The 144,179-nt window shown below is 34.7% G+C and overlaps 6 protein-coding genes across 12 annotated transcripts; 2 read left to right on the top strand and 4 right to left on the bottom strand.

Moving 5' to 3' along the window:
* The first annotated feature begins 27,811 nt into the window (after positions 1–27,811).
* On the top strand, positions 27,812–47,589 carry LOC123535043 (T-box transcription factor TBX10-like). The gene is made up of 8 exons (XM_045317565.2): positions 27,812–28,343; positions 29,167–29,470; positions 35,164–35,265; positions 37,205–37,376; positions 42,424–42,576; positions 43,852–43,919; positions 44,452–44,564; positions 44,901–47,589. The coding sequence occupies exons 1-8, from the start codon at positions 28,154–28,156 to the stop codon at positions 45,176–45,178; spliced, it is 1,380 nt and encodes a 459-aa protein (XP_045173500.1). The 5' UTR covers positions 27,812–28,153; the 3' UTR covers positions 45,179–47,589.
* A 12,089-nt stretch (positions 47,590–59,678) lies between these two features.
* LOC123534601 (carbohydrate sulfotransferase 1-like) lies at positions 59,679–86,579 on the bottom strand. Of its 5 annotated transcripts, none has more exons than XM_045316914.2 (7): positions 86,430–86,579; positions 81,347–81,511; positions 64,206–64,259; positions 63,046–63,150; positions 62,366–62,552; positions 61,096–61,217; positions 59,679–60,681 (listed from the first exon to the last, which is right to left on the bottom strand). In XM_045316914.2, exons 2-7 carry the CDS (start codon positions 81,393–81,395, stop codon positions 59,954–59,956), a joined length of 1,245 nt encoding a protein of 414 aa, XP_045172849.2. In that variant the 5' UTR covers positions 81,396–81,511; positions 86,430–86,579; the 3' UTR covers positions 59,679–59,953. The 5 variants fall into 5 exon arrangements, with proteins under 5 accessions (XP_045172849.2, XP_045172850.2, XP_053376224.1 ...); XM_045316915.2 differs by lacking the exon at positions 86,430–86,579 and adding an exon at positions 81,684–81,758; XM_053520249.1 differs by lacking the exon at positions 86,430–86,579 and having other exon boundaries at positions 81,347–81,632.
* A 1,613-nt stretch (positions 86,580–88,192) lies between these two features.
* On the bottom strand, positions 88,193–101,065 carry LOC123533447 (C-type mannose receptor 2-like). The gene is made up of 14 exons (XM_053520248.1): positions 100,760–101,065; positions 98,218–98,384; positions 96,527–96,669; positions 95,868–95,992; positions 94,505–94,671; positions 93,938–94,059; positions 92,819–92,949; positions 92,190–92,347; positions 91,692–91,816; positions 91,088–91,218; positions 90,207–90,406; positions 89,709–89,836; positions 89,143–89,288; positions 88,193–88,651 (listed from the first exon to the last, which is right to left on the bottom strand). Exons 1-14 carry the CDS (start codon positions 100,803–100,805, stop codon positions 88,572–88,574), a joined length of 1,869 nt encoding a protein of 622 aa, XP_053376223.1. The 5' UTR covers positions 100,806–101,065; the 3' UTR covers positions 88,193–88,571.
* A 2,631-nt stretch (positions 101,066–103,696) lies between these two features.
* On the bottom strand, positions 103,697–116,622 carry LOC123533446 (macrophage mannose receptor 1-like). Its single transcript, XM_053520247.1, has 14 exons — positions 116,465–116,622; positions 113,959–114,125; positions 112,777–112,919; positions 112,329–112,453; positions 110,965–111,131; positions 110,389–110,510; positions 109,974–110,104; positions 109,364–109,521; positions 109,017–109,141; positions 107,845–107,975; positions 107,216–107,415; positions 106,821–106,948; positions 105,699–105,844; positions 103,697–103,972 (listed from the first exon to the last, which is right to left on the bottom strand). Exons 1-14 carry the CDS (start codon positions 116,508–116,510, stop codon positions 103,893–103,895), a joined length of 1,869 nt encoding a protein of 622 aa, XP_053376222.1. The 5' UTR covers positions 116,511–116,622; the 3' UTR covers positions 103,697–103,892.
* Positions 116,623–120,037: 3,415 nt separating this feature from the next.
* LOC123534689 (sodium-dependent glucose transporter 1A-like) lies at positions 120,038–135,718 on the bottom strand. Of its 2 annotated transcripts, none has more exons than XM_053520244.1 (4): positions 135,496–135,718; positions 135,025–135,151; positions 134,515–134,679; positions 120,038–121,591 (listed from the first exon to the last, which is right to left on the bottom strand). In XM_053520244.1, exons 1-4 carry the CDS (start codon positions 135,589–135,591, stop codon positions 120,387–120,389), a joined length of 1,593 nt encoding a protein of 530 aa, XP_053376219.1. In that variant the 5' UTR covers positions 135,592–135,718; the 3' UTR covers positions 120,038–120,386. The 2 variants fall into 2 exon arrangements, with proteins under 2 accessions (XP_053376219.1, XP_045172969.2); XM_045317034.2 differs by lacking the exons at positions 134,515–134,679; positions 135,025–135,151; positions 135,496–135,718 and adding exons at positions 122,079–122,243; positions 122,673–122,799; positions 123,128–123,326.
* On the top strand, positions 126,402–129,262 carry LOC123535049 (uncharacterized). Of its 2 annotated transcripts, none has more exons than XM_053520245.1 (4): positions 126,402–126,570; positions 127,454–127,624; positions 128,326–128,423; positions 128,983–129,262. In XM_053520245.1, exons 1-4 carry the CDS (start codon positions 126,492–126,494, stop codon positions 128,992–128,994), a joined length of 360 nt encoding a protein of 119 aa, XP_053376220.1. In that variant the 5' UTR covers positions 126,402–126,491; the 3' UTR covers positions 128,995–129,262. The 2 variants fall into 2 exon arrangements, with proteins under 2 accessions (XP_053376220.1, XP_053376221.1); XM_053520246.1 differs by having other exon boundaries at positions 126,402–126,751.
* Positions 135,719–144,179: the final 8,461 nt, after the last annotated feature.

The raw sequence follows: 144,179 nt of genomic DNA, 5'->3' as shown, positions 1-144,179 counted from the left end.
CGATTTCCTATTGTTTTGGTTTTGGTATTTTTCCTTTTTCTAAATTATAAATACCCCATAATTCGTAAAATTCGAAAGCTCATGTCACTACAAGTGAAATTATAATACAAATACATATCAGACATAGAATAATTCTATAAGACGTTGTCGTCTTTCCTTCTAATCGTCCCCATACAAATGTATTATATGTTTATATAACTAAATGTACATTTATTTGGAATAAATATGTTGAAACTTTATGAAAAATTGCCTGAGTCCATTCAATATTATCATATTAGAATATCGCTTAATCTGGTGCTAGAGGGTGTGAAAGGTGTTTTCACATGTCTTTACCTCTCTTGAACAAATGCAGTCAAACCTAGTCTACTATTATCATGCTTAGTGGCGTTCTATGCTTCCACAGGATATCGTCTTAAAGCTTCTATTTACGAACTATTTAAGCATGTACCCCACCCCAAAGCAGCAGACAGAGCAACATCCGAACATGACTAAAGACCCAACAAATCAGGACAGCAAAAAAAATTAGAGAAGCTTCCCTCTGACTTCTTTCGTTAGACCCGATCATAGAGTAAAGTGTAGTGCTTAACTGCAACAGGACTGAACATCAAACATGCACAGTATCTCATAACCTGTTGTTATAAAACGTTTTATTATTTTACCAAAGTCAACAAAGAAAATTGACAAGGAAGCTGATAAGTAACTACTCATAAAGTAACTTTTGTGGTCCTGTGCCTGTATGAATTAAGGCACCGTTAAGTATTTGCTTATCAGATGATCTGAGGTACAAGATCAGTAAATCGAATAAAGCTATTAGCACACATAATATCTAGAGTGTAGTGTAGTGTAGTGTAGATCTATATGTCATGCATATAGGATTGAATATTGCCTAGAAATGCATTACTCAACAAAATATTTCCTATTAAATATGCCAAAATCAAACTGATGGTGTATAGCTAGTGTCATAAATACGTGTGCGGTAATACCCCGGCATGACCGATAATACACCACTTTGAACAACATTGATTGTATACGTAACAAGTCATATGACGTAATACCAACCAATTTATTTTTGAGAAAAGGAAAGTACACATGCAGCTGTAAAGTGAGAGAGGATTTCTGAGTCTTGTTTATGGTAAGTCGTGTGAGACTTTATTTTCACGAATTTTGTCCGATAATACCCCGATTGATAAAGTAACGTTTGTGGTCCTGTCCCTGTATGAATTAAGGCACTATTAAGTATTTGCTTATCAAATGATTTGTAGTACAAGATCAGTAATTCGAATAAAGCTTTTTGAACATATAATATCTTTGTTATCTCCCTTGCACATTATAACCACTCTCCCACATGTTAAATAATAAACTGCTCATTCTGTAAGACTAATAATTCTGTATTTTAAATCAATGCATTTGTAAAAACAATAATGCCCATACTATAAAACTACACACGTCATTTATCGACAACACAAATACCGCAAACATTGAATTACAATATATTTTTAATATAACTTGTCAGTAGTATGCATACTAACTTAAAATACACGTTAAAAAGTTGGGTGAAATTAAACCCCATTTGGCACGGGCCCCTCACAAGGCATTCTGAACGAACACCCGCAAACCCCCTTTACATCTTATTTTTGTAGCAGTATGTTTTAACTATAACAGCAATTAATAATAACACTTCGAATAGTGCATCAATGAAAATATATTGGAGAATTTATTCTTGGTTACAGTTGATTTTGTCGAGCATGAAAGTACATATGCATACTGGTATTAGACTGGACTCTGGTGACAAAATATCAGTCCTAAAGTGGTTGCAATGATTTGACCAGCTTTTCAATTCAAGCAACATATAACTTCTAGATATTGCAATTCCTACTTTGTATACTATATAATGTTATGGGGAATATGAATGTCTTAAAGTGTCATATGTGGACCAGTTTCAGTTTTATGAACATAACGAGTAGATATATTTTATGGCATTTATATTCAATTAGTTATTCATGACTATTATAGAAAAAAGCATTCCTATGGATGAAGAATTGATTCCATGATATTTAATACATTCGCTCTCCCTTGACATTACTGAAAATTTCAAATTATGTTGGGGTTTTATTCTTTTCAACGCGTTGTTTATGGAACTTTTAAAAGAACTTTTTACTGTACCAAAAGGCAATTTTTAAGAATCATGTAATTGCTCATTTAAGTTAAGAGTTAAACTAGAAAATATACTGAAATCAGAAGAAATACTCAACTTTTTAATACTTTCATATAAAACGGTGGTAATCGCGGGAATCTCTTGCTATGGCAAGACAATTATACTGTTCAAGTTTTACACAAGACAAACTTAACGTTCTTGCAAGGACTAAAATTTTCAGTTTATTCATATACAAAAAATGAGGAACAATTTTGATGGAGGGCAACCAAAGATCTTCATTATTGTTCGAGCTGTTTTCAACTAAAAGCGGATTTTGCATTTTCTGTATTTTTAAAGTTGACACTTGCCTTGATTGTTTAATTTCATAATAGTTACACAGATTGTTAATTGGGTGACCCTCTACTATTTTTAGTGAAAGCATCGTTGCCATGAACATGGTATATTGTCTCTATATATATCTCTCAAATGATTTTACTAATTCTATTCGCACTATTTCAATTGATATATTTAATATCGATTATAAAGCATTATATGGAATTAATATGAAGTAATTCCTCTTCAAATTTATGTCTGTGTATGTGAATTAATGCTCTCAATGTTAATGCATTTATGATCCCTTACATGTGAAATACAATATACACTTGCTGTATGGCTTGCCAGTGAATAGTCAAAACTATTAACCGAGGTCTGAAGGACCGAGAATCAAATATTTTGACTATTGACAGATAAGCCATTCAATAAGTGCTTTGATGCAAGAAAAAATCCTAATTATTTGGCACGTAATGAAGCAAGAGCATTTTTAGTATATATTTAACGATTTGTGACCAGGTATGTGAAACGTTAAGTCTTCTGAGGGGTAACGTATCTATTAAAATAAGCAATAAAACATAAAGACAAGTAATTGGAATCCCAATGGTGACTAATGCGCCCCACTCCATGCAAATTTCTTTTTGTACCAATTTTGAACGAATTTTATGTTTAGTTTACCCACTAAGACCCAGTTGGACATTTTAAGTATATCACCGAAGTGCTTTATCTCAATTTAAAGGCAAAAACAAACCTTGGAACAAATTGGCCTTACACAATCCAAATTCAATGGGATTGTAAATTATAAACCACGGAAAATTAAACGTAATGTTTATTTGAATCAAATATTTGTAAAATATGTCAGGAAATGTATTTCAAGAGGATACAACGCGATAATTGTAGAGCACATTGCATGTTCCTCAATAGTTAGTTTCGTTTTTAGGCTGGCGATATTCGCCAGACTATTATAACCATATATCGAGTTTCTGTAAAGTTCAACAGGTGCTGAGACTGACAACACAAAATATAATTTCATGCGCAATTCAAATAGTCCGCCACGTTAATCAGTTTTGCCAGAGTTTTATAAAGATTGTTAAACTTACCTATTTCAATAGATCTACTTGCGCAAACATGTTATTATAATGTTTTATTTTTCTAACGGTAAACACTTGAAAGATAACATTAGAAAACATTACATAATGATGGTAAATTAATTCGCCTCCATGAATGAAATTTCCGTATGAATGGAACTAACTCAACGTTGACCGCTTCGTTATAGATTATGACCTCCGTCTATAAGGAGCTAAGTAAACACACGCTGGTTCCGAGAAACAATCGTCGATATGAATTATACTGCGCATTATTCGACGACCTGACATAACGTGGAAAATAAGAAATATGAAATATCAATTAAAATGAACTTATAGTGATATGAGTTATGTCAGGTCTTATATTTAGGGCTTAAGTTTTAAGAAACTATTCTTTCAGATCATTTGCTGTAGGTACTAAGGGACGTAATCGCTGCGTGATTGCCCCAGTAACGTGATAAGAAACAAAGACCACATTATACCTGTTTTAGGCTATTTTATACTAAATTCGTTTTAAACATTCTGACGAATACTGAAAGATATAATGTAAAAAGCGCTTTGTCACCAATTTGCTTTAAGGGTGGGGGTGTAGATGTAGCGAGTTTTGTTTAAACACACGTTTTCAACTTTTTTCTGGTTATATTACCCGTATTGGTAATGTTTAACAATTGCACTAACTTGATACAGTTCTGAAGTTAACATATTTCGCGCTGTGATTCATTTTTAAATGACTTTTACCGTGTCGTTGTTGTTTGTTTGTTCGTTTTTTATTTGATAAGTTATGTCTTTTTTCCTCCAGCTGAAACAAAGACAAATTTCAAAGTGATAGCCATTGTGCAAAACGATCACAGAGAATTCATTTTACCAAATATTTTTCTAAATGAAACCTCAAAATATTGCGTAACAATTATAAAACACAAAATAAAATTGGCGATAACAATTTTTCTGGGGAGCCTCGAGTAAAAGGATTTAATCGGAAAGAAATTAAGCTCCAACTTTTGAAAATTATGACCTTGCTCTATGCATAAAGAACCATAGGGCAGAAGTAAAACCTACCTATATACGTTTATTCAAAACTTTGGAAAAATAAATGCAAAATCAAGAACTTTTACAAATGTAATTAAGTAATTTTCAAAGATGTCTAAACATTCACCTTTCTGGTCAAATTCATGTGAAACAGCAAGAAATGACTAATCGAATAAAACATTTCCGCTTTGGTACGACAGATAAATGATAATATGTCTTAAAAAAACAACAGTTCATCTTACTGGAAAAAAAGTTTGGTCCTAGTAGGATTTGAACCTACGCCCTCCTGAAAAATAGTTAAAGTAATCTCATGGTAGGAATTGAATACTCTTTAAAAAAAAATACATTATTACAGGTACGTCAATTTTCCTAACCATCGTATTAAGGAAGCAACATGACTAGACAATAATCATTAACAGTCCGGTTTATAGCAGGGTTCGAGCCCAAAATTTCCCTCATACCGACAAGAAAACCGCCCCATTTGATCAATGTCCATACATTCACACATAATGTGTGTGTTGGGTGGGGGATTGCATATCGAAATATAGATGTTGTGTTTGTTACCTTTATATTTTATCTGATATTATGTCCCTCAATGTTGATTATCGCTTCGTAAGAAACATATATAAACGGTTATGGCACGCCAATTGTCCAATAATAACATTAACCCAGGTTTACGGTAAAAAAAAAGTAGAATTTAACAATTACAGATAAACAAGGGTTTTCGAACGTAAAACCAGGTTTTTCTAATACTTACCCATATTTTCGGGCGAAAACACGCTCGTGAACCCAGGTTTCAACTAGGTTTTTCGATTGAACTTTGAATTTCGGCCGTTATTTTAAGTTCACGAGCGTGAACCTATGTTTATGGAAGTAAACCAGGGTTCTCGGGTGTAAACCATAGCTTACGAACGTGAACATATGTTAACGATCAAGAACTCAGGTTTACGACCGTGAACATGGGTTTACAATCGTAAACATAGGTTAACGCTGGTGAACATAGGATAATGACCAAAAATCATAGTTTTGTTCGAGAAACTAAGTTTTTCGAACTTAAACCTACGTTTACGTTCATAAACTATGGTTCACGCTCGTAAACCCAAGTTCATGGTCGTAAACATAGGTTCACGTCCGTATACAATGGTTCTCGGCAATCAAATTATCCAACAATTACATTCTTTGTCGAAAAATTATGATTATCGAATACTAACATAAATTTTCGAGCGAACACACAGTATAACGGGCTTAAACTATAGTTTACTCTCTTGGAACCATGTTTACGTCCGATAAACTAGGTTTCTCGATTGAACTTTAACTTGGATGCACAAGTTAATCAAGATCACAACAATACCCTATGCTCGCCTTAGTTTAATATGGAAAACCCATAATATCTAAGATTTTGCAAACATCTTTCCCGCACAGTTTCCATTCAGTGTTTTGTGGTAGCCAGCCTTTCTGTACTTTCAGTACTTTGATTTCTGTAACTACTCAGGTAGAAGCCTCTGTGATGCTTTTCTCCTACATGCTCCAAGGCGGACGGAGAAACCGGAATTTTGTCTTGCAGCTTACTTAGTCGTCCCTTTAAAAGTTTGCTCCTGGTGCTCTGAGTTTAGACAGGATGTTGAGTACATTGATGCACTAATACTTTGAAATGATCTTATCTATATTTGTTTTACTTTATACATAATGTTATATCGTCACTGAATATGCGGGGAACTATTTTTTACACTGTTTTGTATAACTTGCTGAAAATAGGATAAGTACGAAGAGGATATGCCCCCCATTTCTAAGGCAGTGTCCCGAATTTCAACATGTTTTTGTCCGTTTCGTATGATATGTTATGTAAATTATTTAGTATAATGGTGGTATTACTTCCCTTAAACACGCCCCAACATTAACGCTCCCTCTGCTTTTTACTGTGATCGAGATTAGGTGCCCATGATTTACCTCTAAGCAGGTGTTTTACCACTGGGCCAAGTCCCACTTTGTTCCTATTTGTTTTACTCACTGTGATCTTGGAACGTGGATTTCCGTATTGAATATGCATCCTTACTGTCCCCTCCCCAATACACAAATAACCCCGCCTTCTTTTGCTTTACCCCATTTCCATTTTTAGTTTAGCAATTAAAATGTACTTGTTCATGGATGTCTGTTATATCTTTCCCCTACAGTCTCTGTTTGGGGTGTGTCCTATAATTAGTGGGTGTGTTTGTTCTCTGTACATCCACGAAATCTACTCTTACCTTTTTATTGTTATTACATGGCATCAGTTATTTAGTTCAAAGTTCTATTTTTATTTGTTTTAATTATTACACAACTTTAAAACCAAATGCTCCAACAATGGTAATTGTTATAACCCAAACGTTGTATCCGTTGTCGTTATGTGGAATTTATTAAAACAAATGTTTTTTCCACTTCAAATGAGGAAGTATCAGCAATTTTTAATAGCTAAATATTTAATTTGATAATAAATATATATCACTTTCATGAATAAGATATCAGCTTTATAATTTCAAATTTCAAATTTTGTTTCCCCTTTTTATTAATCAGTCATTCTCATTCCATGTCACAATTCCGTTTCTTGACAAAAACATCCGCTGAACTTCATCTCCGAGACCTGCTTGTCAATTTTAAAACATCAGGTATATGCAATCACATTGCCTTTGCAAATTCAGACCTGGCGAAATGGCAACAGTGTTTTAAATGCAATTGGTAAAGAGCCTGAGATTTGTATTAGTATGTAGATAAAAACGAGTATATTTTTATTTTTACATGTCGCTATTACTTCTTGATATTTTCTTCCGACTATTCGTACCAAAACACAGCTATTTATACAACCCCTGCATTTACAACATACTGAGTTTAACATGGACTTTCCGCAATTATATTCTAGCAAATGCAGAAGGGCATCAGGGGCAGGTGGTAATGTTTTCGTTACTGGAACAATGCAATCATGTCATTTTATTTTTTTTTCCCTTTTTTCTTGTCAAAAGACCGCCTTGGTAGCCTTGTGGTATAGAGTGCCCGCTTCAAGTGCGGGAGGTCGTGGGTTCGATCCCTGTCCGCGTCATACCAAAGTACAAACGCTTTTCGATTTTCATTGTAGAATATAATAAAACAATTAATTCTCATGTGTTTCCATAACATACAGTCTGTCAGTAATTAAGTTTCACAGCATTCTTAAGAAATATAGCATTAATTTCCTGATACCTACTTTTTTTTTTTTTTGCTGTCGTACGATCTGGAAGCCTGTGCCTTTAACAGCTTTCTGATTAAAATATAATCAAATCAAAAATCCATCCTACTACTATGTGGGTTCTAGGAAACTTCAGGTTCTTCACATACGTCTTCTCTTTAAACTATCATCTCTTTTTTGAAAACTTATCTCCTACACCTTTGTGCACATGTGGTGAAATCGTGACTAACTACCAGCACTTCTTCTACTACAGGTTCTATAATGACATTCGTGTAATTTTGTTTGACAATCTTCATCACTTGATCATAAACCTGGATACACTACTGTTCGGTGTCCCAACCCTTGCAGATCAAGAAAATACCTTAATTTTTACATTAGTACAATCGTATATATCAGATAGCAAGGGATTTCTCCATCATTCCAAACACATCTACTCCACAGGTAGTGAGACATTGCTTTTTCTTTCTTTTTACTTTCCTTTTCCATCTTTCCCATTCAGTAAAAAACTTTTCAGTCACTGTCATATAGTTAGAAACAATTTTCTATTGCTTTGGTTTTAGTATTTTCCTTTTCTTCTAAATTATAAATATTCCATAATTCGTAAAATTCGAAAGCTCATGGCACTACAAATGAAATTATAATACAAATACATATCAGACATAGGAGAATAATTCTATATGACGTTGTCTTTCCTTCTAATCCGCTCCATACAAATGTAATATTTGTTTATATTACTAAATGAAGATTTATTTGGAACTATTTGCAAAACTCCCGGAGTCCATTCAGTATTATTATAATATAGTATTGCTTAAGCTGGTGCTATGTGAAGGGTGTTTCACATTTCTTTACCTCCCATGAACAAACTCAGTCAAACCAAGTCTTCTATTATCATGCTTAGTTGCGTTCTATGCTTCTACAGAATCTTCTTAAAGCTTCTGTTAACGAACTATTTAAGCATGTACTCCATCCCATAGCAGCAGACAGAGCAACATCCGAACTTGACTAAAGACCCAATCAAATCAGGACAGCAAAAATATTAGAGAAGCTTCCCTCTGACTTCTTTCGTTAGACCCGACCATAAAGTAAAGTGTAGTGCCTAACTGCAACAGGACTGAACACCAAACATGCACAGTATCTTCGAACCTTTTGTTATAAAACGTTTTATCATTTTAACAAAAGCAACAGAGAAAATTGACATGAAAGCTGATAAGTAACTACTAATGAAGTAACTTTTGTGGTCTTGTGCCTGTATGAATTATGGCACTATTAAGTATTTGCTCATCAGATGATTTGTGGTACAGGATCAGTAACTCAAATAAAGCTTTTTGCACACAATGTCTTTGTTATCTCCCTTGCACATTATAACCCCTCTCCTACATGTGAAATATAAAACTGCTCATTCTGTAAGACTAATAATTCTGTATTTTAAATAAATGCATTTATAAAAACAATAATGCCCATACTATGAAAATACACACGTCATTAATTGACAACACAAATACCGCAAACATTAAATTACAATATATTTATAATATAACTTGTCAGTGGTATGCATACTTACTTAAAATACACGTTAAAAAGTTGGGTGAGATTAAACCCCGTTTGTCACGGGCCCCTCACAAGGCATTCTGAACGAACACCCGCAAACCCCCTTTACATCTTATTTTTGTAGCAGTATGTTTTAACTATGACAGCAACTAATAATAACACTTCGAATGGTGCATCAATGAGAAAATTGGATAATTTATTCTTGGTTACAGCTGATTTTGTCGTGCATGAAAGTACATGCATACTGGTATTAGACTGGACTCTGGTGACAAAATATCAGTCCTAAAGTGGCTGTAATGATTTTAAGACCAGCTTTTCAATTCAAGGAACATATGACTTCTAGATATTGCAATTCCTACTTTGTATACTGTATAAGTGTTATGGGTAATATGAATGTCTTAAAGTGTCATATGTGGACCAGTTTCGGTTTTATGAACATAACGAGTAGATGTATTTTATGGCATTTATATCCAATTAGTTATTCATGACTATTATAGAAAAAAGGATTCTTATTGATGAAGAATTGATTCCATGATATTTAATACATTCGCTATACTCTCCCCTGACATTACTGAAAATTTCAAATTATGTTGGGGTTTTATTTTTTTGCATACAGTATTACGGAATTGTTGAAACAACTATTTACTGTACCCATAGGTTAAGTAATTTTTAAGAATTATCTAACTGCTCATCTAAGATAAGAGTTTAAATAAATAAGTATAGATTTGATAAACTTACTTTGCGCATGAAATTACCAATTTAAATTGTCAAGAATTAGCATTTACAATAACATGTTTGGCTGAAATTCATAAGAAATACAAGTTTTTAAATTATTAATACTTCCCTTTCCACTATCTTGGTTGTTCATTTAAGGTAGAATGGAAATAAATTATTTCCGAAACTATATGTTGTTTTAAAACCTGCCGTTTATTTCAGATTATTGAAATATCCTGACATCTATCTATTGGAAATGTTAAACTAGAAAATATACTGAAATCAGAAGAAATACTCAACTCTTTTTAATACTTTCATATTAAACGATGGGATTCATGGGAATCTCTTGCTATGGCAAGACAATTATACTGTTCAACTTTTACACAAGACAAACTTAACGTTCTTGCAAGCACTAAATTTTTCAGTTTATACATGTACAAAAATGAGCAACGTTAACAATTCTGGCGGAGAACTACCAAAGAATGATTGTCTGATCTTGATTATTGTACGAGCTGTTTCAACAAAAAGCGGATTCTACATTTCCTGTATTTTTAAAGTTGACACTTGCCATGATTGTTTAATTTCATAACAGTTACATACGGGTGATCCTCTACCAAGTGTTTATTGGCATTTTGAAAAGTATCGTCGCATTGTCTCTATATATCTCAAATGATTTTCATGGAACCATTTTAGTAATTCTGTTCGCACTTATTCTTCTTCTTCTTCGTTCGCCCATCTATTCGCACTATTTCAATTGATGTATGATGCATTTATGATCACTTACATGTTAAATAAATATACATTTGCTATATGGCGTGCCGGTGAATAGCCAAAACTGTTGCCCGAGGTCTGAAGACCGAGAGCCAAATATTTTGACTATAAAACAGATAAGCCATTCAATAAGTGTTTTGATGCAAGAAAAAAAGTCTAATTATTTTGAATGTAATTAGACAAGTGCATTGTCTCCTAGCAATGTATTAAACAAATGAACCTTGAGGGTTTGTGATCAGGTATGTGAAGCGTTGTCGCTTCTGATGGGTAACGTATCTATTAAAATAGGCAATAAAACGTACAGAGAAGTAATTAGCAACACAATGGGAACTTATGGGCCCCACTCTAATTCTAATTTTGAACGAGATTTCATGTTTAGTTTACCCATTAAGACCCAGTTATGAACGGTAATTTAAAAATAAATATATGATAAAACACATTATTTCAATTTTGAAAATTGGACAATTTTCCAAACATTGGACGAGATGTCCTAGCAACACAAACGGTTCCTTTAAATCACATACTTTCGTTTAGATGCAAGAGTTTCAAATTTAGGGGATTTTAAGCAAGAAATCTTATAACTACCGATAATATTAATCTTCACCCTTACGCTGTTCCCAAACTATGGAAGCTTTTCTATATTACTCAAGACGTTCGAACTTATAAAGATTTTAACACAAACATTAAACCGATTGTTTTACAACCACCATATAACTAGGGAATTTAGATTACAAATAACGAAAATAAACATGATTAATGCTAATATTATAATAAATATTGGTAAAGTCTGTTAGAAAATTTGTTACAAGACCATACAATGTGATCATCGTAAAGCACATTGCATGTTTGTTGACTGGCCCCTCAACAGTTAGTCGCTACGCTTTTCTGTTTGATGGTGCGGTATCTACTCATGTGGAAACCTTCGGGATGCTTTTCTCCTAAAGCCTACAAAGCAGACGGAGGAACTGGAATTTTGTCTTACAACTTACTTAGTCGTGCTCTTAGACGTTTGCTCCTGATGCTCTGACGTAAGGCAAGATGTTGAGTACATTGATGCATTAATACTTAAAAATGTTATTATCTATATGTTTTACTTTATGCATACTGTTATATTGTCACTGACTGTAGAGCTTTTCTCAGCGGGGATTTGTTGTATTTACACTGTCTTGTCTTACTTGTGGAATATAGGGAAAGTGCGAGTTTGGTATGCCATAAACACGTTTAAATCCCCAGCTTCCTTTATATAGGTTACTGACCGTTCCAAGGCGGTGTCCCGATTTTCAGCTTGTTTTTTGTCCGTTCCGTATTTTATGTTAAGTAAATAATCTGGTATATTGGTGGTATTACTTCCCTTAAACCCTCCCGTGCCCCCACATTAACGTCCCCTCTCCTTTTTACTGTGGTCGAGATTAGGTGCTCATGATATACTGGTTTGAGTTCCCAACTGGTGATTTACCACAGCGCCAAGACCAACTTTGTTCCTTTGTCCGTTCGTTTGTGTCCGTGTTGTCTACTGGTTTTGCTCTCTGCGATTTTGAAACATGGCTTTCCCTGTTGCATATGCACCCTTGCTTTCTCCTATCCAAGAATCTGTCCTATTCTTTTCTTTCTTTTTTTTTATTTTGTTGTGTTTTTTCTTTATCCCATCTCAATTTGTATACCTTTCATATAATTAATATGTACATGGTTCATGGATATTTGAAGCAACCCATCTACTATAATTATCTTTCCCGTGCAGTCCCTATTTGTGGCATGCCTAATTGGCGATGTGTGGTTCTGGGGGTGTTTGCTGTTCTCTGTACATCCAACCTTTTTGTTTTTATTACATGGGATCAGTTACCGGGGTATTTACTTTCAACGTTCTGTTTTTATTTTTCTTAATTATTACACAGCTTTAAAACTAGTCTGACTAGATAATCGTTTTTTGTTGTTTTTTTTTTTTTGTTGTTGAAAAAATATAATTCTTTTATATATTCTGACTTCATCAGTCTTGGCTCTGATTATGTTATCTCCTGCGAACAAAACATAGGGTCTGAACACAGACTACTTTAAAACCAAATGCTCAATTGTAATTGTTGTAATCCATGCTTTGTATCCAAATTTATTTAAAGTTATTCCACTTCACATGAGAGAGTATCAGCAAATATCAATAGTTAAATATATATTTTGTAATCCGATGATAAACATGCATCACTTTTATGTATGATGCGTAATGCAGTTATAAATAAAAAAAATGTTACGTACACCTGCTTGAAATTGAACTCCATTTCCGTTTAATATAAAAATGCAACAGCTATAATGAATAGATAAACATGTTAAACTACTAAAAATACGTAAGAACAAGTTCGATATGTTTTTGTTCACTTAAAGAATACTCTTGAAAGGTTTGCTTATATAAGTATTAGCTAACTTCCATTGAAAGAATACTCTTGAATAATATAATATTCTTGTATCTCATTTCTTCCAGATGTAGAATTTATCACAGTATTTAATGACTTATAATTTATACGTTAAAACTGTATCCGCAAGATTTGTGAAAATATGCAGATACACTTAATAATAAGAAAGAATTAATCAAATGATAAGATATCAGTTCTTTATAATTTCAAAGTTTGTTTCCCCTTATTGTAAATCAGTCATTTTCATTCTGGATCACCATCTCGTTTCTTGACAAATGCATATCCGCTGAAATCTGAAATACTTCATCACATTTAACAATCACTTTGCCCTCACATATTGTGCCCAGGCGAATGGCAACAGTGTTGGTAAAGAGCCTGAGATTTGAGTTAAATGTACGTAATAACGAGTATTTTAACGACTTTAGCTGGAATATCGGAATCAATTTATGCACTTGACAGGGTATGCTACCGTATCTTGAAATAAGTTTATCTTTCCTGTGTGTAGAATCTTCAAAATATGTTATTTTTCAAGTAAGTATTATATTCAATATATGTTTATCTTTATATATTTAAACACGCATCAAAGCTTGGTATCCTTCTGAGTAAATAAGCCAGTGTCAAGGCTTTCGATATAGAGTTCCAGTTGTCCACTACCGTGGAGATATTAATCTAGTTCACCCGTCGTTTATATGACTGAAAAATTGTTGAAAAGACGTTAAACCCGAATACACACACATAATCTAGTTCACGAATAACGGGTTTTTTTTACTGAAATATGCATAAATACCAAATTAGCAATGAAAAAGGAACAGACGGGCATTGCAAATGAAACCACTAATATATTCGAAGTGGCTGTGATATTCAACAGTCAGTCGTTGGCAACCATTTTTTTTTTACATTTCACACGTCATTGAAATACAAGTACCTAAAAGCTGCAAAATATTGGTCATACATTTTGTAACTCAAAAATGTAAGATTCATGAAAATGAGTTGGCAAAAATGGATGCTTAAAGTTAGCTCATGTAACAAATACGGTCAGAAATCACGTACTTTCAAAATAAAAACTAGAATTTTTGCGCATTTACATAAACTTAACGTCACGTTGTCTATGAGATCGTTTTAACAAAATAATATTTTGTAGCTTTCCTGCGGTAACTTATTCATTATTTCGACATTATCAAACCATTAACCATAAAACTGGAAGAGGTTTTTTGTAATTGCGAAGAAGAATGAATATACAACACATTCAGTTTACCATATATATTGTTTATTCTCACAGTTTTGTGGGTGAACATGCACACATTCAAATATTATGGTATACCACTTCCTCAAGTCCTTTTCCGAATAGATTTACTCCCAAGAAAGTGCACATGACTCCTGATAAGCTTTGAAAGTGATGAGTATCCAGTGTCGAATAACGCGCAAACATGCTTGCACAGTGAGCGTTCTTTGAAAACAGTATTTCCCTAAACTCTTTGGAAATGTGGAATTATATAACAATGCACAAAACTCTACAAAAATGAATATATGAAGCAGAAAATCGCTGGATAGTGTTCTCTGAATTCTTTGATATTGTTCCCGTAATAAATCTCAGAAATTCAAATTTCATGCTTAATTCTCTACAGCAAAGCGACATTTCTTAAAACAAAGGCAGAATAGTTACAAGCTCTGTAAAAACGATTATGTGAAATCTAGAGTGTAATAATTATCCCCAGTTAACGTTATTGAGTTGATGATAATCGCTATTCCGTGCATGACTCGTGCATTAACATCCAATCTACCTACACTTGCTTGAATTCCAAAAATTTCCCCTGATGGTTATGAGATACACCATGTTCTTTGCTGTTTAGTTCAGTACAGCGCACAAAATCTCATAGAAAATTTGTTGCTCGCTTACGATTTAATCGGAGGCGTTTTCGGTATTTTGTAAGTATTTTCTAACGTAAGATGATGAACTATCTAGGCCCTAATTGAACTGAGTATGTTTACCATGTTATTTGTTTTCACATTATGTTATTTAAGCAAAAAGAACATTAGCCAAAATCTCACTAACTGTGTCCCTGAATTTCTGCTTATTCTCCTGTGCTTATATTTCAGTATTTGAACTGCCTGTACAACTTCTACACAAATAAGGTAGCTCATGATGAACGACGACATTACGATAAATGGCGCTGGCCATGGTGTCAGTCCTGCCATATTAATACTGGTCAATTTAAAACAGATGCTGTATATTTAAACGGTATCAGGTAGTGTTCTAAGTGTCTATGACAAACTGTTCTACGAATCTTTCACTCAAAATAAGATTTCTAATAATGTCGTGTAATACAGTCTTTAAGAATATCCTATACAAAGAAGTCAACACGCTGACTGTCCTAAGATCATGTCAGGATGCACTAAATATTTGCTCTTTTTGTTCATATTTCCTCCTGCTAAAATGTTCTCCCTCTCTTTAATATTCGGTGCCGACATGATACTACACCCTCTGGATATTTTTCGCAATACCTGGCATATGTACTTTTGACAGATTTTGAAAAATATGCTGTTAATTATATATTAAAATTTCAACAAAATTGATTAGTATAAAGACACCAATTCATTTATTTTACATCTTTCCATTTTTGGTTTTTGTTATGATTTCCCTGCGTTATAACGAATTTTGATCATTTTTAAATTCTATACATTTACGAGCATTTTTTCAGTCATGTTAAAATGATACTGTAACATCCTTGGATTTTGTTGGCAATTTTGATATGTAGTTAACAACACAAGTTTTCGAAATGTATGAAAATGTTCATAAATGTATCGTTACAAGTATGAAAAATACTATTGAGATATTGGCTTCATACCATATTAGCATCACATAATACCACAATGTATTCCAATACATGTCACTGTCTGATCCTGTTCTTTTTTTTTTCCTCCTTTATAGTTTATAATTGATTAATAAAAGAACAGAACATATACATAATATTTACAGTAGAGAAAGTTCTTTCAAAATGAGATAACACCGCGACAGAAATAGTAAATTTTTTTGTCTGTAACATTTTTTTCCGGATGATGGAATATGGCTTAAGAATTCTATCAAGACGAGAATGTAGATACCAGTGCAATGTGCAATTACGAAAGTAGAGATGTTTTTATTGTTTATGGTTATTGTTTAAACTGTTCAAAATGTCATAGAGCCTAGTTTGCCTAGAATAAAGGTGTTACTTGATGAACGGGTTCAAGAATTATTTAGTAACACATTATGTGTTTTACTTGCGAGAGAAAATTTTTTACATCTCGAGACGCGGGTTATATCATAGATTTCAATCTCAGATGAAGAATAAATAATCATGTCTTGTTACGGTGTACCTCGCTGATGGATTACAAATTGTTTAAATACATGCCACCATGTTTCATTTTTATCAGCATTTTCGAAACTGTGCTAAAGGTATTAGCGGTATTGTCAAATATGTGCTCAAGATACACTTAAAATCAAATTTTTTACTCTCTCTTTCCTTCCCGGTGTCAGTTTAATCACAAACCACTTGCTCTTTGCCACTATAAGGTACAGAATTTTATTACGAGTAGTTAGGTGCTGATATATAACAGGTATGGAAAGAAATCACATGTAATTGTACGTCTTTTTCAACAATTTTTCAGTCATATAAACGACGGTGTCTACTTGTAGCAGTGAGCACAATGCCCAACTTTATAGTGCTGCCTCACTGGACTACCACGCCTTAGACACGTGACATGATACCCCACCCAGTCACATTATACTGACACCGGGCTGACCAGTACTAGCACTATCCTCTTAATGCTCAGCGCCAAGCGAGGAAGCTACTAGTACCATTTTTTTTTAGTCTTTGGTATGACGCGGCCGGGGATCGAACCCACGACCTCCCGCACTCGAAGCGGACGCTCTACCACCAGGCTATTGAGGCGGTTGTATAATTATTATGTAACAACCTAAATGCCATAGTGAGGGCCCAAAGCAAAAATTTAAATATCGAACGTTACGTCGAGTGCTTTCGAACCTGCTTTTGGTCTAAATTTCTTTCTTTTGAGAAAGCCATGCTGGTTCCGGAATGTCATGCCAAGAGTCGGCAGCACACATGAACAAGGATTATACAAACTGAAATCAGACTATAAGCTAATTTCATCACCAAAATCTGTAAGCCATGATCCTTTTCTAATTCGTTTAGCACCACTGTATTTCTTAGATCAAAACTATTCAAAACTTTGATTGATATATTTCCACTATTTTCGCTACAGCGCTCTCACCAGGAACCAACACAGATTCATAACACTTGTTCCTAGATAGAGCACGAATCTATGTGCCCGCGCTTTGATACCACACGTCGGCACTTTGAAGTGATAATTAGAGTAACGGAGATGCCTCCCTGTCAATTAAAGAATGCCGTTTCAATACATGAATATCGTTTCTACATATTTTAATTGAATTTTGATGATCTCCATAAGTTTATAATGAAAAGATTAGTGGCCGAAATAGAAGGATAGTACATAAAATATAACATTGGGTTTATTGCAAATGCATAAATTGTATGAACTTTACACAAAGACCATGGTGTTGTTGTTTTACATTTTATATACGCATGAACTCAATATCTTTGCATAAAAGAGGGTATCGTGTGGAAGATAGATAGATGTTTATTCAGGTTAAAACACACGTTTACAAATTATGAGCATAGTAATTGACATGGTAAAACAGTTATTACACTTAGATAAAGCATTGATATCGCAAATTATTAAAAACACATTGCAAGAACAAAATCATTGTATCTAAAAACTCTGATAGTGGTATCAATCATTAAGAATTAAGAAAATACCACATGTCTCTCAGAGAATAATAACTAATCATATATTCTATGTCTGTTACATAATACGGTTAAGAATATACCATGGAAACAAATTGTAATGTTATTTCAAGACTAGATATGTAGAAAAGGCTATTTAAGAAGAAAGTGTGTATGTAATAACTAGGATGACCCATGAAAGCTCAAAACTTATTTCCATTGGGGTCTAGGAATATTACATTTACTACTGGTAATATAAAACTTCGACAAATGCAATGCATCGTATAATAAAGTTGCGAGAGCAACTAACAATAAACAATTAAGATTTTGGAAATTGGAAGTTTATATTAATTTTGTTTCCATAGAATATTAAAGAAATACACAATACTGTTAAAAGTCTTACATTTTAAAATTTTCCATAATGTAACGGATACGTGTATCTACTCAACAGTGCCTAAGTATTTAGTTTCTTTGCAGAATAAAGTAGATGGTTCTTAACATTTGTTTTAGACAGAGGTGACTTGTCTATTTTCTTTATTCAATCTGGTAAAGAATTTCAATCTTTGATGGCAGTGTAAAAAAAATATGTTCTCTTTACCAAAGTTTTTTTTTAACTTTAAAATTGTACAATTTTCCCCTTGTGTTATAGGAATGTGCTTCCTTAGCAAGCTCGAAATTTTCCTTCATATAAGGCGGCATTTATTTCAAATATTTTAAAAACATGATTTACCCACAGCTGCATATTTCTATTTTCCGTATAGTATACAAAACACCCAGATCCGAAAGTCAACTCTCATTTACAGTTTCTCTAGGTCCCATGTTCTTAATAAATCTAAAACATTTATTTTGGCATATTTGAAATTTATCTTTTAAACACTCATTTAAGCTAGGGTACCATGAGCAACATGTATAATCTAAGAAACACTGTACATATCAGTGTATAGCACAAATATTTACTAGTTTTAAATTCTAAAAACTCAGTTTGTCTATATAAAAATTTAAGTCTCGAGTTGACCTTAGTTAAAATATCATTTACAATGGTTTCACCGGACAAAGGATTATCAATCTTGAGACCTAGGTATTTTACTGCAGTTGAAGATAAAATGCTTCGACCATTGCATTTTCAACCTGCTTTAGTTTGCATCTGGTACCAAAAATTAAGCATTCAGTTTTTCTTAGATGTAAAGACAATTTATTGTAAACAGGCCATGATGAACATTGCTCAAGAACAGCGCCAAGTTTTATGATATGACTCCTGGATCTCTATGTGCTAATAAAATGGCATTATCATCAGTACATAAAATTAATTTACAATCAGGATCACATCATTTACATAGTATAAAAATAATATAGGCCCCAGGATACCACCTTGAGGGACAGGTTCTAAAATCTGAAAACACATAGTTAACGCAGCATGTTTGCTTCCTATCATTAGATAATTAGATAAACAATCTGTATTTTACAGACCTATCAGTTTAAGTTTGTTACAAAGTATATCATGATCAACTGTATCGAATGCTTTTTGTAATACCATTGTACATACATTTTGCGTTATTGATTCTGATGTGATCTAACAAATAAATAAGACAGGTATTAGAATAGTAAGAGCTTCTAAATCCAGACTGGAGATCATACAATAGGGGAATACGGACTTAGTTGTAAATACGGACAATGCTCTCATTTCAGGTTGTAATAAAAGTCTAATTACACCAGCATAATATCAGCTGCTGTCAAATGAATCTTTGGGTTTAATGCAGACTCTTTCTCAACAATGAAACTTATATACATAAAAATCCTTAAGTTTGATCATAATTGATAAATTCAGGATGATACCCAAGGTTCTGTTCTCTGTTGTTTCAATCTAACCTCGTTGACAGGGGCTACAAATTCTAAAACTGACGTAAAACATCTCTAAAACTAGTACAAGCAGTATTAACATTATCAGAATAAAAACATTTACTCCGATCAGACTGAAGAAGTGTATCAATAAATAATTCCTTTGTATAATTTTAAGACATTTCAATGTAAAATTATGCTTAGAAAACGTTTGTTTCCAAACTTTTCTGGTACAAAATATTATTAAATAGACACTGACTCGTATGCTGATACAGTCAAACTGATGTATGCTTTCGTTTGAGTTTGTAATAATATTACGATCAATAATGCTACTTGAAGTTTTTGTAATTCACTGATAACTTGCTGTAGATCAAAAAGAGACTAAAATATGATTTCAAAATAGCATCACTAGATTTCTGCTTATAACAAATGTTAAAATCTCATACGAGATCGGATTCAAAATCAGACCTAAGGTTTTTAAAAATGCTGTATAAAATTTGATTGTTTATGAGATATATACCTGCATATGGTACCTACAACAATAGATTTTGTTTTAAAAAAAATGTTAAAATCATTTATGACAGTAAATGCAATATCATTTCTGACAAAACAACAAACACCTCCTCCATGTCTGTCTCTGCCATTTCTAAAAGCTTATATAACCATGTCTCCGTAATGCTGATAACTGCTGATTTGGTTTGTCAAGCAATTAATTCAATTTCTGGCATTTTTGGTAAAAGTTATCTGACATTGAATTGAATAAAATGAAGTCCTTTTTTTTTGCTAAATCGCTCAAAATGTTCATCTAATATCGGGTAGCTAAATGCTGTGTGTTGATGTGTGCCTGCAGTTGAATGGTCATTACTATAGGATGTTAAATTGTCAATTTCTTCTTCGATGGAAAGGTTTGAAAAATGAAGTTCGTGCACAACGCATTCTGCAAAAATATCAAAAATGTTTAGAATGAATTTTACTTTACTGTTGTTTTTTTTTTTTTTTTTTTTTTTTTTTTTTTGTCCAAACATCTTCGATGAGATTTTATGGTACAGTTCATACATGACACAAATTTGCTAGTTGATATCACCCCTTTGCTGCATATTGCACAAGCATATTAAGGTATTCTATTTTGTTCTTCTTTTTTATAGGTTATCTTAATGCATTGCACAACCAGTGTCATGTGTCGAAGGAATAACATGAGTGTTTACTGAACCTGGATGTGGATGGATATATCCGCTTCTGAGAAGGAAGAATAAACAAACAGTCTTTGTATAGCAGTTTGATACATCGTTCTTCTGTTAAGAAATGGCTATGTGACACAATAATATCCGGGGGCGAATGGTACGAACGATATAGACGATTCTTCTTCTTACGCCCTACGCTGTAAGACCAACAGTCTCGGTGAAACTTGTGGTTCGCCGCAGATCATCAATGCTTCCATACAGTTTCTGGTGAATCAAGATATCAATCGACAAGTCGCAGCTCGCCTCCAGGGCATGCCTTTTACATTTCTGGAGTATATGTTGCGTGGTCTGATCATCCTCACCACATGGATAGTAGTAGGTTGGTGATGGTGCTAGTCTGTATTTCTGTTACATGTGAGCATTGAGCTTGTTGTGCCTTCCTGACCAGCATCACTTGTTCTGACCGATCAAGGAGATGAAAAGCATCTTCCTCTATCCTTGGTCTCCCGCCGTTACATGACTGTTGAAAAACGGCGTTAAACCCAAAACAAACAAACTATCCTTGGTCTCGTTATTGCTTTGATGATGGTGATTTTCTCCTTGTAGCTCACGGGTGTTGTTGGTTGTTCTGACTGAACTCCTAGCTTAGCCAATTTGTCTGCCTCTTCATTGCCTGCCACAATGGGATGGAATCGCTAATTTGTAGGTGATACTCGGACTCTGCATTCTCCTGGCCAGCTGTGGAGCTTTGTTGTTGATCAGAACTTCCATGACAGACAGTGCATCTGTAAGGACAACTGAGAAGCTTTCTTCTACCGAGTCTTCAATCATTGAGACGGCCTTCATGAGTGATTCAGTCTCCGCCTTGTAATTGTTGCAGTGTAACCCTATGGCTGCATGCAGAGTTTCTCTTTTGCCAGACGGGTATAGAATAAAACACTCCTGATCCTCCATCTTTGATGGCGCATGGACGATAAAATCAGCTCTTCTGTTGCTTCTTCATTAAACGTGTATTCAGAATGTACTCTCTGGCACTGTTGACTGATAAAAAGCGAATGTTTGTAAATGTAAACGAAAAAATATAAGTTGAAAAAAGTGAGACTTCCAAAAACCGATTTCTTAGCTAAAGCCCGTATTGTACCGAATACTCTTAGAATACAAATATCGGAGCAGCTCAGTTCCGGTGGGCTTTCAGAACCAACTATCTTTGAGTATATTCACTGTTCTGTCAGACATAATATGTAATGTTCAACGATAAAACTTTAAAGGAATAACAAAGTCATAGTTTTATTATTTATAATACATATACAATTAAGACATACGGACATTTCTGTGAAGTATGTTGGCATTACATTTATATCAAACTCCTGTCAACATTGTTTTGTAACTTTAGACCGAGATGGGGTATAAGAGTTCTTTTGAACAATTAACTACCCTAATGATGTTTTGCCAGTTCCATGTGATTCACTTGTTCATGTTTGCTGTTTGTTGTATATATTTTGGGTTTTATGTCGCATTTTATGCACGTTTATTTTTCATGGACTCTGTTCCACTTAGGAGATCGTGGTAACAACAGTATCTTAGTATTTAGTCGCGTGCTAATTGTTCCTCTTTGCATAATGGGCGTGCTTTGTAATCTTATATAAAAACGGCGTGAATTTCGTTTTTGGATCTGACTAGTCTTGGTCAGCAATGGAACAACATAGACTTTCGCCGAATATATCACACCCACCCATCCACTTATCTGCAGATATTGTATATAAACTTTTTTATGAATCAGAAATATTTGCTGCTTTTTTATCTGTTTTCAGGCTCTTGCATGGTAGATATGTTTCAGACCCCAGCATATCCCATAAGAACAATACCCTACAATCAACACACAAGGCTATGTAATGACTGGGGCACGCAAGTTTTGCTCGACCCCAATGATGCGTGAAGTTTCACAGTGCAGACCTATCTTCGGGACCTTAGTTATATATATGATCAGTGATAGGATTAAAAGTGTACCGGTATTTCATGTACGTCACTGTCCCCGCCCCTTACCTGCTTACCATGTATTTGTTTACGAAGAGCAATGTCATTTCAAATTAAATACAAAAATTTTTGAGGCTATATCCTTGTTTATATTCATTCAGTTATCTTCAGCAGGTCATAGATCTATAGATCTAGGTCACAATAACCTAAAGACTGAAAGTGGTGTCCGTGCAATAACTTAAGAGCGCTTTTCGCCTACAGTTGTCAATGAACAAGATGATTGCCCGTTGTCAGTAGATGACCCCAAATATTCTGTGGTCAGTAGGTCAAAAAAGTCAAGGTCACAGTGCCTTTGAGACTGAAAATGGCTTCTGGTCAATATCTGAGAACGCTTTGGCCAGTGGTCTTATAACTTTGTAGGATGTTTGCCTGTAGTCAGAAAATGACTCCAGCTTCTGTTCAAGTCATTAGGCCAAAGTACAAGGTTTACAAACGCAGTTGCCTCTAGCTGGACATCACGGGGTATATGTGCTTAACAGTCCTTGTTTAGTTTATTCTTGAGGCAACACCGCCAGTATTGTGAATTCTGAGTTCAAAAAGCAGAATACAACGAAGATATAAAAGCTTAGTGCGGATGTATAAAGAACTTGCGAAGCATCGAGAAACAGGTCCGGCAAGAGAAATAATTAGACATTGAAGTCAATAGCGAAATTCTCTGAGGGTAGATGGACATGCAGGAGGCAAATGATGAGAAAATAAACTAGCAGAGAGCTTCAGTTATCTTCAGCCTCAAAGACTATGGGTTGAGGAAGGTCGATTGGCAAACTGTTGCGTTGGCGGGTATGAAATGTCTCGTTGCTCTTAATTTGTCACGGTCTTTTATTTGATGGGTTTCTTTATAGTTTACTGAAACATAGCGATGGATTAAAACCCTAATAATTTCACTGTTTGATACAGATTTCAACGGCAAATTGCGATTTTAAAATATAGTTGCAGAAACGCATGTTTATTTCATACCCATGACTTCATTCTTTGACTAGACTCAACTGCACAAATGTTGCCAAATTCTGACATTATGACATGTCTCGATGATAAATGAGATTCAATTATGTTATATTCACCAACAAACGTTCAAAACTAGACAAACTGAACTGACACAAACGTCAAAATTCCAAATTTCTGCGCTTTCTTGAACCTGTTTTGTGCGGTTGTATTTACAAATGTAGCAGTGCTGAATTAACACAATTGCAGATGGGCAACATTACACACATATTTTGCAGAGCAAACGATTTTACAGGCTACATGTTACTTGCTAATTGCTTTAACAATTTACAGCAGTTCGTGTATGATTGTGAAAGTCAACAGAACGCTCGGAACAGTCAAACAATGGTTAGAGTATTTAGTAAATTCTATTACATCAATTTATCTTTAGTTTCATTTAAGGCTTTGTCCATCGGGGCATGCTATCTCTTAGACGTGTTTTAATTAATTAAAACACGCTGTCCTGCTATTTATCATTTTGATTCTAATATTCTAATTAAGAAATTATGTATAGAAAACCCGTGTTTTAACGTTTTTAATACACGGAAAGAGGTTAGACGTCTCCGGAATCATTTTACAAGGGCGGTAACCCGAGAGAATTATTCTGGCGACGTATAACCGATTTTGAGTGTATTAATTTAGATAAAACACGATTTTGCTATACATTATTTCGATTCAAACCCGAGAGAATTATTCTGGCGACGTATTACCGATTTTGAGTGTATTAATTTAGATAAAACACGATTTTGCTATACATTATTTCGATTCTAACCCGAGAGAATTATTCTGGCGACGTATAACCGATTTTGAGTGTATTAATTTAGATAAAACACGATTTTGTTATACATTATTTCGATTCTAACCCGAGAGAATTATTCTGACGACGTATAACAGGTTTTGAGTGTATTAATTTAGATAAAACACGATTTTGCTATACATTATTTCGATTCTAACCCGAGAGAATTATTCTGACGACGTATAACCGATTTTGAGTGTATTAATTTAGATAAAACACGATTTTGCTATACATTATTTCGATTCTAACCCGAGAGAATTATTCTGGCGACGTATAAACGATTTTGAGTGTATTAATTTAGATAAAACACGATTTTGCTATACATTATTTCGATTCTAACCCGAGAGAATTATTCTGGCGACGTATAACCGATTCTGAGTGTATTAATTTAGATAAAACACGATTTTGCTATACATTATTTCGATTCTAACCCGAGAGAATTATTCTGACGACGTATAACCGATTTTGAGTGTATTAATTTAGATAAAACACGATTTTGCTATACATTATTTCGATTCTAACCCGAGAGAATTATTCTGGCGACGTATAACCGATTCTGAGTGTATTAATTTAGATAAAACACGATTTTGCTATACATTATTTCGATTCTTACCCGAGAGAATTATTCTGGCGACGTATAACCGATTTTGAGTGTATTAATTTAGATAAAACACGATTTTGCTATACATTATTTCGATTCTAACCCGAGAGAATTATTCTGGCGACGTATAACCGATTTTGAGTGTATTAATTTAGATAAAACACGATTTTGCTATACATTATTTCGATTCTAACCCGAGAGAATTATTCTGGCGACGTATAACCGATTTTGAGTGTATTAATTTAGATAAAACACGATTTTTGCTATACATTGTTCCGATTCTAATATGCCTTAATCGAAAACAGTAGATAAAATATAGTAGCGCTCTTTCTTGGTCGCAACAAAAACATTGACGTCATCGCACGTTATCGTAACGTCATTTTAGCCTAAGCGTGTTTTAACAGAAACAAGCATAGTAGAATATGTAATATACCAAATATGATAGCTTACGTGGCGTGTTACCAACTAAAAACTAGTCATGTTCGTCATAGTCCCATCCATTTTAATGTAATTATGCTTCAGTTTAAAACATAGTGCATACTGTTTTACAGAATTATAAGAGGCTTCAGGAATATTGACAAACTTGTAAATGATGCTGATTGATCTACTTAAGTGTTAAAGAAAGTTCGTTATTATTTTGAAATACTTTCCAAATGTTTTTTATGCTTTATACTGTGATCACCAATAATACTAATGTGAATGGCCCGCCTACAAATATCAACTAATCAATGCATTCCCTTCAGAATTCAGATGCACTGGCATTGAACCGTAAGGGCGTAATTCTTAAATATCTTAAATATCTAAGCAACTGAACGATGGACCGTTGTAAAATACGATTAACATCAATAATGCATTGTTTATGTTCATTAACCATGATAGTAAAAATTATGTTCAACTTTATTCATGAGGTAGTAATGAAACAGAACGTCATAAGGCTATTTGACGTCATTATTAACGTCACAATGTTTTCTCACTAGTCCACACATCAACCGTTGCTTATCGCAGAATATTCAACGCTTCACCTCCTTCTTCGTCTAACACAGGCAAACGAGTTTTGCTTTGTTAGAAGATTGTAACAACTTGTGCTTTGGATAACATTATCTGTAAAGTTAATGTTGAATGTGTATGTAAATATTTTGTTTTGACATGTGTTATGAGAAATTAATACAATACCATATGAAAAATATCATAGAAATATAATGTTAATTTTCATTAAAACATTGTAATACTGACATAGAATCGCTATATCATTAGGCGCCATACAATTGCTACCTCATTAGATCTAATATTATTCTATTTTTATATAAAGGACATTTCAGAATCGATAGGACATAAAATAACGTCGTCACACTTGGGATCGATTATTAGGCACGCAGAATTATTCACTAGACGTGTCTGCACTGGACGTGGCTACATCTTCGCAATGATTAAAATTAAAAAGGCGTCACGTAATAACAATGCATTTTGCGCTATACATGTATATGCTACATAAATGACATGACATGTTAAAATCGAATGTTTTACACACTCAACGTAGAATAAATCACTATGAAAAATATAACTTTAAAAGTTTTAAACATAGTTTTGGTATATACTATTTCTTAATTAAACAATTAGAAAGTAAAAACGGAGTTTTATACAGAGCAGCATTTTATATTTTTTATTATTATTTTATGTAGAGGGCTAGTCTACTTTTAGTTAACATGTATTTCCTTGTAATTGCGACGAACGTTATTTTTTATATTTATAAAACTGGAAAAAAAAAGGAAATGCACTGATTATCTTCATTCATTTTAGAAACAACCATTCTGTTCAAAAAGGAATGGTTGAAATGCGTTTAATCCTGTGATTGATTTTCTATTTTATATCATTTCCCACAGTTGGTAAAAATCCTAAAAAAAGTTTACATATATTATTTTACACTATTTTGAACACAAAGATGTATAAAGACAGTTACAATGTAAGGTTCACAATTTCACATTTGAAATGTTTGTTAAATGTAGCAAAATGTTGAAATTCGTCAGAGAGAAAAGGTCACAAAGTCCTAGAACATTACAACAATAAAACATGAGAAGTGTATCAAAACAGTATCAATGTTGCCATAACTGACACGCGCATATGAAATGAAAAAGCGAAATGCATTTTACACGTCAGAATACATGTTCCCGCCTTCTACAATGATTAATGACTGTTGGAGATAACTTTGACATACCGCGATATCTATCTCAACAGCGGGAGCCAGTGCTTCTTCCAATGGATTTATCAAGCGTCCGCCTATTTTGCAATAAACTCCGCCTACTTATTTGCATGTTCCAAATTATGATGCCTGAAAATGAGTGTTAGCACGGACAGTTAATTCGAATGGGGCGTATAATTGATAATAATGACTGTTACACGCTGTGAATACAGTTACAACACTTGCAAAATGCCACGGAATTTTAAATAAAATAGACGAGAAAACGTTTGATAATTCTGCATGGGGCGGGAACAGAATTTTTAGAGGATACATTAGCACTTGTCAGTACCTTAAAATTACTTTTCACTATCACTTTCTAAAAGTGTTTATCGCCTCGGCTTCCAAGTTTCCATTCTTACTATCAGCACCAGGGACTTTGGGCTATCAACACGTTCTGAGACTTTAGAATTGTGCTAGAGACTTAAGACTATCATCACGGTGTACGGCGGCTTATCTTGACGCCGGGTTTCCATCAATCGACACATGGATGTAGGTTCCAACCTCTCAATGCGTGCCAATGCTTTCAGTATCAGCAGTCTGATGTCCGGACCGCTGAGTGACTTAGGGCTTCAGGGTTTCGGATATCCCTTTGTGCCCCAACAGAGAAGCACGGATTGTCAATTTGACTGGGGACAAAATGGTCCCTATGGAAACGGAATGAAAACAATGGAAGGTAGGAAAAATCTTTGAATTCCAAAGGTTCCTGTGGTAATTTACTAAGTTTCAGTCATCGCTGATAAGTGTTTGGATTGAGGTTGAATTCGTTGACAGGATTTCGTTTACACGTATGCATTTTATAGTGATAACATAATAATAGAGAGTTCACAATTTTTGCATTCCTAATACGTTGGCAGGTACTTTGCAGATTGTTTCTAATATTTTTGTTGAAATTCATGTTCTTACTTATCGTGTTTGATGATAGTTTTATTTACGAATTTCTTTGGAAAGCAAAGTGGCAGTACGGTGTATGAAAACATCAAAAAGACATTGCCAAAATTAGAATCATATGTAATACAGAAGTTAGAGGAATATCGGCCGGAGCATATTCTTAAAGGTCGCCTTTTTGAGACACGTATGTGCTGCGTATTTTGATATTTAAAAAAGACGAAGTGATGCAAATTTTGACAAATTTGACAAATATTATGATTTTTTCCCCGTATTTTCAGAAAGCGAGATACGACATAACATGTTGTAGCAATTTTTGTAAATTTTTTAAAATATATAAGTGCACATTATGTCCTTCTTGAATTATCCGCAAAAATAATTTGTAATAATCAATCAGCTGGTAAAAAAACAAAAGATTTATCATAAAAGAAAATACAACGAACGTTTAAGGACAGTGCGACTTTGTAAAAATGAATGCATCATAATTTCGCGGAGCAGACAATTATTTTGAAAAAAAAGAGAATAATATCTTGCATTTTGTTAAATTTTATGATATTCTAATCAACACATTTTTTTATATAATTCTATGTGTACAATTTGTCATTTTACAGCTTGCCTCATGAATGCTGGCACCGGACGTCCTTTGTACGACCCGGTGCGGCCCGATCAACAGTTACCGGAAGCGGTTCCAAGGAATAATTTAACGGACTCCTTATTAGAGAGCGGAAAGAGCACGGATATTAACCAAAATAACTCAAAATCACCGGAATGTTCAATGTGTGACAGTGACGGACAAGATGAAAATAGACCTTTAAATTCAAAATTAGCAAGTGTGTCATGCCAGCTTGAAATGAAATCTTTGTGGGACGAATTTGATGAACTTGGTACAGAAATGATCGTTACAAAGGCAGGGAGGTCAGTTTCGTTTCTTTTTACTTTTTGTATACGCTGCACAACGCTCGGTTTGTGAAATTGTGTATTGAATACCAGAGAACTGTAGGAGAAGCAAATAAATGTAGCTATTAACTTAAAATCTATTTAATACATATTGCTTTCAAAACTTCTTTCAAGATTTCACTAGCATTCAACGTAAAATTAATTCTATATCTGAGGCACTCTTTTAAATTTACGACAAAGTTTACTTCATCTACTGTTGATCAAAATAATTCGACGGTCAGATTGTTTTATATTTGTGACGGGCAATGAAAGTAACTTAATATTTCCTAGGATCGCGTTAAATTAGTTGGACTAGTCATTTTACCATTTAATCAATATGTCTGATGCATCATAAATTAATTGATAAAGACTGGTTAGATTAAAAAAATATATAATATGAAACAAAATAAATTTATGTGCAATCAGAAACAAAAATGTTTGGCGCCAAATGTTGTTAATCTCTTTTTTTTTAGATTCGTCATTTTCGTTCGAATTGAAACGGATAAATACGTTTTGCCTATTTTTGATTATATTTCTTGCCTATAGTTGATTAGTCGTTTAGCAATATTTCGTTGTTAGTTTTGTGGCGACAAAGTTTATGTTGTTAAGTATAAGTAGTCTCGTAGCTTATTTCTTTCGCTAATTTAGTAAACTTCAAAGTGAAAAAATGTCACTAAAGTGCACTTTTAACGCAAACATAAAACCCATTACAAGTGTGGTATTTAACAAATACTTTTGCGTGTTAAAGTAATGCAGGATCAAGTTCTGACTTTGACAAATAAGTGCGGGCTATCTCTTAAATGACGAATATTTGAAACATAAATTTGACAAACTTCTGTGACAAAGTGTTGTCACGTCGGTGACTCACCATCCAAAAGCATTAACGTTTCTAGTGTTTAGTGTGTTTGAAGCTCATTCGGAGGTCGTGGGATCGAGCCTCCGTGAGGTCACAACCATGCCTTCTAACATGACACCAGTACTGACTTTTCCAGGAAGCAGACTCGATAGTTTTTCAAATACCCTTAAAGCTTTCATCACAACTGTGAAGAATACGCGTCATATGATCTTATATATCATCAGATTAAACCATTTACTGTAGTTCAAGCTCATTTCATTTTTCACTATGTTTAGACGTTCCTATAAATCGACTAAATTTCATTTTTGATCTTATATCCCACCAATGTGCAGTTCTAACGGCCAAGCAAATATCATATTCAAAGTTATTTTATGCCTGAAAATAATAAAAAAAATCTCTTATTTGTTTTCGTTTTTGCACGAATTGATATCAAGTGCCGAATCTGTTCTTCATTTATACAGCCATCCGCATTTAAAGTAACACTGAATGATTTATTTTTGGTCTCATTATTCGAATCTTTTTCGTCTGGAATAAAAATGTCCAGAAGGCTGATGGTTCTACATAAGTGCTCGAGCAAGCGCCAAAGTTGTCGCAGAAACTTTTACGAAGCTGCCGTCTACAGACTATAAAAATTAACCGGTCACACACGCTTGGATAATTTAACACCTTTCTTGCTAGAAGAAATGCCATTTTTCATCTGCATATATACAAAGGGTGATCTAGAATTAATGAGATATTTCTTCAAATAATTTTATACATCAATATGGCTCACTGAAAATTGTACAGAATATACTTTGACATATTGGAATACACTTTGACATATGGTCTGTCCCCTGTTTGTAGAAACTTTCAACCATTGTCTTCTAACTACCCCTTGCCGGTCATCATAGTAATAAATAATAAAATAAACGTTGTTCAAAGCGGGTTGGGTCAAATGGTATATAGTTCCTAAGAAAGCAAGTATTTCAAACATCCGCTGTGACATATGGGGGCAAGTTGATGCACTGAACAGGTAAATTCAAGAGATAATACGTAGGGAATTTCTACGTGGTTTATTCATATACATAGAAATAATCAACAAAAATGTATAAACATGGCTTATCAAAAATTTAGAAATAAGGACGTCATATTATTTGACATACTGTACATGGCTACTTTTTAGTTAAAAAGCAAAGAAATACATAGGGACATAATCCATTATTGTAACAGTAGCATCAATGTCATATGTGATGTTTGCAATCAAACTGCAATCAAAGGCATAGTACAGTAATATTTCTAGTATTATGAGGACACAAGGAAAGACAAGTCCTTTGAAACAAAACCTAGAAAATATCAATGATTAAAAAATCTTTGATCCAAATTTCATTATTTTCGTGAATGATAAAATGAATATCACATCGTCGGCAAACTCACTAACATAAACGCCTGACATTAATTCAATATATTTTAGGCATTTGATATTTGCATATTCTGAATTTGATAACGAAAATTTAAACGTTGCTTTCACGTCGTCACTATTACTTACGTTGCATGTGTTCCAAGCCTAACCTATTTTTGATAGTCAATGGACTGCCAGACTGCAAATAAGCTAAATAATGCACTTTTAAGTATCAAATTTTATTAAGGTATAATATTTCCGTTTTGATTTATAATTGAAGTTTCATTAATTCTAGATCGCCACTCATATTTAAAGAAATTAATTCTATTTAGACATTTGCCGAGGCAAAACTACGACCTTTCTTTATGCCTTTTATTTTTATCAACCCCATTATGAACATACTACTATTTCATATATTCATAAATACAGTGCGTAGATTTAAGGTTTTAAGCGGCAAAATGCATAATAAGTATTATAGCATTTTAAGACCAGTTACAAGAGCAGAGATATCTAGTCACAATTTGTACATAATTTGATATGTATATATCTTCATTGAATCAAATAACCGCTTGCCATATTTCTTGATTAATGAATACGTGTCTAGAAAATTGGCATTTCAGGCACAACCCAACCCCTTTGACCGCACCCTAGGGACAGTATTATCAGCTCTGGTGATTCCACACAACTATGTTCTCTAATGAGCGTGAAAAAGTGTAAACAAACTGTGAAATCAAGCGCGCCCGATGATCATCAGCGATAAATCAAGCACACCCTGCCGTTTTCTGTCGAATTCGGAGATAAATAGTCATGGTTCAATTAAAATCGGACATGGCTAATTTAAAAGCGAATTCTTGAAGACAGTTTTAGAAGTTTATATGAATTTAATGCTTTTTAAAGTAGCCCTAACCGTAGTTTAGTAAATATTTGTTTTGCACAGATGAAAGGAAACTGGCTTTCTATGACTTTAACATTCACATTACATGTCTGTTAATCATATCTTTTCGGTATGTGAGACATGTTTGTATGTAATTTTATATTTTTCCTTGTTTTCTTTTTAGATATAATGTACTATGAAGAAATGCTAAATTCGATAACATTCTATTATTCATTGCACGCGAATTGCTGTAAATGTTTTCCCGTCTTTGATTTAGTTAGTGATAAAAACAAGTCATATTAGAAATTTTTAGAAATTATTTTTTTTTTTAGAATTTAGGTAATGAAAAATAGAATTGTACCGAGAAAAAAAGTTTTAATCATTTTTTTCTTTGATCTTTGAGAGGTAAGTTTTAATTATGTTCCTTTGCTCTTTTTAACAACAACAATTATAAAGCTGAATAAAAAAGCAATGAGGTCTAACATAGATTATATACAAATAGGACACAGACGCTTTTTACGTCCCTTCCCAGTAATAGACATCCTATATATTCAAGCAACATGAACGCCTTGTGCCCAGATTTCCACATATATTTCAAAATAAACATTTAAAAGACGGCCACATCAACTGTCACAGAAATATACACATACTGGGCGTTCTGAAATTTTGAATCTTTTATTCTGTTGTTGATCCGGTGGTAATTTGTGAACACGTGAAACAGATGAATTTAAAATGACTCGTTGTGTTATACCTCGGTTACTTACAGTATTATAACAATAAACATGATATTTAAAACATTATCGCGTTTCTCCCTGTTCTGTTTTGTTGCTTTTAATATTTTGTTGTGTTTCTGCTGTAAGCTTTCTCAATTTCTGCCTTTATATTGTTTTTCGGAAAGAATGCTAGTACATAAATTCTTCTTCGAAAGTGACGCGGCCAAACATAACATATTATTCCCGTTAGACTGGAAATCAGATATTATCATCCAGAAGGACTAGACACGGATGACATATCTAGAACCAGACTGTATTTTCGTTATAACCTGTTAATTAGATCGTTAATTAGCGAATTTGGCCATTAATTATGATTTGTTGGTTCCCCGACTGCTTCCCAGGAGAGGTATAATTATACGGATATTAGTGCATAGAAACCTTCATTGTTTACATCGCAACTGTCAGTCAGTAAATTTCATTGCCAGTAAATGCAAGAAATTTACATACATGTATATGTTGTATATTAAGTATATTTTTAAACATAGATTAATGACTAATTTGTGTTCAGTTTAAGAAAGATTCTTTACATACATATAGCGACGTGATATACATAAAATTAAAACAAAATAATAGAGGACGACTGGAATCGCATTAAGCCTTGAAATAAAGATTTTCGAAACAAGATCTGCGAAAACTACATTGCATGAGCCAAATAGTATAAAACAGATATTAATTACAGTTCAAAATAAAATGAAAAATCACAACATGAAGAAATGTAAAACCTGTGAATATTTTGTTGTTTTCGCACTGTAGAGTCTGTGAAACATGGCTTTTCTCGCGTTCTTTCAGAACTCCGTTAATTTTGTTGTATTTTGCTAATTTTCTAAATTGGCTAATAACAGACGTAGCTCAGTTTCAATCAACGATTTCCTCCAAATCAAATCAACAAAGGCACCTGCGGACGTATGGAAAACTCAGTTTAGATTAATTTGTATATTTTATAAACAAGCAATGATGTATTTTCGTGGCCCAGACAACCCGTGTGTCTATTCCAATAAACTTTGCGGGCATTCTTGATTACGTAATTATCTTGCAGCTGACGAAAGAATGCGAAAGTTGCGATTTTTGGAAAAAATAAACGTAATTTATTATGATAAAATTTTAACGAGGAATTATCCATATAAGGTAGTTTGAAATTATAGATACTTTATTTTGTAAAAGTAAAAACATATATTTTTTAACTATCAAATTCCATGCGGAGCGCTAGCGCGTAAAACATAAACTGGGCTGAAAGGTCAGAAAACTCTAGACCCCTAGAAAGTCATGTGACGGCCAGGAAGGCGCTGCAAAGGGGCGCCGCTGTTTGATTGCCTAAACGAAATTAAGGAACTTTATTCTATGAACTTGCTTTGCAGACTTGTGAATAGAAGTTCCTCAGTTTTATTGAAATGATTTCACTTGGCAGTTCTTGAAGGTCTTGAAACACTTCTCATCGATATACAAAACCGTTACTTTGCATAATACCGTGCTTATGACATATTTAGTGTCAAAAGTTCAAGGTCGGATGCCTGACTTGCGTCTTTTTTATATTTCCGGGATAGTTTAAAATATTTTACAACATGACTGCTTGGATAGATTTGAGTTAACTCAAAGTCGGTTTATGACCGGTCTAGTCAGCTACCATGTTCTTGTTGTTATGGTCGTGATGTTTATATTCTGTCTCGAAGGTCCTTGTTTACCTTCCCAAAGAAGATATATTCTGTAGATAATCAAAGTATTAAAGACGCTGATATATAAAAATGAAATTTACCGTATTGTCATACATGTTCAAAAATGTGAATATACTTTCAGGCGGATGTTCCCGACATTTCAAGTGCGACTTTACGGCTTGGACTGCAATGCAGATTATATGGTCATGATGGACTTTGTGCCGTGTGACGACAAAAGATACAGGTAATAGTGCTCGTACATTGCTGTTCTTCATACTGTTGTTCATGCTGTTGTTCATACTGTTGTTCATGCTGTTGTTCATGCTGTTGTTCATGCTTTTGTTCATGCTGTTGTTCATGCTGTTGTTCATGCTGTTGTTCATGATGTTGTTCATGCTTTTGTTCATGCTGTTGTTCATGCTGTTATTCATGCTGTTGTTCATGCTGTTGTTCATGCTGTTGTTCATGCTGTTGTTCATGCTGTTGTTCATACTGTTGTTCATGCTGTTGTTCATGCTGTTGTTCATGCTGTTGTTCATGCTGTTGTTCATGCTTTTGTTCATACTGTTGTTCATGCTTTTGTTCATGCTGTTGTTCATGCTGTTGTTCATGCTTTTGTTCATGCTGTTGTTCATGCTTTTGTTCATGCTGTTGTTCATGCTGTTGTTCATACTATTGTGGCAACTGCTGGTCCTCGCTCTAACTTGTTGATTAGCAACACATGCAATGATGATCACTGCGTCAACGTTGATATTGATACAGAAAATGACGACGATTATGATTATTGATTGATTGATTGATTGATTGATGATGCTGGCTTTTGCTGCAGCTAATGATGATGATACCAATAATGATGATGATGCTGATAATGATGATGATGATGATGATGATGATGATGAATGATGAAAACGATAATGATTACACCAGTGGTGGTGACGTAAACGACGACGATGACGGTGATGATGATGATGATGCAAAAGTCGGATATTCCAATACTCAAAACAAAACATTTGATTTACCGGATGATATGACTGTATCGCACAGTCTTCTACAGCGAAGTGCTGTGCAGTATGGTCGCAGTGCTTAAGAAGACTGTGCTATACAGTGTAATTATCCAGTAAGAAAATGTTTTGTTCTTAATATGGAATATATTTATTTAAGATGATGCTGCTGATGATGTTGTTGGTGGTGGTGAAGATTACGATGATAAAGAGGAGTAGAAGGAGGGGATGTTCAACTTATAGTTTTTGCGCTTGAATGTTTGAACTATGATAATCCAAAGCCTTACTATGCTTCTAAAAGATAGATATTGTAACCTGTAGTAAAGCTGGCTGAAATGCAAACTTACATCTGACTGCATTGTTTGCGTACAAAAACAACTTTTAACAAGAGCTGTCAGTGGACAGCGCGCTCGACTATTTTCAGTGCTTGATAGTATAATATAAGCGATGAGTAAAACTTTAACATTACAATAAGCATATTCTAAGTCGAAAAGGGACCATAATTCAGTCAAAATGCTTGATAGAGCTGCCTCCTCCTTTTTACAGACTGGGGTCATGATGGTAAACAAGTATGCAAAATATAAAAGCAATATCTCAATGGACTTCGAAAATATTTGGGGTGGTACGCAAACTTTAACATATATTCTAAGTCGAAAAGGGGCCATAATTCAGTCAAAATGCTTGATAGAAATGCCTCTTCCTTTTTACAGACTGGGGTTATGATGGTTAACAAGTATGCAAAATATGAAAGCAATATCTCAGTGGGCTTTGAAAATATTTGGGGTGGTACGCAAACTTTAACATTTATTCTTAGTTGAAAAGGGGTCATAATTCAGTCAAAATGCTTGATAGAGTTGCCTCCTCCTTTTTACAGACTGGGGTCAAGATGGTAAACAACTATGCAAATTATGAAAGCAATATCTCAATGAACTTTGAAAATATTTGGGGTGGTACGCAAACTTTAACGTTTGTGTGACGCTCACGCTCGAGCCGAGGATAGCTCCCCTATTCTCCGAATAGTCGAGCTAAAAATGTCTTGATTCTTGAAGCGGAGACATTCAGGGTGTTTCAAGTCATGTCAAGTCATATATGGTTGTTTGAGCTGCCAAAATTCTGTTAGGCTTATGATATGAATAGTTTAATCAGAATAAGCACTCTATTACTATTGTTTTATCTTTTCAGATATTCTTTCCATAGTTCAAGTTGGGTGGTAGCGGGCAAGGCCGACCCCTATATGCCCGGTAGGATTCATGTACATCCCGACTCCCCAGCTAAAGGATCACAATGGACAAAACAGATAGTCTCCTTTGATAAATTAAAACTTACCAATAACCTGATGGATGATAATGGACATGTAAGTTAAACTTTTACATGATTGTGATGAAATTTTATTATCTGGCCTTATAAAGTGCATTCGCTCCATATGTAGGCATATGTTGTATTGCATTGGTACTAAAGTAAAACAGCTTGTCGAGACTTCTTAGTATGGTGTATCATTTGAATCATGGGTCTACTTTGCGTGTGCGCACTTTTCGAAATATGCGTGTATGCGTACAACATTACTTTGAATAATGATTCCGTCTGCTTGTAATCGAAGTGCTATATTTAGTTTCAACAGAAAACACACTAGTTCCGTTTGCTTAATTTTACACTTTTTACGATACTCTTAAGTGAAAATGGAGACTTGTATATAATATTCACCACAATTGAGAAAGAGTAATTTTAATCATTTACCGAATAAAAAATTCTGAAGACAGTACGTCCGACCTATAATATTCGCCGTACGAACGTTCCCGAGAAAACTGTTCTGCCGTGCGGTATATAGCCTTAATTCTGAAAATATAAAATAACAGGATCTAGGACTTAAAATAGAATATATTTAAGATCCTTGTTGATAACTTTATATTTCTAAAGGTAACCTGGCGCTCAGACGTGTCAGTCTCATTTATTTTCGCCTGATTTTCTTGCAGACTGAGAAATGTTATCCTCACAATCTATCCTGTAATGCTATATTCTTGTTTCACTGAATTTTAATCGGAATGGTTTACGAAACTTTGCTTCTCTGCTGTACATCACTGTCAAAATTAGTTTTTGATTGACATGATATTTATTTACTGTTAAATAAACAGTAAGTTAGCACAATTATATTCTATGTTTTAAAGCTATAAGGCATGGCACAGTTTTTCAGTTTCTGTAGTATGTTAAATATCTTTTACATTTAACTGTTCTGCTGATAAAATGCCAGCCATTAAATATATCCGTTAACTGAATAAAATTTGCTGGCCCTCTTGCTTTTTTGATGGAGATGACTTTTTTATGTAGACACCGGTATAACATACCATTGTTCGAGCTTTATTCTATATCGTATATCTATTGGGGCCGGTTTACAATTTATTCACTATTTTTTGATATCATAAATTCGTTTTTGGATGTATCACTAATTCATTTATTGATACTAGTATCACAAAATCATTGATTTATTTATGGTAACAAAATTTTTTTAAATATTTATCATAAAATGCATGTAAAGATATCACACAACACGTCATTGATATCATTTATTCAGTTATTTGACATATCAAAATATGGTACCCTTTTTTCTAATTAATGATATATTTAATTCTGTGTTATGATATCAATAAACGATTTTTATTTCACAAATAAAGGAATGCCTGACAATAAGTTGAATGTATATGAAAGCCATGCTCAAGCCTTTCAAAACGCTGAAAGAATTTTTAAAATCGGATCACTATTAAAAAAGATATTGCAATTTGAATTTTAAGAAAATGGCTGATCATGGAGAGCCATTTTAGTGGGTTTATGACGTCATTTACACACTGTTGAATTCTTTATTTAGCGAATAACCTTTTATATAAATTAATTTCTTGTGTTTCTTCAGTGTAAGATGTAAAAGATGGTAATTTCTTTCATTATAGCTTAAAGAAGTATTTTATAGAAACTACAGTAAATACAGTACCATTATGTACCTAGAAATTTAATAAATCCGCCGTTTTTTGCCGCCATGGAAACAAAATGGCCGACATTTTCATCAAATATTCAAATGCTCATAACTTTCTTATCTCTTATCCGATTTTGAAAACTCTTTCATTTCTTTATATGATTTAAGAAATCCTAGCAGATGAAATTAACATGAGTACACCGTTCCCTTTCCCTTTACGACACTTGTACCATTAAATAGAATTTAAAGGATATGTATTGAAAATTGAAATAAATCGTCTTTACAGATACCAAGTATTTTATTTTGTGGTATTTGTTTTCCATTTATGATATCTTTAAATTATTTCGTAATATCAGCGAGTATATTTAATGATAGTTAAAAACATATTTAGTGATGTCATTAAGGTCACTCTAATGACATCTAACTATATCATAAATTGAATTAAGGATGTCACATCAGAAAATAGTGCATACCATATATGTGTGTCTACGATAAATATTAACCAGTTATATTTGATATTAAAAATAAATTGATTATAAATGAATAAGTAAATAAGACTAATTTAGTTATGATTTCAAAAGGTAAAATCAACACCACCAATTCTCTAATTGAGATCATTTTCCAAACTGTTGAATTGTATGTATACATGCTAATGAAATTATACTTTAGAATGTTTGGTATACTTAAAGCTTTTTTCACATGGACCAGAGAAAAACAACGTCGAGGAATATATTTATTCATGCGGAGTCAATTCGTGTATATTTTTTCAGTCGCCGATTTCATGTTGAGCCATCCAATGTGTTTAATTAATCACAACTTACACAGAAAAGTTTTTTTTTTTTTTTTTTTTTTTTTTTTTATGAAAATGGTATGATACTCCGTGGTATAAGTTCTCTATAGGCACAGACCTCCAGATTTTTGGATAAAAATTACATTTCTTTGAAATTGAAGTTTGGTCATATAATGAACATTAGAATTAGATTTTTTTGTTTCTAAACTATATTAAAAATGCCAACTCAAAAAAGAAAAACATGTCCGCGTCAGGAATCGAACCCGGGCCGCCGCGACAATAAAATTTACCAGTACCGCCACGGAGGATTGTGTGTGTTACATATAGATACGTTTATACTTCAAGTAAAGCGTTACCAAGCGCTTTTCAATTTTCATTGCAAAAATAGTAATAAAAACAATTAATTCTCATGTGTTTCCATAACATAAAGTCTGTCAGTAATTAAGAAATATAACATTAATTTCCTGATACGTATTTTTTCTCTCTATTTTGTTGTTGTCGCACGGTCTGGAGGCCGATTCATTTAAAGCTCTCAAATGCGAGTACATAAAATGTCTTTGCACGTTTCAGAAATAACGGTAATATGATATTTTATTTTACACTAAAAGTAGAAACGCTTTGACAAGTAAAAAGCAGTTGATGTGTACACTCTAATGTAGACTGCAATCCCATCAGGCAGTTACAAGATTCTCCTGCGACATAAAAAATATTTTGGTTTTAAAATCCTGTTTCTGTACTTGTCCGTGTGATATTCGTGATAGAAAACAATATTTGTTAAAGATGTTAAGAACTAAAATAAACCTTCCTGACATGATTTCTGTATTAAGCAAGGAGAATGTACAAAAATGATAGGTTCTTAAGTAAATAGTTCTACGCGCATCCAATGTTTGCAAGAAACATCCAACAAAATATTTTTAAACTGGAAGATATATGCCATTAGTAAGAATATCGCAAAAATGTATTTGAATATGCTTTTAGAAATGTTCAGAATGTAAATAAAAGAAAAATGTGTTATAAGGTTTTGTGAATCAATATTAAAAGGAAGGATTTTTTTCTTGGCCTAAAAAGAAACAATGTACATGTAAACATCAGTTAAATAGTTCCATTTTCTACCGTAACTCAATTTGATTGTTGCAGAATAAGGTTATATACCTAAAGGTCATTAGATTTGTATCGAGAAATATGCACGAGTTCTACAGCGGAAATATTGCGCGACTTAAGGAGCGCAGTATTTTTCCGCGAAAGAACGAGTGCATATTTTTCGATGGAAATCTAATAATCTTTTTATTACATACACCTTTATACTTAAAACTGTTACATAAATGATACAGATTTGTTCTTAAGCATGAGTAAAACTGAATATATCGTCGTTAAAGAACTTTTAAACGCGATGAGAAACATAAAACTGACGTAGCAAATGATGTCACACACCCAATATGAAATTTGAACGTCAATACGCAAAAATATTGACGTTTAAGGTTGCATTGAAATTTAACGGAGTAAATAAATGAGTATGTAATAATAGTATTCATAAGCATTTTGTCCATGAATTTACAGGCATCTGGGACTATTTTATTTGACCGAAACGCAGCAAAAGCCCGGTCCATTGTTACCTAAACGAGCACTGTGTTCTCATACAGGCATTTTCTTTTCTGAAGCAAGTTTATACAAAAGATATATATAAAAATATGTACCTGGTCACACAAAAAATGTCTGCATATTTCTTAACGAGTCTGTTTAAAATGTCTATCATCACTGACTTAATGACTTCTGAATTCTGAAGCGTGGCTAACTTGCCTATCACTGATCGGCGCTGATATGTACAAGGCTTTCGAGACTTCTGATGGATTCGTGAATGTTTCAGAATTAAACGGTCAGAATGGTTATCAATACCTGTCTTCCTGGAATTCTAAATCTCTCGTTCACGATTCTATCTTAATTCATACCGAATTCTTATTGTTAATATATTTCTCCTGACTTTGACTTTCGATATTCAGCTTAATGATACGTCATTGTTGTATTTTTTCTGTAATATCTGGTCGCAGAATTGTATGTAGACAAACCGTTTTGTATACAGCACATTGTGAAATCTACCTTAAACATCATATCAAAATTATACATGCCTGTGATAAGTTTGTATGGTCTTGTTGGTTCTTTATTGTTTCATGCCATCAGCACCATTTCAGTTTAATACCGCATTACGTAATTTGTTTCATTCAAAAGGTTCAGTTTTCTGCTGGTGTTGAAGGAATTCACTAAGACAATTGGAAACGCTTAAAGGGCACAGTCACATAAAGATCAGACAGTTTTCGTAACGGCATTTTGTACTAATAGTAAATCATAGCAGATATTAATATACCATATAAAATATATCATATAATTTTTCTTGAACATATGATTATATGGAATTGCAACAAGAGTTCGTGCCAGACAATTGAGTATAGATGCAGTGCAGTGTCGGTAGTGATAGTTCTGCGAATATTCGTCGAAAATAAATGCATCTTTAATGTTATTTTAAAAACATATTTTCAAGGTTATTTGTGGAGAACGCGTTACTAAGGGTGACGGCTTTTACGTTCATCAGTTGCTGGTATACCAAAGAGAAATTAAAATTCTATTACATATGTAATAAAAATTTCTTCTTTTTTTCAGATAATATTGAATTCCATGCACAAGTTCCAGCCCCGATTCCATGTTGTTTATGTATATCCAAAGGCGGAAGATTGCTCAAAATCACAGAATTACAGAACATTTCTATTTCCGGAAACTAAATTCATGGCGGTGACGGCTTACCAAAATCACAGAGTAAGTGAAAATGATTCTTGCCCAACATTGCAATACATAAACCTAGAGACTTTCTAAATGGAAGTTGTTTCCTTAAGTGGTATACCCGTATTATGTACTTTACTGATTTTTCAGTCTCGTTTACGTATAAACGGGCCGCTGACTGACGTTACGCTATCCGGTTTATCAAACATGCAGAACGGAGAAGTGGGAGGGGTCAGCGTTTAACCAGATAAAACTTCAGTTTGATCACTTCGATTGATGCTTAAAGTATAAATACCAAACGACAAACAAAATTAACAAAAACTCAAATACTAATGTATTTATGAAATATATAATTATGAATGTATAGGGATATTCTATCATTGAACCAGATTCAGGAAATGTTCATGAAGTCTGTAATGGTGTGCTGATTTCGTCGTTGACAAACTCTGACATCAGAGAAAACGCCTCAAAAAGCGAATCTGATGTTTTATAACCATCCCATTGCAGTTGACAGAAGTGTCATTATTATTCCGTACACGTTGGGCGATTTTAAATTATATAGAATTATGAAAACTTGATCTGTCATTTGAATTAGCAAACTGTCACCTGTTTTTATCATCCCAGTTCGCTTTTTGACTAAATGATATTTCTGATTTGAATCTTGATTGGTCAATGACCCGTTTGATCCACCGTAATAGGTTTTCCGTGCATTGCGGATCAAGATATAAATTATTTTGAAGGTCTCCACGGGCGCTAGTTTAAGGATGCGTGCAATATACTGTCAATGTTTATGGTCTCGAAAGCATTTTTCCTTTGTAAAATATAACGTTAAATATGACTGCAAAATGTTGCTTTTATGCTACGATATTCTGAGATTTTTAATCTGGGCTTTATTCAATACGTGCGTTATTAGGCAAGGTTTACACTTGCTGCAAAAAATATTCTTATAATAAAGCCATAACTGAAATTTGAAAATTATTTGGTGTATTAAATGATCAAAATTTATCCTATTAGCATCATTATTTTTTTTTAATTAATTCAAAAGTAGTATAATAGATAATTTGAAAAATTAAAAAAATTCCAGTCCCCCCCCCCCCCCCCCCCTCCCCCTTCACGATGTTTAAGGTGAACCGTGTTGCCTTATACACAAAGAAAATTGTTACGGAAAAAAGGTGCATCAAAATAGTAAAAAAAATAAATAAATGTATTTCCATTAAACCAATTATGTTAGTAATTTCTGAAATAAAGATTTTTCAACATAAAACCTTGACCGTACTTTTTTCATTTATTTCATTTAATATTTTATTGTAGATAACACAGTTGAAGATAGCAAGTAATCCTTTCGCTAAAGGTTTTAGAGATGTTGATCCTAACGACTGGTAAATATTCTTATTAATATGTTTTATCTTTTTTTTTTTAAGTTTATTTAGTTGTAAATTATTTTGATGTTCGCCCCTCTGTATGTTTTAAATACATTTTCAAGCATTTGCATATTTTATTTTATTGGTATTTTTAATAAATGGCGGTTAATATAATAGTCTAGTTTCTATCGGATAAAATCTTTGATTTTTTCAAGTCACGTTGCATTATTTTTCATCAGGCACATTGGTAATAGAATCATGATCACATCTTAAGCGAATATCAGTTTAAAAAGCATAGTAATTTTAACCTTCGGTCTGCTGGCGGCAAGTGATTCTGCTTTTGTGACCAGTGCAGACCAAGATACGTCCGTGCAGGCTGATCATGGTCTGCACTGTTCGCTATTCAGTCATTTAATTTTCAGTGAACTCCCCTTTGAATAATAAGTGGTACTGCCCAAATTGAATGATTATCCAGTCCATTTTAGAAATTTAGCAGGGGAAAGATTAATGTGCTAAACTTTGGTTCTACAGTATGTTTTTTCTCCTACAGTATGGTAGATGTTTTGTCCCAGATGTCGCCACATGGCCAGCAGCGGAATCATAGCCGACCTAGTTCCCTGCAGATGATGGGAACTAGCAGAAAGGGATCTCCAACTTCCAAATGTAAGCCTGCAAAGTCTTCATTATAGTTATATAATCAGTATCTATAAGGAATCATTACGAATTAAGATCAAATTGCGTGTTTGTGAAAGGACAATAGGTAAAATTGAAGAACGAAAATCATAATTCGCATCCGACAAGATCTCTGCAATACTGGATTTTCTGTTATATGGACCCGTGTAGTCTCTAGGTGTTTAACACAAAAGGAAAACTGCTTATGTACAATATACATGAACTATTTACATGCAATTTAAAGCCCGTAAGATGTCATAATAAGGCCTGTCTTGTTTTTGTTAGTATTTCTACACCTTAATTTTACCTTTCTTTTTCTTATTTCAGCTTCAGATGAGGGCAAGGACGGTCAGCAAACTGACGTTATGGCAGCATCAAGTTTCGCGCCAAATTTTAATCCCAGCATGCGTCTTACTACTTCCTATCCCACAGCAGAGACATTTGCATACGCCCAGTATGCGCATGACACGTATCTAATGGCAGCTAAATCCCGACCTTCACCTTATAGTCGGTCGATGGACTACGCATATAGACCACCAAATATTAAAATGTCATACGGACAAAGTGCACCATCCAGTTTTGGATATAATTATGACACCAGGTGATTTTGTCCGTCAGTTCTGTGGAGTTAAAGGTCGCGTTGGTGTTGTTACTCATTATTGTGAAGACTGGCATGGGTGTCAAAGGCCAAAGCGTCTTTGATGAGGATTAAACATGTTTCAGTGATTTTTTTTGGTGCTTTTTAGAGACAGTGCACGATTTGTGAAGCTTAAAAGACACTACTGACAATTGGAAAAGGAATACAACACATTTTCTTCATCTGGAATGTACAACATTTGAACATAAGTGGAACATGTTATTTCATGAGTATTTGTCTGAAGAAGTTAGTGCCTTTCTTCTATATTTATAGAATCATGTTTGTAAAATGAGGTATATTTTTGAATTGAGATGATCTCTTTCATGTGTATTATAAACAATTTTATTTTATTAGTGTGTTATCAGTAATTTCAAAATATGATCTATTGATTCCATAATTATCATGTTATACGTTTGTAGTCCACTTGACCTTTGGAATTGTTAAATTGCAATTTTTTCTTTTTTCACAATTAGAATTCTTGGTCACATTTTCAAAACCATTTGGTTGGAAGATTTTGATAGGAAAAAAAATTATACAAATGTATATGATCAAAGAGCTATAAAAATAAATGTATTTTATACTTCTTTGATATGATGTAAGATTTTTGACTGACTGAATTTTGATGTTTTATTGTCTACAATAGATATACATATACAACTTAAAAAGATAAAGCAAAGTTGTTTCGTGACTCTCTTGAGCTGGGTTCAAAGTTAACCCTTACCCTGCTAAATTTCTAAAACGGACTGGTCCGTCATTCAATTTGGGCAATACTATTTATTATTCGAAGGGGAGTTTACTGAAAATTTACTGACTGAATAGCGAACAGTGCAGACCATGATCAGTCTGCACGGATGTGCAGGCTGATCTTGGTCTGCACTGGTCGCAAAGGCAGAATCACTTGCCGCCAGCAGGCTAGGGGTTAAGATATTTCTTGCTCGCAATATACAGTGAAAAACAGTATAAACGTAGCTTCCATTTATGGCAAATAATGTGTACTACCACTAAAGACATGGAAGATGTTTTAACAACAGACTGTTAAGGTAGTTCTGCACGTTTGGATCAAAACTTTTTCTACAATGTAGAATTTTTTTTAAACTCTGATTTTTCAAAACTTCAGAATATATCTAAATAATTCAGCAAATAAAAAGGATAGGGTCGTGTGCTTGATTTTTTGCTTGACTGATTTGAAAAATTTCGACCTCACGCAATTTTTCATAATAGGAGTCTATGGGAAAATCATAACTTTCAAATAATTTGCGCGAATAGAATTTTTTCTATAATGTAGATTTTGATGAAACTTCTCACAGTTGTAAATAAACATGTGGCCTATAATATGGTGAAATAAAATGTATAGGTCCTTGTGCTTATTTTAAGATATTTGGAGATGATTAAAGTGAACCGAATATTTCACACTAATTTTAAGACATTATTTGAAATATTTAACGTGTCATATGTTTTAATAACATATTTTGACTTTAAAAATATAGTAACAGAGCCATTGTAATAAATTTACTCACAAGTTGTCATTAATTCATAAAATGATTTTCATTTCCGTAAGCCGAATCCAGGCTTTATTCTACGTTTTCCGGATAAATGACGTTACGCCATCACTTCCGGCTTATCAAACGTGCAGAACCACCTTAACCACATGGCGATTAATTTATATATTTAGTAAAGTTAGGATTTTCAACATTAGAAACTGAATATATAAAGATGAAGTATCTAGTAAAAGATGTGTGTTGAATATCGTTAAGCAAAATATGCAGAAATGCGCCATTTTACATTGCCAAAATTAATGATTCAGCTTTATTCGCACTTCGATTTTATTTACGGAATATACAGATGATGCACGACAATTTCATTATTATTTCTGAGCTTGAAATTTTCATTAAAACAGCTGTGTACAAAATATTTCTTGGTTTGTATGGTACTTTCAAATGTATAAAATGATATACGGTTTAGTTTGGTACCTTGTAGGTGTGATCAGGCGTGTACATGTTCCTCCAAAATGAAGATTGGATCGTTCAACATTTTGAAAGAAGTGGCCTTTCAGTTCGCATTGTTATTGTTAGTACATGGTTTGGATGGGCGATTCAATTTATTTTGTTGTTTACTGTCAATATTGTGTTCAAAGTAAATTATGTGTTTTATAAAAAAATAAATTATTTTTTCTCTGCAGGACGACTTATTTTTTTTTTTTTCAAATGTGATTGGTTGTCTAAACTTGTGTTTGACAGAGTGGAAGTCCTGTTTGTTCATGACCATACTATTAAGGGAAACTAGACCCGTATTATCAGCGTTTTAAATTTAGACTAAGGCTAGTCATATGACAAAACTTTACGTGATTTTCTCTTCTGCAACGGCAGAGTTCCAACATTTTATTATGCTCAACCGTATGGCAAATTGAATACTTGCTTTCTCAAGTATGAATGCGGACCTGGGTTCAACATTTTGAAAAAAAAGTTACTATTTCAAATGTGGATAATAGTTTCAAGAGTGCTCTACAAATAAAAGATTTGGAAAAGCGTGGGGAGTAATTTAGCAAATGCTCCCATAGCAGAACAGAACAGAACAGAACAGAAAATTTATTCAAGACTTATACATAGTACATCGTCATACATATAGTTCAAATAGTTCATAAATATAAATATTTTGTATCACGTGATGATGTGGTTGTTGCAAAAAAAAACACAAAACGTTTTTATACAGTAAAACAAAGTTAAAGGTACAAAGAATAGAGGATGAACAACAGTATCAATTATTTAACAGTGAAAGTCTTACAGACATAGCAGCTTTAACATATTTTGCTAAATTTTTTTATAACAGCATGTTTAGTGTTTGTAAACAATAGCCCATGTTCTAGCCAAATTGCCTTTATTTTTGGTCGACCAGTTAAATATTTCGATATTTGTCTTGATTTAAGTAATAATTTGCGAACATGGCATCCAAGTAGGCTTATGCGCAACGTGGATGCAAACTGGCAGCCAATCACAGAAAGGAACGACAAGCAAAAAAGCGAACTAAAGAAATCAGGATACTAGTGTATATAAGCATATGTATCTTTTCACATATCTCTCGGCACCCCATCACCGATATCTGCCTGTCAGACAAGAATCAGTCTCCTACCATCACAAATTAACACGTTATATAAACACAATTTCCCCAGTATAAACACTGCAACACGGCCGTCGGATGTAGATAAATGAAACGCAACAAAAACTGCCAATGAAAAATGAGATTCCGCGGACCTCATAACCTTCTAACATGGTTCGATACGTCACAGCGGAATGTTTTGTTTAGTGTTCGGTAAATTTTCGATCAGGATTGGAATTTGATGGGGTGACTGGTATTTTGAAAATTATGCAAGGTTGTGGCCTACATTCCTGATGGATAATGTCGGAGGGATTTTGTCGCCGCACGTGCAATATGCTAGATTTATAAGATTTGACGTTCGTAGTTGAAAGGTCACGAGAAATGGATAAGCTGATATTTTGAAATGGCAGAAATGATATGATGTATGATACAATGTTGTAAAAACAATAAAGTCAAATGTAACGAAAGTTATTTGTTTAATTTCATAATTTTGAGAAATATTTTTCATCTCTGACCCCTTTGACAAAAATATTGACATGACACCGTAGAATTCAGAAAATATTGCGACATTATGATAATATGTTACTATAATAACCAAACATAGATCAATGCGACATTTTTTTTCAGAAAAATATACTTTTATCTTGCTGTATCTCTAAAAGAAATAATTCAATTAAAGTCAGTCCCAAAGAAAAAGCAAAGATGGTTGAAAGTTAATGTTTTGAATGATTTGATTTAGACTATACGGTTCTTAATTTCATCTGTACGCCAAATCAGCCATTATAGTAATTTATTTTTTTCTTCTGTAACTGCAAAGAACCTCCTCGAGGCACAAATAAAATCAAATACAAAAAGGAGAAAAATGCACAATAGTAATCTTACAGGCTTGAATAAAGTGTGAGACCATGAGATGGACATAGTAGCTGTTGCTGAAAAGGCGTTAGGAACCACAAAAAAAGTAAAAAAAAATTAACACACAACAAATAATAATGATAAAGAAATTAATGAAAGAGCTGTGATCACAGAAGCTCCGGAAATGTAAAGAATGACAGACAAATATTGGGATAAATTCAGACAGTCCGAGATAAAAATAATATCAAGTCACATGTCCCTCTATCTCCCGCCTACCAGCTACTGTGGGCAGATAACCTATCTTAATTTATGTGCCATTGTGCATTATTTCGACACGCTGTGACACGCACAATGATTCCGGTCTAAATCTCTGGGAATTTAATGAAAATTCCTGATATAAATTATAAGATTTCCTGAATTTTCCCCACATCAGTTATATATCGTGGTTAACGGTATTATTTGAATTATGAAATTTACAAGATATTTTGAAAAAAATATTTCTTTTATTTTTTTATTGTGGAAAAATACATTTCAATATTACAAATAATATATAAGTAACTGTGTTTAAGATTTAGAAAATTCTTTTAAGCTTTTGCAAGTAACAAATAGACATCAGCATGTATATTGTGGTCCAGGTCCAGGCACTGGATATTTCTGAGATGCTCTTGAGTGTCTCTCACTTAACTGAGAGGCCTGTACTGGTTCATCCCAGGAAAGACGGCTTCGCGTGTATCTGTGACTGTCTGTTCGCAAAGAGCTAGGCTAAGTTAGCCGGACAAGCCTGTATCTAAAAAGTATTTCTCTCTATCTGTTCTGGGGGCTTTATCTGGTCAGATCGCTCTGTGTCTGTACAGGTAGAGGATGAATTTCGCGCCCTGTGTGGCCGCGTTTGCTAAAAGGGGCGCTATATAAATCTGGTATAATAATAATAATATGGCCATAACGGCAATATAATAGAATAATATTATTAACAATAATAGAGTTATTATAACAATGTTTTGATCTGCAGTGTTGCGTGATTCCACGAGAATTGACTGCATCATTACTTACAAAGGTACTCTTTAATGACCCTTTAGTATATATATATATATATTCGTATTTCTAGTGTTACAACAGACCAAGTGACACTGAAAACTCGTCTGAATGAGCTTTTTGACGCATGCAACGTCGCAACAAAAACAACTAGTCCTCTATTGAACATTCAAAAGTTTCCATATCCCATGGGAGTTTATCAGTGAATTAAAGGCTGTGTTTCAGACAGAAAATTTGATAATAAACAGTTATTGTAGGATGATGAGGTGAATATCCAAATTTATAGTCCAGAATCAGAATCAGACAGACTAATCTGATACTCACCAAGTCTGATATCGGCCTCGGTGGATATCACCCTGGTCAGGTCAATAGACATGAATATTGTTAGGCCACTCGTCTCGTCAGAACTTGAAACGCTACTTATTTATTTTTAAACCGCATGTACAATTGTTGTGTCTGAGAACGCCGAGGAATCAGATTATATTTATCATCGTTCTACCCTTTATTTTCCCATGACATTTAGGAAGTCTGGTCTCGATCGAAAGATCTACCTTCATTTTATCCAACTTCTCCGATGCTCCACCCAGATTCTGCCACATAAGCCCATAATAATTCAAATATTTGGTCAATCGTACGTTTCAATTTCAGCTCCTCATGTTTTGGTTTTCCACTTCCGGTTTCTTCGATAACTTCCGTAAGCGCGTACCGCGACGGACTTTACCGATTCCCTGTTCCGAGTTTAATCGAACAAAGAGGAGCGGCTCCCTTGATGTCACTTACTGGTGACATCAGTGGAACTTATTCCAAGACTATATATACCCCGAAATTTAGCCATTTTGCTTCATCAATCGTCTTACCAAAGTTCCAGTACAGAACGCTGTAACTCGTAACTGACAAATACATAGCTCCACTGAGCTCCACTAACAGATTACATGTCTAAAAGAAGAAAAACCGGAGAGGTACACTATTTCAATGTATTTATAATGGTCATCTGGAAAGCTTCCCTATAACTACCTATATTATTGTAACCTGCCTCCCTTTGCTTCCAACGTTACTGAAGATATTGCTTTACATTGACTGTATACTTGCTGTACTTATTATATTACAATCCTGACATGAAAATAAATATGTAGACTGGGTTACAGCCTTGACTCTTTGCTAGTAGTTAAGCCTGGATTGTGATCATTCTGTGTTCGAACCCTAAACCCTCAACAACTGTTCCCGGACCCAGGCAGGTGTGCCGGCAGAACAATTTTACCGGTAGTATTTTATCTTAATATGACTAAACCAAAAAAAGAGAAATGTGGTTAGATTTTTTTTTTCAGACATACTATCCCACTACATTAACCACTAATCTAACAATATATAAAAGATAATGTACAGAATATGAAACTGTAATACTGTATTAAAGGAATTATTTTCAAAAACTGATAAAAACAAATGTTATTTACAATGTGAATAAGTCTTTTTAAGCATTTTATCCCGACAAACAAGATAAGCATATTTTTCAAGTCTTCAGATAATAAAATAATGAAACATTCATAACATTTCTTCTGTTTTTTTTTTTGTTTTTTTTTTTGCACTTTCTTTAAGACAATTACGTATATCAGTTACAGTCTTTATATATTTTTGATGCCATCCATCCATTTGTATTTCCGAATGTTAGGCTGATATAATCTTCGCTCGAATAACAAACCATCAAAAAGTCATTCTCTGCCTCTACAATATCTAGAAAGCAATGAAACAATGAACCAAAAATCAGACCGTATAAATAAAAGATCTTCCTGTTTTAACAAGCAGGTAAAGTTGCTATTTTTTCATCAGAATCAAATAATAGACATGTAAATTAGTAGTAATAAAACTAACAAGTTTAGTGGCACTTTTCTACCGTCCACTAATTGACTCTTTACGATCCATTAACGGCGGGGCTTATCATGACATTGCAGGGATACGTCGGCCGGCAGCCATGTTTTATGGCGCTTTAACAGATATATGCCCGATTGTACCACTGTTAGGCTTAATTATTCCCTATTTTATGGCAAATGCATGGCGTATTTTTGACAGAAACAAATTGCTGGTATAAAAATGTGAAATATAGCATAGATTAAGATTTTATCGAATTGATATATTAAAATGTTACGCCACTGTATTCTCGGATCGCGTTACCCTAAGAAAATGTCAGAATATTTAGTCTACATAACGAGAACGAACATATCTTTTGTGTTAAAAGAAAGAAATATCAACACTTGTTTTTCAGCAGAAGTTGTAAGATAAAAAGTTACCATAGAAACTTAACTTCTTTTCCACTTTTGATCAAGCGCTCCATTTATGATTACGCTATTTTATGCATGCCGTGCAATAAAAATCTTTTTCGTAATCTATTATATTGCATAATCTTTTTAAATTCCCGACTTTCTAAACAACAACAAAAACAAAAACCCAACAATATTACCTGCGTTTTCTTATGAAAAAGCGAATGTTAATATACTATATACTAATAATATTACAGGTGAATTCTGACAAAAACTTGAGTTTGTTGTACTCAAAGGTGAGCAGGAGGGACGGAGCAGGCTGCACGGCTTTCACGTGTACTCGTGTGTTCAATCAGAGCAGGCTGCAAAATCAAGGTACAAATTTTATTGAACTTAATGGTCAATTTTGCTTCCCGTACTGGTAACTTCCGGTACTGGTAACTTAAAGAAAACTTTACTTATTATTTATAAGCATAAGTTCATGTGTACATTGCTCGAACTTTTCTTTCTTTCTCATACACGCTTATTATGAAATTGAATAAGATATTGGTACAGCGTGTGAGTTAGAATAAAAAAAGTACAGTTAATTTCAAAATAAAACAAAATTAATTTACAAACAATACACAAATGAAATTAGACTCTAATTGCATAATATTTTTAATTCCCGAATTTCAAACTAAATTGCAAGAGTTTTCTCATGAAAACGCGCATTAAACATGAGGACTATCTTGTGTGTATATATTTACCGAAATATCAAAGACACGTTTTGTAAGCTAAATCCAGCATAGACATGTAATCTTACGTACACCATCATCATTTTAGGCGATGGCATCAGATCATGACAGTAACCAGACGTCCAATTGATCATGTGACACCTGCTGGTCAGTACCATGTGCTACCCTTGTAACCGTTATATCGTCACGCGATGACGTACGAATGATAAAATGGCGGTCTTTGATTACCATAAAATAAACAAGACGTCAGAGCGATTTTTATAAAACGAACATTTGGTGTCATGGGATCATATTTATTACATTTAGGCTTGAGTTGTTTCATTAATATTGGAATTAAAGACTTTCTGTCTATATTTATCAGTCCATGACACTGCGGGTGACATCTCTAGAGAGAATTATATTACTCCATCAAACTATTGATATAGGTCAGCAAAGGTTAATATATCCAGGCATTGATACATTCTTGAAAAAAAAAAGATATACGCAAATTTATGTATAGAGAATGTTATATGATAAGTTTTGAGACTCAAAACTAGTATTGTAAGATATAAGTTTTTTTCCTTCTAAAACATTTAAAATGATATACGCAAATTTATGTATAGAGAATGTTATAAGTTTTGAGACTCAAAACTAGTATTGTAAGATATAAGTTTTTTTCTACTGAAACATTTAAAATTCTTCTTTCTTTGCATATTATAGACGAAGCCAGTTCGATCAAGTTCAACGTCTACTTTGTACGTGACGTGTAATAAAACTGATTGCGTTTGAAAACTTTTCTCTTGAAAACAATAAGTTTGATATGAAAAGAGAGAAAAAATGATCGACTTTAAAATAAATTTTCAAGTTTTCAGAAATAAATTGTAGCATGTCAAGGAACGACCTTAAATTAAACAACTACAATAATTAAATTTCCAAGCCTGGAGATGTGCTTACACTATTTAAAGGGCCGACTTGGTTCTCCAGGCAACTTTTATCAGTTATCTGCTTACAGCTATAACATGGAAATTTAATGGCCATTACGCCCAGCATGAATTGCAAGAGAGCAATTAATTCGGTCAGTTTCAGAATCAGGTGTGTGTTGTTACATGTTAAAATTTAACACCAAGCATGTATGCTTTATAAATATTTCTGAGAGGAAACAAAAGTTGAACTCTGAATCTATAAAAATATTCACAAAAAAAAGATAAAAATACACAAATTAAACTATTCAGCACTAACATTATTATGACATTACGGTATTTGTGTCACACTAAAGAAACATGAAGTAATGCAACTACTTATAACACAAAATAAACTACAATAGTGTAGGTTTATTACTATTTCCATGTCGTTATCCAGCCACTTGCCCAAATTGATTAGGCTTATTATATTTTTAGGGTATATTATTATGCATTATACATGCATATTGATATCATCTTTCCATGAAGTAAATCCATATCATTGGGAATATTTGATATGTAATTTATTGTAAATACATTTATTGTTACATATAATGTAAATTTATTGTATATTATTCTTATCATATGCGCAGATAAAAACAATGTATTTATATTTATGTAAATAAATTACTATCTGGCCTTTTCTTCATCATTTTGGAAATACCACCAAAACCAGTGGAATTAAGATAATGCTCTTGTGGGAATATTTTCAAATTTCAAAATCTATAAAAATATTTTTGTGTCAAATATTAATAGATTGCATAAAGCATTTCAGTAATTGTTAAACAGCATAACTGTTCCTTTGGTAACCAAAATATACATAAACTTTATCAAAACTATTTTAAAAGAGCAAGAAAAAAAGGTAACACTCATTTTGGAACCTGGAATAAAGACAGTTTGGAAGTACCTCTTTTTACCGGGGGGGGGGGGGGGGGGGGGGGGTAGATTTATAGGGGAAAGCCCTGACTATTGTCACATTCATAATTGTGTTAATTTATTTGTTTGTTTTGGGTCTAATGCCGTTTTTCAACAGTATTTCAATCATGTAACGGCAGGCAGTTAACCTAACAAGTGATCCTGGATTCTGTACCGGTACAAACCTGCTCTCCGCAAGTAACTGCCAACTTCTCGACATGAATTATCAGAGGTGGAGGACGAATGACTTCAGACACAATGCCTTTTATCAAATCGTCACGGAAACCATACGCCCTGCCCGGGGATTGAACTGTCGACCCCGTGATCCGTTGACCAACACTGTTCCTAGTTGTCTTATATTTATTTAAAAAAATTTCTTTCATCATATCATGCACATAGATAGTAATGAACTGTCACCTCAAAAGGGTGTCGAAATGACCAGTTTGAAATCACCAATGGGACGAAATGACCAAATAGGGGACGAGTTGACTTGGAGACGAGTTGACTAGGGGACGAATTGACTGTAAATCCATAATTGTCTCATATTTATGTAAATAAATTACTAATATCACATTTAATTACTTTGAAATACAATAGATCTTAGTTCGTATTTCATAAAAAAACTAACCCCAATGATGAAAACGATGAAAGATATATTTCAGGAAAACAGAAACTCAAGTACTAAGTAATGTGGGTTTTAGTTCCCAGACCCAGTGATTGTACTACAAATGATTCACAGTGACTGAACTGTAAATTATCAAATTACTGCTATATAATATATATCATTGCACATAACATTTGAATGAATATTTTTTCTCTATAACAAGTGCAATTAAACACTGGAGCATGAACATATTCTCTGAGAGGAACCCAGATGGTCAGTGAGCAACCATGTCCAGCATTATTGCCTTAGTGTGTACCTGGTAATGGCTGATCATTGAAATGCGATAAACATTTTGATAAAATGGGCATTAATGTCAGGAAAAACCACAAGACTCTGGAAACTAATTTATAGCCAAGTCGGCCCTTTAATTCATCCGATCTATTAAAACAGAAAGCACTTTGTTTTATTATTATGATAAACCAAAGGTTTTCTTATTGTGTTAAAAATTACTTTTCCATTTTTGCTGATTCACATGTATAACTAACAAAAACATTAAATGGTTTTCTATGGGGTTTGCTTCATCTATATCATCATCGAGAAATCGTATCAAAATCAAAATCAGAAAAAAAACTTTGGGTTTCGTCGAGCTTGCTTGATTATATTTTTCTATCCAAGAAGCGAAGGCAAGCATACTGGCTGTGTTGATGATTCATGTCGGCAGCTCTTTGATCATATTTTTTCATATATCTAATTATCTGATTTTCGTATTCATTATTGAAAAATCATTTGGAGAAATGTAAATCAATTGATACCTTATGCTGGTAAAGAGGGAAATACGAAGTTGTTTCCAGATTATTTTTTATCATTTACCAACTTACATTTATTGTCTATCTGTAACATTGACCGATTATTATTTTTTGTATTACGGGAATTATATACATTTTTGTACTACCCTTGTCATATATAATTGCAATTTCACAACATAGTTAGTCGTCGGGGTTACCTGAGTTTTATCTTAAAGACAGAAGAAAAATAGAAGCGAAATACAGAGGTTGTGCTTTGTATAAAATGGAAATAGGAAAAAAGTACTTTTTTGGGGGTGGGGGGGCGAGGGTAAGTAAAAACACACTGTCGGTCAAATAAGTAGTTTTCAAGCTTTAATAATAATGGTTGAGCCCAGGTGCCCCGCGGTGCTTTATTTCAGGCACGGAATTACATGGTATCTTCGCAGAACCACCCAACTTCTTTGAGCCAGCTTGATAACCTCCATATACATCCCAAGCAGGGTTTCGAATACACGGGGCTTATGGGCGAGAGAAAAGGCAAGATAATTTTGGATGATTTTATAGATACTGGTTAGTAAGCAAATTATCTAACTTATTCAAATCAATGGCAGATACGAAAATCAAATATATATTTTTTATCAGTACTTATTACATCACAATATTTTATAATTTTGTGATATCAAATAAAATGTTATATCATCTTATGCTGATAATACAATTTGAGTGTAGCAGTCTTCCTGGTAGTGCCTTTCGAATTTTAGTCAGACCTGTTGAAATCTCTAATGCCATGTCTGTCGCTTCTTCATTCATCCAATCTTTTTCATTCTTTCTTTTAGTAGAATCAATTTACTTTTTATTTCAATTATGTGTCTAAACTTTATTGAATTTTTACTCAGTTAACATATATTTTCCTGAGAAATAATGTCTTATTTTCGGTGTATTTCTCAAACTTAGAAAAAAAACCTAGCGAAAATCAGCGTCTAATTATTCACTAGCACCATGTAATTAAAATTTGATCGAATTTCAAGTGAGGTTAATATGAAAAATGGTACTCGTACAGCCAGACCGTGAAAAAAATGTGAAATTCTCACAGAATATAATGTTTGTATGAAAGGAATATACATACAAAATGTATGCAACACCGAATGCGTTGTTGAAACACAGCTTCCCGCAGCAGTTTTCTTTTATGATTAATATTTTTCGTTACGACAAGTGCTTTTTGGAGGAAATGGGCCGTTTATTAAGCTGTGATCTAGCTTGTAAAATGCTATCAAATTTACCAAAAACCTTTGTAAACAAATAGCGTAAAACTGTTAAAGTCATACTCGCGAGCCAAGGTTCATTTACAAGCAATCGTCTGTGTAGAGGTTGTGAAAGTGATGATATATTTACGTTAGAAAAACAACATAAATGGTTGCAAAGAGATATTGCCGACTATTTAGAAGCCGCTAATTGTTGCAATTAAGCTTCCGTCTCTGTCATCACACCAGATGGCGCTTCAATTTCATCACGAGACAGAAAATATGAGCGGAGGAACTCACCTATTGCAAGAAAATAGTTCCTATCATACGTAAAATCCTCAGTGCTCTATTGTCGTAACTCATAATAAAATGCATACGTATGATTAAGATTCTTTAACTAGAAACGTAACAAGTCATTTACATGATTTCATTTCAGTTTTTACACAAATCTCGAGTAAGGAAGCACAAATTTCGAGCATGAATACTGATTAAATGCTTAACTGACGGCGCTCAGTCTTATTCAGAGCCACTGATATATACCCAAGTGACTATAACTAAATTGCTGTTTTACTACATCGGTCAAAATCTTATCGAAAAGGTTATAAAATTAGTATGAACTTACCAGTTTGTCTATCACAGCAGATTTTTAGCAACAAGAGCTGTCCGTAAGACAGCCAATGCTCGACTATTTGAATTATTGTCCAAGAAGCAGGAAAATATTACCTTAAATGTTAAAATATCTATAGAGTTTCAATCCAGTATCTGCATTAGTTTTAAGAAGTTTTAAGTTCAAAAGGGGACATAATTTGACCAAAATGCATGTCAGAGATATAGGACTTGATGCAATTAACTAGTTTTATAACCCCGAAGACACATGTGAAGTTTCAATTTAAATCTGCATTTGTTCTGCAGATAGTAACTTGCACGCAAAACTTTAACCAGAATTTTCTAAGTCCAAAAGGGGGCATAATTTGCCCAAAATGCATGTCAGAGTTATGGGACTTGTCCCAGTGAGGTTTGGTAATTGATCTTAAAAAAGAAATAAGTTTCAAATCTACATGCCCTTAAATATTAGCTGTATGTACTTGCACGCAAAACTTTGACCAGGATTTTCTAAGTCCAAAAGGGGGCATAATTTGGCCAAAATGCTGGTCAGAGTTATGGGACTTGATGCTATCAACTAGTTTTATAACCCCGAAGACACATGTGAAGTTTCAATTCAATATCTGCATTAGTTTTGGAGATAGTAACTTGCATGTAAAACTTTAACTAGGATTTTCTAAGTCCGAAAGGGGGCCATAATTTGCTCAAAATACAAGTCAAAGTTATGGGACTTGACCAAGTGAGGTTGGTAATTGACCTAGAAAAAGAAAAAAATAAGTTTCAAAGCTATATGCCTTTAAATGACAGCCATATGTACTTGCATGCAACACTTTAACCAAGGTGTGACGCCGATGCCGACGCCAAGGTGAGTAGAATAGCTAGACCATTCTTTGAATAGTCGAGCTAAAAATCTACTTAATGCATTTTGTACGATTTTGGGACAGTTCTAAATCATAAATGTGTTAGAAAATATATGCCTAATCTCAGCTTTTTTTGCATACGTAGACTAAATCTAAGAAGTCACAATGTCATACAAAATGCCCCCCTGCCCCCTCCCCGTAGGCGAAAAGGTTGCAATAACACATTATATACATAGTACTAAAACTACATGACGCTGTTTTAAACGTAAACGTATTGGTATCTTTAGATGGAAGAAAACGTCCATCAAAAGCGAGTAAACGGTAAAGTTGTAAAAAAACCTGCTGAAATTTTGAAATCTTATAGCTTAAATTCAAGAAGACAAGACAATGAAAGAGCCCCTCGGCTCTTCTAATTCATTCTAAACAGCTCAAGGGAAGTAACACTGACGTCATCTATGGAATGATCACTATAGATTGTATCCCTTCAATCGGTTCACATTTCATTTGTTTTTTTTATTATTTTGCTGGACAGAACCTGCCAATAACAAGTAATATATGATTCAGGAAAAAGTAAATTTATTGTCAACAGACACAACAAAATAAAATACAACTATCAAAATATACATGTATAATTAATTCAATGAAACGCAACGTTCTGAATTTGTACGTTATAGCAATGTTTTGTAGAAGTATGAACACAGTTCTCGCCGTCTTGGTCTGGTTTAGTACTGTCGTTTGTGATTGTCAGGTAATAAATAATATATGAACCAGAAATCCATTATTTTCCGGTAATGTCGCTGGACGGACATAGACAATACTATGGTTTATGGTCCGCTAAACAAAATTAAAGTTATATAATGTACTTTTATGTAGATTTTCTAGAAGAAGTTCCTCGCGGAAGGAAAAAGCTTTGAGTGACACGTCCTTAAGTTGAGATTCACTAGAAAATATTGTGTACCCTAAAGTATCTGATACATTTTTACATACACTATCAATTGCCTTTATAGCACCAAAACTTAACTGATGGCGCCACCAGTTTGTATAATCTCCCCATGTTCGATTCACAAGATGCTCATTTTGCAAAATTCCAGTCATATTAGCAAGCTTGGACTCAACAGTTGATTTGTCAATACCAAAATACGAATATAATATACCCGTTTTTGATTTCATGTCAGTTTGTAGGTCCTCGAACATTACAAAAGCAAATCGTCCCGGAAATTTTTGTTTGAGCACCGTCCCAACTTTTAAATCGTACTTCATTCGTAAACACAAATCTTTGGCGTCTGATCTGATACGCTGGTGATTGTCGTGTGGCGATTCTTGTAGATTGTACCAATTAGTTGTAATTCGGGAGTTAATTATTGCACGTGGGTCTCTCATTAAATGAACAACTTTCACGTTTGGTAAATTTTCGAGAACATATTCCAAGTTATCCACAGTTAATCGAACGATCTTGGTAGTCCTGTGCTTGGCAGTCTTACATATTGCTTCCATCTTTTTCAGGCAGGTAGATACGGTTTGCCCTTGCGCTCGACAAGCCTGGTACGGCTTCCATACAGAACCTGAAGCATTTATGATATAACAAAACTAGGTTAGGTTTTCACGCATATGTGTAATATGAAAAGCTTCTTATTAACTTTTTTTGTATTTACAAAGCTATAGCAGTCAAGTTAAATTATAGACAGTGGTTCATGTAAATCAGTGGATACCTCAACGCAAGAGACATTTATTTTTTCGAAGATCATTTGAATCATATACATGAATACCAAATACACTTTGCCTTGTATAAGATACCGCGTTTTGACATGATCTGTTTTGTAGGGTGTACATTTATGTACATTCTTTTCATTATGTGGTATCGATTGCGGGGAGGTAACCACTGCTTTATATGAACCTTACCATACTAGTTATTTATTTCCCTTGATCTTAGTGGTCTATTCTATATGCCAAACGATCAAACTGTTTCTGGTTCCTACCTGAGTAGCTTGGCGTCATCTGCTCTGCCACCGCAGGAACCAGAGTAGAAAAGTCACATGTATATATATTGTACAAGGCTTTATGCATCGTGTCCATGTTCAAGTGTCTGTTCCTTGCATATCTGAAATTAATATCTTCTACATAAGAGCCAAAATACAAGATTCTGAGACTAAAGAGCGTTAACTCTGATGAAAAAAAATATTCATGTATTAGAAATTGTCAATGTGTTTTATTTAAAAGAACTTTTTACGACAAATGAATTGTTTTAGGATTTCAGAGACATGACATTCAAAATAAAAAGGTACGGCTATATTAGGAAATCTTAAAGAGGTGTTTGTTATTAACGTTTAAAATGAATAACTCCAGTATCTATTAATTCAAGCGCTTTGATTTGTTAAGCCGAGATCTTCGCACGTTTATGAACCCCCAGCTCACCACTTTTTTATTCATATGCATATTTCATTTTTGTATCAATGCAGAATCAGAGAGCATGTGTTTTCATATTGAAAAAGAAATAGCGCCGAAACTTCGACATAATTAACTAAAAATGTTTGAATTTTCCAGCAAGAATTAGATAGCAGTAATATTCCAAAAACGGTGATATATAACTTTCTTATTTCTGAACGAAGAGCATTTACTTCTTAGATTTCTTAGTTATATCATTTCCTACACGATTATTGTGTGGCGTTAAATTTCAGTTAAATGAACAAAGAAAGAAAAGGTGCGGAGTCCTATTTTCTTGGAATTAAAAGGCTTCAAATATTGCTTCTGCTGTTCTTGCAAGTGTAAATTCTGCCGAATAGCGCACGCATTAAATTAATGTGTGCGCTAGTCGTCAGGGTTAACACATGCATAAACAACAGAAAAATAATTCAATCCTATAACGAATATAGAAACGGAATGCGTAATCATGACCAGGCATAAAAAGTTCTTACTATTCAAAGGCCTGAATCTCCACGGTCAAGGTCATTCACTAGGACTTTACTTTTCAAAGGATCATGATCAACTAAGGCCTTTCAAACATTGAAGTTCGGAAGTCTCTACGTGACCTAAGCTGCATACTTTGTAAACACGTACTGTCCGTCGGCAATTTCTTTTATCATGACTGCCGCAGGCGATCTCGGCATTTCCCTCTAATGTGTTAGTATTAGTTACAACAAATGCCGTTGTATACCTAAAAAGTAATCGCACGGACTGCCAATTGTCTTTAACAAAACAGTTCTAGTTCGTATGGCCTTGAAAACTTTAAAGTACGTGCGAAAAACTTACCCACAATTAGAATGACCGGTGCATACATAATCTTTTCCCCAGTAATACACCCCGCTGTCGTAATTCCACAAAGGCTCGTACCAGTAGAAAGAATCCGGTCGGAATGCCAGTAACTGTCCCATAAAACTTGAGCCACTGCGCATGTACGAGTTAATGACAATGTCATATTTCACAGGTACTTCCGGCACTGAAAGAAACAACACACAAGTGAATGCGGACACGCTGAACACTGTGGGTTTAGAAGTTTGCTTAAATAACACCAAATTCCATAAAGAACTTTATCAGGTGACTTTTTATCAAAGATATTTCTTGAGACGAAAATGATATTCAAACCGTAAGCAATGACCGAGACTCAATCTGACCTACTTCCTGTTTCTGTACTTGTAAAATTACAGTCTGAAGTTTGAACTCTAGTCGACTGGAAATACAGGAAACGTCTATATCGTGTATAGAAATTAATTACACGTGCACGTGTTAAAACTTTAACGTCTTTAATACCTCTGAGGCTGGAAATAATCAGCACCAGAGACAAGTCTTACAAAGTTTATCTTCCGCTTGCACAGTAAGTACTTTTTTCGTTTTCAAGTCAAAGAAAGTTTCGTTTTCATTCTTTTCTTTTTGTAATGTTTTCTTTTAAAATCAAACGTATCTGACAGTATTTCGTTTCAGAAGTTGCAAACCTTTAGTTGTTATTTTTGTTGTTGCCGGAAGGGACACGGCTGCATTTGCCGACACTTCTTGGCTGTTCTTCACTAAAATAAGTCTTCTATCCGACGATATGTTTGCTGCAATGAAACAGATAGCAAAACTTAATACAGACGCTAAATTTGCTTTTTTATGTGCACATCAAATACTAATAGTCTGGAACGTGATAGACGTGTTTGAAAGCTTTTAGAAAACGTAATACTATCCTGCAAACGTGATCAAATTTCCTACAATGATAGATAAACGGCATTTAAAATGCCATTCCCTCATCAGCTTGAATGTAATACCAACATAAACTCTTTGAAATGAAAACGGACTAGGCAATTATCCGTCTGGAGTATGATTTGACCATGACCTTTGATCATATAAACAAAAAACTTTAGAAATGGTCGACAGATATTATGAAGTTTAACTAATATTTATTTAGTTAATCTCCACGTGAGACCGTTTTCAGTCTCAAACATACTGTGACCTTGACCTTTGAGTACTACTCCTCCACCCCCAAACCAAAAGCATCCTATTCGAACCTATGGTAATCGTCAAGTGAGTTGTCCCGTGCGTATACTAGTAACTGACTGAACACTATTTCAATGTCAATGTCACTATAACGCTGATTTCTTACGTAAATAACCGGCAATGATCTTCTTATCTTGAAAACCATAGATCCAGGTAGTCACCGTTTATTAATAAGAAATGAAATGGTATACTGGCGGAACGACCAGTCGGCATGAGCAGAACAACCTAGTCTGCTCCACCACAAAGGTTTGTGTATGAAAATGCGTTTACAAGGTACTCATGGTTGGTAAAGGAATATGGAATGAAACGACATTTGTATTTAGACTGCTTGCCATTATTAGACTATTTCTTGTTAACATATGTACACGTTTTAGCACACATGGGCACGTGAGGTTTATTTGTTGTCACGTAAAGTGGAAGGAATGTCAGAAAATGACCTAAAGAAGTCGACTGAAATGCAGAATATGCATCAGTGTGGTAATTCAGAGGCGTACAATGGGGTTCTACATGATCTTCTCATTAAATAAGTTACATGTCGCCAACACACCTGTCCACCTGTTATTCTAATTTGTATAATACTACAGAATAGAATATAGTACACTGTATAGTGACAACATACCTGCTAAAACTAGGGTGTCGCTGGAGGCTGTCTTGAGAATTGTATAGACCGCAACTGAAAAAAAAAAGAGAAAAAAAATGCTATCAGCAAAATTATGTAAGTTACACATATACTAACGTAAATACATAGTAGAAATATTCAGTCGTATGCGGGAGTGGAGCGGGGGTGGATGGGGCAGGCACCTCTTTAAATGATAATAAAACTTTTGTTCTTGTCAATAGGTCGAGCTCATAAAACAATGCGAAAGAAAATCAAACTTTCAAGTTTTTATTGCTATTTTATTCTTACTATTTTGTATATTTAAAGATCAACCGCTTTTTGATTTGACTGTTTATAACTTTGAAGTATTTTGCCTCAAAAAAGAACAATATCATTAGAGCAAATGTTAGTAATACATACCAAATATAAAAAATCCCCAAAGCACCACCTTACGTCTACTTTTTATAGCCATATTGGCCGACAAAAAATCAAATTTCATCAAATTTTTGGCTGAATTATACACTTCTAACTTAAATATACACTATACACATGTCCAAACAGAGGTCACTTGAGTAAATCTTTTACTGATCCGGATTAACATTTGTATAATAAGTCCGGACCTTTTATTTCATTATTCTGCGCATAAAATATCTTAAACTTTAATACATTTTTCTAAAGATATAACAGACAACAGACAATAATACTAGTAACTGAGATAAAGAAATGAAAATGAATTCGTTTTATTAGCGAAACCAAACGACACACCGATCAGTCTATACTGACATTTTGGTAATACGGTAATTTAGTGGATACAATATTTGTAAACAATGAAATATACATTCTTAAACCGTAAACACGACTATTTTGTTATGTAACATGTTGGTGTCCAGTGTGAAACCTATCAAAATAATAGACTTTTCTCAGCACGTATCAGCATTGGCGGATGACGCCTTCTCATTCTTTATATACATATTTTTTATTTTGGTGGCGAACACGAATTTTAAATAATGATTTAATAAGTCAGTAACTTAAATGATTATGATGTGATGTGATACCTGTCTTTGCTTTGATATCACGCCTTTAAAATTAACACGAGCACCGGCTGCGGGTGCCAACGCTCGTCTGTTAGTATTTGATATAAGACAACATGCAAGAAAAATATGGTTCTTGGCCTCCTTACCCACCTCTTGATGATGATAAAATATATACTGACGAGATAAAGAAACGCCTCATTGAAATTTGGCGTTATTTTTTTCCTAACGCTTTTAATTGTTGTGAAATGTAGTAAATCTACATGTACTCTGACCGACAAACACAGTGAACAAAAACTCGCGCGATTTCATTCTGCCATTTGTTCACTTCATGTACCTGGTCATGATTTCCTCGTGCAGTCCGTGCATGTAAACCATGTGGTTTGATTGAACGATTTTTGCACATGTACATGTGTAATACGACACACAACCATATTTTCAGCTATTCTCTGAAAAAAACATTAGTTTTCGTAATGCCGAGGCTGAATTCTGAAGAGAGGGCTCAGGTTTTGGCTATGCTTGAATGTGGGCGAACGCAGGAACAAGTTGCTAGACGTTTTAACGTCTCTCGTTCGACAATTGTGCGTCTTATTCGACGTGTAAGAGACACGGGAACGTCTATCGATAGACCACGTTCAGGTAGACCGCGTGTAACGTCAATACGACAGGATAATTATATACGTCAACGTCATTTACGTGACAGATTTGTGACAGCGCAATCTACGTCACGTATAGTTGTAGGTAACCGTGGACGTCCAATTAGTCGACATACAGTGAGAAATCGACTCAGAGAACGCGGAATTACCTGTCGTAGGCTCTACCGCGGTCTAATTCTAACGTTACGCCACCGTCACCAACGTCTTATTTGGGCCCGCAACCATCGCGGCCAGCGTTGGCAGAACGTAGTGTTCAGTGACGAGTCGCGTTTCAACTTGTGGAACGCCGACGGACGTATCCGTGTCTATAGACGACGCCATGAACGCTACGCAAACAATTGCGTTTTGGAGCACAATCGTTACGGTGGAGGTGGAGTAATGGTGTGGGCAGCAATCAACCATAGGTTTAAGTCCCAACTCGTCGTTTGCCAAGGTAATCTCACAGCCAGGCGTTACATCGACCAGATATTACGTCATGTAGTTGTCCCTTTATTCCGTCAACGTCAAGGATTAGTCTATCAGCACGCCAACGCGCGACCTCACGTTGCACGCGTCACCAGGGACTTTCTACAGGCTAGAAACATTAATGTTTTACCTTGGCCGGCGTGTTCACCGGACTGCAATCCGATTGAACACGCGTGGGATTATCTCGGACGGCGGTTACGCCAACGTCAACCCCAGCCAGCAAACGTCCGGGAACTGGTAGCAGCGCTGCACCAGGAGTGGGCCAGAATCCCACGGTATCTGTTACGCAACTGGTGCGGCTCTATGAGGCGTCGCCTTGCTGCTGTGGTTGCTAGCAGAGGTGGCCACACGCGCTACTGATTTTTCTAATGCAATTTCTCCGACCGGGCTATTAAAATTCAAGATTTAAGCTTAATGCGACAATGAAATGATTTCTTATTGACCATAAATTCTTGTAAAGCATCTAATTTGCGAATGGAATTGTTCTTTTCTAATTTTGAATCACGGTTAACGAAAAATTGTATACCGAGTTTGAATGAGGCGTTTCTTTATCTCGTCAGTGTATAAAGATTCAAAGCCATAACATTCAATGGATATAAGCAAAAAAAAAACCACTGATACAGTCCACAAAAGGCCGTAATTTTGACAAAATACAAGTCAGAGGTGTGGTTCTTGGCCTACATACTGACCTTTCAATGATAAGCGAATAAAATTTGACTAGTATTGTAGCGGACCTAAACATAAATTCTAACCAAAAAAAATCCGGTTAGCTAAGTACAAAAAGGCCATTATTCTGTCAGATAGCAAGCGTTACAGCTCTTGGCCAATGAACTCAACTAATGGAGATAAGACAAGTTAGCGAACTTCCAAAATTATTGCTTTTTCAGAATTCATGCATTATAGGTGAATTTATTCTGAAGCGTAACATTATTCCGCTTTAGGCTTGTCAGTCCCAAATCAAATGTAAGCCTACGCCGGTCCGGCCTCAAGCATTCCAAATATAAATACTGGTAATCTTTCTTTATTTTCTCGTACCCTTTTTCAATAGAAACGTCCTTTTTACGCTACTGGGTTTCAGTATGATTTGTAGCAATCTGTCGAAATGCTCTTATGTAAAAGTGGCGACGTTAACATTTCATGTATCGGAAAGAAACAATGAAAGGAGCGAAAAGGAGTAAAGTCATACGGCTGTATATATTGAAGCGTTACTTTCTTGTATAAAAGTTAACATCCTTTTTCTTTTTCAATACCAGCGCTGTAGTTCTTTAGTGGATTAAAGTCTTTAAAAAATGAAATTCTAGAATTTGTCTAAATAACATTATTTATAAAAGGGGTTTACGTGTAAAAATACAAAATAGCCCGATTTAGTCGTGCTAAACATATACAGTAGATCAAATATAGTAACACTCTATAGCTCAGTAGAGAAAGCGTTGGTCTACAGATCGCGGGGTCGCGAGTTCGATCCCCGGGCGGGGCGTATGTTCTCCGTGACTATTTGATAAAAGACATTGTGTCTCAAATCATTCGTCCTCCACCTCCGATAATTCATGTGGGGAAGTTGGCAGTTACATGCGGAGAACAGGTTTGTACTGGTACAGAATCCAGCTTCACGGGTTAGGTTAACTGCCCGCCGTTACATGACTGAAATACTGTTGAAAAACGGCGTTAAACCCAAAACAAACAAACTATCAAGTCACCCGTGTGCGCTAAAAGAATATGTCACGTGACGTCAATACTGCCGTGTTTTAATGAAAATAAACATACGTTTTTTTTTCATATTACAGTGCTTCTTTTGGCTCAGCTTGTGCGACAGTTCATGCTACCTGTTCATTTTCAGTTATATGACTCTCTGTGCAGAGTGCTTATTATCATGATTGATTTATTCACTATATTATGCACACTAAATATAAAATTTTGATAAATACCGTACAAATGTTTCAATATTACATCGATAATCTAACAGATTTGCCATTATCGATGATCACACGGGAATAATACTGTCAAATGTATCGATACTTTTGAATGAACTTTCAACAGTTTTATTGACCCAGCGGGCAGTAATCAATGCATTTTACTGTCTCGGGGATTAAAAGTCACCATTTAACAGTTGAATGTCAATATAGTCTGACTATACCTTATTTGCAATTTATTATCGTTCTCAGGTCTCTCTAAACATTGCATTTTTATATACGTTTATCTTTCTGTTTACTTCACTTATCAGTTAAAGATCTGCTCCAGTCCTACCTTTTAAACTTAAAACAGAGTCTATTTTAAATAAAATTCTATATAAAATACCTGTGGTTTTGCGTGCTAACCGTTAACTGTTACCTGTTGTAATCATGGGTTGCATACACACAATAGAATTTGAATAGACGCGTAGCAGGACTTTAAACGTTAAAACATGCAAATAGGAAATACATGTACTCACAACAGTTTGTCGCACGATTATCAGTACCGAAAAATAATTTACCCACACAACTTCGGCAACGTTCTCTATATATAATGTCACGTGAACAATGTATAAAAAATGATGTTCTATTCTGTTCTGTTCTCTCTAACAAAGCTCTCTGATACAAATGCATTCACGATAGATAAATATTTAAGCCTATGAAAGATGCATTATAATTTAAAAAAAATTTCTTCAAGTAACGGAAGTATATATGCAAAGAATGAGACAGAATATTGGCGATTTATGTGTACCTTGTACAAACAGTGAAATGACGTATAAATCTAAACGTACATTCCCTGCTTGTATACAATAATAAAAATGATTCCGGGAGTAGAATTTTTTGTTCAAAACTTTAACAAAATGTTTGAAAAAAAAACATACGTAGTAATATCCCCGTTGTTAGTATCACATATAGAGCTAATTTCCAGTTTGTCCTGTCAGCCATTAGTTTACAACTATTATAACAAAAACTGTCCTTTACTCTCTCCGCAAGAGTGGCTAACAAATAATGCATATTGTACCGACTTAAGCAGAAATTTGATACCCGCGGCATTTATACTCCTTGCTTTACTGCGGGGTCATCCTTTATTAAAGGTCCATTACTAAGGGAAAGTGAGTTGGCAATTTTTTTCATAGCCAGTGCATAGACTTCTGCAAGACACTAAATAATGAAGACTGGCAGGTCAAAATTTACAGAAGGTCTTTGGAACTCAAAGAAATGTATGTGTATTATGTTGAAATTTCAATGAATCGACAGAATGACCCCCCAGGTCTTTTTAACTTTCTTCATACTTCATAGAAAAATAATTGTACATATACTGCGATTTATTTCAAATTTCTACATACCAACTTTCATTTTCCAATAAAATGAAATAGTTTCTGTGCTTTTTAAAAGAAATTAAAATGTTCACTTTCCTTAGTATTGGACCTTTAAACAAAGTGCTTTAAATACAAAATGAAAATTTACAATCGTAATTTATTGATTGTTGATATTGTACTATTATTCTTATATATAAGTACCACACAGTATTATGGCGTTTTTTATTTTTAGCAACACGTAAATTAACAACTCAGCCAACTAGGAATTACTGTTTGCATCGTAAACGTAGTGTACTGACTTTTTAAGCTATCGTTTTGTTTGTTTCTTATTACTGTGCAATACCTATAGGTGTGAACAGAATATAATGAAAGCCGGGAACATGTTTTGACAGTTCAAATAAATAGTACAATATAATTAAAAGAGCTTCAATGAGTGAAAATAAAGGAAAACTTCATTTTTAAGACTATCTTAATGTGTGTTGAATTTACCATCAAAAAGACGATTTTCATTGTAAATTTAAAGCATTTTCGACATCAACAACTTTTAAAATTTCTTTTCAGTGTGGAGAAATCACGTAATCAAAATAATCTCAACCAAATATATGATATTTTGAAGAGCAGGATTAAGCCATGATAAGATGTGAAACTTAAACACAGTCTAACGATGTTAAATAATTATGTAGTTTACAATGATTTCTAAGAATAAGAAGTCCCAGTCCCTTGAAATGTTCCAAATATTAAGTGATTGGAAGCTATGTAGTTTTAGAATACACCAATGATGCCATAAGATGGGCTACAATGTAGATTTACAGCAAAACTTGCTTCAATATTATCCCATATTATTCTAAATTTACTTTGGTTTAGAGATTATTTTGACCGCCTTGGCCACTCGGCAGATCTGAGTTTAAGTTTAGACTAGCTCCTAGACTACGTCATACATATTTTAGGTAATGATTTCAAAACTCTTAAATGCAGCCAGTCTATTGCCAGCCTATTGCCCATGTTTAATCTCATCCTCATTACATCCAAAAAAAATCTCTCGTATAGACTGGCTTTTGAACCCTATAATAATTTATTGATGGAAACGGCATCTTTTAATGTTCCTTGACCTTGAGCCTGCTGACGGCCTGTGATTATGCCTGTGCGACCAGTGCAGACCCAGCTCAGCCTGCACTGGTGATGGACCAGTCTATTTTAGAAATTTAGCACTCTAAAGGTTAATGTCTAGTACCAGATCTAGACAAAACTGTAAAACCGTCATTATGTACAAGGCAACATTTCTGCATTAATCATGGAATTGTTCCTAGCCGCTGTGGGATCGAACATCGTCAGTGGTCGAAGTATTTTTACTCGAGCGAGCTATCAAGCTGGAATTTTTCTACCAAGATTGACGTATGTGGCTGAAATGCACTGAATGTCACTCTGGTAGTTTCTATTCGTTCTATTAAACGTGAAAATAACACTTAAAGATTCGTTTACCTTAATTGACCGCTTACAGCAATTTTGAGAGTTTGCTATATCAAATCTGAAACTGAATAGGATGTTTCACAGGAGGTTTGCTGTCTGATGAGTAATTATATAACTAAACACGAGTTAACCCGTCCCCTGGAGCATTCGACTTTCACCCGAGGGTATTAGTTTCTGTTATTCCATCAATTATAAATAACAGAAATATGGTGAAAAGAAACCAAGAATTGATTTGGTTTCCAATAACTGCTTAATGTCTGGAGCAAATGTTCCCATGAAATTTAGAGCAATTGACTTTCTGAAGCTGGAATTAATGATGTTAATAAACGTTTTCCATAATTATGTCATACATGCATATGCATTATCCAAAATTATAGGTGGATTCGATTAGCCTGGAACTACAATAAGATATAATTGCGTATGCCGTAAACCATTACACAGATTTAGATCTCCGAACCTGACCGTATACCATCAACTTCCGCTGAATAATTCCATTATGAGTGCAAACCACACATAGCAAGAACACGACCAATCGAGTATGGTGGACTAAGAATATTGTTGTAAATACATTAGCAGTAATTTATAAAATAATTAAAATAAAAGTTAAACGCTACCTTTGTACAAAGTAAGTAAAAACAACAGCAATACAAAAAGAGTTTTCACTCGCGACCACGTCGATTTATATCTCTGAAGAGGTACTGTATTCCAGAATTTTCTCATATCGTAAATTACTACCACTATTGACAAATAAATCACATGTTGTGTCTTATTTCCACAGAATTATATGAAATTATTATGAAAAAAAACTTGTCTACACTTGTGCAGTAGGATCTAAACCTCCTGTTCTTGTTTAATATTACTTTATTTGCTTAACAATTGTAAACAAACAAGTTGGAAATCAATCGTAACGCGCCAATACCCGCGTGACTTTTCGTTACAACATCTCCTTGTTACTTCCGGAAGGACACCCCTCTGCCAGATATTCCGTCGAATATCTGGCAGAGGGGTGTCCTTCCGAATAATATATTTAGTCGACTCATATTTGCGTCCTAGTTAGCATACACCATTTTTAACGTACAATTTGTAACAGGAGCGGAAAAATGTGCAGCTCGATACAGGACTCGGAACCTGCGACCTTCTGCTTGCAAGTCAGATGCTCTACCAACTGAGCTAATCGGACAATCGAAATTATAGACCAATTATATACATTATATACACACTGCTACATTCCTACCTCCTTTTTTTCAAAGACAAACTCAGATGCTTTTGACTAACCCAGCCATTGCTTCACCCTAGCTCTAGGATTCCAAGGCTAGTCACCACACTCACGGCACCAATGTAATAGAAGCGGGAAAATGCGCAGCCTGATACAGGACTCGAACCTGCGACCTTCTGCTTGCAAGTCAGATGCTCTACTAACTGAGCTAGTCGGAAAATCGAAATTATAGACCAATTATATACATTATATACACACTGCTACAAACATTCATTTAACTACACTATCGTTACGAGTTTGTAAGGACATTAGGTTTATACGAAAAAAAGTTTGAAACATTTTCTACTGTCTTCTAAGTATGTTAAACTGTGCCTAAGAGAAAAAATATACTGGCATTGCGATCTGTCCAAAGCGTCTGAAAATAGAGAGGTTACAGTTCGTACTTGTACAGGTACGCGCTAGGATAAACTTTTCTTTCTTTATCTTTATAGTTGTCTGACGTATCAATTTGTTTGTTTGCTTGCTTTGGGTTTAACCGTTACGCCGTTTTTTCAACAGTATTTCAGTTATGTAACGGTGGCCAGTGTTCCTGGATTCTGTACAATGTACAAACCTGTTCTACGCATGTTACTGCCAACTTCCCCACATGACTCAGAGATTCAGACACAATGCCTTCTATCAATTCATCTTAGAGAAAATATACCTTGCACGGGAATCGAACTGACGCCCCCGCGATCCGTAGACCTGTGCTCCTCCTATTGAGCTAAGTGGACGGGCTTCTATCTTTACAAGTTCGACTGTACCCGTAAAAGGCAATCTCACACGCTTTTACCTTGTAGTGAGCGACAGAACAGAACAGAACAGAACAGAATAAATATACAAGTCTTATAAATATACCACAACGACTTAAGCCAATTATCAAGACAATTTAAATTATCAAGATAATTTTTGGAAGAGTCTTACTGTTAATGCATCGGAAACAAGCCTAATAAGAATGTATTACACGTACAAGTGTACGTACTATATAAAATCGCAACCACTCTATTGTCTCCTAATTACGTTGAAATATACCAATGAAAAAAAAAAAATATACCGGCATTGCGACTTTCATCGTGAAGACTGCTGCACAGTACAGAAAATACTGTCAAGGGTTATATGAGCCGCGCCATGAGAAAACCAACACAAGAGCACCGCCTTGCGGGTGCTGACGCTCATCTGATTTTTTTTGTGTAATAGAAATATTGTCCTACCCATGATTTTCTAAGTCTAAAAAGAGCCATCATTCTTGCAAAAAGCAGGATAGAGTTATGTTTCTTGATGTTCAGTGTCCACTTATGATGGTGAAAAACTGTTGCAAGTTTTAAAGCAACAGCTTTGATAGTTTATGAGAAAAGTTGACTTAAACATAATACTCAACCAAGAAAATGATTTTCTAAGTCCAAAAGGGCAATAATTATTGCAAAAAGCAGGATGGAGTTATGTTGCTTGCTATACAGGGTCAGCTTATGATGGTCAACAAGTGTTGCAAGTTTCAAAGCAATAGCTTTGATAGTTTAAGAGAAAAAGTTGACCTAAACATAAAACTTAACCAAGAAATCTGATATTTTCTAAGTCCAAAAGGGGCCATAAATCTTGCAAAAAGCAGGATGGAGTTCTTGCTGTACAGGGTCAACTTATGATGGTGACCAAGTGTTGCAAGTTTTAAAGCAATAGCTTTGATAGTTTAGGATAAAAGCTGACCTAAACATAAAACTTAACCAAGAAAACTGATTTTCTAAGTCCAAAAGGGGCAATAAATCTTGCAAAAAGCAAGATGGAGTTATGTTTCTTGATGTACAGGGTCTGCTTATGATGGTGAACAAGTATTCCAAGTTTCAAAGCAATAGCTTTGATAGTTTAGGAGAAAAGTTGACCTAAACATAAAACTTAACCAAGAAATCAGATATTTTCTAAGTACAAAAGGGGCCATAAATCTTGCAAAAAGCAAGATGGAGTTATGTTTCTTGCTATACAGGGTCAGCTTATGATGGTGAACAAGTATTCCAAGTTTCAAAGCAATAGCTTTGATAGTTTAGGAGAAAAGCTGACCTAAACATAAAACTTAACCAGGCAACGCCGACGCCGACGCCGACAACCGCTCAAGTGATGACAATAACTCATCATTTTTTTTTCAAAAAATCAGATGAGCTAATAATGGCTTTGCGACCAGCATGGATCCAGACCAGCCTGCGCATCCGCGCATTCTGGTCAGGATCCATGCTGTTCGCTAACGGTTTCTCTAATTGCAATAGGCTTTGAAAGCGAACAGCATGGATACTGACCAGATTGTGCGGATGCGCAGGCTGGTCTTGATCCATACTGGTCGCAAAGCCATTATGTTGGTTTTCCCATGGCGCGGCTCAAATTACAATGTTGATATTCATAAGCGTTTACATATACCGATTAAAAACGGCATTAAAGCAAACAAAGCACAACCTTTTCATATTTTCAGTTACGTCATTAAAAATATCAATGGCTGTTATGTAACGTGGGACACCGCTGTCTACAACAAACATTTTAGAAGTTCTACATTATGTTCAATAGTCAGTAGCACGTACTGAGGTTGCAAATAAAGCAAATATTCAAGTTTGTTTAAATAAGGTGAAATTATGTAAATATCTTGACAATGACACAGAGCAGAGCCGTATTACAACGATCTGCAAATAATAACGTTTTGATACAATATATCGAGTGGTTAAAGCCAGAGAGTAGTAATTCATTCTGTATTTTTATGTAACTAGAATGTGTCTGTAGGACACAGGGTGTGCCCCCACTGGTATATTTGTCACAAATAAGGGGCAATAATTCAAATGTTTGCAATCTTAATGGGGTATAGCCTCAACAAACATTTTATGAAAAGGGTTCATTATTCTATATACTTTTTGAGCTTTGAGCATCACAAACAAAAAATCCACTATTTTGGCTATTTCAAGGGCCATAACTCTGTAATAAGAGTAAGATTCTCAAGAAGAATGCCAAGTGTGCAAGGGCACATCATGATAAAGACTCCTGCAAGGTTTCCTGAATTTGCATCTAATACTTTTTGAGCTAGGCACATAATTAGGTGAAAATGTGCATTTGTTTTACTATTTCAGGGGCCATAACTTTAAAAATAGGGGGTGGAACCAGCCACAAAATTAGAGGCGTGAAAGCTTATATCATGATAAAGACTTATGAAAGTTTTCAACAATTTATATTAAATACTTTTTGATCTAGGTGCGTCACAAGGTGAAAATGTGCATTTTTGACTGTTTCAGAGGCCACAACTCTGAAAATAGGGAGCGGACCCAAATGAAAAATAGGAGGTGCGCAAGTTCATATCATGATTAAGTCTCAAGCAAGGTTTCATGAATCTATATCAAATACTTTTCGAGCTAGGCGTGTCACAAGGTGAAAATGTGCAATTTTTACTATTTCAGGGGCCATAACTCTAAAAACAGGGGGCGGAGCCAGATGAAAAATAGGAGGTGCGCAAGTTCATATCATGGTTAAGACTCATGCAAGGTTTCATGAATCTATATCAAATACTTTTTGAGCTAGGCATGCCACAAGGTGAAAATGTGCATTTTTGACTATTTCAGAGGCCATAACTCTGAAAATGGGGGGTGGGGGGGGTGGGGGCGGGGGGCGGAGCCAGATGAAAAATAGGAGGTGCGCAAGTTCATTTCATGATTAAGACTCATGCAAGGTTTCATGAATCTATATCAAATACTTTGGAGCTAGGCCTGTCACAAGGTAAAAATGTGCATTTTTGACTATTTCAGGGGCCATAACTCTGAAAATAGGGGGCGGAGCCAGACGAAAAATAGGAGGTGCGCAAGTTCATATCATGTTAAAGACTCATACAAGGTTTCATGAATCTATATCAAATACTTTTCGAGCTAGGCGTGTCACGAACTTCGGACGGACGGACGCACAGACGGACGGACGCACGGATGCACGGACAAGACCAAATCTATATGCCCCCACCACTCATGGGGGCCACAATTAAAACTTTTTGGCTCTAACTCCTCCATATAAAAGTGGAAATGGAGAGTTCATTTATTTCATTAATTTCAATTCGGGTATCTTCGTAGGAATTGTTCTTTTTAAAGATGTACTATACCCTAATTTCATATTTTTACATATCATGATAAATGTAAATATAACGGTTATGTGAATTTTCAGTATCAGATCTGAAATAAAACGAACTTATCAAATATAATAAATGTGTACTGCTTCTAAAAGTTACTTCCATATATACTCTTTATTTCCGCTCTGTAGCAATCACAATATACATAACAAGAAACATGTATAAATAAATGTTAAATATGTACATGATAATAGGAAATATAGACGAATTTACACTCGGCCTGTTCCTTAGTAACGGAAGTAAAATTTCGCGCATGTGCACTCTACGTAGGGCAAAAGACATGACCGCAAAGTTTAAAGTACGTTACAGTTACCTACAAGGCAATTCATTGATGCAAGCATCAAATACGCCGCCAAGTGTTGTGTCTGAAGTACATTTATTGCAATATGAGAAATCACCTAATCATTACTTTATTAGTCTGACTGGCTACAAGTTATCAACATTAGCACATAAAACAATATATGTTATAAACTGTTTAAAACATGAAGAATAAACAAGATAGAAAAGTTTTACCATGCAATACAAATCCTCTACCTGCAATGACATTAACATTGCGAGTAGGTGGTCCCTTTACATACAAAATTAAAGTAATTATTTCACTAACTAAGGTCATCTCCTGTGAAAAGTTTTTATATGCAGGAGCGTGTGTATGAAGTTTCACAGAAATGCAGTTTGTTGGGAAATAAGGAAATGTTGAAATTATTTCAAAGTTGTGGTTCACAGAAACCATTATTTTTATTATCATGTAATGTAATGAGTGTTTTCTATTTACTGATGAAGTTTTATGGACCTTAGTCACCTACATTATAGATTTCAGAATGCCGATTATACACAGCAATTTACTGTTTCCCTTGACAAAAACAATCAAAACTTTTGTCCGAGAAAAGAATGATATAACATAAATAATCTCTATATTGCCCCTATTCACAAAGCATGAATCTTTCTTATATACTTTTGAATATCATAGAATTCATTTTTTTTTCGGACGAACGATAAACTTGAAGTCCTCGTTGAACTGTAAGGTTACTAGGAGTATGTCAGTGTCTAGTTTCAAGAAATTTAGAAAGCATAATAACCCACTGCCAAAGTGTAGAAAATATTTCAATGAAAATGTTTTTTTTTTTATTTTATTTATTTTTTTTTTGTCAGGAATGGACAAATACAAAAACTATCTATTAAATTAAAAACAAAAAAGAAACAAACAAAGAAGCAAGTAACAAGATATAATACAAGAGCTGTCACAGGAGACAGCGCGCTCGACTATTTCGATGCTGGATAGTGAAACTGGGCACATCTGAGGAAACTAGAGCTGTCACTGGAGTGTTTAATGACTCCAATTGTGGATGAAGATATTACACAATAGCCTGAGTCTATGTCAAAAATATCAACTTAAAGTAATAAAAGAGGTAAAGATAAAATGTATCAAAACACTATAATTATAAGTATATCCTAAGCAAAAAGAGACATAATTCATTAAATTTTGATGCAGCTTGTGTCATATAGTGTGGGTGATGATGTTGAATAACTATTTTAAGTTTGAATCAAATCCATTCAGTAATAACAGAGTGAAGTGCATCAAAACTTTAACCTAAAATTCTAAGTAAAAAGGGGGAATAATTAATGAAAAATTCGTGCCAGAGTTATGCACCTTGCGTCATATGGTGTGGGTGATGATGTTGAACAACTATTTTAAGTTTGAATCAAATCCATTCAGTAATAACAGAGACAGAGTGAAAGTGCATTAAAACTTTAACCTAAAATTCTAAGTAAAAAGGGAAAAAAATCATGAAAAATTGGTCCCAGAGTTATGCACCTTGTGTCATATGATAAGGGTAATGATGCTGAACAATTGTTTAAGTTTGAATCAGATCCATTCAGTAATAACAGAGATTGAGTGAAAGTGCATAAAACTTTAACCTGAAATTCTAAGTAAAAAGGGGAATAATTCATGAAAAATTGTGCCAGAGTTATGCATCTTGTGTCATATGATGTGGGTGATGATGTTGAACAACTATTTTAACTTTGAATCAAATCCATTCAGTAATAACAGAGGTAGAGTGAAAGTGCACCAAAACTTTAACCTGAAATTCTAAGTAAAAAGGGGGAATAATTCATGAAACAAGAGCACGCCTTGCGGGTGCTGACGCTCATCTGATTTTTTTTTTTAATAGAAATATTGTCCTACCCATGATTTTCTAAGTCTAAAAAGGGCCATCATCTTGCAAAAAGCAGGATAGAGTTATGTTTCTTGATGTACAGTGTCCACTTATGATTGTGAAAAACTGTTGCAAGTTTTAAAGCAATAGCTTTGATAGTTTATGAGAAAAGTTGCCTTAAACATAATACTCAACCAAGAAATGATTTTCTAAGTCCAAAAGGGGCATAATTATTGCAAAAAGCAGGATGGAGTTATTTGCTTGCTGTACAGGGTCAGCTTATGATGGTGAACAAGTGTTGCAAGTTTCAAAGCAATAGCTTTGATAGTTTAAGGAAAAAGTTGACCTAAACATAAAACTTACCAAGAAATCTGATATTTTTTAAGTCCAAAAGGGGCCATAAATCTTGCAAAAAGCAGGATGGAGTTATGTTTCTTGCTGTACAGGGTCAGCTTATGATGGTGAACAAGTGTTGCAAGTTTTAAGCAATAGCTTTGATTTTAGGATAAAAGCTGACCTAAACATAAAACTTAACCGAAAAACTGATTTTCTAAGTCCAAAAGGGGCAATAATTCTTGCAAAAAGCAAGATGGAGTTATGTTTCTTGATGTACAGGTCTGCTTATGATGGTGAACAAGTATTCAAGTTTCAAAGCAATAGCTTTGATAGTTTAGGAGAAAGTTGACCTAAACATAAAACTTAACCAAGAAATCTGATATTTTCTAAGTACAAAAGGGGCCATAAATCTTGCCAAAAAGCAAGATGGAGTTATGTTTCTTGCTATACAGGGTCAGCTTATGATGGTGAACAAGTCTTCCAAGTTTCAAAGCAATAGCTTTGATAGTTTAGGAGAAAAGCTGACCTAAACATAAAACTTAACCAGGCAACGCCGACGCAGACGCCGACGCCGACGCCGACACCGACGCCGACGCCGACAACCGCTCAAGTGATGACAATAACTCATCATTTTTTTTCAAAAAATCAGATGAGCTAAAAATGGTGCCAGAGTTATGCACCTTGTGTCATATGATGTGGGTGATGATGTTGAACAACTATTTTGAGTTTGAATCAAACTACATTTAAAGAAGTATTAACTTGTCACTGACAAATTCAGCCAAGTGCTCTTTAGCCTATAGGAGAGATCGCCGTGACGTCACGCGTTAACATCTGTTTATCTGGTGGTTGGCAAAACAAATGTTTTAACACCGTTTGCGTATTGAATCAGATTTTTAACAACTTTTTTGCTCATTTATGGATTTTCAAAATTCAAAAAGATTTGAAATACTAACAATTTTCATATTTTTGGGTCCAAATATCTTTTTTCAGTGAATAACCGTTTTAATTGACATATAATCTTAAAGAGCGGCGTAGTGATGTTCAAAACCTTTAGAAAAACAGTGTAAGTTAAGCGTTCATAATTAATCCATTTTATTTCGAAATAACAATTAAAAGTAATCAATAAATTGCTTGTTTTATAACCTTTCCTTTGATCAAAAAATATTTATGTAATTTGTGTTTTTAGAAAGCTTAGGCCGTTAGAAAAAAGAAAGAAAAAAGAAAAAAACAAACAAACAAAAAAAAAAACAAATAGAAATAGGAATTTGCAAAAGTGTGCGCATTCTGAAATTACATCACTGTACCTATCAACAAAGAAAATAAGACAAAAAGGTTAAAAATAAGTTAACAGCGGCACTTCCTTCGTTCATTTCAACATATCTATGCTTATTGATTCCTGTATTTACTTTGTAAAAACGTTTTTTTTCCAAGGTATTTTTATGCAGGCAATTGTAATTTTCCATAATTTTTTTTTTAAATATTCTCTTCGAAGTTGTAAAATACACGAACGCTCCCTTGTCCAGGCGATTCACGCTTTACAGTATGGTATGTCTGCGGTGTGTTCTATTTATAGAAAATGAGATAGGTAAGTAGGTCATGCTAAGAATAGAAATAGAAAACTTGACTTACAGAGTAACCTCCCTTATCAATAAATCGGATCAACATTTTTGACGAAATTGTAAATAAAAAAAATATGTTCTGCTCTACAAATAAGGAGAGGAAAGACAGATAGCATTGTTTTAAATCACATAATAAATTGCATTACATACATTTTTTATGTTTTCTTTTTGCCATTTTTTAGTTTATTCACTAAAATGTATTGTGCAATATCGTTGATCCTTTTACAAACTATTCACTGTGTTCAGTTTATCACTCCGAAACTATTCATTACCATCTTTACAAGGTCCGAAATAAAAGTGTATCCCATATACTCGACACCGCCTTCAGGGCGGCGTCGAAAAATTTCAATTAATGGTCAATATGAGTCTGTATTACAATGAATTACCAGAGCAAGAAAAGAAGAATATAATAATGTAATCCTTTGCATATCAACAACTGTAGCAGATGCGTATTATAACGGATACATAATAAACAGGCAATAAACTATTCTTCAGCCATATACGAGTAAATCTTTCATTTGGACAAATTTAGGTTAAAGAAAAATAAGAAACTAATATAATCCATCAATTTAAAACTTATGTGTTTATGGATAAAAATTCTAAAGATTTCCGACAGGGTAGTGTACTCCACCACCCGTGTTTTAGCTTATGGCCGAGAATCGACGTAAGCAGTACATTTTTCCAAATATTTTACAAAATCGTTTAGAAAAAGAACCCAGCAACATCTGTTTTGACGTGGCATCTCATATCGTCACAATTATAAAAGTATAAACTTACCAAACAGAGCTAGACCCAAACCCAGAGATTTCAGCCGCTGCCTCCGCATTTTACTTCTCGCACGTGACTCCAGGACAACTTTCTAGCACGAGTCACACACCGGTTTATATAACACTTTGTCAAACAACACCAGTAAGCAACTTCACCACTTCACATCCATTCTTTCTGTGATATATTGAACAAACATTTCACGGATGCCTTTATTCAAATATAACCATGCAAGATATTTACTGATTTACATGTACAGTACAAACCCCAACCCGTAATTGTGAGATTTCTACATAATGCAGGACTAATTGTATCAAGCAAGTGGGTTATAATAACATCGCATTGTTACCTCTAACAATTAAAAATGCCTAGGGCGCAAATTTCCGTTTAGTAGCTTTTGTTAGAAAGTTAGTAGTGATCAAATATTAACACAACCTTTGAGCCGATAATCGCTGAATGTAACATAGTGTAGTGGACAATACCCGAATGTATACCTAAGGCCAAAAGTAGAACAATTCGTTCTTGTTTCATGTCCTTTCTTTTCTGACGGTAGACAGACAAAACAGGTTATGTTAATGTTGTGTTGGAATGTGAAGCACTTAATTCACATATTTATTCATATTCCTTAATATTGTCGAGTTAGACCAAGCATGGCTAAACTTATAGGAGCCGTGCCATGAGAAAACCAACATAGTGGGTGTGCGACCAGCAAGGATCCAGACCAGCCTGCGCATCCGCGCAGTCTGGTCAGGATCCATGCTGTTCGCTTTTAAAGCCTACTGCAATTAGAGAAACCATTAGCGAACAGCATGGATCCTGACCAGACTGCGCGGATGCGCAGGCTGGTCTGGATCCATGCTGGTCGCAAACCCACTATGTTGATTTTCTAATGGCACGGCTCAATTATTAGTATGTTACAAAAACGAATAATAAATCATTGCTTGACAAAATTTCTGTACATTGTATATTTAATTAAAGCTTTCATTCAAAGAAAAAGTATACTGAATGCGACATGATTCTGTTAAATGTGTATATTAACTATGATTATAATTTGTCATATTACCATTGTTGTCATTATTGTCAGAATCATGCTATTATTAAGTTTGATTTACGTCGATGTGGTGTTCTATAGAAGCAGAATTTAATCATTACTCTGATAATGAAAAGTTTCTATTCTTTTTTACAAATAGAGCTCTTGTTCGTTTTACAGCCAAAACCTGCGTTCTTATTTTAAGGAGAAGAAATGAATTTGTATATAAATAAAATAGTTATTAAATGTACTAACAATATTCATATTTAAGATAAAACATGTGTTTTAGGTTAATGCATAATGTCAGTGTTAATCACTCATATTCCATGCAAAGTAATTTCCATTTCGAGTAATAAGTGTTTCGTTTTGTTTTTATCAATGGTATTCACTATATCTTTTAGCTTGACTTATCAAGGGAAAATGGAGCTAGCACACTTGCCGCAGTACTGTCACAACCCTCAAGTTTTTTTTTTTTTTTTTTTTTTTTTTTATAAAGTCAGAAGCATTTAAGGATTAAACTAAAACAGTTATCAATACCAAGATCTACACCAGGGGAAACAATCCCCATGGCTCTGGTTTGGGGTGTGACACATATGCCCCTTTTAAGTTAGAATTTTCTTTAGTCAAAAGTTTTTTTTTTTTTTTTGATAAATTTGAACATCTCTGTTATTATCAAAGCTTGTGACTTGAACCATAAAATAATTATTTACTACCAAGTTCTATGCCAGGAGAAATAATCTGCATAATCCTGGTTTCAATTTTGATAGGGTTATGCTCCCTTTTAATTTTTATTTTTTTTTTTTTATTATTTTTTTTTTTGTTTAAGTTTGATAAATTTGTTAGACTCATAACTTGAAATGGTCATCTGTTGTCAGTCTACACCAGGAGGGACGATCCCCATAGATCTGATCTTGGATTTTGACAGGGTTGTGCCCCTTATTTAACTTAGAATGTTCTAGTTAAAGTTTTTACACAGTGTTTCTTTTGCGGACAAAGCTCTAATTCACTGAGAAAGGTTGAGCCTGCTGTCTTACGAACAGGTCTTGTTGAAATATATTTTTAATAAAACATACATTTTAAAACAGATAGCTTTTTAATAGCTGTATCAATAACACTGACATTATGGTCTTATATGTACCAATGTAGATATTTAGGACAGTCTGTAAACAATTGTTTTATCTCCTTTTCATTATAAATAGACTGTTTTAAACTTTTAAATGGCACTGTCTTAGTAGTTATATGTCTAATTCCTAGATTTTAGATAGTTAATATAGAATTTTAATTAGTGGTAATACTAGTAAAAGTAAATATGAATATGTTTTTTAAAAACTTTTGTCTGGCTTTTTATAGTAGAAATCAATTTTATCTCAGTTTCTTATAATTCATATATGAATGACATTGTACATCGTATTATTGTTTCTTTAACCTATGTTGTATATTGATGTACTGTACAGTGAAGAGACTATAATAAATAATAAATAACTAAAGAGGCACCACAAAACCACTGTATTCTTTTGTATTCCCATGATGGTGATTACATGATTTGCAGAGAAGTACAAGTATCTACTAACAAATTTAAGACCAAGACAATGTGTTTAATGTCTTGATAGTGTATTGGACGAATGTAGCATTAAAGGTCCAATACTAAGGAAAGTGAACATTTTAATTTCTTTTAAAAAGCACAGAAACTATTTCATTTTATTGGAAAATGAAAGTTGGTATGTAGAAATTCGAAATAAATCACAGTATATGTACAATTATTTTTCTATGAAGTATGAAGAAAGTTAAAAAGACCTGGGGGGGTCATTCTGTCGATTCATTGAAATTTCAACATAATACACATACATTTCTTTGAGTTCCAAAGACCTTCTGTAAATTTTGACCTGCCAATCTTCATTATTTAGTGTCTTGCAGAAGTCTATGCACTGGCTATGAAAAAAATTGCCAACTCACTTTCCCTTAGTAATGGACCTTTAAGAAAAGTATTTGATATACATAAAGCTGAGTTTAGACCAATCTTTGTTTCTACAGGGTAAAATAGTTATTTATCAATGTTTTAAACCTATACTGAAAAGCTATTGACTGAATAAGTTTGTAGATAAAGAAGTTCTTTTGGGAGAAAAAGTAGGTCCCATCATGACCTAGTGACCTACTTTTTCCTCCCACATAACTTCGTGTAAATCATTCTGCTAATACTGGTATAATACAGCTATATTACACAATGACAACCCTACCTGAATTAATGTTTTTACAACTTCGTCTGCAAACTTGTTTAGTCATTCTCTTTTCAGTATAGTCTTATAAACATAGAATAATAATCATCTTACACTGTACAAACAAAGTGTGGTCTAAACTCACCTTAAAACATCAAGTACTGTGCATACTTATACATTAATTATCAATATAACAATATATTTAGACATTAAACACATTGTCTTGGCCTTCTATGTCACTGTCAATTTGTAACTAGATATTATGGTGGCATATTTCTGCATACGATAACCAGATAAGTTTCACGAAAATTTATCGAGATTTCACGAAAAACAGTAAAAATTTCGCGAAAACATAAAAGCTTTTCACGAAAAGAACTGCAAATATTAAATGGAAAAAGATTGCGTTAGTGCCCACTACTGTATAGGGAAACCAGATAAGTTTCGCGAAAATGGACTAAACTATCATGAAAAACGGTAAAGTTTTCGTGGAAATAAAATGTTTTCGCGAAAATAATATTTTATTTTCACGAAAACTTTACCGTTTTACATGAAAACTTATTTCATTTTCGCAAAATTTATCTGGTTTTCTTATGCAGAAGTGGGCACTAACACAAATTTATCCACTTAATATTTGCGGTATCTTTCGAAAAAAGCTTATATGTTTTCACGAAATTTTTTATGTTTTTCTTGAAAATTCGATACATTTTCGCGAAACTTATCTGGTTATCGTATGCAGAAATATGCCACCATAAGATATACTTGTTATTGCTCATTTTCTTCATGCAAAGCATGTATAATTACCATCATAGAAATGCAAAATAATACAATTATTTTGTGGTGCCTCTTTAATAGCTGCTCTGGCATTGCGCCGGTTTGCATGTTACAAATTTTGATACGTTTATACAATATATAGGCAGACAACAACAATGAAAGTCTGTCAGGATGGTTTTATAAACTGATTCATTTCCCAAAAATAAGGGGCCTCCGTGGACCAGTCGTTAAGATCGCTGGTTTTGAATAAGTTGTTCCTCGCCGCTTTGGGGTAAAACCTCGACTGGGCGTTCGGAAATACCACGGACACGTGCAAATAAAGAAATAATACAAAAATCACCAACTTTTAAACGTCTAGGGAAGCAAGAAGACATTAAAATAATTTCAAAATAAAAACATATATAAAAAATTTATTGTCTGTAGAATACTTCAATAGGATAATAAATATTCTCAAATTATAATTAAAGTGGCTACAGGGGAAAGAATAAGATACGTATCACAGGTTTTTGCTTATTTATTCAGTAACTATATGCCGTAAACAGACTGATAGTGATGTTTTTTAATCGCCAAGGGAAGCATTAATTCTTCATTTTAGATAAATATTTTTTATATCTTTGTAAAGAGAAAAGAATGACGAACACTTCAATAGGATAATAAATATTGTGTGTTCGTTCTAATTAAAACAATATTTGTTCAAACTTGTTTTCCTTCTTTGTTTCTATTGGAAAATATCAACCAGATAAAAATCGATATCGCACAGCCAGGTGATTTCAAGGGGGATAATTTTACCGATAAGACGGCAAATTTTACCTAATTGTTGATCATGAAAGTTCTTTCAGCCAGCTGGATTGTTCCAGCAAAGTTTCAGTTCTTGTCTGAAATAGTACATGAAAGGCCATCTACGGTCGTCACCTACCTCTATCATGAAAAGCTTGAAGTCATCATACAAACCATAACTGTGTTGGTGTGACGATAAAACAGGAAAGCAAACGATGACTGATAATAAAGTATCTACCAATCTCAGAGCGGGCTATACATTTTTAGTAAAAAAAGGAACAGTTTAAAAAAATGAAAATTTTACCTCATATAGACAAACTTCCCTGAAAGGTATTTCAACATTCTTTCAAAATCCACGAGCAATGCACTAATACGTATTTTACGTGAATCATTTTGAGAAAATCAAGTCTTTGTGACAATCCATTTTATTTGCTCGTTATAATTTATTGTTTTATTGGCATCTAGGCATATTTAAACAGCCGACCAGATAACAAGGTGATGATGAATTTATGAGTGCTAATCTTAGATACATCTTCAGGTTACGATAACGCTTGTTATAACGACTGATAAAATGATTTTTTATTGGAGAACCATAATCTGTTAAACGATTTTGAACGCACTTTAAAGAGATCTCTGCCACTCATGGCATATGTATTCAAATAAACATTTGCCTATAAAAGTCTGCCTCTGCTTGTTTATGTATTCAAACAAACTGAGTATTTATGTATTAAAGTTGGTCAACCAAATTTATGCATCATTTTTGACATTTTTCTCGTCTTCGTATTTTTTATAAAATAAAGTTAGATGCATATCTTAATGTTTTTCAAAAAATGTCGTTACACATCCCTCTCCCCGCCCAACCCCCGCAATTTAAACTTAATTGTTTTATTCCCGTTAACAGTATGAACCAATAGGCAAGCTTTAAAAACTGCGTGTAAATTCGGAATTTGTTAGCAAACTAAGATGACCAAAGGGAAGTAAGTAAATATGTACTTATCAATAATTATGAACACTATATGTACAGTACAGGGCGCGAGTTTCCCTGTTGCCTTCACCAAACTAGTTTACATGTCATTTTGACGAAAAGGCATTTGTATTCTTCCATTCGCTTGTTTGTATGCCCCTGCCAACGCCAGCTTGTCTTTTAAATTCTGCGTTATTTATCATATTATTTATATATTCAAATGAAATTTCGATGATTACTTCAAACTTTAGGTAATGTCCTTTCATTCATAAAAAAAAAAGGAAATATTAAATCCTTAGTCTGCTAAATTTCTGAAATGGACTGGCCCATCATTCATTTTGGGCAATGTCATTTAATATTCGAAGGGGTGTTCAATAAAAATTTTCTGCCTGAATAGCGTACAGTGCAGATTATTATGTTAAGGCTGTTATTATTTTGCTATTTCAAAGCTCTTTTTGGTTGCAATGGCAACTAGAATTCTTCATGGATGACCTACAATACAAGAATTTTGGAAGGGGATCACCAGATGAATATCAGTGTCAAGTTTGGTTGAAACTGACTCGGAGAATTAGGAGATGTCCTTTGATGACTTTGTGGACTAGGGCCATTCAACGATCAAGTGCTCATTGTGAGCAGTTTGTGCTCAAGTAAGCTCGAAAGAACAGTTAGTAACTTATAAAACATTACTGCTAAATTGTTCATAAAAAAGTATGAAGGCAGTCAATCCAACTATAATAACTTAACTCATTTAGATGCTTTTATAAAACCCGAAGTACTACTCCTCGTTTAAATGGGTCAACAGTGTTGTTGTACTTATAAAATAGACTTGCCCGGTTTATAGGTGGGTCAGGGCTACGAATATGCGATATGTATTGTATTTTGTCATTATTTTTAACATGAATCTCCTTCAGTTTGGAACCGTTCATGTTTACAAACACGTTTATTTATTTTATGAGGAGTACCTGTTGTTTTAAACACACCTATATTTAATAACGCGTGCGTTTGTGTTGAAGTAAAGTACGTGCACAATAACCTAACGTTTTTGGTAGATCCGAATGAGAAAAAGCGGAATTTAATATGCAACAAGCAAATGTGTCTTGGTATGTTTTATTTTTGAATACGTAAATAATGAAATTCTGTTAACTGGCTACTTGGATCATGTTGGAATTTAATAGTTTGAAACTATTTTAAACGCATGGATACAAGCACGTGCGGACGGACGGACGGGCGAAGAGTCGGAGGGTCAACGTCTAATTTATACCCCTTCGCCTTCGGATAATAAATAAGGTATGGATGACAGTGAACACGCTACGAGTTCCAATATGTATTAAAACAGAATTAAGTTTGATAATTTATATCAACATGTTTTATTGGCCTTTTTTATTGGAAATGTTTCTACTATCTACATTTATTATCCAATATACACCACTTATATTGCACCAACAGTTCATAATAATGTTTTTAAAGAATACGGCTTTCTATTCACACAGACCTGATGAGTAATGTTATACTGACTAAGACGATAGTAAGTTGATATTCAGGTGAGAACCTCGTAGATGACGCTGAAACGATAGATAAAACAACAGTATGAAATACTAATAGTAATAATATAATGTAATCATATTCACTGGTCCTATCTAGATGGTAAAATATTTTGATTTCTACTACTCGTTCAGGAGAACGTGGCAGGTGATAAGATCACAAATATACAGCGTTTATTGTTTGATATGAGCGGATTACTTATTAAGAAAATATAAACATTTTCATTACTGCAACGATGATCATGCCAGACTCTGTCAATATTATTATTTGTTGGGTTTAGTTAATTTAATTATAGGTCATATGGCGACATGCCAAATTTGGCGGAGGAAGACCCCAAACTACGATATGGTTGACGTCCACGTGAAGTCCCTGTAGAATTTACAAGATGTCCTTGAAGCCTGTGAAAAGGTTATGTGAAGTCTATAACGAGTCTATGCGAAGAGTATGAGAAGTCTATGAGGCTTTAACTGGACATAACCATTAACCACTATGATAATAAAAAGCCTCTTACATCTGGAGGTCCAAGGTTGAAAAGCTTTCCTGCCGCATATAAATCCCAGTTTTGAAGCACAGTCAACAACTTGGAAATAGCCATTGTACTGTACATTGGCGCAGTCAGTGGTGGGCGTAAGACTACTAGGTTCCTTGTCCCAGTCACTTAAAATTTCAAAATATTCATGCTGTCATGGTAACTATATGTTATTTCTCTTTTGTTATAAACATGTTTGCAATACGATGAAGTAAAGCTGAATCTTTTAATTGCATATTATTTTTACCTTTGTTCTATAATATTTGCGCAACCATGTTAAAGCCATATAATACCTCAATTCAACATGCATTTACAAATGTGACTATATGAGAGACATATCATATGGTATATAAATTAAGTTAAAAAAGACAAATAATATATATAATTCATACACATTTATGCCACTTTGAGCTTTAGGTAAAGACATTTGTATAATTTATACTTTGAGGTCAATTTAAGTGGTGGAATATAGACAAGAAATACCACTGCCTTTGTACCACACTGCTTATTTTCTGATAAAGTTTGAGAAATTAAATGAAAACACATACACGAGTGTTGGGTCAATAACTGCCGTGCCGCCCCATGTCCAAAACCCCTCTTCTGCAGCATCGGTCATCATTGTCCAAAACCCCCAAATATTGTCGGCATATTTTGACACTTGTCCCTTCAAAAATTGCTGAAATTGACAAGACAGTCTTTCAAGAGAAATGAGCAAAGTATGAAAATCGTGTGATATGTTGTTTTCTTTCTCGTTCTTGCTTGTTTTTTCCTCTGTTTTTTGTTCAAGTGTTCAACATTTTCATTTCTTGAAATTGAATTTTTGAGTAAAGAAGAATTGAGAGGTTACAAGGTATATTTTCAGTTAGTTGTATCCTACGATATGCATCTTTCCATTTCGTTACAAAGTTTATATTAAAATATGTATACATGCACCATTTAACAGACGCATGATATCTCATTTTTCCCCTTGCTCAATAAAACTAGACAGATAACTAATTGCATTTTCAATTCTGATAAGTATATGACAGTCTATCAAAAATGGAAACCTTTTCTGCTGCTGTATCAACCACCAGCAGTTGTGGAACATTATTTCCGGAGTCTGCAAGGCTTTGGCAGTATTGGAGTGCTTCCGGTTGTGTCTTCCGGACGCTTTCACTTGAATAGTCTCCAAACAAGTAGCAGTTTAGTCCACTTCCTTTATCAGCATTTCTAGAGACCCATGATCCACCTTTGGACGGACATGATTCTACAACAGAAGTATATATTGGTCAAGTTTACGCCTTACTATTGAATAATATAAACCTTAAAGTTTTCGGATCCGTTTCGTAAAGTATTAAGCAACACTGGAATATTATGAGCGGTTGTTGCGATGCTTACCATATTTGATTAACAAATAATCAAGGCCTTCGCGTTGTTTAGCGTCTAATTTACGACGGTTCAGAGTTCAGATGCGTAGGAATTGAACCACGAGGGCGTTAGCCCGAGTGGTTAAATACTGAAGCATCTGAACGATGAACCGTGGTAAACTAGACGATAAATCAAAAGAAGGCCTTGATTGTTTTCATTCTGACATGCACGTTGATACATCTCAATAAATATTATGCTGGAATTCATTTACACGAGGAGTAATGTATCGGACGTCAGGCGGCTACATGACGTCAAAATTGACGTCATAATGCTCTCTTACCGGTCCGTGCGTCAACCGTTGTTTATCGCAGGATATATTGCGTTTGATTTTCTTTTTTGTTTAACTGGAAATCGACTCGTGCCATGTTAGAATTGTTTTTTTTAATATAACTGACAAAACTAGCATAGTATTACTTCAGTGTAAGTAGGTACAGCGTATATGTATTTGGTTTTGTTAGTACTTATTTTGTACCTACCTTTAAGACAGTTGCTTATAAAACAGAATAGAACATTTACGTACGGACATTATCGACCTCACAGAGTGGGATCGCATGAAATTGACAAGTTCCGTCATTGTATGTAAATCTTGATGGAATCAATATGCCACAATCTTCCTCTCCCCACCAGTCGTTCGGTTCAGCATTCCAAGAACTGAAAAGGACAAACTATAATATACATGTCTATGTGTGGGAGACAATAGAGGTAAAATGACGCCAAACTGTTGATTGTTACGAATCCAGTGCATTTTGACAAAAACATGCAAAGGCGCATTTTTCTCGCTTTTAAACTTTATTAAGATCAATGGATATTAGAATGGCTAAACGAAAGATAGTTTGCATGGTACTAAAGTATCCAGTTTGAAGTATCATCAGAGGAATTAACGTCGGCAAACTCTTTACGACCGTACAAACGTCCCCTCAATCTATTTGACGAAAAAGAGTCATTCACTCGATTGAATTTAAATTCGAGTTCAGAGGAACAGTAGAATTTTGTACACTTTCCTCAAGCGAATCTGTGTCATTTAGTGCCATACACATGAATATATTTCAAAGCTATAGAATCTACTATAGCGCCAGACGTCTATACACCATTCCAGACTCTGTTGTTTTCAGTCACGAACTTACATGACGTTGGAATCGACCACAGTACCGTCTGACCATTTAAACGTTCCTTCTTGGTCTCTGTCATTGAGCGCTGTCCAGAATATATAATCGTTGGTTGGGTCTAACATCTGAACTCTAAGCCATGACTGAAACAAATAATCAAATGTCATTCAACTGATAGCGCGACTTCCCTTAGACAATACGTCCTGTCATCAAGTAGATTTGAAAATGACGTGCAAACTATAAATCATTGTTTTCTTACGGCATACGTACATGATATATAAATTTTCTTATCAGATCATGTTTTCTTTCCAGTTTTAGATGGAACTGTGTTAAGCTTAAGACTTGACTGTATACGCGATTACGACACACCGTACAACAAACTTGTCCAGTCTGTATTCTCATTAAATGGCATCATGTCTGACTGAACTTGATTAAAGATATGTACATCAGATGCCTAAGAATAAATAGCAAAAGTAAAATCCTCAACTTTAGGAAGTTATCGCGAAATACACCTACCATTGTATCTGGATCTTTTACGTTGATTAGATCCCCCTGCATGCTCTGACAAGTAGACTTGGCATCCGACCAGCTGGATTTGGGATCTGTATAAAACATGTAACACATCTGACCCGCCCGTGTCCATATACTACACCCTGTGTTTAATGTACTATCGCCTGCAATAAAAAATTCCTGTTTTCCGTCTTCTGACAACGTTTTAAAATATCATGGCAATTTGATATGGGAAACGAATACTCAGAGTAATATATCGAAACTAACAAAACCCAAGCTTTGAGTTACAACACGTCGCACTAATAAAACATATTTGCTGGGTTGCAATAATTTCAGGTAGTTTTTCCGTTACGTGAATAAGAGGCTTTTTTTACCGTGATCGGATGACAGAAAAATATATCACCAGTATGTATTTGTTGCTGCTTCATTGAATTCTTTCAATATTTCCTTATAATATATTAGAGCTCGACTGGAACGTGTGCTAGTGGGTGCAATGGTTTTAATTGATTTTCTTTCACGAACAGACCCTCTCAAACCTATTTCCTATCATTTTGCTTGGTTGAATTCTATATCTCAAAGGGTTTTTTTGTAGCTTATATATAACTTAAGTGCATCGAACACTTGTGGTTACTTACCATAGTCTGCGCTTTTCTTACAGATGTAATTTTGCTGCATGTTGCATCCTCTGTCACTTAGCTTGCCGTTATATCTTATGACAACACAGTCCTCCTTCCCGGCAACATTGTCCGGTTCTTTTGCCCACTTACTGTAAAATATATTAACTAGTACAGACTTTAGAACTTTGTTGTTGAAAGTAATGAAAATATGTGGTATACGTATATGTACATTATATGCTTTATGTGTTTTCAAAATGTCTAAATTCTAGTCGAGCAATACTGGCATGGCAGAAAACGCCAACCATAAACAGAGGTGTAGATATTTCAACAGACATAGTGGTAAATATTCATAGATTTTGAAATGAACTGTGAGAAATACAAGTTTTACTCCATTGTAAGTTTTTTTTTAATCTTGAAGATGAAAGACTATTTTAAAAAGTTGAAATTCCATGTGAACGTATGATCGACTAAAGATGAATAGAAAACTATCGTTGTACTGGTTACTTCATTAATGAGCCGTGCCATGAGAAAACCAACATAGAGGGTTTGCGACCAGCATGGATCCAGACCAGCCTGCGCATCCGCGCAGTCTGGTCAGGATCCGTGCTGTTCGCTTTTAAAGCCTATTGGAATTGGAGAAACTGTTAGCGAACAGCATGGATCCTGACTAGACTGCGCGGATGCGCAGGCTGGTTTGGATCCATGCTGGTCGCAAACCCACTATGTTGCTTTTTTCATGGCACGGCTCAAATTTTTTATTTATCGGGTACTCATAAGGATACTGATATTATAATATATAATAACAAAGCACAATAATATTTTTGCTCATGTAAGGTGAACTCCTATAGGAGGTTTCTTACCTTTATCATACGGCATTATACATGTCTTAACCATTAGCCTGCTGGGGCGATAGGCGAGTCTGCCTTTGCGACCAGTGCAGACCAAGATCAACCAGTTCAGGCTGATCATGGTCTACACTATTCGATATTTAGTCGGTAAATTTTCAGTGAACATCTCTTCAAATAATAAGTAATACTGCCCAGTCGATTGATGGACCAGTCCATTTTAGAAATTTAGCAGGGTAAAGGTTAATATCTCAATTTCATTAACTAAATGATGATATCGTATGCTTCTTACAAAAACTTTTGATTGAATGTAGCGCCATTAAACCATTGCCAAATGTTGTTTTTGTACTGGAGTCCGGTCCAGTATAGGTACATGGACATCGTTACATATGGCAACGCATTCTGCAGGAAAGTCTGAAATATAGATTGCACACCCGAATTACCTGAAGCAGTGCCGTCAGATAATCATATGGGATTTTTCAGGTCCATGTGGTTTTCGAAACTTGACCGCAAACTTAATTTATAAAATTGTGTGCGTATATAACTTGAAAGATGTTTAATTCAATAATGATTTTAAATTAACTTTCAGAAAATCAAATAAGTTACTAGACTGGCATCAGTCGTTAGAGTCCTTTAAAATAAAAAACTCTGTCATAAAACCCTCTTAAATAGCACTTTTTGAAGAAAAGAACTCACAATATCTCTTATCTCTGACTCTAACGTTGAGATAAGAGACAAAAACATGTTTTCTGAGAAAATATCAGTGTCATTATGAAGAAAGAAATAGACTATATTACAGATTACTTGATCTCAACAGACTGTGTAAGTCTAGTAAGTAACGTCTGCAGTATGGTAATACCTGATCATTGGCATCATCGACAGTTAAAAGATGACTATTCGAACCAAAGCTGGCACATTTTGCTCGTGCTTGATCCCATGTCATCAACTGGGAAATGTCAGACGTGTTGCTGACGTAGTAACAATCTGTTGGCGTCTTTGTCCACGTGCTATCTGGGCATTGGCCGCCTACGTCAAACAAAATATATCATAAACAAGAGTGGCAAACTGTCAAAATAAACGCCTGTTAGAGCAACTTAGACTTGTTGTCAATTTAATTCAAGGGCCATAACTCGAGAACAATAAAAGACTATCCCTCTGCTTATGCCCATAGACCTGATGATGATGTCTGATGAAGACTGGATAAGAACTATCCATGTTAATGAGGAGTAATCGTAAATTTTTGCAAGTCTTAGTAATTCAAGGCCCAGAACTCCTGAACCTCTGAGACAATCCAACTGGTTTTCGAAATTGGCCGAGATGTTGTGACTCAGTTTTGTGAACACTCAAGTTAATTAATAAGCAGACACTGTCAATATCGCAGTTTTGTTTGTGTTTGTGATGGGTTTAACGCCGTTTTTCAACAGTATTTCAGTCATGTAACGGCGGGCAGTTAACCTAACCAGTGTTCCTGGATTCTGTACCAGTATAAACCTGTTCTCCGCAAGTAACTGCCAACTTCTCCACATGAATTATCAGAGGTGGAGGACTAATGATTGCAGACACAATGTCGTTTATCAAAGAGTCACGGAGAACATACGCCCCGCCCGAGGATCGAACTCACGACCCAGCGATCCGTAGACCGACGCTCTACCTACTGAGCTAAGCGGGCGGGTTATATCACAGTTTTAGCAATTCAACGGCCATAAATGTAAGCCGCTGGTTATCGAACTCGACTGAGATATAATGCTTATATACAGTTTGACCAAGTTTGTGACACACATTCCGTAGGAACTGCTCATGTTAGAGAATGGAAAACTTTAGTGACTTGTGCTAGCCAACCGCACGTGAACACACAATACGTCGTATAAAAATGACCGAAATAATCTTATTCGTAATGATAGGTTGTCTATCTTGATTTTCATCCTCATCTTTCATATGTTTTAATAAGCATGACAGTGGTTAGAGCCATAATTATGAACCCATTTTTTAAAAAGAAAAAGTGAAAAAAAAATTTCATCTTGAGGTTTTTCTCAAACGTTAAAGCACATGACATAAAGTGCCTCGGAGTAAACGCAGCAAAACTCTTTGTGATTTAAAAGTTGCATTTTAATTTTAGTTAATTTGAGAGAAAAAATGAGATTTAAGCGAAAGTGTTTATCAAAATATAACGAAGTTTACCTTTTCTCGGAATGTTTTACGTGAAAATTGACAATTCAACGTACCATTCAGTTCAACGTTACATATGAAACCTTGTGTCGAGTTACAGCCGACGTCAGACATCGTCCCGGCGGCGTTGATACCTCCGCAATTATTATACCCGTCGTTGGCTGGTGACTGATTCCATTGACTGAAAGAAGGAATATATAAAAATAACAAAAAATATGCGTTATCCCTACATATATATTCCAAATAATTACAGACTTTCACTTTGACGTCTTGTATAATGATACATTTACTCTTACAACACATGCTTTTCCTAAAACTATTATTTAAGGTGTAACTGTGATTAAGGAACGTAGCATCCCCCTTGTTCTACTTCCCCCTTTAACCCCCTCCCCCATCCCCCTTTCTACCCCTTCCTCCCCATCTATCTGTATTTTGCATAAAATTAAAATGTACTCGTTGGATTTTTGAAACAACTCGTCTGTAATATTTTTCCGTTACAGCTTCTTTCTGTTGTGGGCCTACTTTGCAAATGCATGGCTCTGAGGCTGTGTTTGTGGTGCTCTGTGTTTCCGAGAAATCTACCCTTTACTATTATCTTTAGTAATCACAATTATACAGAGTGTTTTCATTAACTTTGAATCCGTTCAAGTAAATTATCATAATTATAAAGCTGTCAATTTTTATATGCGTGTCCATGAAAATTTAAAATATTTACAAGATGGTTGTATTTGCTTGTGAGTATTTTCCCCATTTCCAGTGTCCTGTCCCAGGCTGGTTCTGTCCTTGCCACGATATATCATTCATACTGGTCCAATAAGCTGGTGCCGGGTAGACAGAGACATAGTTTATGTACCAGATCTAGAAAAAATCAAAACTAATACCAGTCTTTAATCATTTCCAACATTTACGGAATTTCGGAAGGTCTTTTTTATTCTGTATTATTTTTGTGTATATTTCCTCTACACTTATATTATCTAGAAAGTTCAGATTAACATGAAAATATGTGTACGAATGTATTTGTGTACGAATGTATTTGATACTATCACTTATACATAAAATAATTTAAAATAGATAGTTATGAAACAATTATCTCTCCAATAAAACCATTCTTTGTCGTTTAGATACATATTATTTCATGCGCCCTCGTGATATTTATGACATATATTGGTTCTAAACTCGCCGAAGAAATTAGATCCTATATGTCATAAATATCACGAGGGCGCATACAATAATACGCATCTAAACGTCAAACTTAAATATTTTATTCAATCAACGACAAATTACTGTCCGCAAATATTCAAGGGAGGTAACTGCAGGGAGTGTAATGTTACATGGTATTTGTCATTGCTTCCCTTTAGATCTATTTAGAAAGTAACGAAATTTTGTATAAGATCTATATCAGAGGATAATGTATCAAAACCTTATTAAATATATGATTAGATCTAATAATATCTGGACTCTTACAGAATTATAAAGTATCTATTACATAAGTTTCAACCTTTTCGTTTTTATTTACATACAGAGTTGTGATTACCTTACTCGAGTAGTAGGTAGCGTTACATGGTACTTGACATTACTTCCCTTTATTTAGAAACTGAACGTAGTTTTGAAAATTATTTCTTTTTCAGATACACAATTATTTAATATTACATAAAATATTTTATAATAATATAATTTGTATTTTCCATACGGAATTTTGAGGTTTATTTTAATTAACTTTTACCATTTTCATTTGTATTTACAATTTTATATATATATTACAAATGTCTTCTAATACGTTACCATAACTCTGAGAAAGACGCCTACTACTCGTAGCTCTAGTAGCGTGCTTGACTCTTTTTGATAGTCCTCTTCCAGCGAGGATGATATGAAACGCATGACAGCGTTATTATGATATTTAGTCTCTTAGAAATTACATCAAGCATTTATTTTCTTGACGTAAATTGTACCAGGTCATGTTGTGTGAACCAATGAGCATGATGCAGTAGCTGAACATATTATTAATAGTAGATATGGTTGATGGCACCTTGTGGATTTCCAAATTACATAAACATGCTTGTAAGGCTCGTTTCATTTAAATTTTAATATCGTGCCCACTGCTGTCAACGAACATGTAGCGTGGTCAATAACTTGAAAATAATTGATGGTATGAAAGAAACTGTTTGAGATATGATTTTACATAGTACTTATACAGTCACTGATCTTCTATACAATACAGGTCACGAACAGATAATTTGCTACAACAGAGAGTACTGAGGAGAGCAGAATCGACATGAACCAACATCGTTAATCATGTAAGGTGGGGACTTATCACTTCGTCGATATTGTCAAAATACATCAAAGAAATGTCATATCCTTCCGTGAATAGATCGGAACCAGCACCTTAAATATCAGACAGGGACCTACCACTTCGTCGATATTGTCGAAATACATCAAAGAGGAGTCGTATCTGTTGCATTCTTCCTCTGCCTCAGACCACGTGACCTTCTTATCGTTTATAAACATGTAACATTGCTGGTTGACGTTAATCCATCCCTCGTCGCAGCCAAATGCCTCATCAGCCCTGCCTCTATCTGAAAACATTATAGAGACACTATTATTAATTAATGTTGTTTTTGATGTCTTCATGATGTTGTTATTGTTGCTGCACTTAATAGGAAATATTAATTTCATTTTGTATTACGAATGTGGTGCTATCATGCCTCTGTTGGAATAATTATTTTCATAAATCACGTTCTGCATATTTGTGAAGAACACTTTCTTCACACTTGTGAAGTACAAGATGAAAATACGGTTCTCTCTTTCACACAAACGAAGAAGAGGATCTAACTTGACACACAGACCGAAGACATTGTTCATATTTTCTTTGCAATTTGTGTTGGGGATGACATGAAATCTTAACATTTCAGTTCTTTTATGAATAGTTCATCTATTTCCTGTATCTGAATCACACAGAACGTCACAGTGTACAGCAACCAATGACTGTGCATTATCCGAGCCGCGCTCAACTATTGTGACATTGTGCTATGTGTGAAGCAAAAATCAAAGATCATAATGATGATGTTGATGATGGTGATATTATATGTTGATGATTTATGTGTTCGTTGTTCAGTCAATCTCGAGATTAATTAATTGCGTTGCTGCATTACCGGTGCGGATACACGTACACTAAAACACAGCAATTAGAGGACGCGGCAAGATATTCCGTCATATTTATTGCCCCCGAAATATCGTGTTATTGAAAATCAAGTTCGCCATGTTAAGACGCCAACCAAAATCGTTTTGATAAATGTACTAACTAGAATATTTTTGGGGAAAAAATGTTTAATGCTCCCTTGATCAATAGGTTTACCTTTCTTGATCATGTGAAATAATATGCTGCGTGGAAATCATCTTTTCCCAGAATATGCCTTTTGAAGAAAAATATAAAGTACGAAAGGATAGCGTTTGGTTGCAAAAACTCGCAGCAACTATTGCGTCTGCTGTAAATTAAAAACCAATGAAATAAATGGGTCTTTGTGCCATATAGGGCCTAAAATTCCGCTACTTCAGATCAATTTTGATACGGCCAGTTTCTGTTTCCACAGTTTCACTCCGTCGCAGACTTATTTCCACATGATATCCATACATTTGCTTCGAGGAAACGAATAGGAAAAGAGGTGTTGAATAGTATACAGCAAAATGCAAATCAGCTGAAGTCAGGTACCCACATATTGTCGCATTTCAGAAAGCGGTCTGCAGAATAAACACCCTACTCAACAGCTCAAGTAAATAAGAATGAAAAGTGTCATTTTATGCAAAATACATTCCACGTGTGAAAAATAATGCCCATTTGGCCTCCGGTTTAAATGCGCTAAAGATGAAAAAAAAATGGATCTATTTATTAGGGACTTTTTTCGATACACCGCGGTAGCGCAGTTTCGACCGAGTGTTTTGTTGTTGTTAATTAAATTTATTTATTTATTTATTTGGGTTTTACGGCGCACCAACACAGTATAGGTTATATGGCGCCAAACAGGACTACAAATTTTGGTTCCACATCTCATTTACATCGGAATAAAAACATGAGGTATGGACTTGTTAATTAAAAGAGTTTGATAAGTCAGATTTCCCTACTACTTACGGTAGTTATTTACTATTAAAATCTATACAAGGGAAACAATCCCCATAATAGCTGATTTTTATTTTGACAGAGTTAAGCCCCTTTGTAACTTAGAACATTTTTTGTAAGTTTTCTTTTTTTGATGGGGTCAGATATTTCTGTAACTAAAGCTATTGATTTGGAACTTGAATTTTTTATTCTTATTGCCTTGGTTACTCGCCTGGTGGTTGGGGTGGTTTGCTGTGGGTGTGATCCGCTGGAAGTGCAGCCCCTGTAGATTACATTTGCATCGAGTCGTAATATGTTATAATCTAATATGTGACAGAGCAACAGGATCATATATCTTTTACAGAAACAGTTTTATAATACAATGTATTAGAATAGTGAATAGAATTGAAGAGTTTGTGGAATATATAGTCTTGTATAATTCACTTTTAATGACCATTTACATGTTTTATTGTTTATACATACTTTTATGTCTGTGTATATTATATGTGTATTTTATATGTTTGTAAATGGCAAGACTTAATAGATAAAAAAATAATCAGGTTATGGTGTAACACAGTTACATACGATTTAATATTTTATCATCCGAAATTAGAAGAAGCACGTTCAAACGGCATGCACAATTCATGAAAGTTTAGTCATCGCACGTGCGCATGATTTTCGACAGGAAATGATAGAAGATTAAGATTTTAACAAACTGCTCACGTGTGTAGCAAAACAATACACTGTTTGAATGTCGCATGTCTTTTGTTGCTCAATGGTTTAAGATGTGAAGATGTACCTACATTAAAAATAAATAACGCAGCCTGAGTGATAAAATTATAAAAAAAGTATACTTACTAGCTAAAAATATAAGAAATGAAAGCAGAAAAACAAATTTCGCCATCTTTCAAAATCCCTTTCATCACATAAATATCGTATGACACTACTTTGGATATAATGTCATTTATACATTCTGTCATTGACAGAAGCGATAATATATATCAAACTGTAGACCTTCTTACCTTCATAAATAATACAATTATCTGTTTTATCTACATCTTCCCATCTATAAAGAGGTAAGGATCAACTAAATTTCATGAATAAAGTTTTGTGAACTTTGTTCCAAATACTTTATCACAGCGAATATAAGCGATTGTTTCAATATTTAACGAGTGGTGAAATTGATAACGTATCACTCAAGTCTAGCATAGATTACAAAGAGGTATGAGCAACAGGTACGCAACGTTAACCGCCAAGTTTGATACAGGTTAGAGGGCAATGACTTATTGTAGTATTTGAGTGAAATGTTTCTGGTATTTTCGTAGCGTAAACAAGAGTGCCAGAGTGTCACAAAGTACGCCTGTCATCGACCGTTGTCTAATTGAAGGGCCATATTCCAAGAGTGCATGGGGCGATTTGGCTGGTTATCGAACTTGGCCGAAATATTATGCCCACAAACATTGTCATCAAGTTTGGTGAAGATCGGATGAAAACTGTTCGACTTAGAGAGCGGACAAGGCTAAATTCGCAGTTTTTCGAGTAATTCAAGGACCATAATCCAAGAGTGCCTGGAATGATTTGGCTGGTTATCGAACTTGGCCGAGATGTTATGCCCACACATATTGTCAGCAAGTTTGGTGGAGATCGGATCAAGTTTGGCGAAGATCGGATAAAAACTGTTCGACTTAGAGAGGTACAAGGCTATATTCGCAGTTTTTCGAGTAATGCAAGGGCCATAATCTAAGAGTGCTTTGGGTGATCTTGGCCGAGATATTATGTACAAACATTGTCAGCAAGTTTGGTGAAGACTGGATGAAAACTTTTCGACTTAGAGAGCGGACAAGGCTAAATTCGCAGTTTTTCGAGTAATTCAAGGGCCATTATCCAAGAGTGCCTGGAGTGATTTGGCTGGTTATCGAACTTGGCGAGATGTTATGCCCACAAATATTGCCAGCAAGTTTGGTGAAGATCGGATAAAAACTGTTCGACTTTGGGCGCCGGCCGCCTGTCACCACCGTTGTTCACATAATACGCCCTGCTCTTTCAGAGACGGGCGTATAAAAATATATAGGTCTCATTGATAGATACTAGTAGACAAAATGGAAAAAAATGTTTCATACAACAATGAAAGGACATGTGAAATAAAAAGAACATTTGTTTGTTCTACATGTAAGATCAAAATAATGATCTTTCACCAAACGAAGTGCTTATACACACACATTTAGCCAATCAAAGGTAGCATGCAGAAACAACGTCAAATGAAAGTGACGTCCTCGCAACTCAAAGCGTCTAAAACATAGAGCAGTTGAAAACTAAAACATGTTTTATGTGTACCAAACGTATCAATGTGTTCCTGACCTACCTAGGTTGCAACCGAAATCAATACTTGCACACCCCATTCCGCTACAAATACTAGTATTCTATTATCAACTGGAAAACAAAAATTATGACACTAGTATATATATCATATTTAGGACGACTTGCGTGCGGTATTAACATAGATTTTTCACTACTTAGGTCAAAGTTAGACCTTAGGAGTGAGATGTTTAACGAAAACCATTTTAAGTACGTTTATTTAAAATTTTTGAATATTCCTAGACTCTAAGCCGAAGAAAAATAAGGCGGATCTTAACGATTGATTGTCAGAATTAAAATGAAGAGCAAAATTTTATGAAAAACTAGGATCAGTAATGCTTCGAATGGTAAATTTATGACTTTTCATACGCTTACTCAGAGGCTGAGAACTCTGTCCAAAATATTGTATATTACATTTTTTACAAGAAATTAAATAAATTTTTGTTGAGCAGTTCTCATTTGATCGCAGTTGAAATGTTTCACCCGTGATGGTGCTTACATATATTGTAAGTTTTATTTATTAAGAGGAAAGTTACTCCAGCAGGCTGTTTCTACATTGATATTTCTTATTGCCCCTGGCTCCGAACATAGGTATAGGTACGGTTCAGCCATCTGATAAAATGTGCTATTTTAGAGGTTTAATATTTTATTATAAAATGTTTGCATTATTTATATAAAAATAACCATGCAGCCAGGGAGCCAGGCTATTTGTACATCTGCGTCTGTTGCATTTGCTTGAAATTCCATTTTCAATTATTCTATTCAATATAGAATGTGTAAGAAAATCTTGTAGGTTGTTGGGTCTCTAGTTGACCAGCGCAGGTCTGTATTTATGTAAAATTTTAATACTTTCATTCTCAGGTAATTTCAAAAGGTCCCAATATTTTCTAGACATAAAATCCTTATCCTACGTCGCGATAAGAGTGTACAGATTTCAATACAATGCTATAGCAATAGTTACTGAAATGCAGTAGGGTAATAGAAAACGCGATCTTGTTGAGAATGGCACGAGGACGGGAAGATCAGGACTATTTATGTTTGGACTATTTGTGACCTGCGTAGGCTTTCATTTGATTTGGTAGTGATCAGCCTTCATTTTCTTAGAAAAGTTATCTCCCTTTTTATTTTGCAAATGGCGATCATCGATAAAACCACGAAAGTCTTTATATGGTGCAATTTGAACACTCGGATACTATTGTCAATGCACAAAAACGACGTGAAACGGCGTGGTATTAAATGTGTTAAAACACAGTATCTGGAAGTCCACCCGTTATAGGCCCCTTAGATATGGCAGGAAGATGAAATATTTTCTTGACGTTGTAGTTATAAAGAGATTTTTGATGTAAAACGATGATTTTTTGTTTTTAAAGAATTTGCTGATATTAGTTTTCAATGTGAAATGATTCCACGTAAATGTTACTGAGCTATAAGTAATTTAAATGAGTCTTTAATAATTTTTATTAAAAGTAGATATTCACATAAACTTGATCTCCATGCCTGAACTATTCAAAATCACATAACTGTATTGTCTATATTTCCTGCCCGTATCGAATTTGTACGACACATATTGCACAATCGGTAGATCATCAGAAATAAAAATCACAAAAAGTGTCCTTTGAAGAATATGTCCGTCTTTTCACACATACCGTCTAACCAATGTTATACCGACTAAAACGGAAATGATTTGATATGATGGTGAGAACATCGTTGACGAAGCTGGAATAAAAATTAGAAATAAAATAAACATAAAAATACTAAAGTAATATTATCATAATATATAAAAAATAAAAATAAAACACATTTGTTATTAGTAGTAACATTACGAACAGCATTAGTGCCAGGTGCGTTTTATTTATTAACTCAAAATTTCGAGATACTTAACTCGAAATTTCTACTAAGTAACTTGAAATTTCGAGTAACTTAATTTGAAATTGCGAGATACTAAGTCGAATTTCGAGTTAGTAACTCCAAACTCAAGTTATTAAGTAGGAATCTCGAAATTTCGAGTTTATAACACAAAATTTCGACTTCGTATCTTGCCTTTTTATCTGCAATTTTAAAGTCTGTCCGTCTGTCAAAGGCCAAAAAATGTAATGGAAAACTTTTGACTTTCCGATATGGAATCATCAGCATTCTGTCTACACATCCATATATTGTACCCAACATGTAGCGACTCGAACATATACTACCATACATAAATGTATGGCCTACCCGATAGTCTCCTAAGCTACTAATTCGAAATTTCGACTTAATAACTCGAAATTTCGAGTTAATAAATAAAATATACCTGGCCGTATTGCATCGTACTACAATAGGGAAAATACGTAAAGATATTTTGATTTTACTTGTGGAACTTTTTAGAAGAGTATACTGCATGTATAAGGCACAAAGTAGTTAGTATTCCCAGCATCGTACATAATCCCTTCTAATTAATAACCCTTACCCTGCTAAATTTCTAAAATGAACTTGTCCATCTTTCAATATGGACAGTACCATTAACTGTTAAAAGGGGTGCTTAGCGAAAATGGTGAAAAGTGCAGATCATGATCGGACTGCACGGACGTTTAGGCTGATCATGATCTACACTGGTCGCAAAGGCAGGATCAGTCGTGTTTAGCATGATAAGGGCTAACAGAAGGTTTTATTTTTTTCTTGCTAAATCATTTTTGTAAAAAAGAGGAAATACAAAATATTAGCTTATTCAACAAAATAATATTTATTTGACCACATCATCAATCCACGTAAGAAGTTCTATTGTTCTGCATATTTTTTCGTCATTACTGTGATACGAATAATACGTGCATTCTGTAATAATGGTATCAGATATAAATTTGTTGTTGACTCTGTAATTAGGTGTGTTATATCATTTTTTTTTTGTATCTGAAACTGATTTAACTATATTCATATTTTATATACTCTAATTTATACTTGGCAGTAAGATTCCGGATTATGTTAGGTGTCCATGCATGGAGAGACTGTGGGGAATCACATGATCAAAATAATCTCTAAACAAAAGTTATATTTTGAAGAACATGAATGCATTTCCTAACAGGATAAGATATGAAATTTAAACATAGCCGAACATGCGACTAATGAAAATTGTAAAATTATTGTGTAATTGACAATAATGATGGATATCGTGTAAGGAAAATAAGAAGTCTTAGTTTCTTGAGGTGTTCCAGATAATCAGAAGGCGATTGTGATTAAAATCTACGTAGTTCTAGGATACATCTATATTGTCATATGATAGGCTATATTTTAGATTTACGGCGAAAGTTGCTGAAGAGAGTCCACCAACAGGCGGGAACATTTTAAATTATTTTGATGATATTTAAACGATGACGAAGACGACAACTGTAATGTCTGTGTGAAGTTTATGTGGTGTTTAACTGGGCATAGACACTATAATATCAACAGCAGACTAAATGAGTAAGATTCTAACCCCCAGAGGTCCATGGTTGAAAAGCTTTTCTGCCACAAATGAAGCCAAGTTTTCTAGAACACTCTTGCATAAAGAAGTAGGCGTTGTATCCTACACTAGCACAGTCTGTGGTTGACGTTACGCTGCTGGGCTCCTTGTCCCAGTCACTTAAAAATGCAAAAATGCAACATCAGTTATGGTTATCATATGCCCGGCTTTGTCTTTTTGTATGTATAATCACAATACGTTGCGAGAGAAAGAACATATAAATGCTGATAATTGAAATATGAGCTATATGATGTTGATAAAATAGCTTAGTTATGTTGTTCTGTTAAAACCATTTGACATTCGCTCATAGTCACTATCTGCTGCAATGGTAATATATTTGTATTGCAATCCTGAAAACGGGCAGTCGGCGACAACTTATCTAAGCTTATTTATAGGTTTGTTTAGTCCAATAGCCACGGTGAACTTGTTTTATCTGATGGGTATTAAAGGTCCATTACTAAGGGAAAGTGAGTTGGCAATTTTTTTTCATAGCCAGTGCATAGACTTCTGCATGACACAAAATAATGAAGATTGGCAGGTCAAAATTTACAGAAGGTCTTTGGAACTCAAAGAAATGTATGTGTATTATGTTGAAATTCCAATAAATCGACAAAATGACTCCCCAGGTCTTTTTAACTTTCTTCATACTTCATAGAAAAATAATTGTACATATTCTGCAATTTATTTCGAATTTCTACATACCAACTTTCATTTTCCAATAAAATGAAATAGTTTCTGTGCTTTTTAAAAGAAATTAAAATGTTCACTTTCCTTAGTATTGGACCTTTAAGCGTTAAGAGATAATTTGAAAGAACATGTAAGACAATCGTTAGATGCACGAAAGACACCCTTCTCGGTGAAATTTTAAATGTTTGCATTTTTTAACAATGAATGTCCATATTCATAAGAATACTATAATTATGAACGTGTACAATGTTCGTTTTTAAGTCGATCGAGCTACTCTTCATATACTTTGAGTCACTATAAGTTTCGGATAATATAGACAATGTTAGCCCCGCCTTTTAAACAAAATTAAACCATTGGCATATTCTCTTATTGGTCATTTCGGTTTGATAACAAAATGAAAATGCATACATGAGAGTCGGATCAACAAGAGCCGTGCCACCCCATGTCCAGTAACCTTCCTCCGCAGCATCGCTCAACATTGTCCAAAATCCTAGAACATTGTCGGCATATTTTGAAATCTGTCCCTTTAAAAATTGCTGAAAACAAAACATACATTAACGAAAAATGAGTCCATGTGCCTGGATGCCTCTTTTTCTTACACTTTTTGTTATCTTCTTTTAGAACAACTGTCTTCTTTAAAAACGTTCCATTGTGATTGAAGCATAGTGCAATTTCAGACAAATTTTCAATATAAATGCATCAACCACCTCTAATACTATATGTATCATTATTTTTTCTAAATAAACAATCGGAGATAGAATTTCTAATCGCATTATATATGCCGAGATATAGAAAATTGGGACCTTTTCTGCGGCTGTATCAACAACCAACAGTTGTGGAACTTTATTTCCGGAGTCTGCAAGACTTTGACAGTATTGGAGTGCTTCCGGTTGTGACCTCCGGACGCTTGAACTTGAGTAGTCTCCAAATAAGTAGCAGTTCAATCCATTTCCTTTGTCGGCATTTCTCGAGACCCATGATCCACCTTTAGATGGGCATGATTCTACAATCAGAGATATATTGGTTAGATATATGCTTGTTTAATCATAATTGACCTTAAGGTAACATTAAGCTTTTTGAAAACATAAAGTCCGTCTCTCGGATAACAAGAACTGCAGATCTTTCAATGTCAGCATGACTGGAATCGTTAGCCTCCAGGGTGAGCAGTTCAAATTGTCATAACATGTGATTATACCAGTATACAGACACCCAACATAAATTTCAGGCAGGCTGAATATAGGTGTGGATGAAGGTTTTGGAAACTGTTATGGCTTTTAATGTGTCCGGTTCAGACTTCTATAATAAATATTTCTCATCTTATTTTCCGCTGATAACTGGATTTTTTTCCCCAAAATCAGTACTAGCATCATATTGTATCAGTGCACAAAACTAAATATATTTCTTGTTCAAAACATAAAAAAAATTTACATACGGACGTTATCAACCTCACACAACGGGTATGACTCAAACTGACAGCTTGCGTCGTTATATGCAAATCTTGACGGAATCAGAATGCCGCAGTCTTCTTGTCCAAAATAGTTATTTGGTTCAACATTCCAGGCTCTGAAAAGGACAAACCGCGACAATGTACATGCCCGTATGCGAGGTAAATTTCAAGTAAGGGATGTTACAATACATCACAAACGAGATGGCTCTAGAATGTCCATATAATATTTTCAGCTTTGTATTAATTCAAGCAATTTAACTGGTTCATCCGAGACGTTCCACCCTTTATCTTTTTGTCTGTTTTATAGATAGATAGATTTATTTCTGTGTACAATGTACATATTAATGGCAATATAAATAACAACATACAGATAACAATGAACAAGTATGCATATTAAATAAAGCCATGTCATATACATTAAAACACAAAAGACACAGAAAGAGATAAAAATCATCTCTTATTTCCATCGTGGACCTTAAACTTATGACGATTTGTCGAAAAAAATGAAGGCTTTTGCATATATAATCAACTTAGGAACCTAGTTTGGCCTAGAGATGACCTATATTCCAAGACATGTGAAAATTGTTCAATATAATAATTAAAACCAAATTCATGGAGACAAACAAAATGATATTTGTTGAAAATATAAAACCTCTGTAAAATAAGAAGGTAACGCCCTATCTTATCACACATATGTAGCAAAATATGTCACTTCGCCGTACAAAACATACAATACTAGACTCTTCCTTTAAATCATTTTAAATCATCAGGCCATTCAAACATTACTATTGTTATACAACGTTCCTATTGTGGGCCGTACAAAACTTTATTACTAATATATTAGACTTCCTTGAATTAAATGGCAACTCAGACGGATAACGGTTCCGTCTAGACATTAAAAATGTTATATCATACTTAGCGCCAAATGAACATAATGTTAAAACCAGAACATTGTCATCAGCAATCTTTTTCATCGGACAGTGGACGGGAGGGGTGTTTTTGTCGTGCTAACGATAATTTTAATTACAGCATACTAATAATAAACTTCGGTGATACGTGTATGCTCATGTAACCGTACATTCTAACACATTGGGGTTGTACAAACGCCTCTATCAGACCTTTGCCATTGAGTTGAGACACGTGTAATATTAACTTACACAACGTTTGTATCGACCACAGTGCTGTCCGACCATTTGTACGTTCCTTCCTGATCTCTGTCATTAAGTGCAGTCCAGAACATATAATCGTTGACCGGGTCCAACATCTGATCGTTCAGCCATGTCTGAAAGTAGAACAAAACATGTCTTAACACCAAGAAAAGATGTTGGTTAAGAGGGGTTGTCGGATGAATCAAGTTAGACAACAACACGTTTCCAGCATTTTAAAAATTTGAGGGAGAACCCACTATTTTTAAAAAAAAATATCTTGGCAATGTATTACGAAGTGATGGGAAAACGCGACATACAGTAAAGGGTTATAGCCACAAATTGTTATATATATATACCATTGTATCTGGATCTTTTACGTTGATAAGATCGCCCTGCATGTCCTGACACATAGACTTGGCATCCGACCAGCTGGATTTAGGATTTGTATAAAACATGTAGCACATCTGACCCGCCCGTGTCCATATACTGCACCCTGTGTTTAATGTACTATCGCCTGAAAAAAGGGAAAGATGAACGTTTACGTTCTAAGCTTATGACTGCCAGAACACTAACTCTCAGAGTTTTGGATTTTCCAGCCTCTTTCAAAATTTTAATGCGAACTTAGAGAACTAGGACTCTGTCACAAACAAAAACCCAGCTTTCGGTACATTTTAATAAACTGGAAAAAATGTTGCCCTAATGGAATATAACAATTGCGATATGAACACAATTTGCAAAAATAACATGTTTTCGCCAAATGCTGAATATCTGATCATAATAATGTATTTCGCATTATCCTCTTTATATGCATTTTAAAACTTCGGTTTATTGGAGTGTTCAAAGGGTAACACGCCTTTTTATATATGCTCGTAATATTTTGTAATGATATCGACGATCACGTAAACGAACGGAAGTTGCCGATGGTCAGTACGAGTGTTCTACCTTGAATTCTATAATTAGACTTACTGTAGTCTTGGCTTTTCTTACAGATGTAATTTTGTTGCATATTGCATCCTCTGTCACTTAGCTTGCCGTTATATCTTATGACAACACAGTCCTCCTTTCCAGCAACATTGTCCGGTTCTTTGGCCCACTGACTGTAATCGATAGAATCTTACATTAACTTACATGAAGTTCACTATATAGTTTAAGAAATAACGTGTTTATCAGATATATAAGTTTAAAGAATATCAAAGTTTCACAAGACTTGCAAATGAACTTTGTTAGCAGTAGCGTGTCTCACCAATCTGTATAGAATAATGTAAAAATTAAGAAACTTTGCGAATTTTATCATATAGCCTTTTCCTAATAAAAAAAGATACAGTCCAACTTACAAGCGGGAAATCAAATGCTTACAACATCAAAATTCTTAAATGCTTACAAAAAGTTTTGGTTGAACGTTGCGCCATTAAACCATTGCCAGCCGTTGTTTTTGTACTTCAGTCCTGTCCAGTACAGATATGTTGACTTCGTTATATATGGCAATGCGTTTTGTAGGAAAGTCTGAAAAAGAATATATACGTCTGCAGTATCCGTATATTGTTTGAACCAATTTTCGGGAACTCGTTCCCATGGATGGACCGAGCCTTGTAGTTCATAATTTGAATGTATTGTAAGTGTAAATAGGTCTGTATAATAATATTAGTTAAGTATATGCTAATTCATTTTAGCTTGATTGTGATGACAGATTTGATGTTATTTGAAAAACTACCCTAGTTCGCCTCTGTGTAAAAAAGTCGAGAGGATATGCAGCACAGACACCTATGAGTTTCTACCGCACCGGCTTGGGTAGTTATTCTGTTCAGCTCGGTTCAAGTATCACGGGTGTTTAAACTTTGTGGCCTTTTAAGGTGACTGAAAGAATAATCTATACCCTATAGAGGTAGCAAGAATAGGCAATATAAAACAATAGACAATGTTACAGCCACCCCACAATACGTGTTCAGACGAAACGTACCTGATCATTGGCATCATCGACAGTTAAAAGATGACTATTTGAACCAAAGCTGGCGCATTTTGCTCGTGCTTTATCCCACGTCATTAACTGGGAAACATCTGACGTATTGCTGACGTAGTAACAATCTGTTGGCGTCTGTGTCCACGTGCTATCCGGACACTGACCGCCTACGTCAAATGAAAAGAAGCTAAAGACGTCTGACAAAAATGTCGAAATACGATACTGATTGCATAAGTGAATTTCTGCTCTTATTTTTCACTGGCTTTTATTAGCAGAATATATATAATAAAATCTGTAAAAAGATCCATTGAAAGCAAAGAATGCAACCAAAAAGAATAATTTTACCAGAATAGGTTTAACTGAGCCTGTTCATGAGAGGTAATGAAATGTGCAACACCTCTCACGCTCCTGGTACCGGACTAAGCGGGATTCTTTACACATATGTTGAATGGACTCCATGATCCCAAAGGACCTGTAAGTTATTTTTCGGGAGGAAAATGAAGTCAGTTCCACGTCAACATGCGAATTCAGTGAAATGATATCTCCCACCGAACGTGATAAATCCTTGATGTAATGAAATCCTTTAATTGGCTACTTGGTTTATGTTGGAAATTAAGAAGATTAAAACAACCCAATGGCTAATACTCTAAAGGTAGTGAAAATATTCTGACAAAACATCTGCCCTCCAGTGATCCATATTTGCATTTAGTTTCATCGAGATCTATTTATGCGTTCCTACGTTATGTTGGAATTTATGAGTTTTGAAATAATTAAAGGGCAATAACTCTGCAGTTACAGAGGGGATCTTGACGGAAGTTGCTTATGCACCACCGTCCTTTAGAGAAAGATTCATGGAGGTAAATCAATAGGTTACTCAGATACAGTCAAAAACGTCAAAGGGGATACTACTACACGTTAGCAAATGTATGATTGTGCTTATTAATAATTAGGTGAGGTTTAGTAAGGCTTAAACTACAATACTACAATACTTTTTAAGTATTTTCAATTTTAGATATACTAGCACACGACGGACGGACGAACCGCTCGGCGGACAACGGCAAATCTATATACCTTCGCCTTCTGTGGGGGATAAAAAGTATCTGGGGACTTTTTCCATCACCTTAATTGTGTAGTTCGTACTTAACAGTATATCCCATCTCAAAAACAGTCTGAGATCCAATTGACAGTTTATTGACCACATTTTTTTCTATCTTTATCTTTGGCGTAGTTTAAATATCTATCTAATAATTATTCATAAAAACTAGACTTATGTAATAATTATAATTTATTTTCAGAAGAAGGAAATATAACGAAGTTGACCTTCTACTAGAATATTTCACACGAAAAGTGACAAATCGATTTACCATTTAGTTCAACGTTACATATAAAACCTTGTGTCGAGGTACAGCCGACGTCAGACATTTTTCCGGCGGCGTTGATACCTCCGCAATTATTTATCCCGTCGTTGGCTGGTGACTGATTCCACTGACTGAAAAGAAAAAAAAAACAATTTAGGTTCAAGAGGCCTTTGTCATTTATAATTTACTTTTAACTTTTCTCAAGCATTTTACAGAAATTTATTTTGAAATAGTTCCATTCTTTGACCCTAAACATCTGTCATAGTTTCTGGTATCACACTAATAATGATAACAAAATGAGTTCAAATGTTTTAGTGGTTTATATCTTGTACAATATATTTTATTTAAAAAGAGAAGACTATTTAATACTCTTTTAGTTGGCTTCGAATTTTTTTTAAGTTATGTTGTTTTTTTTTGTGTGTAAATTATGACGAAGGGACATTAAGATATTTACAACATTGATGTATTAGCTTGCGAATATTTCCCCCATTTCCAGTTCCCGGTCCCTGGCTGGTTCTGTCCTTTCCAGGTCAAATCATTCATACTGGTCCAGTAGGCTGGTGCGGGATAACTAGACACATAGTTTATGTACCAGTTCTGGAATAAGTCATTACCATTAGAGATCTTTCAGTACAGACAGTGCGTGTACGATGCAAACATTTATGGAACGCCACGATAGCCATACAGTATGTGTAACCGTAACATACATTCAACTCGTTTTTATGACACTAAATCATCTGGTACACACAAAATATACATTTGGCTTTCACGTTAAATACATATTTCGCTGCCATACAGACAATGATGACCAATAAATGTAAAATAGTAGGAAAAACATTAGAATAGGGTAGAGTTCATCATGGTAAAGGTACGTCAACATGCAAGATCAAAATTGTATTGGGCACAACATTAGAATATTAATAGAACTTACATGTTTAGACTATACGAATGATTTAAAAACAAATTCAGAAGTCGAGTTCAGGAGATGTGAACTACAGCGGCGTAGGTTGTGAACGTTGGTGCAAGTACAGCTTATGATATGGCATTATTAAAACTGTGTAAAGACTAGAGTACGACCGACGTTCTACTATCAATTCATAATCGCGCGTAAAACGTACAGACTGATTTCCTTGTGGGATACACACATGCATGCACGAATTTTCATCCTTGTTTTAATAACATGATTACAACACACTAACATACATATACTTGAATATTTATAAAATTTTATAAAGGAAATGAACTTTTGAAATTGTTGACTTTGTTCAAGGTAAGTTCTACAATTTCGCCTTCATACATCTATGGTTACCACAGATTAAACTAATGCGCAACAGGTAAGCTGCCTAGCTGACGATTTCACGACAGCTGTTGCGACACGCAGCGGTTATACGCACCGCTTACATATATGTGAGATTTTTACAACGAACGTACGTTAGACATAGGCTTACGTCTGCTTTATAAACTCGACGTAAGAAACTACCAAATGGGAATCAGTCGTGAACATATGTCTTAAAGTATTGCAGATAGCGTTCCCTCGGTGAAAGATATATGTTGTGTAGATTTTTGTAATTACAATGCGGATCACAAGAGAAATAAATAACTTGATCTGACCGGAAACAACAAGATAGGGACCTACCACTTCGTTGATATTGTCGAAATATATCAAAGATGAGTCATATCGGTTGCATTCTTCCTCTGCTTCAGACCATGTGACCTTCTTATCGTTTCTAAACATGTAACAGTTTTGATTTTGGTTATACCATCCTTCGTCACAGCCCAATGCCGTATCAGCCCTACCTTCGTCTGAAAGTATTAAAAAGATATTGAAACGTCATAATTGATGTCATAACGCCATACCGAAGATATTCATGCCTGATTTTATTTGGCGGACATTTTTGAAGCATTTTCACTACATTTGCCGTTTGCAAGACAGAAATTATTATATCATTAGATAGGTGTCATTTGAAGGATCGGAACGCAGTGGTTCAGTGGTAAAACTGTCCGACTACGAAGCCCTGGGTCGTGATTTCGAGCCCCAGCTCCTCAAACAAAAGAATAACTAAGGGATAAGTGTCACGTGTATCGGTGCTTTACATCTGGCACGCCAAAGAACCACGGAAGTGTACGGAATATGAGCGTCTTCTGAATCTTGCACAATCCTCCCACTAATATTCCAATAATCTTCTGGAGGTATCTTTCACGGTGACTATAACTAAGCTAACAAATAGGCGTATTAGGGCAATTAACGATGTGCACAGTCTCTGGACTATCTGATAAATAATACTATAAATCCCGCACGATAACTCAAACGATAACATTTGTTTGATAATTGTGATTTTTCTTCATTAAAAAGTTTCAATTAAGGAAATATTTTTTTTGTACAACATTACAGTATGCATTTAACTTCTATAAGCCTTCTTTCAACCTTTTGAGTTCAATAATGCATGAAACGCTGTCGGTTAAATTAGCGTGCGGGAGTAGTACATATCGCTTAGCATTATGTATTCTATAATATGCTTGTCTCTGTTAAAACACGCTTACGTCAGAATGACTTCACGTTAACGTGCGTTGACGTCAGTTTTTGTTGCGACCAAGAAAGAGCGCTTCTATATTTTATCGACTGTTTTAGATCAAAAACATATTAGAATTGAAATAATTATAGCAAAACCGTGTTTTAACACTCTATACATTCGGGCGCTAATACGTCGTACAAATAATTTCACTCGGACTGCGCCCTTATGAATTATTACCCCCGACGTTAAAGCACTCTTTTGCTATAAATTATTTCTTAATTGTTAATCATTATGTAAACAAAATCAACAAGTTTATGCATTTTCGCAGTGCAGTACATTAGTTTTGAAATAGTACGTACTTACTGTACAGTATAAATGTGTACTAACTGGAAGTGTTTCGACTGCTACTGTACAACATTTAGTTATGAATGCAGCTCTACCTACACAATTGATCTATATGGTCAGTAAAGATAAAAAAATATTTGACGAGGATTTTCTACATTTGAATAATATACATAAAGTTAACTCACTGATATCTTAAATAAACTTAGTGAATTTCAGGACCAGTTCATCTCAATCATTCACTGTTGCTTTTTCTTTGGTTTTATGCTTACTTCTTTTGAAACACGCTTACGCTAAAATAACGTTACGTTTATAGGAGCCAGAAAAAAAAGAAAAGAAACAGCGCTACAATATTTTATCTTCTGTTTTTGTTTTGATAAAGGGTATATTAGAATCGGAATAATTTGAATCAAATTTGTATTTTACTCCATTTAATATACTTTGCATCGGTTATACGTTGCCAGAATAATCCACTTCGCATACGACCTCTTGAAATTATTCCGCGGACGTATAACCTTTATTGTGTATTAATAACATTAAAACACAATTTTTTTCTATACATTATTTCTTATTTAACCAGTTGTATGACGTTATGTGATAGAAGAACAGGATATAACTGTAAAAATAAAAATTTCCGTAGGGATTAACTTTCGTTGATTTCATAGTTATGTCAATCAACGAAATAAAATCCAAGCAGACCAAGAAAAATCCTTTATGCACAAAAAAAATAAAAAATAAAAAATAAATCAAAATAACTTATATTATTATTTTCAAGGGAAACAAATGTTACACATCTTGCATTTACATGAATTAGTTGAGTGGATTCTTTAATAGATATTATGTGTAGAAATCTGAAAGAGGCCTGATATCCTGATCCTTCGAAGTTTTGAAATCTATTTTCATTGTGTAAAAACATAAAATCAAAAATATCTTAAACAATTTTGATGCCGTGAAAACGCTGCAGATCTAGGCAGGGAAGCTTTCTCATCCAATAAAAATAACAAAAAACTTTTTTGAAATTGTTTAAATTGACTATGCCTTCAATGCCCTTTATTCATTTTTTAAGCTATGTCAGAAGCCTGCGTATTATTTGAACAACGTTTATACATGAGCTTTTAACCATGAAGAGTTCATATCTATATCCTTTTTGTGTTGTATTACTTACCCATCATAAGAGTTTAGAAGAAGTATAAGTAGTCCTCTTTTGAAAACCAACGCTGAATGATACATGTTACAGTCATTATGTGATCAAATCAAATTGGCCATTGAAACAAAAAGTGTACTTACGAGTTAAAAGTATAAGAAAAGAAAGTATAAAAATCAATTTAGCCATATTTCTAAAGTCCGTTACTTCATATGATAATCACAAGTCCGTAATTCGTGTATAATGTCATTGGTACGATTCGTTATCATTAAAACATGCGATAATATATCAAAATGTAGATCATTATACATTAATAAATACAATGCAATTATTTTATCTGTCGTATATGCATCTTCCTATCCTTTAAGAGGGTCAGATTAGCTTCAATACATTGATATGACGACGGTGTTAGCGATTCATCTGCCCGTCCCTACATACTAAGGTTTAGCTCCATAACTTGAGGGGGAAAATCAAACAACACCAAATAATAGATAGAAAGGGTTGATTTACATGAAATTAAACAGCATACGAAGCATGTATATTACTCTGTAAAACAATTATCAATTTACAAAAAAATACATTGAAAAGGACAGCATAAAGGGGCCACGATCGACTTTAAAACTCACCATTTTCAAAGACCTGTTACCTCGTACATATCTTCGTTTTGATGCATTTGCAATAATATCCCAGTGCTGTAATTCCACATAACTAGGTGGAGCGCAGCTTTCAGCAATTGTCTTTATTTTCTTTTCAAATGGCATTCTTTTTCAAAGGGAGACAACTTTTTGAGAATATTTTAAGTATCCATTCGTACGTGATAGTACGGTAGGTCATGTGGAGGGTAAGTCGATTGTTGGTAAAGTTATTGTTTGTTTACCAAGTATTTGTAGTTGCTTTCACAAAACCATTTACTTTCACAGTGCAACTCTGCCTCTGTGTGTGTGTGGGGGGGGGGGGGGGGGGGGGGGAGAGAGGAGGGGGGGACTTCTTTATATGTGAATGCTTTCTAGGTGGCTTTCGAACCTGTGCGTAAAAACTGAGATATGACTACAAATGACCTAAATAATATTAATTTTAATATTATATTGCAAATAAAAGAAGAGAAATTGTTGGATATGTGCATGTGCATTTTACTTAGGATTTTCCCTTTTAAAATCATTAGTTTGAAGCCCGCCGCATAAGGTGGGCGGAGATCTACGATTTTCTTGGCGTGACTCCGATTCCTAGGTGACGATTTGATAAAAGATATTATGTCTGAAATCTCTCCTTTCCTTATTCATGAAGGGAAGTTACAACTTATTGCAGTCATGTATAACTCAACATGCGCTACAGAACAGACTACACAAACAGTAATGTTCTGTTAGTGTTACTGATATAGGCAACGTCATATATTCGCCAAAATGTTGTATTTCTTTTCATTTCTTGTGTTTTTCTGTATATTCGCCCGAAAGTTAATGTTTGTGTATATATGAAATGGAAGGGAATCGTATCATTTAATGCCCCAGTCACACATACGGGCGGATGGCTACGTCTAGCCACGGACAGAGACTTAGTAATCCGTATCGGTTCGTACGGTGTCGGCCCAGTACAATTTCTCCTTCTTTGCTGTATAGTAAAACAAGCACTTTTGGACATGGATTGTGAATTTCACAACAAAACTGCAGCATTGACAGCTCTGTATTTCTGAAGAGTAATACTATCCTAGTCAATATATCACAGAAAAACACCATCATCAACGCTGAACTTTTTTGCTACACATCAAAGTATCTAGTCCATGTTTAAATTTTCCACTGACATCTGTCATGGCCACCAGTCTGGTGTAGTTTTTTAATCCTTCCGCACAGAAATGTAATCCTAAAAAACACACATAAAACAACTGTTAAAGACATCAGAAATGACAAAAAATGTACACAGTATCAATAAATACATTTGGAATATAACATGTCAAAGTAGGGATGTTAAATTGGGAACTTCAAAATTTCAAAGAACTACTTTCTAGGATACAACGACCCGGAAGTACTTCTATACTGGGGTGACACCGTACCTGAACCGTACGGATTGATACGGATTACTTCTTTGAAGTACGGCTCAGGTATGGATCGATACGGATTACTACGTTTCTATCCATGGTCAAACGCAGCTATCCGCGCTGTATGTGCGACTGGGGTATAGATGAAAGGGTATAATATCATTCAAATTTAATGAAATAATACCAAAGCCTACAAATGCAAGGGAATTTTACCGCTTAAATGAAAGAACATAATACAATTCAAATGAAAGAAAAAACAAACAATTTAGACAAGAGAGTCATGATGATCACATGTCGTCCATCTGTTAAACGTTGCCTTGGAATCATCAAGATAAACATTCTGACCATGTTTCATGATATGGCCTCTAGAGTGTGCTTTTCCCTTGATTTCAGCGGGTTTTTAACCCCGCATAACACAGTTTTGAACTTGGATAGGAATTATTAAGTTAAATATTCTGACCAAGTTTCAAAATTATGGCCACAAGCGTGTAAACAAGCTTTTCCTTTGATTTGACCAGGTGACCTAGTCTTTGACCGCACATAACCCAAAACATAACTTCAAATTAGCCAAGAGATCATCAAGATAAACATTCTGTGCAAGTTTGCATCAAATCACACCATAAATAAAACCTCTGTATGTCTGAAAGGGCCAATATAGAAAATTTTGCCCTTTATTGCCTCTAGAACTCATAATGGAATCTAGCCGGGTATTTTTTTTATATAATTTTCGAAAAAACTCAATTGTGACTTAAGTTGTATGTAAGTGTGGTTTACATTGATTGTAAATGTCACTTCTATCGTGTTCACTAGGTAAAAATAACAAACACTGGCTATTTCAGGGGTCAGTTAGGGACCATAACTCCGGAACCTATGACTGAATCTGACGGATTCATCATGGAAACCAAGATCAATATTATGCCAATAAAAGTTTTGTGCATGTTAAATTAAAATCGATTGCAAAATGTGTTTATCTTGTTTACAAGCCAAAATAGCAAATTTTGACCCTTTGAGGAACCATAACTCTGGAATCCATGAAGGGATCTGGCCAGGTTTCGAAAAGAACAAGTCATGTGCAAGTTTGATAAAAAATCATTTGGAAAATGTGGTCTCTATCGTATTCACAAGAAATTGTGAACGGACTGACGACGAACGGACTATGGATGACCAGGACGGACGGAGAAAGATCACATAGCTCACCTTGTCACTACATGGCAGGTGAGCTTATAAAAAGGAATGATACCATTCAATTAAATGGAATAATACCAGTCAAATGAAATAGAATATTATCATTCAAATGAGAGCAAATAAGCCATTGAAATAAAAGAAATAATGTCATACAAATGAAGGGGAATAATAATATCATTTAAATGAACTTGGGAATGATCACATTCAAATAAATGGGAATAACACCATTTAAATGGAATAAATTAACAGCACGAAAATGAAAGGGAATGTAAGCATCTGTTTTATTGCCATGTTTTATAATTGATATTTGTACACTTTCACTAAATAAAATCTATCTATCTATCTATCTATCTAAATGAAAGAAAAAAGGTACCACAGAAATTACAAGGAACTATATCATTCAAATGAATGGGAATTATACTATTCTGACGCAAGGGAAACGATATAATTTAAATGAAAAATAACAATATCTTAAAAATGTAAGTGAATAAAACAACAGAAATGAAATTTCTTGTTTTCTTTTGAGATTGAAACGAATAGACAAACATATTGAGTGTAAAACTTCCAAATATTTATAACTACATCAGAATTGGCAAAAAAAAAAAAACACACACACACAAAAAAAACCCCGAACAAATAAAAATTCAAGGGTCGCTTTCCCATGTTGATCGCACGGTGTCACCTAAAGGCACGGCAATAATAACCTTTTAAAATGTATGCCCATAGACATTAGAGTGTTAAAATGTATGCAAAGATCATTCCCTGATAAGTTCTTTTCCGTTCAAATTCAACGATTGTTGTAGGATAGAATCAATTCGTTAATAGTGTAAACATTCCTCTCGATTTTCCTCTTATATCCTCTCATCAGGAACTGCCCTTTCCTCAAGCAAGCTTTTCTGTTGGACTTTTTCCTCAGTTTTAGTAAAATCATCTAATTCCTGATCTAGCTGTTCAGGCTCCTTTTCGTCTTCATATCTGTTACCATACTGGGCTCCTATGATGTCAAGCAGTATCGCCAATGTAAAACAAGCAATCCCGTACCCAAGTATATGATACAGGAAAGATCTTGGACCATAGGTCTCAAAAAGAAATCCCGTGAGTTTAAGATATGCTACACCACCAATTGATCCACCTAGAAGAAGGAATGTAATAGCCATACCAGTCATTTCCACATGATAGTCTCCCCAACCTATTCCGGACGGAAAACAAGGTGCGTGAAACACTGCGAGGGGTTGTATCAAAACCCATAATGCAGTAGCATTGTCCCCAGCAAATATACATAACAAAACTGAACAAACAAACACGCCACCCGTTTCAATAAGTATTAAAATTCTAATTGGAATATATCTGGCTGTCACAAATCCAGTTATTCGTCCTATAGCAAAGCTTATCCAGAAAGTTGTATTGATGTAGCTTCCGTCTGCAACTGAAAAGCCTAACTGTTCGATAGAATACGCGCGAATAAATTTTCCTAGGATCCGTTCACCTCCAGTGATGTTGAAATAGTAAATAAATAATACGGATAATATTTCAGTTCCGTACAGAAGTCTTCCCTTTGCACATGTTGCCGGGTTAACCATTGCTTTACATCGTTTTGCAAAGGCATGTTTCCTATCACGATTATCTCCCTTGCTGTGGTCCGAATGACTAAACTTATATCCCTTTAGTTGGTAGGCATAGAAGACAACTGACAACGCCAAGGTAAGTAAAGCAGAAATAAGGTAAGCAAACTCTATTCTGGATTCTCTTATGTAGAATGTTTTATTCATTGTGGTCTCGTTATCAAACTTTAAACTTTCATTTATAGGAACATCATTAGCTGACATACTGTGACGACTATACGTGTATGGCTCTGGCACCAGTGTCACATCATTTGTTGTATTTGTGAAGTTTTGTATTGTTGAGACGTTCCCTTGCATATGAGGCATTGGAACGGCGAGGAAAGGGTTTGCTATAAGTGGTATGATAAATGATCCAATGCCAAACCCGCCGTGAAGTATGTGCAACGGCGAGGCAGCTTTCTTCTTCCATAGTAACAGAATTAGCTTTTGTCCAGCTGAAATAATGTAATAATGTTTACATTGAAATTTGAAAGTATACAGACATTTTTATTGCTTTAGAAAATGAATGTTACTCCATCTGTAACAAGATGTATTGCATTTACGGCTAGCCTTAAAATTATCTGGCAAAAATCCAGATGACAATATCCTATTTTGAATTTAATATTATTATTTTTAGTCCTCTGGGGATCGTGGAATACTTCATATTCATTAATTATCAATTTCAACATAATATTACGCAAACCGCGTGAAAGTCTTCTATTATTTCATAGTTATAAGGATTAAACTATAAAGATAGGCTGTACAGATAAGATGGGAGGAGGTCTGTTTCTATATTACAGTGGTATTTGGCTGAAAACACTACGGCTTAATCGAGTGCTCCGTTTCTTCTTTAACTTTTGCATCACCGCGTTTGGTAAAAAGTAAAGGAGCAACGGTATTTACGTTGCGAAGGACAACATATAATTTATAAAAACGACACACCTATATTTATGACGCCCTCGAACGTTCCTTGAAGAACTATGATGAACCAAAGTAACTCAACAACAGGGGACCAAGGCACGAAAACTGTTGCTATGGCACCACCAGTAAGACATACACCGATCATTAAATCACAGTGTCCAATAAAACGATCCACGAGTACGCCGCCTGGAAAAAAAAGAAAGATAGTTAGTCTATAAAGAGTGAATAATTATAGTAATGAGGAAATCCAGAAAATACAGGCCTTTTACCTGTTTTCAACAGTAAATTCTTAATTGGCAAATATGTTTAATGCTATTAGTTCATACAAAAATATTGTTTCAATTTTTTTATGAGCTACATGGTTAAAGGTATCAGAAGTCAACAATCGATAACCTGCCAATGTCGGGCGAATGCAGAAGCAAGTTTTCTCCGTCAAAATTTTCTGAATCTCTCGGTCACACGTACATGTATCTTACAAAAGCGCTAACTGGTAATAATTTCTGCTTGTATCAGGTGATCGAGTTACTGAAAACAAACAAAAACAACATGAAAAGCCGACTGAACCAAAGGATAAGTTCAGCAGCTCTAAATACTGTACCTGAAAAACGTTTTTACCTATAGCTGATCCTATGAAGTAGCCGACAGAGCGACCAGAGACTGCCACAGCAACTTCTTCATAGTTCGCTCCAGTTCGAATCTTCAAATCAATCAAAGTTGGACCTGTTATCTCCAAGTATAGTCCCTGTTAAATATGAATGTAAGATAAATTTTATGATCAGCTTCGATCAGTTTTGTTGATATATTCATTTTCTTGCAGTAAAAGAATATACCAAAGTCTCTTCATATAATTATGTAACCTTACATTATTATATTCACTCAGATCAATTTGATCAAACCAGTGTAATATTTTATTTTTATCACTAAAAATAATAAAGTAAGTCATATGGAAAGCAGTATGTTAGAGCATATAGCAATCCATAAAAAACTGCTACAGATTGGAACTAAACATAAATGATATAGTGTTTTCTTTCCAAAGATATAATCTTCTTCACAAAGTATAGTTTACTTACCAGACACACCCAAACCAAGACGAGGAAAATTGTCTTTAATATCTTCTGTCCTTTGCTCATACCGGACCTCTCACCTTCCCCATTGCTTGAAATCATGTTTTTCAGATCCCATATAATTTTAATTCCTAAATTAGAATACTTCCACCCGCATTTATAAACTTAATCAAAATAATCCCTGCAGAAAAAGAGTGATCGCAGATAAAGAGGGCCACCTCCCGCTTATCTGTCTCGTGTTATCGAGGGAACATCCGGAGCTCTTTTAAAGGGTTTATCTTTATATTAACCTTTAAGACGTCAAACTTTGTCGTAAATAAATCAGTATCTATCCGTGAACTTTTATTTAAGATATTTAACTATTAAAGATAAATAGTATCCTGTATGGAGCAAGTACGGCGGCACAGATGTGACATAGATTTTTTATACTACGTGCGTATATACTATAGTAATATGAACTAAGGCACTGCCTCAATCGGGAATCGATCAGAATTCAACACAGCCCAATAACATTTGAAAACAAGAGGGTCATGATGACTCTGGATAGCTCACCTGAGTAATATGAGCTATATGTATCAAATGTCAAACTGCTGCTGAAATATTAAGAAAGTAGGTTAGTAGGTCGCATTTATGGTCACTGAAAGTCAGTTTTAAGATCAGTTTGCAAACTGTACATGTCACCCAAATTGCAAAGCTGTATCTTAAAAAGCAAGCAAGTAGGTCGGGGCCTCTTTTCACCCAAGGAGCATAATTCGAACAATCTTGTTAGAAATCAACTAGGCAATGACAAATTGAAAAGCGACAAAAAGGTGAACCTATTCTCTCATTCCCTTAACTGAAGAAATCTTTGGCAAAAGATTTCATTTTCTCAAATTTTCAAAATGTCGGCGCCAGTGTAGATCTATCAGTAAATCAATGTTAAGATAAAAAAAAGTTCCAAGACGCCGTTTAAAAATGCTACTCAGTAATGAATAGATCATGACATTCATGTTGTATCACAATACCTGTGTAGTCATGTTAGCGGGCTGATTAGCGGCTGTGACGCAACAATTTACAAATTTAATTAACAGCGTACTTCAAATATCTTTCGTGTCGCAGACATCTTGTTGTGCGGGTATTGCGTTTGGCCTACTGATTCGATGGACGCTTATTGACATAAACGAAGACCGTGATATCTCCAATTTGAACGGGGTCGTCGCATGCCCATAGTCTAAACTGGAACTCCATATTTTTTTATTCGCATGGTTTGTGTTGTTTGGAATACCTCGCATGTTACCGTAGTGAAATCGATAGGATCGATTCCCTATAAAACATTAGCGAAAGTAATAGGTAATACGTGCATTATGTGCGCACTAATAAATTATACATGCGCAGATGTTTTTATAATATACATGCGCAGATGTTGTTATACCAATACTAGCGCAGATGTTTTTACACTTATACGTGCACACGTAATAAAATAACTGATACGTATAGCTTATTACGTGCACACGTAATTGCTATTACAGTTTTTCCATTAGTGCGTGCTAATATGTGCACTGGTGTTTTTAAACTAATACATGTGCACGCATTAGTATAGAAAATATTTATGTCACCTCTGTGCCGTATTTTACACAATCATGAACATTTTTTTACAGATATTTTGCTCAGGTATAGTGGGAGTGGTTGTCAACAGTTCTAGTTTTCTTGAATATGCCTTTCATTGTCACGGTATGATGAAAAATATGAAGAAAAATACTCATAGCTCTACCACTAGCAAAATATTATATATACTCATATAATTAGAAGAAAAATAAAGAAAAAGAATATATATGAAAAAACGAATATCAACTATGTACTCATTTTCTTGATATATTAAAAGGGAGAGAAAACCTTTTAATAATATGCAGTATTTCACATATTAATCATCATTTTTTCCCAATAACAGATTTTGTTCATATTTCATATATTGTTAGTTCATTCTATAAGTAACCTAAAAATAAAAAGAAATATGGAGGTCACAGACTTCGTTTTCATTTTATTTCAGATTATAATGCATGACTAAGGTATAAATGTATCCTGAAATCTACAGCGTGTCTGCCATTTTATATATAGGATCAAAGAATCAAATAAATGATTCATAAAGTATAACAGATAGTCAAATCTCATAAGACATGACTACTTCACTTCAAAACAAAAAGAAATTATAATGCAATTCAAGAAATACTTGCATGACACTTGTGTGTTGTTGTTTTTTTCTAGGTCAAAAATGCATCATAATTATGAAATATTGTATATTTCCTTCAGCAGTTAGTATTTCCAAATCAGCATAAAGGAATTTGCTTAAACTTGCAACAATAGCAGAACATAATGTTTACTTTTCAAATATAAAAAGAAAATGGGTGGTCACCGAATAAGATTTTTCACAATTTCATTTTGAAATATTGCCCCTTTATGATACTGGTTTGTGATCTTCGTGCCGAGAAATAAAAACCGTTAAAAATTCAAAATAATCCTAAAATACTTGTCAGCCTCCAATAAATTAAAAATTAATATTCATAAAGAAACGTCAAATGAGTTAAATGTAACTCATAACTGTAAATAAGAGACTAAATTCTTTGCAAATATGATGTGAAAAGGTGCGAGGAGATATCTACCTCAACACCGGTTTTCAGCCGATGACACTAAAATGACAGTAACAAAACACAAAACCGCCAAAATTATCAGCGGGACAATTTCATGCTTTAATTTCAACACTAAATAATTATCAGACCTGTTAATATTACAAATACATTCATATGTACTTGTACCAGAAAACATTCACAACAAACTTCATTGAGGATTTTCTTACATAAATACGCAGAATAAGCTTGGACATGACGGGGCAGTGGCAATCAAAAGTTATCACGCTGTCCCGGAACTAACATCCTATTATTTGGACTCGTTTTGATCAAGCATCAAAAATAAACTCAGCGATTGTCCCGATATCCAAAACCATGCAACTTTACAGGAAACGGTGAGCTGTGCGATTTTTGCCTCCTGAAAAATTTATCTTGCTACGTTTTAATCGGGGATTTCCCTACAGAAATACTCGGAATCAGCTTGGACGTAACGGGACAGTGATAGTTAAAAGTTGTCACACCGTCCCGAAACGTACATCTTACTACTTTGACTAGTTTTGATCAAGCATTAAAAATAAACGCGCCGATTGTCCGATTATCCGAAACCGTTCAACTTTACCGGAAACGATGCGTCGTGCGATTTCCGCCCCGTGAAAATTTCATGTAGCATACGCCTTTAATCTAGATGTTATCAGCAGCTATGAGAAATGACACATGTTCCATCGACCTTATAATACTTGTCACTTGTTTTAAATTGACATTGATATAAAATGTATAATTTTCATCGCAAGTGTTCGAATTTATTATTAAAGGAAACAAAGACAATTCAGAGGTTGTTTAAAACTAGAGGTGGGTCAAGCTATTATTATTTATTTTAACTCGGCTAATACAGAACAAAGACGATTCGGCCTTAATTAGAAGTAGTTGCCGGGTCGCGGATGCGACAGAATAATGTACTCCTAAACTCAGACGAACCCAGGTATGGTATTAAGTTGACTGTAGGATGCTGCAAGATCATTTGAAAGTTGAGGTGAGTCATTTACACCATAATCTTACCTTCGTATAAATATGTAAGTAATGTGTCAACATCTGGAATACAACTGTTCGGTCTCGGTCTATCTAATATTTTGTATACTGTATATTACTTAAAGGACAAGAATCAGACGAGTATGTACTGTTATGTCAAAAAGCTCAATCACATCTTGATATTATGTAGTTAAGTACTCTTTCTCTGTCTTGAGTATTGGAATCAATTATTTGCAAGATGTCATTTCTACCAGAAACACGACAGAACATATCAAAATCATACTTTATAAGTATTTGCAACTATTAATGGTTTCACATTCACAGTAACTAGGAGGCATTATGTTGTTATCCAAGAACAAAAGCAAGTAAGATCTGACAATCCTGGAGATGATAAAAGACCATTCATTGATATCAACATGTCAAGGGGATGTTTAAGTGTATGGAAACATCGTTGAAGAATAAGTGGTGACAATGTCACACTCAAATCGGTCCCCGAATGTTTTAAATGTTTTTCATCTCAGTCAAAGTGAATCAAGGTCACACATTTTCCCGGGGATGAATGAGCAAATGGCACTGTTTTGACGTGCAACTTCCCAACATTGGCCATATTAACAGAAAGTCGAGCTATGTATGTATAGTGTCAAGGATGTGTCATCAAATGTTCATTTGTTTCTTTTGCCTTATATTATTGTGTTTTTCCTTATAGAAAATTTTAAAGACTTGGATTTTCGGGAAGCAACCCAGCATGACAAGAAAGCAGTTTTAACACTACGCCATAATGTGTATAGAGGACTGGACTACCTAGCAGACTACTATGACTATTTTATACAAGACAGCAACAGACGCTGTATCGTCGGAGAAATTGGATGGAAAAGTGGTAGGACGATCTGGATAATTTCTTGATATTAACGAGATAGACTCATGTAACTTGTCTTAAACCACCAGGGGAAAGGCAAAAGGTGGCCGCTTAATACAAACTGTCTCTTACTAGAACACAGCTTATTCTTTACTCTAACACAATTTGAGCTGTTTTTCTACTAAATAAAGAAGACTGAAAAGTGTGACACTGTTTGTTATTATGAAATAATTCACTGTTTGTAGTCACAGTTATTACGTCATAGCGTCAAACGTCGTAGCGGCGCATTGGAAAAGAAACAAACACAAAACAGTCAAATATTAGGCGGATGTCGTCAGGTGGGTACATAGTAATCCTTGATAACATGTTAGACTCAAACAGTGATTTGCTCATTGTTTGAGTAAAGAACAAGGACAACGATACGACAGGAAAAGACGTACTCCAAGGACGTAGTTTATCTAATACCCTACACCAGTGTAAGACAACATATATATCTACAAAACTACATTGTAAAACAAGAAAAGCATTCAGACAACAAGGTCAAAGGAAACTCATTAAACTTCGTAATACGTCATCTAATCAAGATGTATTTAGATATCAAATTAGGACGTACCATGTAGAGCATTACATGTTTGATTTTATACAAAGGGATAAAACTCGTGTTGTAAAACATGGCGAATCTTTGTTTTATTTAAGTCCCCGTCACTAAATTTATTTTACAGGTTTCGTTCGGCGTGATTTTATTTCTGGACGGCAAAGAATCTATCTTAAGTCAAGCTGGACGAGTACACGAAATGTACGAGGGACGGGGAATATTTGGGTAGATGTGCATAAGTTTATGTCAGTGAATCATTGTTTAAGAGTCAGACTTTGAGCTAACAAATTTTCAGTTATTTTGTAAACGGCTATATACCACTTTTATCAAATGAAACAATGGTAAAGAAAACCCGATGCAAAGGGACATGAAAGGTGAACATGAACAGTTTGCTAAGTAATGTTCTGCTTCTAAATGATCTTCTAAAAGGTTTTATTATCTTAAAATTAAAACTGAATCATACCTTTCCTGGGACAAGCCAAGGAACAGCTAAACTTACTGTCGGTAGAAAGAGTCGTGACTTCACTAAAAAGGCCATTTCGACATCACCTTGAAACTGTTTTTCGAGAATTATAGAAAAATTCTTAAATTCATGTTCAATGTGTATAATGAATTTCCATGTCACTGTTTCAATTCATTATTATGAAGTTTGTATGAAATTCTCTATGGTCACTCACAACGTAATATGTAGATTTATATTTTCCAGGACACGTTATAATTTATCAACTGTGATAAAGTCTAGGTCGGGGTGTTTTAGTTATCTTACGACAACTATTGTTTTCAGTGCAATGAATGAATACTTCAATCAGATAGCCCTTGAACATGGTTGTAAACGCCGTGTAGCATTGGTGGAGACATCATTCAATAAACACGCCAGATCAGAAAGATTCAAACGTTCGCATGTGGAAATCACTTCAAAGGGGACAAATATTTCCAAGTGTTTAATAAATATTAAGATAAAAAAGTTTTCGCAGATGAAATGAATAATTCTAACACTTTTAAGATTTTCTTTTATATAAACAAAGAAGGATTTTACCATGTATTGTCTTGTCGATTTAAACACGTTTCGCTAAACGACCTTCTTTTGGCCATTCCGGTTTACTCCCTTCTTTTGGCTATTCTGGTTTACTCCGTCCATTTACGACTAAAGTCAGGATTCCAGATTAATACTCCTTTCTGTTGTAAGTCAAATGTGTTAGAATACAAATAAATTTTAGTTTTGCGTGCTTTGAATGCTAATGCTATAATGAAATTAAACCAAGTTTGAACATGCGGCATGTTTCCTTGATCAAAGAAATAAAAGCCACCCAGAAACAACTAGCAGATTGCCATTTCTCTTTTAACTGCATTTTACCTCAGTAACTATTTCTCAGGTGTCACAGTTCTTATTGCACACTACAGAGATTCTACTTCTCGGTTACTGATGACAAAATGGTCAAGAATGAATTGAGCACTAGCCAAATAAAAATGTGTCAAATATGAATCGATGATATAGCAGAACTATGGACTGTCTAGCTGTAAAAGGAGAAATGTAATTATTATTAACATGACCGTGGACAACTGTAGAGTATGAGAAAATAACTGTAAAACGATTTTTAACATGTATTAGACTTTCATATGGATCTACAAATGTATTATATTTATCTTTAATTTTAGTATTCTTGATTTTTTTTCAGCTGCATTACGCTGGGGTAATTACAGACGCAGTCAGACAGAAAATGGAAGAACACACATTCCAGGAACATAATCGATCGGAAATCAATGATTTTTCAACCAGTGATATGCAAACTGCATTGAGATCTGTTAAAAATCGGGAGGCAATATTTCCTAGCAACAGGATCTTATTGGACTATATCCCATTTCAATGTATGGAGGAAAATATTAGCCTATTCAAAGGAAAAAACACAAAGTTCTATTCTAGCATTAGAACGTCTTCGAATGACGTAATAGGATTGTTAAGTGCCGGAAGTAGTTATAAGTGTACAAATCCGCCACAATCATACACAATCGATATATTTGGAACCGGCGCTTTGGACTTGGAAAGTCACTTACATTTTCATCTTACAAAAGCAATGACAAACATTGCAGGAGAGTTTTGTTTGCAAATATTCGTTGAGAAAGGATATATAGCTCAGCAACTCTGTAAGGCTCTGATAAAATTGAACATACCGAAATGCGACTGGTTTGTAAGTGGCGGAATCACTACGAAAACTATAGTTGAAAACATACTAAAGTAATTTTGTTTGTAATATGATATGACATTATATGTTATTTTATTACATTATATGATACATGTATGTGTGAGGGTTTGGTATGTTGTGTTTTGAAATGTAATTGTAAATATAAACCATACTGTGATGCTTATCAATTTGTTGATACTATCAATACTTTAAAACATGTAATCCAAACGCTAAAGCTGTTAATCTAAAATTAGACTTAAAGGTTTGAAGAAAGTTAGAAATTTTTTGTCAGTAAGATGGGCTTTTCTGTCCTTTACAGATATTCTTTTAAGTCAATGTTATTGTGAATGGTAAAGGGAAAAGTCTCCCAGGTTGGCTGATGGGTTATTTTCTTTTTGGTGGAACCAATAAATAAAGACTGGGGTTTTATTTTGAAATGGACATTTTTCAAATTAAATCATTAGGTGTTTTGATGTTCAATGTGCATGTTCAACGTGCAGGCTGTCCTAAAGTCAACGTTTAGACAGAACCCTGACCCGTTGAGTAATTGATTAAAACATTTATACTTAAAGTATATCGTTGAGACATGCAGGATACCCGTTCATATTTGGCAATCTTGGGCAATATGCTAGTTATACTGAATCTAGAATCTATTCCTTTACATATTTTCAACAAGGTATGGTGTCTGATTTCTGCCATTTCATACTGACGGTTTGGGGAGTTTGAAGAGCGCCAACACGTCAAAACGACAAAATTTACGCGCCAAGAATTTTGTCGTATTGTGTGCGAGCTTGTCGTTTTTGGCGCGTTGGCGTTCTTCAAACTCGTTCTTTTTCTCCTCCATTCCTCCCTTTCCATACCAAAGCCGCCACAAAGTTTCATAAAGAATGAAGAAATGATTTATTTCTTTGAGATTGAAACAGATTGACAAACAGATTGAATGTAACACTTCCAAATATTTATAACTACATCAGAAATTGCAAAAGAAGAACAATTATAAAAACAAAACAGGGGGCACTTGGTTTAAACAATATTTTATTCAACAATTAGCATGTGATTACAACATATGTTACAAAAGCAAGGGATTGAGTAGTAAGCTAATAAGCTGTTTAAGAAACTGTTCCCCGAAAACAGGTAAACACTAAATTACAGTGACAACAATCAATTCTAAAATTAATGCATGCTTGCAGTCAATTCTTTATAAAACGTTCAAATTTGAAGTATTACTAATACTAGTAAATTGTGGACATGAAATGGAAATGTGATATTCGATACGTTTTGGCATATTAGGAAATGATTCTGAAAGAACCGATGAATGTTTAAGTTAAATGAACAGAGAGAGAGAGAGAGAGAGAGAGACAGACAGACAGAGAGAGAGAGTCTGGTTGCTTTTTGGGTGCGGTTACTTGTGGGATATGAAAGATTGGTGTTCGTAAGTCTATTAGATGAATCTCCTGGTTTGATGTATGTATTCTTGAACGTAAGAGAAGACAGATATATTGATTTGAGGACTATTTGCATCACCGAATACTTAGTAGGAGATTTTTTTGGTTGTTCTGGGTTTAACGCCGTTTTTCAACAGTATTGGTAATGTAATGTTTGTGATCTTGAAACAGTGTTCGCTGCCTCTGGTAACGAGGACACTTGAGAAAGTAACGGTGCGTCGTTTCAATTTCTCAAAAATAGACAAAGAGAGCTGATAATGATAGTTTCATGAATAGAATTGCTCATTTAATGAGCTGCAGTGTGTTCTTAGTCTGATATTGAGAATTGGAGACTTTCGATCAACAAAGTAGAACTGACATGGTTGCTTTGTGACATCCGTGTTCAGTGTACTTTTAAAGCTATTGGGACTAGGGGATTTTCTATGTTCAGTGGGGAGTTGGTTCCAATCAGATGTTGTTTGAGGCGGAAATGAATTAGAATAGAGTTGTATAGGTCTGAGGTCTTGAGCATTTCATAGGTTGTAAGCAGTAGTGTTCCCAACAAGAGTATGTACTAATGACGATAGATAAGATGGAGCGAGATTGTTCGACATTTTATAGAAAAGAGTAAGACTTTATTTCCTTTTCCGTTCTTTCAGAGGTTGGAAGCAAGTCTCTTAGTACAGATTATGGAAGTAGACTAGTTTTGTGGACCCTGATATTATTCGAAGTGCTTCCAGTTGGATCTTTTCTAGTTCGAATTCCTCCTGGGCGTTAATATTGTCATAGACAACATTGGGGTACTTTCTTATTTTGATCACACGGCGTCATCTGCGGGCACGGCAGTAACCCTTTAAAATATACGCACACCATTTGAGCATTAAAATGTATGCAAAGATCATTCCCTGATAGAAGGCAAGAACTGGTGCAAGATAAAATAAATTCGTTATTAATGGAAACATTACACTCGGTTTTTCTCTTATATCCTCTCATCAGGAACTGTCCTTTCCTCGAGCAAACTTTTTTGTAGGACTTTTTCCTCACTTTTAGTAAAATCATCTAATTCCTGATCTAGCTGTTCAGGCTCCTTTTCGACTTCAAATCTGTTACCATACTGGGCTCCTATGATGTCAAGCAGTATCGCCAATGTAAAACAAGCAATCCCGTACCCAAGTATATGATACAGAAAAGATCTTGGACCATAGGTCTCAAAAAGAAATCCCGTGAGTTTAAGATATGCTACACCGCCAATTGATCCACCTAGGAGAAGGAATGTAATAGCCATACCAGTCATTTCCACATGGAAGTCGCCCCAGCCTATTCCGGACGGGAAACAAGGTGCGTGAAACACTGCAAGTGGTTGTACCAAAACCCATAGTGCAGTAGCATTGTCCCCAGCAAATATACATAATAAAACTGAACAAACAAACACACCACACGTTTCAATAAGTATTAGAATTCTAATTGGAATATATCTGGCTGTCACAAATCCAGTTATTCGTCCTATAGAAAAACTTATCCAGAAAGCGGTATTTATGTAACTCCCATCTGCAACTGAAAAGCCTAGCTGTTCGATTGAATACGCGCGAATAAATTTTCCTAAGATCCGTTCTCCTCCAAGGATGTTAAAATAATAAATAAATAATACAGATAATATTTCAGTTCCGTACAGAAGTCTTCCCTTTGCACATGTTGCTGGATTAACCATCGCTTTGCATCGTTTCGCAAAAGCATGTTTCCTATCATGATTGTCTCCCTTGCTGTGGTCCGAATCGCTGAACTTATATCCCTTTAATTGATAGGCATAGAAGACAACCGATAACACCAAAGTAAGTAAAGCAGAAATAAGGTAAGCAAACTCTATTCTGGATTCTCTAATGTAGACTGTTTTATTCATTGTGGTCTCGTTATCAAACTTAAAACTTTCATTTATAGGAACATCATTAGCTGAAATAGTGTGACGACTATACGTGTATAGTTCTGGCACCAGTGTCACATCATTTGTTGTATTTGTGAAGTTTTGTAATGCTGAGACGTTCCTTTGCATATGAGGCATTGGAACAGCGAGGAAAGGGTTTGCTATAAGTGGTATTATAAATGATCCAATGCCAAACCCGCCGTGAAGTATGTGCAGTGGCGAGGCAGCTTTCTTCTTCCATAGTAACAGAATTAGGTTTTGTCCAGCCGGAATAATGAAATAATGTTTACAGTGAAATTTGACGGTAAACAGACATTTCCATTGCTGTAGAAAATGAATGTTACCTTGTTTGTAAAATGATTTATTGAATTTACGGCTAGACTGAAAAACTATCTGGTAAAAATCCAAAAGACAAATATTCTATCTTGAACTTAATGTTGTTATTATTCTTAGTCCTCTGGGGATCATGGAATCGACTATATAGTCAACAATAATCAAGTTTTAATTAACATTGCCCAAAAACGGTCAGAGGTTGCCTATTTCAAATCGAGTTTTCTATTACTTCACAGTTAATAGGGTTCGACTATAATTAAAGATGGGCTGTACAGATAAGATGGGAGGAGGTCTGTTTCTATATTACAGTTGAATCAGGCTGGAAACACTACGTCTAAATCTAGTGCTCTGTTTTTTTTATCTTTTGCATCACTGTTTGGTACAAAGTAAAGAAGCAATGGTATTTACGTTGAGAAAGAGAACATGTATTGTATAAGAGCGATCAGATGGGCCAAACAAACCTATATTTATGACGCCCTCGAACGTTCCTTGAAGAACTATGATGAACCAAAGTAACTCGACAACGGGAGACCAGGGCACGAAGACTGTTGCTATGGCACCACCAGTAAGACATACACCGATCATTAAATCACAGTGTCCAATAAAACGGTCCACAAGTACGCCACCTGGAAAGAAAGAAAGTTAGTTCATAAAGGGTGAATATAGGAATGATGAAATCCAGAAAATATCAGTTTTTTACCGGTTGTCAGAAGAAAATTTCTAATGAGGCCAAAATGTTTAATGCCATTGGTTCATACACAATACGGCTGGAGCGACAGGGTTATGGTAGCAGAAGTCAACGGTCGGTGATTCTACTCCAGAAACTTGCCAATGTCTGACAGAATGACCGGGGCAGTGCAAGAAGTGAGTTTTCTCCGTCACAATTTTCTGAATTTGCCTCGTACATGTATGTAACATACAAAAATTTAAATACAACGTCTCTAAACACTGTACCTGAAAAACGATTTTACCTATAGCTGATCCTATGAAGTAACCGACAGAGCGACCAGACACTGCCACAGCAACTTCTTCATAGTCCGCTCCAGTTCGAATCTTCAAATCAATCAAAGTAGGACCTGTTATCTCCAAGTACAGTCCCTGTAAAGTATGTGTGTTATATGAATTTCATAATCAGCTCCGATCAGGTTTGGTGACATATTTATTTCCTAGCTTTTTGAATCTTAAAAAGCCTTTTAAAGCGCTGTAAAAGAAGATACCAAAGCGTTCTCATGTCTGTAACCGAAAATTGTTCAACCCCGTGAGTGTCCGGTTTTTCATAGAAAACATTAATTTATTCATTCAGATCAGCTTTTTTATACTACTCACAATATTATATTTTACATTCTAGCATTCCATAAAGATTCCATATATAGGAACGAATCTTAAATGATCCAGAATTTTCTTTCCAAAGATGTAATCTGATTTAAATATAGTTTACTTACCAGACACACCCAAACCAAGACAAGAAAAACTGTCTTTAATATCTTCTGTCCTTTGCTCAAACCGGACCTCTCACCTTCCCCATTGCTTGGAATCATATTTAATATTTAGATCCCATATAATTTTTATTCCCAAATTAATATTTCCACCCCCTATATTTCTGCATTTATAAACATTAAATCAAATAAATCCCTGCAGAAAAGAGCAAACGCAGATAAAGAGGGTCACCTACCGCTTATCTGTCTCATGTAATCGAGAGAACATCCGGAGCTCTTATAGAGTTTATCCTCATTTTGACCTTATAGACGTCAAATATAGTCGTAAATAAATCAGTATCTATCTGTGAAATTTCATTTTTAAAAGATGTCGTAACAATTAAAAAAACCCCTAGTATCTTGCATGTAGCAAGTACGGTGGCGCAGATGTGACATAGATGTTTTATACCAATACGGAAAAGTATGAGCGCAAGTACTAGTGAAAACAAATTCATCTGCGCACGTATTAAGTCATACTCGCATTACGTGCGCACGTAATAAGTTATACGTGATATACATGTTTGTGCGTGCAAACATCCTAATCATGTGCATTGGTGCTTTTATACTAATGCATGTGCACACATTAGTATAGAAAATATCTCTGTCATCTCTTTGCCGCCGTATTTTACACAGTCAGGTAAATTTTTAAAAATCAGGTTTTGTTCATATATTTTGCACAGCAGTATAGGGGAAGTTAGCATTATATAGTATTATAACTCCGAAAGGCCAACAGTTCTGCTTTTTTTGGATATGCCTTTAATTGTCATCATATGATGAAAAAGAAGAAAACTCAATCTACCACTCGCAAAATGTTATATTCTCATAATATTAGAAGAAAAATTATATTTTTTAAAAAAAAAAAAGAATATCCACTATTTACTCGTTTATTTGCTCTTTATAACGGGGAGTAAAATTTAACAAATGTGCAGTTTTATACATATTAATCTAGATGTTATCGGCGGCTATGAGAAATGACACATGGCCGATCTTATAATACTTGTCACTTGTTTTAATTTGACAATTCGACATTGATATAAAATGTATAATTTTCATCGCAAGTGTTCGAATTTATTATTAAAGGAAACAAAGGCAATTCATAGGTTGTTTAAAACAAGAGGTGGGTCAAGCTATTATTATTTATTTTTCAACTCGGGATAATAAAGAACAAAGGCGATTCGGCCTTAATTAGAAGTAGTTACCGGGCCGCGGATGCGACAGAATGTGTCCTCCTAAACTCAAGACAAACCCATGTATGTTGACTGGTGAATGTGGCAATAGCATTTGAAGCTTAAATTCATTCGGTACAGCATAATCGTACCTTTGTCTAAATATGTATATCTGGAATACAACAATTCGGTCTCGGTCTATATATTTTGTATATACTGTATCTTACTCAAAGGACAAGCATCCTCTATTCCACGTCAGACGGAGCACGTACTTTTTTGTCAAAAAGCGCAATTATATCATGATATTATGTGATACAGTACTCTTTCTTTGTCTTGAATATTGGAATCAACGATTTGCTAAATGTCATTTCTACCAGAAACACGACAGGACATATCAAAATCATACTTTCTAAATATTTGTAAATATTCGTGGTTTCATACACACAGTATCCAAGAACAAAAGCAAGTAAGATCTGACAATCCTAGAGATGATAAAAGACCGTTTTTTGATACCAACATGTCAATGGGATGCTTAAGTGTATGAAAACATCGTTGAAAAATAAGTGGTGAAATTGTCACACTCAAATCGGTCCCCGAATGTTTTTTTTCATCTCAGTCAAAGTGAATCAAGGTCACATGTTTTCCCGGGGATAAATGAGCAAATAGAACTGTTTTGACATGCAACTTCCCAGCATTGGAGATATTAACAGAAAGTCGAGCTATGTATGTACAGTGTCAAGGATGTGTCATCAGATGTCATATTAAATCATATGTTTCTTTTGCTTTACATTATTGAGTTTTTCGTTTTAGTGAATTTTAAAGACTTGAATTTTCGTGAAGCAACCCAGCATGACAAGAAAATAGTTTTAACACTACGTCATAATGTGTATAGAGGACTGGACTATCTAGCGGACTACTATGACTATTTTATACAAGACAGCAACAGACGCTGTATCGTCGGAGAATTGGATAGAAAAGTGGTAAGACGATCTGGATATTTCTTGATATGAACAAGATAGGCTTATGTAACTTGTCCTAGCAAACCACCCAGGGGAAAGGCAAAAGGTGGCCGCTTAATACAAACTGTCTCTTACTAGAACACAGTTTTTTCTTTACTCTAACTCAATCCGATTTGTTTTTCTAATAATTAAAGAAGACAGAAAAGTGTGACACTGTGTGTTATTTAGAAATAATTCACTGTTTGTAGTCACAGTTATTACGTCATAGCGTCAAACGTTGTAGCGGCGCGTCGGGAAAGACACCAATACAAAACAGTCAAATATTAGGTGGCTGTCGTCAAGGAGGTACTTCGTAATCCTTGATAACATGTTAGACTCAAACAGTCATTTGCCCATGAATAAAATCCTTGTTTGAGTAATGAACAAGGACAGAGATACGACCGATAGACACACTTGTAAAAAGTAATACCCTACACCAGTGTAAGGCAACAGATATTTTCACAAAAGTACATCGGAAAACAAGTAAAGCATTCAGACAACAAGGTCAAAAGAAAAACGTAAAACTTAAAGTAATACATTGGGACATTTGAACCACATTTACAGGTTATCTAATCAAGATTTATTTAGACTGAATATCAAATTACGACGTACAATGTAGAGCATTTTTACACAAAGGGATAAAACTCATGTTGTAAAACATGGCGAATCTTTGTTTTATTTAAGTCCCCGTCACTAAACATTTTACAGGTTTCGTTCGGCGTGATTTTATTTCTGGACGGCAGAGAATCTATCCTAAGTCAAGCTGGACGAGTACACGAAATGTACGAGGGACGGGGAATATTTGGGTAAATGTTCATATGTCAGTATTAATATCATTGTTTAAGATTCAGACTTTGAGCTAACACATTTTCAGTTATTTTGTTTACGACTATATACCAATTTTATCAAATAAAACACAATTTAAACTGAATCAATGATAAAGAAAGTAAGACCCGATGCCAAGGGACATGAAAGGTGAACATGGACAGTTTGCTTAGCAATGGTCTGTTTCTAAAGGATCTTCTAAAAGAATTCATTTATCTTAAAATTAAAACTGAATCTTCCATTTACTGGAACAAGCCAAAGAACAGCTAAACTTACCGTCGGTAAAGGAGTCGTGATTTCACTTGTTGAAAGGTCATTTCGACACTGTAAATCACCTTGAAACTATTTTTCAAGAATTATAGAAAAAGTCTTAAATTCATGTTCAATGTGTATAATGAATGTCCATGTCACTGTTTCAATTCATTATTACGAAGTTTGTATGAAATTCTCTATGGTCACTCACTATGTATAAGATAGATATTTTCCAGAACAAGTTATAATTTTTCAACTGTGATGAAGTTTAGGTCGGGGTGTTTTAGTCATCTTACGACCACTACTGTTGTTTTTTTTTCAGTGCATTGAATCAATACTTAAATCAGATAGCCGTTGAACATGGTTGCAAACGCCGGGTAGCATTGGTGGAGACATCATTCAATAAACACGCCAGATCAGAAAGATTCAAGCGTTCGCATGTGAAAATCACTTCAAAGGTGACATATTTTTTCCAAGTGTCTAATAATATCAAGATACAAAAGTTTTCGCAGATAAAATGAATAATTCTAACACTTTTAAGACTTTCTTTTATATAAACAAAAACGGATTTAACCATGTATTGTCTCGTCGATTTAAACACGTTTCGCAAAACGACCTTCTTTTGGTTAATCCGGTTTACTCTGTATATTTACGCCTAAAAAGGATTCCAGATTAATATTCCTTCCTGGTGTAAGTCGATTGTGTCAGAAACAACTAAAGCTGCAGATCAGATTGCCATTTCTCTTTTATCTGTATGTTACTACAGTAACTATTTCTTAGGTGTCACAGTTCTTATTGCACACTACAGAAGTTCTACTTCTCGGTTACTGATAACAAAATGGTTAAGAATGAATGTGTAACATTACATATGAATCTGTGATACAGCTGATGTAGCAAAACTATTGACTAGCTAGTTGTATAAGGAGACATGTAATTCATAGACAACTGTAGAGTATGTGTAAATAACTGTAAAACGACATGACATGCGTTTTGACATGTATTAGCTTTCCAAATGGATCTACAAATGTATGATATTTATCTTTAATTTTAGTATACTTGAACTTTTTTTCTAGCTGCATTACGCTGGGGTAATTACAGACGCAGTCAGACAGAAAATGGAAGAACACACATTCCAGGAACACTATCGATCGGAAATCAATGTGTTTTCAACCAGTGATATGCAAACTGCATTGAGATCTGTTGAAATTCGGGAGGCAATATTTCCTAGCAACAGGATCTTATTGGACTTTATCCCATTTCAATGTATGGAAGAAAACATTAGCCTATTCAAAGGAAGAAACAAAAGGTTCTATTCTAGCATTAGAACGTCTTCGAATGACGTCATAGGATTGTTAAGTGCCGGAAGTAGCTATAAATGTACAAATCCGCCACAATCATACACAATCGATATATTTGGAACCGGCGCTTTGGACTTGGAAAGTCACTTACTTTTTCATCTTACAAAAGCAATGACAAACATTGCAGGAGAGTTTTGTTTGCAAATATTCGTTGAGGAAGGATATATAGCTCAGCAACTCTGTAAGGCTCTGATAAAATTGGACATACCAAAATGCGACTGGTTTGTAAGTGGCGGAATCACTACGAAAACTGTAGTGGAAAACATGCTCAAATAAGTCTGTTTGTAATATGATATGACATTATATGTTATTTTATTACATTATATGATATGTGTAAAGGTTTTGAATGTTGTGTTTTGAAATGTAATGGTAAATAAGTTCTGCCTGGTCATATTGGATTAATAAAACATACTGTTCGTTGATCCTATCAATATTTTAAAACATGAAATTCAAAGGCAAAAGATGTTAATCTAAAATTAGACTACAAATTTGTTAGTAATTTCTTGTCAGAAAGATTGGGTTTTCTGCTTATTATGTGTACTTATCTCGACTATTTCGTTTTTCGAAACGGTCGTTTGCACATACTCGTATATGTTCATGTTAATGGTTAGGGGAAATCAATGTACAAAAACTGGGTTTTATTGTGAAATGGACATTTTTTTTTCAAATTAAATCCTTCAGAAAATATCGGTGTTATTGATGTTGTACGGGCAGGTTGTCCTATAGTCAACGTTTGGACAGAAACATAACACGTAAAACATTTGATGTGACACGTACAATGTATTTCTAAAACGAACATTTGGACAAAGCCAATGATATGTTCTTGTTTAACACGTATTTTGTATAGCAAATGATTTTTTTTCTCAAAATAAACATGCGATCACAACAAATAAAGAAATTTAGGAAAACAGCACTTAATTATGGTGTACCATTTTGGTCGAAAGTCGGCTTTGCGTACACGCGTAAATATATACGTCTACCTGTATTTTTTATACGTGCACGCGTAAATATGTAGATGCACGCTTATATGTACGTGCGCATGTATATACATGCGTGCACGCGTATATATACATGCACCTATAATTGCGCCTGCACCTATAAATTTACGCGTGAACGTCCATATATACGTGCACGCGTATATATATGAGCACCCAGAATTATGCGGACAAGCGTAAAATTATACGTCCGCGTATATATTTACGCGTATACTGATAAATATAAAAGTGCACGCGTATATATACGAGCATCCAGAACTACGCGTTCACGCGTAGAATATACGTCCACGTATATATTTTCGCGTAAACTTGTAAATATATAAGTGCACGCGTATATTTAAGTGCGACTAGAATGTGCGTGCACGCGCAAATATATACATCCACATGTATATTTTCATACGTGCACACGTAAATATGTAGGTACGCGTAATAACAAGTGCATGGATATATACACGCGCACGTACATATAAGCATACACTTACATAATTACGCGTGAGCGTATAAAAATATACACGTGGACGTATATATTCAAGCGCGCATGTATGTTTTATACGTGCACGTATATTTTGAAATATGCGCACAAGCAAAGCAGACTTTCGATCCAAATGGTACACCATACTTGATTAATATAGTTGTAAAATGAGCGTCCAATGTCCCTCAACTAGCGTAAAGATCAAACCGATGGAAATGTAACTGATTTTTTTAAGAATGATAACTTGAACAAAAATTATTATTTGGACAGAACAAATGCAAAAAGGTATTACTTTGTGAAATCTGCAATTTGTATACATAACTTGTGATTTGTACGACCTAACCAAAGAAAAAAGTAGTCTTTTTGTAAAATTGCCTACTTGTTCCAAAACTATCATTTGGATAGAACAAAAGAGAACATGTATACAATTTGTTGTTAAATGGGCTCTTTGTGTAAAGGTTTCCTCATTTAGATTCGTGTCAAAAAGGTTGAAAATAGAGAATTATTATTGTGTTGCTTAAGATTATTTTCATTCAATAACTTAGCCAGTGGCTACTAGTCCGTACCAGTCCTTGTCAGATCATAAGTAAAGTTAATTTATCTTACCTTAATGACTTGATTTTTTTTCGCAAAATATATTGTTAAAGGAAGCGTTTGATCAAATGACAGGTAATTAATTTTAGTTTCGTGTGGCATATCACGAACATCCCTTTAGACAAAGTTTTGTGTCAGATTGTCCCAAGTTATGTTATTTCTGAAACAGATACTTCAGAATTTAATGATTAGTCTAGACACAAATAAAAGAAATTCAATTACGTTTAAAGTCTAAAGCGTTTCGTTCGAAACTGCTTTATTTTCTAAAACTACCTCACCAATCTGCAGCAACATCCAGTTTATAGCAAAAATACATGCATGTTCTAATGCCGTTTAAAGCATTACAAATTAAAGTGTCGACTTTTACTACTCACTACATTATATGTTTATGAAAAGGACTTAATTGGCGATAATCTAAGTATCTAAATTCATACAATTCCAGTATCGTGAATTAAATTTATAAACACATCTCATAAGCAATTTAGCTTTTCATTTTCTAGTGTATATAATGATGTAGTGCAGTTTATAATTTATCTCTTTTTTTTTATCTATATCACACAAGTTTGTTCACTAAAATTAATTAAATTTTGGTATCTATGTCATATTGCTTCTACTTTTATGGTTGGTTAACTTACATTGTTTTGTTATTTATGGAAGCAATTTATCAACGAATTAAAAATGAAATATTTTAGATAAGTCAGAAAAAAAACACTACAGTATGAAAAAATAAATATTCCAGATTCCTATCAAAATGCTTTAAATACTTCGTAATCAGAATACCGAAAAAGTAGTTATTCTGTGGGAAATTTGTGTATGTATGTGGAGTAATACGGCAACTTGATTGGTGTTTCTTCAATTTGAACTTTTCATTAAAAAAGTATAAATAGTCAGGTTACTTACCGAGTCTAACTCTGGTAGGATGACACTTTGTAGTTTATACTTGTAGATAATACACTCAGCTGATTCCGATAGTACAGTAATGGCTGACTGTCGTCTCTGTGTGTGCGATCCCAGCATGCAACAACTCCCGCGTTGGACTATGTCCCCTGTTTTCGTGTAGTTATGGAATGGATGGGTTCCACGTCTACTACACCCCCCACCCCCTACTTTATCGAAACGGATGGCACTCTGGGGGCTGGTCACCCCCATAGACGGGACATCTTGGTCTGTGACGTATGCTAACGTCGTCATGCTGGTTCGCTGCACTGTTTCAGCAAAGAATTTGGGGCCTAGAAACCAAACCCTCCTTGTTGACTTGCTGGTACATTGTCCTTTACCATGATTTAGCCATAAAATTTCTGCTTCTAGTGTCTTACACTCTTCGACTCTTAATGGTCAAGTAGACCATTACAACACTCCTCCCTGTTTTAGTGTCGAACACTATTCGATCACGAAACTCTCCTCCCCATTGCCCCCTTCCAAAACAGAGATCAGGTTGCTACACCCAACCCCTGTCCTTCTACAGCTTACTGAGGAGGAAGCCGCTTTAGGTAAAGGCGCTGGGCTCTGACCACAGCAATCTCTAGGAGATGCTTCCAATTTACTCCGTGGACCTGGGCTACCTCCTTGGCTACCATGCCTATCAATGCGGGGTGGACCTCCTGTGTCCAAAGAAGTGGAAATATGGGGCATCAGTCACAAGAAGTAAACGTCCCTCCTCCATCTGCTTCACTGCCTCTCGCTGTTCCTTAGGGAGAACAGTGACCGTCTTTGATAATCCCGAAGTAGGTGTTTGGGAATACTTCCATCCATTGTCTGGCTGTGGCTACACTGCCACTGAAGCAGTGCAGGTGGATCAACTGTTCCCTCTTCACCATCGACATAAGCATGACCAACAGGATACGCTGCTAACGCCACCAGACTGCAGAAGAACCAATGTACGAGTTACCGTGGTGAATTACCAATCTAGTGCTCCATCAGTCCAGGCTACATGTGCGTCTCCCCTCCCAACCCTCAACAAAGCTTTCAGATTAGTTAAGCTTCCGCGATCT

This window comes from Mercenaria mercenaria, chromosome 12 (assembly GCF_021730395.1).
Source record: "Mercenaria mercenaria strain notata chromosome 12, MADL_Memer_1, whole genome shotgun sequence".
NCBI classification, from domain to species: domain Eukaryota; kingdom Metazoa; phylum Mollusca; class Bivalvia; order Venerida; family Veneridae; genus Mercenaria; species Mercenaria mercenaria.
Note: the sequence above shows the minus strand (reverse complement) of the source record. Positions and strands in the feature narration are given on the sequence as shown.

Coding starts and splice junctions, on each gene's coding strand:
- LOC123535049 (XM_053520245.1), top strand. CDS start 126,492: ATGTATAATTTTCATCGCAAGTGTTCGAATTTATTATTAAAGGAAACA. Junction 126,571..127,453: donor GAGGTTGTTTAAAACTAGAG/GTGGGTCAAGCT, acceptor TTTTCCTTATAG/AAAATTTTAAAGACTTGGAT. Junction 127,625..128,325: donor AGAAATTGGATGGAAAAGTG/GTAGGACGATCT, acceptor TTTATTTTACAG/GTTTCGTTCGGCGTGATTTT.
- LOC123535043 (XM_045317565.2), top strand. CDS start 28,154: ATGGATGTAGGTTCCAACCTCTCAATGCGTGCCAATGCTTTCAGTATC. Junction 29,471..35,163: donor ATCGTTACAAAGGCAGGGAG/GTCAGTTTCGTT, acceptor ATATACTTTCAG/GCGGATGTTCCCGACATTTC. Junction 35,266..37,204: donor TGTGACGACAAAAGATACAG/GTAATAGTGCTC, acceptor TTATCTTTTCAG/ATATTCTTTCCATAGTTCAA.
- LOC123533447 (XM_053520248.1), bottom strand. CDS start 100,805: ATGGCGAAATTTGTTTTTCTGCTTTCATTTCTTATATTTTTAGCTA. Junction 94,060..94,504: donor TCGATGATGCCAATGATCAG/GTATTACCATAC, acceptor TCTATATTTCAG/ACTTTCCTGCAGAATGCGTT. Junction 90,407..91,087: donor CTGTGAGGTCGATAATGTCC/GTACGTAAATGT, acceptor CTTCTGTTGTAG/AATCATGTCCGTCCAAAGGT.
- LOC123533446 (XM_053520247.1), bottom strand. CDS start 116,510: ATGGCTAAATTGATTTTTATACTTTCTTTTCTTATACTTTTAACTC. Junction 112,920..113,958: donor TCGACAATATCAACGAAGTG/GTAGGTCCCTAT, acceptor GACTTATTCCAG/AACTGGTACATAAACTATGT. Junction 109,522..109,973: donor TAAGAAAAGCCAAGACTACA/GTAAGTCTAATT, acceptor CCCTTTTTTCAG/GCGATAGTACATTAAACACA.
- LOC123534689 (XM_053520244.1), bottom strand. CDS start 135,591: ATGATTCCAAGCAATGGGGAAGGTGAGAGGTCCGGTTTGAGCAAAGGA. Junction 134,680..135,024: donor CTTCATAGGATCAGCTATAG/GTAAAATCGTTT, acceptor CTTTCTTTCCAG/GTGGCGTACTTGTGGACCGT. Junction 121,592..134,514: donor CGAGGGCGTCATAAATATAG/GTTTGTTTGGCC, acceptor ACATTATTTCAG/CTGGACAAAAGCTAATTCTG.
- LOC123534601 (XM_045316912.2), bottom strand. CDS start 69,299: ATGCATTATTTGTTAGCCACTCTTGCGGAGAGAGTAAAGGACAGTTTT. Junction 63,151..64,205: donor CGACACCCTAGTTTTAGCAG/GTATGTTGTCAC, acceptor GTTTCATTGCAG/CAAACATATCGTCGGATAGA. Junction 62,553..63,045: donor AACAAAAATAACAACTAAAG/GTTTGCAACTTC, acceptor TGTTTCTTTCAG/TGCCGGAAGTACCTGTGAAA.